The sequence below is a fragment of the Thamnophis elegans genome, chromosome 1, assembly GCF_009769535.1.
Source record: "Thamnophis elegans isolate rThaEle1 chromosome 1, rThaEle1.pri, whole genome shotgun sequence".
In the NCBI taxonomy this organism is placed as follows: Eukaryota; Metazoa; Chordata; class Lepidosauria; order Squamata; family Colubridae; genus Thamnophis; species Thamnophis elegans.
In genome coordinates this window covers 51,273,768-51,392,475 of record NC_045541.1, presented here as the reverse complement: position 1 = coordinate 51,392,475, position 118,708 = coordinate 51,273,768, and the positions used below count along the sequence as shown (strand labels likewise).

At 41.4% G+C, this 118,708-nt stretch overlaps 2 protein-coding genes and 1 pseudogene across 2 annotated transcripts; 2 read left to right on the top strand and 1 right to left on the bottom strand.

Moving 5' to 3' along the window:
• Positions 1-17,637: 17,637 nt before the first annotated feature.
• LOC116507572 (glycerol-3-phosphate dehydrogenase 1-like protein) lies at positions 17,638-47,381 on the top strand. Its single transcript, XM_032215800.1, has 8 exons — positions 17,638-17,826; positions 28,190-28,367; positions 31,124-31,264; positions 40,654-40,792; positions 41,974-42,086; positions 43,637-43,870; positions 44,993-45,099; positions 47,032-47,381. The coding sequence occupies exons 1-8, from the start codon at positions 17,786-17,788 to the stop codon at positions 47,126-47,128; spliced, it is 1,050 nt and encodes a 349-aa protein (XP_032071691.1). The 5' UTR covers positions 17,638-17,785; the 3' UTR covers positions 47,129-47,381.
• A 10,487-nt stretch (positions 47,382-57,868) lies between these two features.
• Positions 57,869-78,005, bottom strand: LOC116502936 (leishmanolysin-like peptidase). The gene is given in 18 exon segments (XM_032208978.1): positions 57,869-59,392; positions 59,732-59,945; positions 60,843-60,973; positions 65,525-65,684; positions 68,569-68,701; positions 68,847-68,957; positions 69,676-69,752; positions 70,425-70,538; positions 71,386-71,497; positions 71,727-71,787; positions 71,790-71,820; positions 72,728-72,833; positions 74,347-74,525; positions 75,202-75,319; positions 75,545-75,627; positions 76,622-76,652; positions 76,837-76,934; positions 77,825-78,005. Coding segments are annotated over 18 exon segments (2,013 nt in total). The 5' UTR covers positions 77,978-78,005; the 3' UTR covers positions 57,869-59,291.
• Positions 78,006-82,215: 4,210 nt separating this feature from the next.
• On the top strand, positions 82,216-112,095 carry LOC116507563 (annotated as a pseudogene).
• Positions 112,096-118,708: the final 6,613 nt, after the last annotated feature.

Here is a 118,708-nt window from a genome sequence, read left to right as displayed (position 1 = left end):
CTAGTAAGGTATATGCAACCGCACTACAATTATACCCTCTACAGGTCAGGAAACATGCAACTGGATAAGCACGGATATGTGTTTTGCTGCCAAATACTATAGAACACTATTTTTGGAAGGAAGGAAGGAAGGAAGGAAGGAAGGGAAAAAAGAAAGAAAAAGAAAGACTGGGAAGTAGTTTCTAATAAATTAATGTATTTAGTTAAAACCCAATAAATGCAAGTCGGGATGGTCATTTTTACAAACGCTGTCTTCAGTGGTGCAGGTCGTAAAGTAGCCCACAGAGTAGGAAGGTTCATAGCAGAGCAGTATATGCTCTCTAAGTCTTCCCAAATCTACCTTTTTAAAAAAGCGTTCTTTCTCTTAAAACCGTCGGGTGGAAACATGCTTTCTGCCTGTAGCAGTTTGGCATAGGCTGCGAACCAAATGCAGGGAGTTTGAAATCACTGAATTTGAGGCTTCCCACAATTGCAGGTGCCTCGTTATGGGTCTGTTGCTAATGAAAACAGCCTGCTGATACAGAATGCAATAGTGGAAATGTCTTTATGCAAGCAATAGAAGTATCAATAGTAGAGGTGCTACACTGCTATCAGAGTTGTTTTCCCCCCATATGGAGCCAATTCTCCCTGAATTGGCTCCACATCAACCTTCATTGAAAGAAGTTAAGTTTATCCCCCTGAATGCATTTCAGGAGTCGTACTAAAATCTGATAATCAACTTTCCGTGCAATGCATAAACTCAGCCAATATTTATCAGCCAAGCTAATTTTCTTCTTATATCTCATGGTCAGTTTAAGATAGATAGATAGATAGATAGATAGATAGATAGATAGATAGATAGATAGATAGATAGATAGATAGATGATAGATAGATAGATAGATAGATAGATAGATAGATAGATAGATAGATAGATAGATAGATGATAGATAGATAGATAGATAGATTCACCACAACATAAATACTGTGAATACTGCATAGTTTTAATAATATTAGTATCCACAATTTCTAGTACTGATTTTTATCCCAGTTATGGCTGTTTCCAAGTGGAATGCTTCCTGTTTATAGTACTTGGCCAAATTCTGAAACTATTCTTCCTTATTAGTTTTTTATACTCCCTTTCCTATTTAGAGTGTTTTACATGCTGCCTTACTTTGTTTACTTGTACTGTGTTTTATTGTGTAAATGTACATTTATATCATACAAAATTAATAGACATTTACTTGCAAGCATGTACAGTATATTAAAGTAGTACTGTTTTTATATGCCTTCTTGGTGTATTTTATATTGCTTCAATAGTTCAGATGTCACTATCTCAGACGGCAGTAGTGCTAAATTATGTCAGCCATAATTGGCCTCTTCTGAATAAAAATTATTATTGGAGTAGATATAGGAGTATAGCTCCTATAGGAGTTACGGGGTAGATATAACAGGGAATTACATTAATAATTTGATGATCTACTACTCTAATATATTATTAAGGTTTACTATAATTATGGTAATAGACATACTAAAATACTAGCATATTTAATAATAAGGAAGCTACTAGGATGCAGATTCAAATTAACAAGCTTTGCTAGGTGGAGTGAAGGAAAAAATAAGGCATTTTATAGTGAGACAAACCTGTCTGGTCTGTTATAAGGACGTATTACTTGTTCTGTTGAGCCTGTTTTACATCTAAGTCAAGTAAATATCAAATTTTTATCTCATGCAATTCAATCTACTTCATTCTGCTAGTAAGCATTAGCTATGTAGTTCAAGACTTTCAACTGCCAAAGAGTTGGACCACCACAATTGGAGAAGTGTTCAGTAATTATGTATGTGTTCATCCAGTTACTAGTGAGCACTAACCAGAATTTGAAACTAAGGGCACTTGTTGATTCCAAATTCATGTAGTGTTAACTAGAAGCTATGCCTCCTGTTCATTTATAGGTCGCATCATTAGCCAATTACTGTGGTTAAGCATTTTTAGGAGGAGATAAAGAGGTTGTAAGAATGTTCATACACAAATGTGAATGATTTGAAGTGTTGCGGTTCATCAATTTCAAGAACTTTTTTGCACTTCCTGAAATAAGATTTATAGTTATATAGATTAAAATAAAATATAAAGACTGCAGTCTTGTTCATTTAGTATAAGTACTATAAAAGCAAGTAAACAAGAAAAATATCTGAGATAATTTTCTTCATCTCATGGTGAGGTTGTTTGCATTTCTAATTAATAGCTAAAAGTTTAAGGTCACCTATAAACAAGATGAAATACTGATTTAATGAACCTTATTCCTAGGTAGGCAGCTAGTTTATAGTAGTTAAAATATCAGACTGGGAGATTTGTGTTTTCCTGCTTCCTTAGGCATGAAGCCATTTGTCAGCTCTAAGAAAACGACAATGACAAACTATTTCTGAAATACTGTCAAGACTTGTCAAGGCAGTTGATAGCAATCAACACAAATTCTAAATAATAAATAAAAGAATCCCAGGTTACTATGGTGATGGTCATAGAGCACCCTAAGCCAGGCATATACAAGGCTTTGGAAGGGTTTGGTTTGGTTTTGCTGATAATTTTGCATTTTTAAAAATTATTTTGGCCTCTATGGATCAAAGAGTATGGCCTATTCTGCTGTGATGCTCTCTGAGTGGACAAAGTTTTTAGTCTTTAGAGAGTTTACAGTAGACATTTGTAGGTACCAAGGAACAAAATTAGCCTCATAGAGGATGAAGTTACCCAAGTCTGTTTTTTCTCCTGGAAACGTACTCTTATTTGAGCTTGAATATTCTGCCCATAAATTCAGAACATTGCTACTGCTACTTGGTGAAAATAAGCAAGCTTAACCAGGAAGCCTTTATATAGAGGTGTTTTTGGCCACAAAGCAGCCGAAAGCATGGTCCAAAATTTGGAGGTTGCTATGGCCATAATGTCCTAGGTAGGAGCAGTGACACCCCACCTGTTATGTATAATCACACATACAGTAGCACATGGATCATGTATGTTATGTCATTTGCATCATGACATAATAAACTAATAATGTCAAGTAAAGGAATTTAGCTGATCTTGATATAAGGGAAGAATTAACAGGTGCCCGTTCTAGAATGGCTTCTAGAAAAGATGATCTCCTGTTAGGGAAGAATAACGCATAACAATGAAACTCAAAATAACTATGTTTAGTATAAGATGCAAAAGACAGAAACTTAGGCAGCTTTTTGAGATTTTAATATTTTGCCGCCTTATAAAGAAGCCACCCTCCCCAATGCCCTTGGAGCAGAGGACACTTTGTTAACCACGTATTAAGATTCTCAAGAACTGCATGAAGCTTTGAGGCCTAAAGAAGCCTCAAATGTTATTACACTTAATTTGAGGGGTTTGGGAGTACTTCCGCTCACCATGCCTCTAGGAGCTGCAGATACAAATTCATAGATACTTTACTTTTATGAACTGGACGCTTACATTAGAGTTGATCCGGATTAGGAAATGAAATTGAGAGTAGTATATCTTCTTTCCCTGAACATCTGCTGTAATACAGATGGAAGATACAAGATTTATTTAAAAGTTGGGTTAGGAAAATAACAGAGACAATTAAGAGATTTTCTAACATGAGGCATGACACTTCTGAGAAACGGGTAAAAGCAACATTTGCAGATAAAAATAACTTTCACCATCAACCTCAAATGTTACGGGAGAACATTCCAAACTCAATGGCAAAATTAATTTTGTGGCACAGAAATTTCCTAAAACTATTACGATACAAAAGTGATTCCCTCATATTGAGAATGGCATTTGCATGCATTTGTACATATCTGATCGTAGTCAAACTGCAGACTACAACGTGCATTGTATTGCAGACTACAAGTAGTACAATTTACAGACCATAATGTGCATTTGGGCATGCTGATTTTTCCACATTCAACAAGGACTGTAGACATGACTCATGTTTTCATTTTTGGCTTTGCCATCTTTCGATTTGCAGTTTGACTCTTCTTTCTGATGGCTATGGAATTTGTCTAAAGCAATTTATGCTTTAGAAAGTCCTATTTGTAGAACATGTTTGCTACATAATAAGAAAGTCACAGATTCTGATAAAAATGCTGGGAACACAGATGGACCTCTCGTACTAGAGTAGAAGCTGAGAAACTCTGAATTCTAGTCCTACCTAAGACATGAAGCCAACTTGGTAATTTTGGGCAAGTTATTCTCCTTCAGCCCTGGGAACAGTGGTGGGATACGACTGGTACACCCCCGTATGGGTGTACTGGTGCCTGCTGGGAGCACCAGGTACCGTTCCAGTACAGTGTTCTGGAGGGCCCACCTGCCACCCCACTCTCCTTACCGCTATTTGAACTGATTGGGGCTTATGCGCACGGAGCGTACAGTGCCTGTGCGACGCTCCGCCAAGGAGCTGGAGTGTCGCAGGCAGTAAGTACACATGCTGCACACGTTCACGTGGTGGATGCTGGGCCCCCTTGCAGCGTACCGGTTGCAACGGGATCCGGAACCCACAACTGCCTGGGAAGCAGGCAAGAGCAAACCAATTCTGAAAATCCATGCCAAGAATTGCAGAAGTTTGTCCAGGTAGTTGCCATGATATAATAATGATATACATATACATACACATACACAAATGGCTGCTAGGGCCAAGGTAGCAGTTTGTTAAAGAACACCCAGAGCAGCTAACAATATTCAAAAACAAAAACTTGGAAAGGATCCTATCTTTGCTATTTTAATAGCAATAGCACATATATAATGCTTCATAGTGCTTTACAGCCCTCCCTAAGCAGGTTACAGAGTCAGCCTATTGCCCCCAACCTCTGGGTCCTCATTTTACCCACCTCAGAAGGATGGAAGGCTGAGTCAACCTTGAGCCAGTGAGAATGAAACTGCTGAACTGCTGGCAATCAGCAGAATTAGCCTGCTGAACCACCACAGCCTTAAACTTCTTGTAGAATGCAAAATAAACCCCATTATACTTTGTGAAGTCCAAAATCACATTATTCTTTATTTATAATACACAATAATAAAGCATTTTTGTTTCCAAAATATTCAGCAGGGAATAATATACCAGAGTCAGTGTTAATTTTTTTCAAGGCACTAAAACACCAACCTCTATATTGTTTTTAATGGGATATATTGTATTAATGTTGATTTTCCATTACCTTTAAATTTTCCCTTATCTTTAATATATCAATTACAAATTATATCATTTCATACACTTACTTAAGATGGCATATTTCTTTCTTAATTTGTTAAAGGAAGTTGCTCCAGCGTTCAGCCTATTCCAATATTTGGTCACAAAGAATGTTGATGATAGACTTTCATAAAGATAAAGGTGAAGAAAAAGGAAGTGGGATCTTCAAAGCTTTTCATTTAACAGCTCATATTGTATATGAATGTTTTCCAACGTTATAGTGATGATGTTTCCCATTATCACAGTGTGGGGTTTAAGAAGAACTCTGCCATCTTCACATTTTCATTTATGAATAAATAGACTATTTCTTGACTTACTGAAACTGAACTCTACCAGAAAATTTATGTTGGATTTTAGAATTAGGACATGGAACAGCTTCAAGTTATTTAGGAAATACTGGCATTCAACAGAACACAGTTCAAGAAACAACAATGGCTGAGTTCAAACATCATTGCTAGCATTCCCTCCAGAAGCTGAAATAACTAAGTTTGGTTTCAGATTTCAATCTATTTGTATAATAATTAGAATAATTAAAATAATAGAATAATTAAAATATTCTAGATTCCAGTCATCTATTGAATCTTAATTAAAACACAGTGGAAGTTAGGAGGTTGTATAGGATGATGCTAAGATGGCAACACCTACGTTCTCATTAATCAAGCTCGGTGACTAAATGTGTTTATGAGAACATATTCTTCAGTTTAGCATAATGTGTAAATCCAGTCAAGAAACAGTAACAGTAAAGAAGAACAAACCTCTTGAGTATTTTGATATTTAACTTCTTAACATCAAGATTAAACTTGGGCATTTTATAGCCCCCAGTACACATCTAGTCCTTTGGCTGTCCCTGTCTAGACCGTATGAAGCCAATCAGAAATTAGAAATCAAATGTAGATATGAATGCAGCTAATCAAAACCATACAATTTACTGCTTTTTATAAAGTGATAACTTTAATATTGAGTAGAATTAAGTTCAGCCAGAGGTGGTATTCAGCAGGTTCTGAGCACTGATAGCGGAAATTTTGAGTAGTTTGGAGAACCGGTAAATACCACCTCAGACTGGCCCCGTCCTCATCTATTCTTTGCCTCCCGAGTCCCAGCTGATTGGGAGAAAATGGGGATTTTGCAGTAACCTTTCCCTGCCACACCCACCAAGCCACAGAACCGGTAGTAAAAAAAAATTGAATCCCACCATTGAGTTCAGCCTTTTGGTTCAACCGTTTACAACGATCCGGGTTTCTCATGTGGCCCCTTAGGGAAATTATTTACCCACTCCTGCTCAAAACAGCATTTCTGGTATAGCATTTCTGCTCCAGTTTTTCCCACTACAGATTTGTGGGGTAAATTGGGCTAAAAAGAAATGACTGGTCTAAAGATAGTCAGTGAGATTCGAGGGCTAGTAGACTTTAACCTGAATCGCTACAGATTTATAATCTTTTACAAATCTTAACCTTTACCAAAATTGGTGGGTTTTTTAAATCAAATGATTCATCAGAGCATTTCACAGTAGTTTGCATCTCAATGGAAAGGAAAGGAAAACTGAAAATGCTGGCTCTCATTACATAGGTACAGCTCCCTGTACTTAATTATCCACTTAGTGTAGTGATAGCTGCCATAGGATAAAGCCCAGCAGGTGGCATCAGTAGCTGAACTTTGCTGTTCCTGAAACGGCGAAGCAAAGATGGACCTGCTTAGTATTTTAATTTGAGACCATTGGAGAAAATGCAGAGCTGAAAAACTAGAAAGTTAACAAAACAAATACAATTGCAGATCACTACCATATTGGTGCCAAGAAAATTACATGGATGTGGACATGTAGCAATCAAAATCTGAGTTTGATTCAATGGGAATCTTATCAAATTAGTAAACAATTTAGAACTGTGTTTTTCTTAGTAACCTGTGTGAACCCATCTATTTTGAATATAAGCCATAGTTATGGCCCAATATATTTTGACTACCAAAGAAGTCTTTCCAATTAATATTCACCACAGAATACAATTTGTTTATGGTGACTGTTGGCATGAATAGTGTACATCGCTGGACTAAAAAAAGCCCCTGTAAATATGGTTAATTGGGAAAGGCTGATTTGTTTGGTCAAGAATTAAGTGCACAATCTGACAGCAATCAATGAGTTTCATATGCAAAATAAGTTCCTTGCAGGCTGACATTGAAATGAAAGCTCTAGCAGAAATTGCCACTATTGTCACACTAGAAGCCATGTCAGAAATTTGTAATAGTATCGGGGGTGGGTTCTGGCTGGCTTTACTACCAATTTGCTTGTGCGCATGCTGTGCACACATGCGCAGTTCAATTAAAATTGTTCTAAGCATGCACAGAACTCAAAACCAAAATGGCGATGGTGGCGACCAGAGAACTGGTTTCGGGGGCATGTCAGACCTGGGTCGCTGCCGGTTCCGGCAACCCAGGCCATCGTGCAACTACTGGTTCAGCCAAACCAGGCCGAACCAGTAGGAACGCACCTCTGAATAGTATATAGGAATGATTTTGGGAGACAGGGGAAAGAGCCACAGCCAAGGGAATGGTTGAATAAGAGACAATTTAGCCAGCAACAGGGATGTGATTATGGCAAACAGAAGGGACCCTTCCTAGTTTTTTGGACTGTAAAGGCAGCGGGAGAGAAATGTACTTTACTTTCAGGCTTGCAAGATTCTGTTAATGAATCCTTCAATAAAGTAGAATTGGTTTATCTGGGCCTGCTTCTTGTCTGGACTGCCTTGCAAAGCTGATACACCATTATGGCCTGGAAATGAAGCTTTATCTATGGAATCTCGTCACCAAGTTTTACTTCTGAAGAAAGAATTCACAACCCAAACCTCAGGAAAGTTCAATTGCCTCTTGAATAAGCACCTTTGGAACAACCATGACCTGGATGACTGAGAATCTCCATAGACATTCGGGAAAACTCATGGTTATAGTTTTTTGATACATAGGTGGATTTTCTTGAACCTGACTGCACTATTAGCAGAGTGCATTACTCAAAACTAAGAAGCAACAATTAAACTGAGTTTAGAAACACCAGGACAATTTGATGTGACATGACAATGCTGAACCTCATGATCCACCCAGGTACCAATTGCAAAGTTGGATCTCTCTATTTTACTCCATCTGCCATACGGCCCTAGCTTGGTGCCATGCAACTTCTATCTTTTCCCAGAATTGAAGAAATAGCTTTGTGGGTATCTGTTTGATTCAGATGAAGAGGTAGAAAGGATCATGAGGACTTGAATGAAGAGACCAAGCATGGAGTTCCTTTATGATGGCATTAAGTAGCCTGTCCATGGTTGGCAGAATTGTGTAATGAGTGACAGTGATTATATGGATAAATAAAAACATGGCAAAAAAGCTCATTTTAAGGATTATTTTCCTTTTCATTTATCAAAATATTCCTGTTTACAGTTATAGAGGTGGAGGCATTAATTTTCATTCCAACCTTGTCACTTTTATTACTGTATTAGCCACATCAAATGTATTGAGTTTCTTCTCCTTCTTGTACTTGCCAAGCAGCTTTGCTCTTACTACTCCTACTTGTAATTTTGATTTTGTACAACGGTTCCTATGGCAACACTGAATCTCTACATCTGCCATATGCCACCCACTCTAACTTAATTTCCCAGGCCTCAATTGTGGTTCTGATATTTGGCAGATTAACGGCTGGGAAGGTGCTCTGCTATGCCTGGCTAGCCAGGAATTGCTGTGTACACTGGGAGTAAGGAGAGCGGGAGCAGGAATAGTAATGTGGCTTAGGCGTTATTGCTGGGTGGAAATCTACAGCAGATAAAATTGTGTTTGTTGCCTTCTTCGACCAGAATGAGACTCCTTTACGCTACATGAGCATCACTGATTTTCTAGTTTGAAGACTATATCTTGTATAGTGTAAAGAGTTGTGAGTTTGATGATGTTATCCATTCAGTTGTGTTGTACTCTTGGCGATTCTATGGGCCAGGTCTTTCTCTCCACAAATTCTGATCTTGCACTATTTCTGTGAGTTTTTCTATGCTGTGGCTGGCATCAGCTTTAAAACATCTGTCAATTTGTCTTAAAGTGATTGTGTACTAATTAGACACCTTTTCTGCCTGGGGATGATAAGAATGATCTTAGCAATAGCAATAGCATTTCAACTTATATACATTACTGGCCCATAGTGTGTTACAGCCCTCTCTAAGCAGTTTCAAATGTCAGCATATTTCCCCCAACAATCTCGGTCCTCATTTGACTGACCTCAGAAGGATTGGAGGCTGAGTCAACCTTGAGCCAGGATTGAATTCCTGGCTGTGGGCAGAGTTTTCAATACTACATTCTAACCACTGCACCACCATCACATCTCCTTCAATAAACAGCCACTTTCCCCGTAACATTTCTGAAATTTTTTTGGTAGCATTTGGTTCCTATATTGGACAATGCCATGATTTATTGAATAGATCAGAATCAAACTACTAGCAGTTGGCAGAATTAGCCTGTAATACTGCATTCTAACCATGGCTCTATTAGGCATATAGGTTGCTTTAATCTGCAGCATGTAAAGGTAGAATATAAATGTAATACAAAATTAAAAAATGAATATGATAAAAGGGTAAAAGGGACATAACTTAAACAGTTTGTACCATCTTGCCTTTTTTACAAAAGCCCAGAGAGCATCACAGTCTGGTGAATTGCCAGATATTTCATCAGTTTTACTTGTTTCGTTCTGGTTAATTATCCAGCCATTATTGTATGTTAAAGTATATTCTGTAATTTGGCATATTATTGAATTCCAATTTTGGTTTAGCAAATTATTGTGTATAGAGATACATAATCTTATCCCAACACCTCACATAAAAGTTGAACTGGTTGTTTCAGACTTATTAACATGGATTAACTACACTACAGTCTGGTATTCATATTTGCAGCCATTAATGTGGATTATAATTTCCATTTATCTAAAATAAGGTCTCCAAATTTGGCAACTTTAAGACTGGCCAGCTGGGGAATTCTGCAAGTTGGAACTCCACAAGTCTTAAAGCTGTCAGATTTGGAGACCCCCTGATCTAAAACAATATTTGAAACAGGTGGGGAGGGGGAAGTATCCAAACTTTGAATCATGTTTATTAATCTTACTCAAGGGGTAAGTAAGCAATATTAAAGGATTTTGGTTAAAGCTATAGAAATAAACTATAGTCTTGAATGTAAGTATATATATGAATAGAATAGATTTTTTGAATGGAAGAGTTTGGCTGGGATGTCAAGGGGATAGATTGTGATATATTTTATATTCTAACCACTTCTGGAATGTAAAATTCTAGCCACTGTTGGAAACAGAGTTTGGATTCCTTAACCGGCAATTTTAATCTGATATAGAGAGACATGGATTTGGCTGGTAAGAGTATCTGGAAGCCCCAGTTGGGAGTTAGATACTAAAGAGGTCAGTCCAGCTTAATAATTGGGGATTCTGTGAAGACAAGACAAGCACTCCAACAGAACGCAATGTCATTTATTCAATTTGTAACCCACCTTTATTCTTTTTACAAATAACTCAAGACAGTGACGTGCAGTGAGCTTTATGGCTGGTGAGGCAGCAATTTTTTTAGACTTGTGGACTTCAATTCCCAGAATTCCACAGCCAGGCATGCTCAGTTCTGATTTAAAGCGACAGCATTTTCCCCCCTTGCAAAATAAGTTTTCCCATTCTTTTTCTTCTCCCTCCCCCACTTCCTCCCTCTCTCAAACAGACACACGCACACAGAGAAGTTGGATCCCTCTCTCACTCACTCACTCTCAAACAAACACAAACACAGAAGTTGGTTTGGATATATTTTCCAATGGCTTGAAAGCAGTTCCTCTGCCATACCCACCCCCATTCCCCTGCTACCTTCCGATCCAAGCCTTTGATTACAGGCAAAGGGTGTGTCGTTTTGTTTTGCTCGGTTGCACTTTGGGCTCTTTTTTAGCGGCAGCTTTGCCTGCTCCGGCTCCAGGGTAGACAGAAGAGGGCAGGAAGTGAAAGGCTCGCCCTTAGGAAGGTTGAGCCACGCCAAGCCCTGAAGCATATTGCGCTCTTCGGCTGGCTGGCTGGCTTGCTTGTCCAGCGGGGTGGAGGGAGAAGGAGGGGAGCGGGGCTCGGCTGGGTAGTAGAGAAAGCTGTGCCTTGCTTTGAGGCTCAGATGTTGCGAGCTGGAGCCTCAGGGAGCCGCTGCCACTGAGAGACCTAGCGATGCGTGCTGCTTGGAGCAAGGGAAGCGCGGTTGGCTGTGTGGTGACCTTTCCCTCCCTTTGATGTCCCCCACCAGGACCGTTCGGATGGTCTGAACGGGACCTCCGCCATCAACCACCTCCCCCAGCTCTCATCCCTCAACCAGGCGGCGGCATACTCCTCGGCTCCCCCTTTGTGCCACATGCCGGCCTCAGACTTCCAGCCTCCTTACTTCCCACCCCCGCGCCTTCGCGATCTCCTCCCAGCCTGGGTCAGAGTTGCGCCGAGCCCCCCATCCCCAGCTCAAAAATGGAGAGGGGAATCGAGGCTGTGAATAGGACCCCTTCTCCTCCTTTCTGCTGCTGCCCGCCCACCCGCCACCAAATAATTCTTCCTCACCAAGCATGTCCGGCTGCTGTGGGGAAGACTGCTCCTACGAGATCCTCAGGTGGAGGACCAAACTTGGGGAGAGCCAGCGGCTCACTTGAGCACTCCATGCGGAGGCTGCTGCCATTGAGGTGCTCCTTCCATGCCCTCCAAAATAACCCTCCCAACATAAGCATGCCTTCCTCGTGGCTCTTCTTGACCAACAACGATTTCTTTTTCCACAGTCGCTCAACTACAAGGCATGATTTGCTGCTCCCAGATCAGGAGGCGGGAGAATCACGTGCCTCCCTTGCATACATAATTTTTGGCCTTTTAACCCTTGCTTAACTCTTAAAAGGCAAAAAATTCCTTATGCAAAAAAGGCCTATAGTTCTCTCACCTCCCCCTACAGTTAACACTAAGCAGACTCAAAGTCACTGTGACTTGGAGTCTGGCAGCAACTACCTTGGCCTTTTTAATTATTTTAAAAATTATTTCCTTTTCCTCATGAGACTGGTGAGGCCCCGCTTCCCCTGCCTCCAATGACTGCACGTCCCTGACTCAAGATGGCAAACATACTCAATGCACCTTTCTCCTCCTATTTTCCTCACAACAACAACTCTGTGAGGTAGGTTGATCTGAGAGTGACTGACAAAATCACCCAGCTAGTTTTCATGAGTAAGACAGGGCGTGAACACATGGTCTCCCCCTTTCTATCCTGAGGCCTTAACCACTAGACCAAATTGGTTCTAGATTGCTCAATAAGGGCATTTCCTTTCCCATGCCAGATCAAGTATTTAAAGAAGTTTCAAAGGTTTTTTTTTTTTAACGAGGCAAATGTGTTTGAATGAAATGATACCAAACAGAAAAATGAGGTCAGTGTGGTTGGCATTCAAGCTAATTGGTGAATTCTCTTCCAATGCTTTGGATCCTTTGTCCTGATTCTCAATGCCTTTTACAGGTTCTTTATCACAGCTAGCCTGTCCTAACAAGTGGGATTAAAGAAAGGGTAGCTTTTGCACCACCGCAAGCTAATTATCTGTTGGTGTTACAGCACCCTATGACTCAGTCAGCCAATCTGCCTTCCTTTATAATAGAATCAAAAAACAGAGACTTGAAAATGCCATTGAATAGTGCAGATAAATGCTTCTCTGAAAATATCTCTCTCATTCTTCCTCTAGTAACATGCTTTACAAGCAGAGTTTTGCTTTCAGATAGTCCGGATCAGTTTTCCAGGCAGGTGGCATGCAGACATGGCCAGACCAAATAGTGGAAGGCTGTTTGAGTCCCAACCCTTAGTTCTTCCTCCCACATTTCCATTGTGTTGGTTGGAAATTAGAATCTAGACGGGGGGGGGGGAGATGCTGTAGGCAATTGTTGTAGCTTCAGCAGAAAATGACCTTGATCATGACTATTGATCAGCCTTAACATAGGCTGAAACTGTGGTCTTCCAGTACTAGAGAGACAATTTAGTGGTTTTAAGGAACAGGGTAGAAACTACAAAACTGTGAGTTCTAGTCCCACTTTAGGCATGGAAGCAGGGTAGGTGACTTTGGGCCAATCAAACGCTCTCAGCCTACATCAGACTCCGGAGACACTACAGCCAATCAATTTCTGTTGCAACCAATGGATCAACACTGGGTTGTTGGTCCTGCATTTGCAGGAAAGTACTAGGAAGAAGGAGAAAAAATCCCACTGGTGTCTTCCAATGTTCACAGATTAAAAAATATAATTACAAACTGTTGCTTTGCAAATTTCAGAGCTTCAGAATGTAAGAGCTGCTTTGCTGTTTCAGATGAAAGGATCTGTGTTGATTCTCTTCCTTTTCCTTACATGAACATGGAAGTTCACAAACAGGACATATGAGAGATTAGCCCTGCCTTTTCTTTGTATGAGAGTATGACAATAAGATGTAATTGGTTTTTTAAAAACAATTTTTATTTGTTTTTGAACAAGGACAAACAAACATAAAAATTAAAAAAAACAATCTTCCATTACAAATTGTAGAAAGTGTGTCAGTTGGTTACAGTATTTCCATGCATCTCTTCCATAGTCATCACCTGCTTTTCATATCAAATAGCATATTTTAAATTCACCTATATTCATGTATATCACAATTATTATATCTCAACCTTAATTTGACTATAATTGTTTTTATGTCCTTTTATATATAATATTCAAAATCTAGAATAAGATTATATGATAACATTCCATTAAATCATCCTAAGATCATCCAATCACAATACATCTTTATAACATATTCTAGATAAAGCTTTTAAACCTCCTCTCATAATCTCCATGTGTTGTTTATATAAAATTTCATATTATCAAACTAATATATCTATATGTATTGTTGTCATTAGTAATCATTATTTAACTATAGCTATTGTCACTTCATTTTATACATACTACTAGTAAACTAAATTTAGCTTAATTTTTATTATACATTTTCATTGCATCAACCTGTATCCCTCCAGCAATAGTATGGTCTTATATCTCTTGCCATTTGTAACATTAATGTTCTAGTTACTTTCTTAATAAATCTTGTATAAACTTCCCTTGGCAACATGCTGTTCCTTTGTATCTCACAAAAGCTTGAAACCCAACATCTGCTCTTTCCATCAGCTTATCTTTAGTTATCGCCAGTGCTTCTATCAAGATTTCTCTCCTTATGTCAGTCAATTTTTCTCTCTTTTCTTCTTCTGTGCTTTGAAATCTGGGGTAGAGTTTCAATCCATCCATCTTCCCTTTCCATATTCCGCTCTTGCCATTACCAATCACGCTCACTTTGTTGTCAGTATCCACAGTTTTCTTATCTCTTTGCTCATTTTTTTCTTCCATCTTTTGAACTCTGTCCTCCACTTTCTTCATTTGGTAAACATCCTGTTTCTCCATCAGATGTTTCTGCTTCATATTCCATATTCTCCAATCTCTTTTCAATTCTCTCTGTCACAACTAATAGATTTTGAATTTCAAACATAATCATTTGCAATGTTATAGTTTCTTTTTCCTGCTCAGCCATTCTTTCAGTTTTGCAGACACTGCCACTATAGGGTTCAAGGCTATTTTAATAAACTTCAAACAGGTTCATTTGTTATCTTTCAAGTCAAAATGTTGTCTTCCCTCCAATAGCTAGTGATAGAATTTCCAAAAGGCACCTGTAAAAACAACTTGTGCTCTTCCTACTATCACTGTCAGTAAACAAACTGAAAGAACCTTGAATCTCAAGTGATCAAAGAGAAAGAAGAAAAAACAATGTATCCAGCCTCCAGCCTCTAAGTGGCAGTGTAACTGCTTTCCTCCTGTTGTTACAAACCTCTTTATAATCCTCCTTATTTTCTTCTTTATATTCCAAGCTTAAGAGAAAAAAAAACCTTAAATGGAGATCAAAAACAATCCAATCAATCAAATCAAGCATTATAAAAAAAGAAGGAAATTTTAATACATAGGTATAAGCAAAAGTGAAAAAAGAAGAAAGAATTAATCCATTCAGTTTAAAAAATAGGGAGCCCCTGCAAAAATTCCATCTGAAAAATTAGAAACTGGATAACACACTAAGTTCAATGCAGATCAATCTCGCCGCCTACAGTCTTCTGCCTTCAATTGTAACTTAAATTTTTTGCTTGGGTAGTCTCTTCCTCTAATAATAAAATTTCCTCACCAATTCGACACACTTTCTCTTTCCACTTTCTTCCCATTCCAGAGCTGTCCCAACTTCAGCAACTTCATTAGCTGTCACTGCAAAAAATGCTATTTCCTGGATCTTTCAGGGACTTTGCGGTGTCCCTGAGATCAGCAGCCCTTCTCAATCACCGTCTCTGCAGGACAGTTTAGGTCCAAATGGACTGTCCAGCAGCAGAAATTTGACTGCGATATCGGAACACCAAGATCGCATGTCATGCTGTCGCAATGTCAGCTCTCTTCTCTACAGTAAGATGTAATTGTGATAGGACAGTGAGTTCCATGTTGAATTGCTTTAACTAAGAATTGATATATAGACAAAAGTTTCCAAAAATGAAACCTATGGCATAATGTTTCACCTAAATAGAAAATACTCATTTTTTAAAATTACTTTGGAATGAGCCATTCTGTTTCAACTGTTTGAACAATGGCCTCTGAACCCAGGAGATTAATTTTATCATTCTTGCACAAATTTATTTCTCATCCTGTCACTGAAGCAATATCCTACAGAGAGGCAATCTTAACTGATTGAGGAACCAAAGTTCAGTGTACACAGATGTATCTTTGAAGATTCAAATGATTAGCACACATAAATGAGATTATATTTGCATTGCCTTTTGGTTTTCAGAAGTGGTATGTTGTTTACCTTCAAATCTAATACTTCATCTAGTTTCAGAATATTAAAGCTGAAATCAGGAAATGCTGTACAGTAGAAAATTTTAATTATTCAACCTAATCGTCATTTTTCAGTTTGGGATGTTACTGTGCCATAATTCAGTATAGTGTGGTTGTTGAGATGTTGAACTAGGACTGGGAAAACCCATCCCTCAGGCTTGAAAATTCCTCTCAACCTAATCTTCCTCAGAGATTTGTTGTACTTATATAACTTGAAGATTTCATTTTGAACTCTTGGAAAAAAGGCTGGATATAAATCTTAACAAAGAAAGTATCTGGTGTTTCTGGAGAATAGCCAATATCCTTTGGAACATTTGTGATTGAAAAATACAAACTGCAATAAAAACAATGTTAAACCTTCATTCCTCTGCAGCAGAAGAATTGTCTTGATAAAGTGAATTCAGTGGTGTATTAACCACTAAGCAGACTAAGCATGTGCTTACGGCACCTGGCCCAAAGGGGGCATCACAAAGTTGAGAAAGGAAAAAAAAACAATGAAGATTTGTACAGTATGTACAAAGGAGGAGTGGGGCACCAAGATTCGTCCTTGGAGTGCTTAGAGTACAAGTGAGCTTTAATCCGCCACTGAGTAAGAACGGCACCATCCCAAGTTAGACGCAGGGATTCCTCCTGGCAGCAAAGTCCAACCTTCGTGGAATCGATAGCTCCTTAAGTAAACCACGAAAGGTGCGAAGAATCTGCCCTCCCACACCCTCCATCTGTTGCTCGCTCCTTCCGCAGCCACGGGCACGAGTGGGAAATGCCAATCGTTACACTGGACCAAGTTGGAACGTGTGCCACCATTGGCTGCTCCACTAGTCTCGGCAGGGAGCAACAGCACAGCTGGCACTCGCCCCCAAGAGGAGGGTGTGTCCTCTTGCCAATGTCTGCGTGTGTCCGAGTTGGTGTGTTTGTGCCCATTCTACCTAATTTTATCTGTTTGTTTGTTTGTTTGATTTGTCGATCGTTTACAATATAATAGGTATAATAGATAATAATAGATAATAGGTAGGCACGATGGTGCACTTATGCACGCCCCTTACAGATCTCTTAGGAATGGGGTGAGGTCAATAGTAGGCAGTTTAAGATTAAAGTTTTGGGGATTCTCCGTAGGGGCGCCTTAAGCAGCCAAGAACCACTTCTCCCTCTCTCTTGATGCAATGAGAGTCCTCTCCCCCGTTACCACCACATCCTTAACGGGAAGAGATCCCTTGGACTCCTGGTCACGTCCTGGACACGCAGGCTTGATGCCTTCATGCCACCCCTCCCCAGCAGGCACAAAACTCAAAAGGCAGCACAAGGAGCCTTTTTCCGTTAGGCTCTTGCTCCTTTCCCACCCGGCTGCTGCTCTTCCCCTCCAGGATTCCACCTTTGGGGGATGCTTGGCTCCAACCACGCATCCTCAGCGAGCAAGCGGCGGGGACCGAGCCCGCCTTTCTCCCCGGCCTCAGTCCCCGGGCTCGCTCTGATTCGGCTCTTCTCTCGTTGGTCCGCAGGGCCGCCTTCCCTCCCCTGCGGGCTGGATCTACGGGACGAGGCGGCGGGCGCGGCTTCCAGGTGGGCGGGTGTCACAACCCGCCGTCAAAGGCGCTCCAAGCGGAGGAGCGCACGACTCGACGCTGAATGAGCCGAGGGTAGCCGCGACGCTCCGAGAGATCCCAACCACGGACCATCAGCCGCCGCCGCCACCACCTCCGCCACCATGCCTCCTCTGAAGGTCTGCATCATCGGATCCGGCAACTGGTGAGGATCACGGACGCCGTTCGGGGGGGACGGGACGAGGAGGGATGGTGTAACAGACCTGTTGAGAGCCCTCCCCCTTTCCCCTGCTTCTGCCACTTCCAGGGTTTTTCGGGGTGGGGGGGTTGGGGTGGGGGGTCGGCGAAGAAAGATCGCCTCTGGTCTCTCTTATGAAGAGCGAGAACTGATCCCAGCCTCCCGTCAGGCGATCAGAGCGAACGAGGATTGCATCTGTTTAAAAAAGGGGAGTCTCGAGTTTTATAGGCGGCCAGTTCTGGATCATATCGCTCACTCTTCATAGGAAGCGCCGGTCTCTCCGAGGGTTATTACACACCTGAGAAAATAGCGACACCTTTCACACGATCGTCCCCCCCCCCCCCATCCCAGTTACACGTAGTAGTGTTTTGGCGGCCTCCTGGTGGGGTCCAATTGGGGTCTGTTGCAGTGAAATCATCCACGTTTTGTGGCATCTTAAGAACTAACACATTTATTAAGGCCTATGCTTTCCTGGGCAGGATGACATCTGTCTTTGGGGGGGGGGGATAGTGGACAGATGGAGAAATGAAATCTGGGAAGTGCAGAGTGTGGTACTAGCTAACTTAGAAATTGCAACCACTCACAAAATTATTTGCGGGATATACACATACTTGCCCACTCACTGAGATTCATGAAACCTTGTGCCACTGCACATTTGTTGATTTTTAAGATACTCCCAGAGTTCTGGATGTTACATTATCTACTATTCTATAAACCAGGCACTTGGGAAATAAATGTTCTTTCTAACCTGGTGGTGAGCATGGTTTTTTTAAAAAAACATTTCAGAATGATTCATTAAAATACATAATATTGTGCACCTTTCCTGCACAAACTTCAAGAACCTCCCTCATTTCTTTATAATTTTATCAACCCAATAATCACATGAGTTGAGTGAAGCCATATTTAACACAAGGTCATAATGAACTGGAAATTCAGTTTAATGATATATATGACAATGATACATAAAGACACTATATAGAGAGGGATATTAAAATTTCCTCTGAAGGTGTTTACAAGGATTGGAATTGTGTACTAGATGAGTTATCAAATATGTTCTTAAAGAGTTTGAAGAGAACCCCAGAGGAAACTGGAATGCAATCTTAACTTTATCAAAACAACATTTTGATAAAATATCTCTTGTAAAAATTGATCCACTCCAGAAGATTTATATGGGACAGAGAGACATTGGTTCTGTTTCATCTAGATATGGAGGAAAAAATCCAAGCAACTGAAAATTTACAATGTAATTTACATTTTTTTTAAAAAAAAAAAGGTCAGGCAGGGATAGAAGAAAATAATAGAGCTTACTACTATCCCCTATGTAAGTCCCCCATCTAAATATTAACCAAGCTTTCTTAGCTTCTGAATCCAGAAATGTGCCTATACTTCAAAGGGATTAGGAGGGATACGGTTGATTTGTTTTGGAAGGGGTAAGTGGATTATTGCAGCCACAATTTATATCATGTATTTATTGATGAATTCTGAAAGTGCATCTTATCAGAAAAATAATAGAGAAGTTCTAGACACAGTGAGGCAACTTTCTCTGATATCTGCTTGTTGGCTCTTTCAATTCCAGGTTCCAAAATAACTTGATTATAAACTTTTTTTTGTCCCAGGCAGCAAACTCCCATGGGTTAACACTTATTACATATTTTCAGATGATAATACCTGATTTACAAGCTGAGTTTCTAATAATGTTTACACTGATCAAATCCATTTTTCTCTTCATTTTACCTCACCCTGCTCTTTTCAACAGAAGTCTCTGTTAATCATCTTTCAGTTTACATAAAGCTTTACATTTCTATTATACAACAGAACAGCTTTGTTAAGCAGTTTGGCCATTCTCCCAGAAATCCACATACTGAAGGCAGTGTTGTTTTGCTTGAATAATTTATTCAATCTTGAAGAAAACTATGTAACTATATGCATTACGGGTGCCTGAGGGCTTTTGCCCAGCAGCTAATAGACTTCCTTGATATGATTACGTGTTCCAGCTTCGTCCAGTTTAGTTGCTCCATGTCCTTCCAGGCTCAATGTTTTAAAAAGTTTTATTGCTTTTTTGATTTAAATATATATCAATATCAATACATGCACAGTGTGACCTTATAATTCATTTTGCCACAATTATTATTATTGTTATTATTATTCAATTGTATCACAGCGGCCAGTTGTTTCGCCGGATTTGGCATTGGTTGCTAGTCGGCCCCCACCCAGAAGCCTAGGATGTTGTAACGTATTTTCGTAATATGTGTGCAGTTCCAAGCAGTGCAGCTTTTTGCATTTGACTGATGGTGATTTTGTCAATGTTTAACTGTTTTAAATGTAATTCCAGTGCTTTTGGAATAGCACCCAGTGTGCCAATTACCACTGGAATTACCACTGCTGGTTTGTGCCATAGTCGTTGAATTTCAATTTTTAAGTCCTGGTATTTTGCGGTTTTTTCATGTTCCTTCTCGGCGATCCTGCTATCACCTGGTATTGTGATGTCTATGATTGTGACCTTATTTTTCTCAACTAGTGTGATGTCTGGTGTATTATGCGCCAGTATTTTGTCTGTCTGTATGCGAAAATCCCACAAGATCTTGACCATCTGATTTTCGGTGACTTTTTCAGGCTGATGTTCCCACCAGTTTGTTGCTGTTTTAATATTATAATTTTTGCACAAATTCCAATGGATCATTTGTGCTACTGAATTGTGCCGCAATTTATAATCAGTCTGCACGATTTTTTTACAGCAGCTGAGTATGTGATCAACAGTTTCATCAGCTTCTTTGCAAAGTCTGCATTTGGCATCATCAGAGGATTTTTCGATTTTGGCCTTAATGGCATTTGTGCGGATAGCTTGTTCTTGCGCGGACAGGATTAGTGACTCTGTTTCTTTCTTTAATGTACCTGTTGTTAACCATAACCAAGTTTGTTCACTGTCCACTTTATCTTTTATTTTTTCCAGAAATTGGCCATGCAGTGCTTTGTTCTGCCAACTCTCCATTCTTGATTTTATCACGTTTTCTGTATTCTTGTTTCGTCTGTTGGGCCTTCAGTAGTTTTTTGTTCTTTACTTCGATTAATAGATGTTCTTGACTTTCTTTTAAATAATCAGCCAGTGCATGTTTTTCTTCTTCAACTGTTTGCTTCACTTGTAATAATCCTCTGCCACCTGATTTTCGGGGCAGGTATAGTCTATCAGTATCACCACGTTGTTGTTGTTGTTGTTATTATTATTATTATTATTTTATTAGCTGTTATATAGCTGTTTCTAAATAGTTAATTTTCATAAAGATCATGAACTCTGCATATTGTACCTCTTTTGCAAGAGAACTGCTATTGAGAAACACATGGCAGGTGTCTTTGTGCAAATGTTTCCCCCCAAATGTTTTTGAAAAGATTACTCAGCTATGCACTCTAACAACAATTTTGTGGGTTAAAGAAATGCGGCTCTGATAACAAGACATAATAAATTGATGCATGGCGCTTGAAGTTTAGTTTCTCTTCCTCAGTTCCAGAAATTTGGTGTCTTTCTTATCTCCCTTACCCAGAAGGACATGATCCCATGGAGCTCACTGCTCACCCCATGAATTCTATCAGCATTGAATAGCTTTGTAAGGTCACACCCCTCATTTCTGGGAGACTTTGACCAACAATCTTTTTGTATGAACGTGGTTTGAAGTTACATATCAACCTTGTTACCCTGATCAACCAGGGATAAAAGAGTTGACTTTGGTTTTTGAATGGCAAAAGAAATAATAATAAACAAATGATTAGAGCTAGTCCTCGACTTACAACTACAATTGAGCCTAAAATTTATGCCGCTATGTGAGAAATTTGTTAAGTGAATGTTGTCCTGTTTTACAGCCTTTCTCGCCACAGTTGTTAAGTAACACTGCAATTGTTAAATTAATGACATGGTTGTTAAGTGGATCTGGCTTCCCCACTGACTTCGCTTGTCAGAAGGTCCCCGAGGGGGATCACATGACCAGGGGACACTGCAACCGCCATAAATATGAACCAGTTGTCAAACATCCAAATTCTTATCATGTGACCATGGGGGAATGCTGCAATGGTTGTAGGTGAGAAAAATGGTCATAAGTCACTTTTTCCAGTGATGTGGTAACTTCGCACAGTCACTAAATGAACTGTTGTAGGTCGAGGACTACCTGAATTGTAACAATGACACAATGAAAATTATGTTGCTTCATTTGAAAGTCACATCTTCCCCCTCAGAAATCCTGAATTTGTTGAAGAAGCAGTTACAAATTTTACATATTGCAAGTGGTGATAGAGCTTTGACAATGATATTACAAATATGCTTGTATAAGAAATATTTGAATCTGGCTACTCTATTGCCCAGTTTTGTTTCATAACAGCCTTTGTTGAGAAACAGTTATTGCAATAATCAAGGCAGATTTTTTTTCTTTGTCTTTGATAATCATCGGAGCTGGTTGCCTGAAATTCAGGGTCATTTTTCCATGGGGTGCAAACAATGAATTAAAACATAAAGAAGAAAATTGCCAATTTTTTGAGAGATCCATTTCTTACTTCATTAATTCCTCCTCTGTTATAATTGTGCAAATTGGAGAAATTCAGTCTTAACACTGAAAAGCATCCATCTATAAGATGTTTTCCCTTCTTCATTGGTTTTTCATCATCATCCCCAATTACTATACTCCAGAATTCCCGATTCCTGAATTTCCTTTTCGTTATTGTCATATGAATAGATGTTTCTTCTCACAGGAGGACAAAATAAAACGTAATGGGATTAGATTTACCCATTTAAATCAGCACTGAGTATCTAAAGCCACATATATGTAGAGCAGAAATTGATGTCAATTTGAAGAAGAGAAAAAATGAAGGGAGAGAATTACTAAGTTTCTGTTGGCATCAGTGACTAGTTATGAGATGTGCTGATGAGAAACAGAATGTACAAGGAACATTTAGATGACAGAGGAGTTAGATTCCTGACCTCTGAATGCTTTGAGAATAATTCCAAGGAAATTCTTCAGATGTTCTGCAAACTTAGCACCCCTTATATTAATTAAAGCAACCCATCTTCCTTTTTACAGAAGCCTGGGGAAAAAGGGGGACAGTGGCTCTTAGAGTCACATAATTTTAATGATGGAAACTTTCTGGATTGTCATCCTGGCTAGTCTTGGCTGAGATGCCACAGGATCAGTGGTGGGTTGCAGGCAGTACGCCCCGGTATGGTATTCCAGAGGGCCCACCTGCCTGCTCAAGCTCCTTACCTGTATTTGAGCTGTTCGGCACTTCCGCGCACGCGCACAGAGTGCACAGCACCTGCACAATGCTCTGCCAAGCAGCTGGAGCATCATGGAGGCTCGCGGAAATGTCGCAAGAGGTAAGGATGCATGCGCATGCTGCACACATTCATGTAGTGGATGCCGGGGGCCGTTGCAACCATACATGTTGCAACAGGATCCGGAGCCCATCACTGCACAGGATCCCTTCAGGAATTATCCCTAAATCTAGGCTGTGCAATGAAGTCAGAGGTGCTTATTAAATATATTTAAAAACAATGATATTAAGTTCAATGTATTTAAATACACTTAATGAAATCAGAAGATTTCTGTTGTGGTAGCTTCCTCTACTTCTTGATTTATCCCTCATACTTTTTCAAACAGTTCTGCCTGTGTGCTACTAATTAACTAACAAACAAATAAATATTAAAGTGTTTGCATCAAAAGTGGTATAAATAAAAAATATTTAAATAAGTTACCTCTATTAAATCTTAGTCTAGATAGAAGTTTGATTATTCTAAAACTACATTGTGTGTGTGTGTGTGTGTGTGTGTGTGTGTGTTATATTTGTGCTGATAAATAAATAAAGGGAGACTAGTATAGATCTATTTCAAGCTATTTAGCTCTCATCAGCTAGCCATACCCTTACTGGGATTCGAACACAAATATAACACAAATATAACAAAGGCAACAGTAAAAATATTGGGTTTCTGTCATGATGGACTCTTGTGACAAGCCAATTGACAGAGAATGGAAGCAGTTAGCTCCCTCCCATAATTGGGGCTTACCAGGGGTTGTTTCCCAGTAAGGGTGTGGCTAGCTGATGAGAGCTAAATAGCTTGAAATAGATCTATACTAGTCTCCCTTTATTTATTTATCAGCATAAAATATAACATACATACATACATACATACATACATACATACATACATACATACATACATATATATATATATATATATATATATATATATATATATATTTAAAGTCACAACCCCTGGTATGCCCAAATATGGGAGGAAGGTCACACTTCCACTCTCTGTCTTCGGCTCGTCACAAGAGACCATCCAGACAGAAACCCAATATTTTTTACTGTTGCCTTTTTGTTACATTTGTTATATATATTTTTTTAATTTATTTATCAGCATAAAAAATATAACATATATATATATATATATATATATATATATATATATATATATATATATATATATATATATATATATATATATATATATATATATATAAATAAAAAGGAGATCCACTTTGGATGTCTTATAAAAAAAACAACGCAAAGGATATGTTTAAAATCCCAAAGTTGAAAATCTTTACCCATTTCTATCTCAGGCTGTTATTTATTATAGTTATGCTTCATATTTTCTCCAGGAGAAAAAAGTAGCTTATATGGCATTTCTTCTGCTGTAATTTGCTTGGCATCAGCATTTGCAGATTGGAATCTGTAATCAAAGTGACAAAGTTGCATTATTGCCATACAAACTTTACCTCTTTGGTACATGCATCTGATAACATAATGCACCAACCAAGTATTTATGTAACTGTTACTTGGTGTTTTCTTCCATGACTCAGTTAAGGCATTCCAAGAAATGAATGTAAGAATAACCTGGTTCTTAGTCCCTAAGGTGTCAATGGCCTGAAAATTTTATCACCAGATTATAATGCTAATAAGCACAAATCATGGGGTTTCTTCCAAAATCCAATTAATTGAAGATGCTTTGTTACTTTTTGAATGTGGAGAGTTCTATGACTAATAGCTATTGATTGGCTGAGGAGAACAAATTTTATGTTTCTTTTATGTCCGCTGCAAAGTCAGCCAAAAAAATTCAAATTCATCAGGCAACCTAAAATTCAGCCTGGTTTCCGAGGCCAGGGAAAGACTTAAAACAGAAGTTCTCAACCCTTTTTGGATTGATGGGTACATTTGACATTTTGGCTGGGACTTTTGGTGGCTTTTTTAAATGTTAAAAAAGACAGTGGGTCAACCCTTTGAGACAGATCAGGTCAAGAAAGAGGCATAGCAAGGATTCCAGGAATATAATTGTATTGTAAGGTACATAGGTAGTGTTGGAAGAAATGTCCATCTGGGTTCAGTTCCAAGTGGGGAGAAAGACACTGGAAACACGGAGGCTGTTTGGAAAGATGGTTTAATGGTGGACAGGACCACATGGTTTGAGGTCCTGGGCAATTTAGCCCATGGGAGGGAGAGGGGGGGGGAGAGTCAAATTTTTCTATTGTTAAGTAAGGCAGCTGCAAATTTTGCCCCATTTTATGAACTTTCTTGCCAGACTTGTTAAGGGAATTACTGCAGTTGTTATTAGTAACACGGTTGTTAAGACTTAGCTTGTCAGAAGGTTGCAAAAGGTGATCACATGACCCCAGAAGATTGCATCTGTCATAAATACTCAGTTAATTGCCAAGTGTCAAATTTTGATTACGTGACCATGGGGATTTTGCAACCGTGGTAAGTGTGAAAAATGATCATAAGTCACTTTCTTCAGCACTGTTGCAGCTTCAGTCACTAAGTGAATGTTTGTTAGTTGAGGACTACCTGTAATAACAGATTCTTGAAAGCCTGCTCACGCTTTTCTGTCCTATCAAGAGACCAATCAAGATGGGGTTATCTTTAGTTTTCCTCTCATGCTCTCCTCTTTCGCCAGCCTTCTGCCAGGCCTTCTCCAGACACAGCTCTACGGTCCCTGACAGTGTGGCAGGGAGCTTAGAGATACCAAGAGAGGCATCCAGGAGATATATTTTGTCAATATAGTCAGTTTGCTACATTTTTTTTGAAGTTTTTTGTTTTGCACATGCCTGCCTAATTTATTACTCTAGTTATTCATTAGAAATATATTATGTTTTAGCTGTCTTTGTATAACTTTAATGTGAGTCTTGGATTTATGGCTATTCCCTGTATGTTGTCTTCAAACATAAGGACAAGCTAACCTGTAGTCTCCTAAATCCTACTGGGGAACCATATATAAGCTAAGCTTATAAATAAACCACTTCTATAATATAAACCTTGTAGAATCTGAATTCCATTATAAAGATTTAATATTGAGGATGGGGGCCCTAATATTTCAGTCTAATCTATCTATCTTATGGTTGAACTATTTGGGATCAGGGTTTACAAGAGAGGTTGTCTCCATCCCTCAAAATTCTTGTCCTTTTTCAAGGGCACTTGAAACTTGACCACTTTAAGACATGTGGACTTCAATTCCTTAGGGGAATTCTGGGAGTTAAAGTCCACAAGTCTTAAAGTAGCCACTTTTGAAGGCTCTTATTCAAGACTGTTGCAGCTGGAGTGCCTCCCTTCAATCTCTTCCCCTTAAAGGCACAGATAAGGCCAGGTACCAACTATTCCTCATGGTGTTTTGTTCATTTCATCTTTTTTCCCCTCTTGAAAACAATATATGGGCCTATCTAGTTGTTTAGAACATTTCTTCTGTTACAAAGTAAGGAGTGAGATCATTCATTCCATAAGTCCTCCTCCTCGATATTTCTAGATCAAAAGGTGAGGCATGACCTTGGATTTGGTCCCTCAGCTCAGTTGAGTTGTCCGCCTTTTTTTAATCACTAGAGGAAGTTATCATATATATTACAAAGTCCTCTTCATTTATGAAGCAAACTCTGATTACATTGCTCAATCTGGCAGAGACACAAAAGAAAGAGCTATGAAGAAAGAGATCTAATTCTGATAAATTTGCCTTTTCTTAGCTGAGCTTTGCAGTATATGTCCTGAATTCTTCCTATCTGCTTTGCCCCTTAAAGTATTAACCACATAATCTACATATTTTTTTAAAACAATCTTGTATGAGTCACAAAAAAACAGCTTTAAAGACATGTGAAATATGTACAATACTAGCTTTCCGCAACAGCAATTATTCTTCTCCACTTTTTGCTATAGTTCTTTTGGTAAATGCTTTAATTTGTTAAGCTTTGTATAGCAAAAAGATAAAGTTATTACCCAAGTTATAGAAATCCCATCATTTGCTATTGTTTTTCCCCCTTCTTTAACATATGCACCTGTAAAGCATGTGAATATTAGTTCATTTGAAAGTTATTGAATAAATCATGTAAAAATCTCCTTCCAATTGAGCTTGGCTCAAAGTGATCCTAGGTATGATTTACTATAGTACAACAGACATGACCAATGGAAAATGAGGGGCAAATCATCTGGCCAATTAATTGATTAATTCTGGACCATCATTTTCATTTCTCTGTGATGATCTGTCCCTAACCTGATCTTTTACACTGTAACTGTGTCCACCTTAATGCTAGTCATCCAACTGGACAAACAGAGTTGATACAGTCTATAGCAGCAGCCCCCAAACTTTTGAGAAACAGGGACTGGTTTTTCCATGGACCGGGTGGTGGTGGTATACTTTTGTGTGCTGCCTGCATCGCGCAGATGGAGTTTTGTTTATTTGCACAGCCCATTTACTGGCATGCTATTGACTTTATAGAAAAAGTTAATAAATAGAAGCTTGGGTCTCCTGCATAATTCTTTATTCATTTAATTATTAAATTGCTATGCTACTCATCTCATTATGCAAAGTGACTTTACATTCATAAGAACTGAATAACAATAAGGTTTCCTAGAATCCTAAAGCTAGAGTGAGCAATTAAGGTCATAGAATGCAAAACCTGCTCAATGCAAAATTGAAATTCAAAGATTCCAAGGATAATTTCTAAGCCTGCCTGCCTGCCTGCCTGCCTGCCTGCCTGCCTGCCTGCCTTCCTTCCTTCCTTCCTTCCTTCCTTCCTTCCTTCCTTCCTTCCGAGATGCTTGAAATATTTAAAAATGTAAAGCAAAAGGTTGAGGTTGTAACTTTTGTGTACTCTATTGACCTGAAAAAAGTTGGAAAACACTACTTACTTACTTACTTACTTACTTACTTACTTACTTACTTCTTTTCTATTTTTAAAGTACATCATATTGTTGGAGTTGCATGTATATTCGTTTTCTTTTATTTAATACAATCAATTAACAGGTAAGAAAGCATGGTCTTTCTATGAATCATATAAATAGTTGCAATTTCACATTTCTCTCTCTCTTTTTAAAGGGGATCTGCCATTGCAAAAATCATAGGCCAAAATACCAAAAGCTCCAACCAGTTTGACCCAATTGTCAAGATGTGGGTATTTGAAGAACTAATCAATGGTCGAAAACTCACCGAGATCATTAACCAAGAACATGAAAATGTGAAATATCTCCCAGGGCATAAATTACCTCCAAACGTGGTAAGTGACAGTAAAACATATCAGGAAGGTTTCAGTTTTAAATTATATTCCAGTTAAGTTCAAAGAAAGTAGAACAAATAACTAATTTAGGTAAGAACAAATTACAACTCTCAAATTCATAATGTGACATTGAAACTTAAAGGACATAGATGAGATGGACCAATTGACTTAACGTGATTGCCAGATTTTTTTTTAAATTCCAAGCAGAATGTGCCATATAAAATAAACTAGCACTTTAATTATTCATTGTTGTCATAATGTACGTTTAGCTGCAGCACCCTGCATCTGATCTCTTCTCAGCATGTTATTTTATTTCATTATTTTAAACAATTTACAGTATATAGCTACCCATTTCACAACAGTGGTTCTAAGGTGTGCCTATTAAAATAAAAAACACCACCGTGTTTTCTCCACTTACAGCCATCTGTCTAGTAGCCATTTGAAATTACAGCAGCATTGAAAAAAAGTGACCTATGACTGGTTCTTGTTCCTACAATCCTTGACGGGTGGGTTGGTTCGGTGCCTCAAAAATTTTGCGCACACTTTGCTTGCGCCCACACCAGACGCGCTCTCTGTACGCGTGCACATTTGCAGATAAAAAGGTCTGCGGATGTGCAAAACCTTACAAATGAAAAAAATTTGCACTGAAAATTATTCTGCGCATGCGCATAACTGAAAAACAACATGGCGACCCCGTTAGGAGAACCAGTTCGGGGGTGTGGCAGGCCTGGGTTGTTGACGGTTCCAGCAACCCAAACCGCCAAGTTACTACCAGTTCGGCCAAACGGGGCCGAACCGATAAGAACCCACCTCTGATCCTTTGAGTATTCCCACAGTCACAGGATGAAAAATCAGGAGCTTGGCAATTGGCATATATTTGCGATGGTTGCCGTGTCCCAGGATCACACAATTGCCATTTGTGACCTTTTCAGCTGGCTTCCAACAAGCAATGTCGATGGGGGAAGCTGGGTTTGCTGAACGACTGTGTGACGTGCATAACAACTGCAGTGATTCGCTTAACAACCGTGGCAAAAGTCATAAAATTAGCTGCAACTCACTTAGCAATTCCCTTGCTTAACAATGGAAATACTGGTCCAATTGTGGCTATAAATTAAGAACTACCTGGACCTATAAAAAATAACATTCCAAAAAGAAATGATATAAGTGTGAGATTAACAAAAACCCTTCATTTTTAATTCCAAAAGTGGAATGAAAGACATAACCAGACTCACTTAACCTGGCCCCCACAAATGCAAGAATTGGCAATTAGTAGCCAAAAAACAGGCCTGTTTTTTTGCTGGCAAGAAAGAACCAAGATAAAGAGCCATAACATACATACAGTGCACATGATATACCACCAGGACATAGGCACATAGGCACAGGTGCAGTGATGCCATTCTGGGGCAAAGCCTTCCTTCTTTTTTCCCACTTTGTTGGAGACACACCAGAATACTGGACCAAAATGTCTCAGGCTATTTTCATTGATGAAATTTAAATCTGCCTCTCCCTAAAGAATTCTGCACAGGTAGACCTTGACCACAATTGAGCCCAACATTTATGTTGTTCAGTGTGACAGTCTTTAAGTGAATCACTGCAGTTCGTAACACAGCTGATAATTGAATCTGGCTTCCACTGACTGCTAGTCAGAAGGTTGCAAAAGGAGAGTACATGGCACGAGGGCACTGCAAGCGTCATAAATGTGAACCAGTTGCCAAGCATCCAAATTTTGATTGCGTAACCACGGGGATGCTGCAATGGTCATAACTGTGAAAAGCAGTCCTAAGTCACTATTTTTCAGTCCCGATGTAACTTCAAGCAGTCGCTAAATGAAGTGTAGTAAGTTGAGGACTAGCTGTATTGTCAATGTAAAGCTGTGTAGTTTTTCTTTCTGAATTAACTGCAAGAGAAGCCCTTCCTTCTTTGTGGCAGGAACAAAATTCTGTATGGGATGTTCTCAAATAAACTACCACCATGATGGCGAGCCTATGGCACATGTGCCACAGGTGGTACGTGGAACCATATCTGAGGGCCAGCCTGGGGAGGGAAAAAACAGCCTCCCCTGCCCCACCCCCCAAAGTTCGTTTCTGAACTTCTGGTGGGCCCGTTGGGCCGTTTCCAGCCTCCGGAGGGCCTCCGGGGCAGGGGAGGCCATTTTCTCCCAGGAAAGGCTCTGGAGTCTGGGGAGGGCAAAAACAGACCTACCGGGCCCACTGCAAGTCGGGAAATGGACTGTTTCCTGCCTCCGGCGGGCCTGAGAAAGTGTAGGAGGCCGTTTTCTCGCTCCTCAGGCTCCAAGAAAGCCATGCGCAGGGGGTCGTGTGCACATGCATAGGTGGGCACAACGCAGGGAGTTATTTAATTACGGGTATGTGCTTTTGGCACCCGAGGGAAACAAGGTTCACCATCATTGAACTACCATATGTGGCCAAAGCCTCTTGTTTTTTTTAAGGAATCTGAATTACCTGTTGCAATTGCTGTAGGAAACAAGCACTGGTGTTATGTGTACAAACTGCATGCTTTTAAACACCTCTGTGCAAACATCGCAATAAAGATAAATACATGTGATATTTAGATTGTAGCCAAGCCTATGTTCCAGCTCTCTGCATTTTTCACTTTTGCACAAACTGTTGAGCAAACAAATATTTATGTCTTGTTCTATGTTCTCTGTGCTTGATTTTGTTGTGGTAAACATCTCCTGCGGTGTCTTCCTCATTCAGTATTCGGTAGGAGAATGCTGTAATCTTTTTTCTTCTCAGGTTGCTGTACCAGAAGTAGTAGAAGCAGCAGAGGAAGCTGATATTTTAATATTTGTCGTACCTCATCAGTTTATTCCCAAAATTTGCGAGCAACTTACTGGTCATGTAAAAGCAGGAGCAATTGGGATTTCACTGATCAAGGTAAGGAATAGCATTTTCTTGGGAAAGGTGTCAGCTCCAGCGAGCCCCTTTCGGGCAGGGGGAAGCTGTGGGAGCTGCCTGCTGGGGATCTATGTTAATAATGGTCTTTTTTTGACATGTGTTTTAAAATATCAGTATAATTTTGTTATTTTATTATAAACCCCCTTAAATGCTACTTCTGGGAGAAAGCTGGAGTATACAGCAATTAAAAAATAAACAGTTAAATAAATACACATACCCATTTTAAAAATAACTGATATAAATGCATGAAGTACTGCTCAGTTTACACCACTGCATTAAGCCATAGTTTGTATAACCATGGTTTATGGAACAAATCACATTTAACTGAGCTTATGGTTTATCCAAAATATAAATCACAGTTTAAAAAAATCACAATGGATAAGTTCATACAATCTAGAAACCATAAAAACTACTGTTGGGAGAAATATCCATCAGGTTCAACTCCAAGCCAGGGGAACAGCACTGGAGACAAAATGGAGGCTAGAAGCGGATTGGAAAGAGGGTCCATTTATTGATGAAGCAGAACCACCAAGCACATGTGATTCTGGGCAGCTGACAACATGGAGTTGAATGTGTGTGTGTGTGGGGGGGGGTGTTTAGCTTCTCTTCCACTTTGCGGTTGAGCCTTCTGTTCCTGTGCAAGAACATCAGAGGTGGGTTTCTGCCGGTTCACCCCAGATCTGGAAAATCAGTAGTGGCAGCAGTGGGAGGCTCCATCCACCTGCCCCAATGCTTCACACGAGCATGTATGAGCAAACCGGTAGTAAAATAAATCAAAACCCACCACTGAAGAACATGTATTCCTGTGGTGGGTTTCAAAAATTTTTGGAAACGCTTCTGTAGATGTGGCCTGCTTTGTGGGAGTGGCTTGCCAGCCATGTGACTGGGTGGGAGTGGCTTGCCAGCCATGTGACCGAGTGGGAGTGGCCAACTTGTAAAATGTGGTGAAACTCACTTAACAACGCCCTTGCTTAGCAACCAAAATGTTGGTTCAGAAACTCTGGCATTTGAAGCATGCAAGTCTTAAAGCTGTCAAGTTACAAGACCCTTGCATCCCTAACCCTTTAGAAAAAACCCGCAGGGGTGTTCAAACTTGACAACTTTAAGACTTGTGGACTTCAACTCCCAGAATTCCTCCTCCAATCATGTTGGCTCAGGAACTCTGGCATTGAAGTGTGCAAGTCTTAAAGCTGTCAAGTTACAATACCCTTCTACCCCTAACCCTTTAGAAAAAAAAACCCAGGGATGTTCAAACTTGACAGCTTTAAGATTTTAAGGTTTAGATAGGACTCTTAGATATGGTGACCAGATTTTCAGATTGGTAAAGAGGGACACCATTGACCAGGGGGGGGGGAGGGCTTGATTAAAAAATTTATATTTTGTCAAAAGGTCACAAAAGGCGATTACATGACCCCAGGACATGAAACCATCATAAATACGAATCTGTTGCCAAACAACCATGAGGATGCTGCAACGGTCACTAAGTGTGAAAAATGGTCATCAGTCACTTTTTTCAATGCCATTATAACTTTGGTCACTAAATGAACTGTTTGAAAGCTAAGGCTAGCTTGCATTATAATGCCTTATGCTAGCTTACATTTTCAAGAGAGAGAAGCTAAACTCCTAAACATACAAGGAATTTGTCTTTGGTGAATATGCTCTCAGTGTACATAAAGAAAAATAAAATAGAATACATTCATCAAGAATCATAAGCTACAACACTTAGTGATAGTCACTAAAGCCTGGAGGATTGTTCCCTCTGTGCGTCTTTAAAACAGTATATGTTAGAATAGAATAACAGAGTTGGAAGGCACCTTGGAGATCTTCTAGTCTAACCCGCTCCTTAGGAAGGAAACCCTACGCCATTTCAGACAAATGGTTATCCAACATCTTTTTTAAAACTTCCAGTGTTGGAACATTCACAACTTCTCTCCTTGATTAGTTTCCACCCATTGCTTCTTGTTCTACCCTCACGTGCCTTGGAGAATAGTTTGACTTCCTCTTCTTTGTGGCAACCCCTGAGATATTGGAACACTGCTATCATGTCTCTCCTAGTCCTTCTTTTCATTAAACTAGACATACCTAGTTCCAGAAACAGTTCCTCATATGTTTAGGCCTCAAGTCCCCTAATCATCTTTGTTGCTCTTTTGACTTGTGACTGTTTCTCTACTTTATGACCACTGCACCATCCTCATGACCACATGATCAAAATTTGCTTGGCACCTGGCATGTGTTCATGATAGTTGCAGTATCCAGGATTATGCAATCACCATTTGTCACTTTCCCAGCTGTTTTCCAACAAGCAAAGTGACCGGGAAAAGCCAAACTTGCTTAATGACTGCATGGTTCACTTAACAATTGCAGTGACTCACTTAACAACTGTGGAAAGAAAGGTCATGAAATGAGGAACCGTCTTGCTTCGCAACTTCGCAATGGAAATTTTAGGGTCAATTGTGGTTGTAAATCGAGGTCTAGTTGTACAGTATATGGAAATAATCCCAGTCCCTTAAAATTGAAGTGTGCTTGTCTTGCATTCTAAACAACAAAATATCCAACCATTTTTTCTTAAATATTTTAAGCAAATGTTGTACAAAATCTCCCAATGCAATAAGCTTAACACTGTATCCTGAAGTGTTGGAATATAAAAACTGTCTCGTTCACATAGTATGTGAAAATAGCAATGAATTTAAATGTATGAATTTAAAACTAAGTTTGGAGCTATTGTTTATTAGTCAATGTTGCACTCTATTTTATACAAATGCTTCCGTATCAGAAAACACCCATGTTCTTCTATTCCAGACACCTGTAATGACCTCACGGGACAGCTATTTGTCTATGACCTTCTATAACAAATTCATGGCTTTATACAGAGATACATAATATCAACACCCAACTCTGCTCACTGGGTAGTTTCAGATAACTGCTATTTGAGGAGAAGTTTTAGAAGTTACTTGCAATCTTGTGGCGAGTTTGCTGTTTAATCTGCTAGTTTTGCAAAAGGAGAAACTACACAGCCGTAAAAATAATTCCTGTTGCTCAATGCAGCTGTGCTGAGCTGCTTTCCTGGCACGATTTGGAAGATATTTGGTCACAGTAGATCAAATATGGATAAGAGAGCCAGTTTGCCTAGTAGTGGTTCAGGCACCAGACAAGAAATCAGGAGTTTCTAGTCCCATTTTAGGCATGAACACCTGCTTGGATGAAATGAGGCCAGTCACTCTTTTTTCCCTTCTTTCCTTCCTTCCTTCCTCCTTTCCTTCCTTCCTTCCTTCCTTCCTTCCTTCCTTCCTTCCTTCCTTCCTTCCTTCCTTCCTTCCTCCTTTCCTTTCTTCTTTTCCTTCCTTTTTTCCTCCCCTCTTTCTTTCCTTTCCTTCCTTCTTTCCTTCCTTCCCTAACTTTCTTCCCCCCCTCCCTTTCTCTGTTGTGGGGAGTCAGAAGGAGCATTAGATCTGTTCACCGCCTTAAATGTGGGATTTTTTAAAAATGGCTTTTTTAAAAGTGATTTCAGCCGGGATGCCTTTAGTATTCGCCCCATCCGTCCTCCCATCCTCCTTCCAAAAAGTTGATTTAAAAAGCCAGTGATCCGCACTCGCTTCTCCAGCGTTCCTGATTCAGGGGCAGAGTCCGAGACAGGTGCCTGGGCGTGCCCTGTTCCCCCCTCAAGGCTTCGCGTTAAAGCCAAAAAGGACCTCCACAGAGATGGCTCCGGAAAGGCAGGACAGGGACGGGACCCTGGAGAGCAGCTTTCGCCTACAGCCTTGGGGGGAGGGGGGGTGTTTGCAACCTGCTTTGTGCCCCTCGTTGATTGAAATGGGGTGCTCCGTTTGGGGGGGGGGATGCAGGAGACCCAAATAAGAGGCGGGCTCAGCCTCCGCTGGGATGGAGCAAGCAGAAGGAAAGGCAAGAGCAGGGGGGATGGGACTTCGCTGGTGGTTGCAAAGCAGCCTTCCCCCAATTGCCTTCCCCCAATGCCCCCCAACCCTTTTAAAAGCCACCCCCATCGCCAGCCTCTCCCAACCGGATCCCCACCTGCCTCCTCGGCGCGCTGCGAAAAACGGCACGCATCAGCACGCGCATGTGCAGGAGGGGAGGGAGAGAAACCACTGCCCTCTAAAGGCCACATCAGGAACGACACTTCAGAGAAATAAAAACTTTTTTTTAACGGCATCCTTTTTAAAATTGATTTCCTTTCTTTTGGAAAATTGGGACTTTTTGAACACGCCGCGGGACATGGGACAAATTATTAAAAATCGTGACTGTCCCACCAAAAGCGGGACGTCTGGTCACCTTACTCTTAGAGGCAGGTGGGGCGATTGGTGAGCCAGCCAATCAGTGAGCAGCGGGCGGGGCAAGCATGGTGCGGGACCGGTCAGGGGGAGGGAGCTGGAACCGGTTCTAAACGGTACAGCAAATTTGTGGGACCTCTTCTATAGAAGAGGTTAGAACAGGCAGGAACCCACCCCTGATGTATTCTATTGGCTGTTGTCAGACTCTCATGGTGCCATGTACAAATCCTAGAAGTTTGTTTGAGCTTGGTTGGATTTTGGCTGATGCAATGAAGCGGCTTGTTGGGCAATTCCTATTGTGGCTGAGGGCTAACCCTACCTTTGTTCAGACCTTGCTTCCGGGAGTAATGGATTGCCAAATCTGCATTTCTAAAGCTGGCCTTAGCCTAGTATCTGCTTGGGGATAGGGAGCTGAGGCTCTGAGTTTCTGTCTCCCTTAAGTTTTTATTTCTCTTTAGGGGAAATATTTTATCCTGCCTTTTAAATATTTCTCAAAAATTTTCATTTTTTCTAGGAGAAGGGTGGGTGCTAGCTATCTTAAACTACATTCTGCTTTAACTCCATGTGTGAAATTAATCCATGTTTTTAAGTAAAGGGATTTGGAATTCTGTACATTTAAAAAAAAAAAAGCATTATTATAGAGGAATACTTTTAAGAAAGGAAGATACTGTACTTTGTATAAGCATCCTAAAAACTATGCTTATTCCCCTTTATTCGTTTTAAAACTCAACTGTGGCTTCACGGTCTCATAAATGCATAGACAAGCAGCTTGTTTCCAGAATATTGAATTATAGTTCAGCGGTTCTTATGTATTTCAAAACTGAAGTAACAATTGCTTCAAATGACTTTTCCAGGCTGGTTTAAACATTAAGATAAAAAAAACAAAACAGAGTGGTGAGTCAGTCAGCAGATCACACAAATCTTGGCCAAAGGTCACTTCTCCTTTCTCTGGCTTTCAGTCCTCTCTTACTCTCTTACATATACCACTTCTGTTTTTGTAAAGACCTTTCACCTACTTCTAGAAAACATAATGATGCAAATATGATTAAGTTAGCAATGTACACAAAGGATTGTATGTTTCCATGGAGATATCATTTGACAAATGAGATCGGATTAATTAGGTGCTAAATAGAATATTCCACTAGGCTCAAAATTGATGGCTCTGCTAAAAAAAAATGTTAAAGAAGCTCTCCTATTGAGTGTTAAGAGAGGAATTTGCCATTATCTTCTTCCAAGATAGTTTAAAGCTTCTCAGTGCAGCCAACAGCCTGGAATTCCCATGTGGTTTCCCCTCCAAGAACCAATCAGGTTCAGCCTTGCTTTGCTTCCCAAATCATCCAAAATCAACCTGGTGCTGCCCATCGGCAATGACAGCTTTGATATGAAAAATATCTCCTCTATAAGTCAGAACCATTATTTTGCATTTGTGTGTTTGAGTCAGGGACGTGCAGTCAGGGAAGGCGGGAGGCAGGGCCTCACCAGTGTCATGATGAAAAGAAAAAAAAATTAAAAGGAAAAAGGCAGAGGTAGTTGCTGCCAGAGTCACAGTGGATGACTCTGCTTAGTGATTAACTGCAGGGGGGGGGGGCGAGAGAACCACGTGCCTCCTTTAGACTATCGTTATGATCACTTGAGCAGAGTTAAGCAAGGGTTAAAAGGCAAAAAATTCCTTATGCAAAGGAGGCACGTGGTTCTCTCGCCTCCTGCTCTGGCAGCAGCAACTCTTGCCTTTTTATTTTTACATTTTTTACATTTTCATCATGGCGGGCGGACAAGAGGAGAGTTGAAATCCTCCATGACACAGCTGGAAAAGGTATGTGGGTCGGATGGAGGGAGGGGGAAGGAATTCAAAATTATTGTAATTTAATTTGTAAGTAATTTTTTATTGTGAATAATTTTTGTGTGTGTGTGTGTGGGTGGGTGGGTGGGTGGGTGCGTGTGTTTCTTTCTTCACTTCACTCAAACAAACTCTCTCCATTTGAGAGTGAGTTTGTTTGAGAAGAGTGGGAAGGGGCAGAGGCAGGGAGGGCAGCCTTGTTTGAGAAGAGAGGGGCAGCCTGTCAGCAGAAGTGGGTCTTTTACCCGCCTCTGCTGGCAGGCTGGCGCTTTCTTTCTTTTGCCTGCTGTGCCCCCCTTCCCTTTTTCCTCTTCTCCCCACCGGGAGCCCCGTCCTGCTCCCCTCTCCCTTTCCTCCTCCTCCTCTCCCCTTTCTTCGCCGGCTGCCGCTTTGCCCCTCCGCCTCCTCCGTCCCCGCCACTGTGTCCGACAGGCGTCTCGTGTTTATGTCCACCATAAACGCGAGACACCTGTCGAACTCTGACACAGCGGTGGGGGGCAGGCGGCGGAGCGCAGCAGCGGCGGGGACATTCTAGCCGCTGTGTCTGATAGGCATCTCACGTTTATGTCCACCATAAATGTGAGATGCCTGTCGGACACAGCGGTGGGGTCAGAGGAGGCGGGGGCGAGGTGGCGTAGTGCGGCAGTGGTGGGGACGTTCTTGCCGCTGTGTCCGACAGGCATCTCGCGTTTATGTCCACCATAAACGCAAAACACCTGTCGGACTCAGACACAGTGGCGGGGTCGGAGGAAGCGGGGAGGCGAGGTGGCATGGCCTTGCCCACTGCCTCCTCCGTCCCTGCCGCTGTGTCTGACAGGGGTCTCACGTTTATGTCCGACACAGCGGCAGGGACGTTGCTTCTCGCCGCTGCCGCGCTCTTGCCTCATCAACCGTAATCCTCACCGCACGTCATGGTTTGAGTATATTTTATGTTATACCGGTAGCCCTCAACTTACAACCATTCATTTAGTGACCTTGTGAGGTTACCATGGCACTGAAAAAATTGACTTCTGACCATTTTTCCATACTTAAAACCATTTCAGCCTCCCCTCCCAGTGATCAAAATTCAGTTGCTTGGCAATATATATGACAGTTGTGCTGTCCTGAAGTCATGTGATCACCCTTTGTAACCTTCCCAGCCAGCTTCCAGCAAGCAAAATCAATGGGGGAAGCCAGATTCGCTTAATGATTGCATGATTTTACTTAATAATTGCAGTGATTCATTTAATAAATATGGCAATAACGCTCATGAAATGGGGCAAAACTCACTTAAAAACTGCCCTGCTTAGCGATAGAAATGTTGGACTCAGTTGTGGTCATAAGTCAAGAACTACCTGTACTCCTTTTAAAAATCTGTTTTAAAAAGCAACATTTTTGTTTTGAGTTTGTAAAAATGTTTTTTAGTGTTTTTATCATATTATACTTTTGGAATTGTAAGTCGCCCAGAGTCATTGATTAAGGTGGGTGTCTATAGAAATTGAATGAATAAATAAATGAACATTAGAAAATCAGAACATAGCAACTGAACCGGATCAGAAAATCCAAAGTACCATCATGTGACTCTAGAAATAGTGCAGAGAAGAGCAACAAAGATGATTAGGGGACTGGAGACTAAAACATATGAAGAATGGTTGCAGGAACTGGATATGTCTAGTTTAATGAAAAGAAGGACTAGGGGAGACATGATAGCAGTGTTCCAATATTTCAGGGGTTGCCACAAAGAAGAGGGAGTCAAGCTATTCTCCAAAGCACCTGAGGGTAGAAGAATGGGTGGAAACTAATCAAGGAGAGAAGCAACTTAGATCTGAGGAGAAATTTCCTGACAGTTAGAACAATTAATCAGTGGAACGGCTTTCCTCCAGAAGTTGTGAATGCCCCAACACTGGAAGTCTTTAAGAAGATGTTGGATAGCCATTTGTCTGAAACGGTGTAGGGTTTCCTGCCTAGGCAGGGGGTTGGACTAGAAGACCTCCAAGGTCCCTTCCAACTCTGTTATTGTATTGTATTATGTTAGTGATGCTCATCTGACCTTCCTAATATGAGGTTTGCCTATATGGTACTCATTTAGGCTACCCTTTCTATCTGTGATGAAGTGTGTACAGTGGTGAGTTCCTTACTGGTTTACTACCAGTAAGAAACCCACCACTGAGAGGGCGTTTTAGGGGCACACTGCTTGCTTCACTCGTGCATGCACGCACCGTGCATTGCTGCGCATGTGCATTTGACTGAAAACTGTTGTGCGCATGCACAGACACATGTTGGCGACTGCAGAAGAAACCAGGGAACCGGTTCGGGGGCATGGCAGGCCTGGGTTGCAGCCAGTTCCAGCAACCCAGGCTGCCATACCACTAGCAGTTCAACCGAACCGGTCCAAACCAGTAGGAACCCATCATTGAGTGTGTCCCTGGAAAAGCAGTGGAGGGGAGTCTTGGCAGCACAGAGCTTTCCTACCGAAGAGTCAATATATAGCAATAGCAAAAGCATTTAAACCTATACACTGTCCCATATCACTTTACAACACTCTCTGGGCAGTTTACAATGTAAGCATTTTTTTTTTTTTGCATATTGCCCCAAACAATCTGGCGCCTCCTTTTCCGACCTTGGAAGGATGGAAGATTAAGTCAACCTTGAGCCCTGTCAGGATCAAACTCCAGGCTGTGGACAGAGTTTGCCTATTATACTGTGCTTTGATCCACCATTCCACCCAAAAGCCCAAATTAAGGGACTGTGCAGACCCAAACTGAATGAGGAGGGAGGAAGAGCCACACTCTTTAATCTCTCAGGATATATCTAATAGGGTTGAAGGTTATGGCTTTAGTTTGGCAAGATTCTGTCCATTGGGTATAAGCAAATAAAGATAGAACTCGATTGGATTTTGCTGTGTCATCACTGAGTTTGGGCTTACCTAACACTATATAATCCAATGAGAGCAAGTGCTGCATTGCTAGTACAAGCTGTGGCCTTGAACCCTGGAAACACAGATACTACAGCTTGAATGGACTGGTCATCTCTCATGATTTACTCTAAGCTTCTCATTTTAAATGAAACTGAAATGTCAGCTCCCATGAAGGAAGAAAGGAAAAAAACCTGTTTGTTGTAGCGCTGATTCTTGGGTAAAAAGGTCATCCGTATGTGTTCCTTGGCCCAATTTTCAGACAAAACAACCTGTTCCATAAACTACTGTAATCTATTGCAGTGCAGTTCAACTTGGATTTGCTTTGACCCCTCTTTTTTCTGTTAAGTAGGGTATAGACGAAGGCCCTGAAGGCCTGAAACTCATCAGCGACATCATCCGAGAGAAACTGAAGATAGATATGAGTGTGCTCATGGGTGCCAACATTGCCAATGAAGTGGCAAATGAAATGTTCTGTGAAACTACCATCGGTAATTGACTCATAAATTATTGGTCTTTCATGCCAGGGAAATGAATCCACAACTAGCAGATGGAGTCAGCCAGCTTCTTTTTATAAACCTTCATATCTTGGATAATAGTCGTAGATTTTTACCAGCCAAGGCTTCGTGTTCTCTTATTCTTTGTATGCTATTGCAGCATTTCTCACACACTCCCTGTTCATCTTTTAAATTTGCATCCTGATTTTTTGCTCAGAAAGCCCAAGATAGTGGGCTTTACCTAGATACTAGGTAAAATTCATGGCTGAATGGTCCCAAGTAATATCCGGCACTCTTAAATTAACCGTTGTTTGCTTAAACCTTAGTTTATTCAACCAATTTTTGACGAATGGGAGGCACAGAATCAAAAACTGAATAGCTTGTTTATGAAGCCAGTCAGTATATTGTAGGCATGCAGCTAGTCCATACTGCAGATCCAGATTTTCCTCATGGTCCCTTTGTTTGCAATGGCACACTAAATTGTTTTAATCTACTCTCCCACCATACAGCAACTACTGTAAAAACCAATCTCTTTTATTTTCTTCTAGGACAGTGATGACCTTTTTGTCATTGCATGCCAAAAGTGCGCACTTGTGGGTGCACCCACGCCCATAATGCAATGCGTGCAACACCCCCACTCACACACCAAACACGCATACACATGTGACACACACACCTCTGTGTATGCCCTGCCACCGCGCATGTGCCCCGCCCCACCCATTTTTTGTTTCCAGATTGGTGCAGGAGGCTTTCCAGGCCCAAACTGGGGCACCGGGGGGTGCTTGTGCGGCCCCAAAATGCAATGACAGCCCCCCCCACATGCACTCCACCCCGCCATGCATGTGCACACGTGTCCCCTGCATAGGTTTTATATTAATATTTCATTACAGTTCAGTTGACTTTGCCATTTTACTGTTAAGAATATAATGTAGTCTTATTTTTTTCTCAGAAAGTCTATTTCTATTTCATATTTATTTCACTGTCTTTTGACCAAGTTGGAATATTTCACTTGATAGCTAATTTTCACAGGAAAATTGTCTATTTTAAACATTTTCTGAATGTTTTTGACACATACAGACATTTAAACGAAAAATCATAGAGGAAATAATTCTATCCAGTCAAATGCTTTCTTCTATTGTCAGTTAAAATTCTAACGCCTGTGCTTCTTTTCTTAGGTTCTAAAAATGCTAAAAATGGGAAGATCTTAAAAGAATTAATGCAAACATCAAATTTCAGAATTACTGTGGTGGATGACTGTGACACCGTGGAACTTTGTGGGGCCTTAAAGGTTTGTTATTCCAAGGAAGTAGTTATGTTCATATGATATACCAGGGGTGTCAAACTTGATTTCATTGAGAGCCACATCAGGGTTGTGTTTGACCTCAGTAGGCCGGGTTGGGAATGGCCAGGGTGGGCGTGGCCAGGTCAACGTCACTTGTGTCAAGAGCGCCTGTGGTGGCCCGAGATTGCAACCCTCTGCCAGCGAAAACAGAGCTCAGGAGAGCCACATGTGACTCTCATGAGCTCCTTTTTCGCTGGCAGAGGCACAGAAGACCTGTCCTTCGCTGTTTCCAGGGCAACCCCACAGGCCACATCTAAGCACAGTTGTTAAGTTAGTAACACAGTTGTTAAGTGAATCTGGCTTCCCCACTGAGTTTGCTTGTCAGAAGGTCACAAAAGATGATCACATGATCCCAGGACAGTATAACTATCATAAATACATGCCAGTTGCCAAGTGGCTGAATTTTGATTACGTGACCATGATGCTGCTGCAGCGGTCGTAAATGTGAAAAGTGGTCATGTCACTTTTTTTCAGTGCTGTTGTAACGAAACAATTTGCCTCCTTGCAGCAAACAGCCTGGTCAGCTTCAGCACAGCCTGATTTAGCACGAGCAGCTGATTGGCAGTTGGATCTGCCTCCCAGATAAGTGGAAGTGGCAGCAAGGCCCGCTGCCCTGAAACGGGCAAAAAATGGGATGCCGAAAATGGGGCAGGTGGAGGCAGCAACCATGATTGACTGGACAATGGGTGGCAGCGATCCCTGCAGCCAGGAACAGCTGATAGGTGGTATTCCAGGAGACAGATCTAATTGCTAATTAGCTGCTTGTGCTAGATCAGGCTGTGCTGAAGCTGACCAGGCTGTTTGTTGTTGGCTGCAAATTGCTGGGAGGCAGTCTCCAAAGGATGGTAGCCGATAGGTGGGCAGGACTTCGGCAACATTTGCTGTATAAGGCTCACTTACAGACATTTCCATCCACTTTGGGGGGGGGGAGTATGTCTTATACACCAAACAATACGGTATATAAATAATCTGATTTATTTTGCTGACTACAAATTTAATGTCAAAAGCATTTGTTTATTTTAGAATATTTTTATTATTTTTCAAAAAAATCCATTATTTTTATGTTTTATATATGTCTGAAACAGAATTATTACTACATAAGAGCCATATATTTTTAGCACTAATTACAGTTACTAAGTAGAACATTTTAAGCTGTAGTTTGTTCAGCCACAGTTTCAGTTTTTGCTAGCTGGGTTTGTTATGTATTAAATTATAAAACATAATTAAAATCTGGATTAGCTGGGCAGCCTGGTAGATGGTATCAAAGTGGTAGTTATGGGTCTTGTGTGGGAGAACCCAAGATTTGAAGGATTCTTGGTGCTCTCTGAGCTTGCTTGTTTTCTTGCAGACGTTCCATTACCTAACTAGGTAATGTCATCAATGCTAGTAAGGAGTGGGGTTTGCTCTTAGTTATTAGAACCCAAGATTATCTGATGTTTTAAACCGAAGACTTCTTTTTTTCCTTCTTCTTTGTCATTTTTTCCATTGGCTGTTAGAACATTGTGGCTGTTGGAGCTGGTTTCTGTGATGGGCTGGGCTTTGGGGACAACACCAAGGCAGCTGTGATTCGCCTGGGCCTGATGGAAATGATTGCCTTTGCTAAAATCTTCTGCAAGGGCACAATCTCTATAAATACATTTCTGGAAAGCTGTGGAGTTGCAGATTTGATTACCACATGCTATGGGGGACGTAACAGGAAGGTGGCCGAAGCATTTGCACGTGGTGGAAAAGTAAGGGCATGTTTTGCTATACCCCTGCATGAGGAAGAGAAGTTGGCTGCACTTTTAAGATAAATCTAAATAGCCTAGTAGAGCACAATTTATGGGAAGTGGCCAGAGATGCTGCTGGCTGAGGGGGGGGGGGGTTCAACATGCTTTTGAAGTTGATTTGACATGTCTGATAATATCCTGCATATATTACTACAACTCTCATGTCTGTAACCTTTAACTGGACAAAATAGTACATCATGGGACAAAATATTTTCAACCAAGGTACCTCAAGTGGGCTAACTTACAGAAAGCATCCAAAATCTGGGAGCCATGATTTCCATGGAATTGACATTTTGGCAAATTTTATAAACCATTTAATGACCTAAGATGATCATAAAGCATTTTATGACCTAATAAAAATCATAAACCATTTCCTATGCTCAATGCCTGATGTTTGACTGGGCTATAGTTCAACATGAGCTACTTTCAAGGCAGATATATTTGTGAATATCTCCCTGAATTTTTAAGGATATGAATTTTTAATTAAGAAGTTTTCAAGTACAGGTAACCTCCATAGTCCTGTGTTTTCTTGAAAGTCAGCCCTTATAATTAAAAAAAATAAACCCTCATCTTTATGTTTGAATTGAGACTGCTTTCCCACATTGTAAACACGGGGAGAATGCATCGCCTCTTAAGCAGATTCCCCATTATTCACTTTACTGCATCTCCTAGAGTTATCCAATTATCACTGAATTCATATTTCAAAAATGAAGATGGCCTTTATGTTGTTTTCAATGAAGATTGAATACTGTTAAAAGTCACAGTAGGTCCCTTAGAGTAAATCAATTTTGTGAACCCAGCCAACTGGTTCATTCAATGGTTAAGGTGTGAATGCAAGTTTAGCGCCACATGTAGCTTAGCTCTAAATTATAATACATTTCATAATTTTAAAACTATTAAGCTCAAGTAAGTTTAGAAATTGCTCCAAAATCCTGCTTATTTAGTTGTATTGGAAAATACAAAAACAGGATAAAGGGTGCCATTTTATTGCTTGAGCTTTAAGACTTGTTCATCAGCTTATATAGAATTTAATGCCATTTCCCTTTGTTCTAAAACAAGCAATTCATACTTTGCCTATTTTAGACAATTGAACAGTTGGAAAAAGAAATGTTGAATGGACAGAAGCTACAAGGACCTCAAACATCAGCTGAAGTCTATAAGATCCTGAAACAGAAGAATATGCTTGACAAGTAAGTAGTTTGTTTTTAGATACTAAATACACCCATGGGTCATTCAGAATATTTCAATTATAATCCCGTTTTTTTGTTCTAAAATTCACTAATCTAAATCTAAAATTTCCAGTGACTTGAGACTACAACTCAAGCTAATTCAACTGTTTTCCTGTCACCCTTATTGGTATAGCTATTTAGTTGTAGCACGTCCAAGTATTATACACAATAATACAGCAATCATATTTGTACATCTATGTAAACAAAAAATCCAAAGCTACTCACAAAGAGGACTTTTCTCACCATGCTAATTTTTCATTCTTTTTTTTAAGTAGTGGGAAATTATATACAGATATTTAATTCCATATTTGTAGTATAAAACAATTACTTTCAAAAGATGGAACATATCTTTTTAATGTTTATGTTTAATGTTTTCATTTGGTTTCCATTTCCATGTGATTACATCATGATCTACTGCGGGTACATTGATAATTAAAGTTGGTCCACAGGAAGGAACTTAGGATGTCAATCTTCTTAGATGACCATTGTCCTTCACAATTGATATTTAATTGATATTTTAAACTGATTATAGCAATTTGTAAACAAAAAGTTTCTGATTTATACAATTTGCACCTTTCATTTTCAACCAAACTGCTATTCACTATCCATGAAAAATTAAATATACAAATCTCAAGTTCAAATTTCTCAAGTTATCTAACAATCTAGTACAAACTAGATTGTTAGATAGATAACTTGGGGAATTTGATCTTGAGATTCCAAACTCGATTGCTAGATACCGTAGATAACTTGGAAAACACGGATTGACTGCTTCCTCCTAAAGATTTTTTCATGCTTGCAACCAATTACCTATCCAACCATCTATGGCAGCTCCCAATGTTTTTATTCTAAGGATTTCCTCTTAGACAGTTCTGTGACACTATACACTTTAGGGCAGTCTTTCTCAACTGTAACAACTTTAAGACATCTGGGCTTCAATTCCTAGAATTCTGGCGGGAGAATTCTGGGAATCAAGTCTAGACATCTTAAAGTTGCTAAGTTTGAGAAACACTATTTTAGGGGTAATTAAGCAGCTGTTCCAAATCACAAGACAACGATGGGGTTTTGGTTCTCACTCATTATGAATGAAGTGATAGCTTTATTATGTCTAATTGGAGGACCTTCTAGGTGCAATCTATGGCAACGATTCTGCATGCTTAAGAGCTATGAAATAACAGAAATCCAATAGTTAAACCTGCTGTATTCTATTATAGCAGGCTAAGAGTAAAACTGTGCTTCGCTATTCAGCGATAGTAAATGTGACTCTCTTTAATAAGGCTTCAATTATGTAGCTCTCCTAATCTAAATATTCTGTAGCGTTTTATCATGAGACAAGTTCCATTATCAGTTCTAAGATCAAGACTGACATGCGAAAATAATCTTTATTACAGACACTTCCACAGTATTGAAAAATCTGAAAGCTAAGGGCATCAAAGCTAATCTGAGCAGTTGACCGTGATCTTGTACATTTAGGCTAGCAAAAATAACCTACTGTTTTCCTCATAATGCTTCTCTTTGTGTTCCTGTTGCTTTACAAAAAGCAATTTTATCTTCTTTTTTTTGGTTGATGTTCAAAGGCCATTATCAATCAGATTTATGTGTTAAGCATGCAGGAAACTGACTGTACTTATGCTACACTTATTCAAGAGTGTATGGGACACAGATAAATGATCTAAGTGCCTGATGGCCTCCAGATATGTTGGATTATGAGGGTTATACATAGGTCAGAGTAGAACACTGTTCTACAAAAATAAGTGTAACAAAATGCTAGTTAAAAGAAGATTGGTAGTTAAAAATTACCTCACTGATACCGATCCTTGTGTACACATCAATGATTATACAGGGCATGAAACAACATACTGATTGAAGATTTACCTTCAACTGCATTTCTCCTAGGTTTCCACTATTCACAAATATCTACCTAATCTGCTACCAAGGAAAATCAATCAAAGAGTTCATCACTTGCCTGCAAAAGCATCCGGAACATATGTAAGATCCAATCCTGTAACTCACCAGTATAGTCTGTCTCGACTCAAGATTTGTCTGCCTGACATGGAGAATAAAGCCAGCAAGCAAGGTGTCTGTCAACTTGACAATGGAGAATTAAAGCAAGCGCACAACATGCAAAAAAAAAAAAAAAGCCCTGGTATTAACTTCATTGTGGTCTTAAGGGAAATTACTCTGTATTCCTTTTGAGTAACCATCTGCACCAAGTGTGAAGACAAGCGCATTTCGGCATTGACTTCAGGAAATTATAAAAGACTATGAAGTGGGAATGTCATTTTCATCACTCATGTTCCATACAAAGCCTGAGCGCTCTGCCAGTGAAAATGGGCTCCTGAGCTCCGTTTTCGGCTTTGACGACTTCCTACAACACTCTGCCAGGGAAAATAGAGTTTGGGAGGAACCTCCCGAGCTCCATTTTCACTGGCAGAGGCACTGCAGGCCAGTCCTTTGCTGTTTACAGAGCAGCCCTGTGGGCCAGATCTAAGTACCCTGCGGGGCAGATCCAGCCCTTGAGTATGACACCCCTAGTTTATATCATGCCTTTTTTCTTCAAATTTCTCTTTGTCTACCTCTTACCTCATTTTTTTTCTTTCATACACATTGTTTAACTTTTCTACATTAATATAACCCCCAAAGACTCTTCCAAATTCTGCTGACAATATAAATCTCCGAAGGAAAATGATACATCATACTAAGAGGCAACAAGGTTTACAACATTTTTAATTTGGCTAAATTCCAATGAGGTTATTTAAAATATTATTCTGGATCATACAATTTTGATATGTCATTTATCATTCTACAGTATTTTTTGAAAGCAGCTGTGAGCATCTTCCATATTTTCTCAGTTGATAAACAAATGCATAAATAAGAGAAAACATTAACACTTTTTAGAAATAAATTTCTTTAATGGATACAACAATGCGCCTATGATGAACAGTATGCGAAAAGAACCTTCCACAAATTTAACATATGCAATGGAAATATTTTGAACATCAAATAATTAACCAGCTTTTAAATTAACTCACAAATAAATAGAAAATAATTCTGTATTTACATCTTGTAGCAAATATTAATTTCAATAAACTGAAACAAGTTCAATTTGAGAAATGAAAATTACACATGTAAAAATTAACATTTATATTTCAGAGCATCAAACGACACACACGTACAAAGTGATCTGACACATCCCCCCCCCCTGAAATTCAGGGAAATTAAAGAACATCAATAATATTATATTTTATAAACATGGGTTTCATCATATAAAAGCAAAATTTCTGAATTGGTGAATTACTTCTTTGTTTTCCCAAACATATAATTACAATAGCATGAAATACTGAATTAAGGTTAAATTTAAGTTTGTTAAATTGAGTCCTTCCCATCGAAGTGGTACCTATTTATCTACTCACATTTGCATGCTTTTGAAATATTAGGTAGGCAGGAGCTGGGGTAAGTAATGGGAGTACACCCTTTCACACGGCGCTCAGGTCTGGAACCCGGGCCGCCAGATTTCCAGCTGACAAGCTCAGTGTCTTTAACTGCTAAGAACCTCAAATAATCAAATATTCAGTGTAATTATTAGTTTTAAAATTCTAAGCATCCTGAAAGATTTGATGTGGTTGAAGCCAAAGTAGGCATTATTAAAAAGATATTCAACTTATATAAACTAATGCCTTCACTTTTTTTCCTAAAAAAAAAGAAAAGAAGCCATCTTTTATGCCTTAGACACAGCACTGGTTTCCAAATGATCTCAGACCTGGTGACACACTATGGCAGGGTTTTGAAAATTGTGTTTCATGACACTCAAGCATTCTGTGACCAACCTGAAGGGGTTCTATGAGAAACCAAGAAGGGGAGGGGGGAAATTCACTTTTACTTTTTGATCAGAAATTTAGTTTTTTTTTTAAAAAAAAAACACTACAGGTTATCTTTGACTTAAACTGTTCATTAAAGATAGTTCAAACTTATATCGGCCAGGGAAAAAGTTCTTTATCACTTGTAAATTTGCCCTATCGACCATCATGCCATCCATTCAATCACATGATTGCAATTCGGGTGCTTGAAAACCAGCTCACATTTAAGACTGGAGTATCTTGTGGTCATATGACTGCAATTCATAACCTTTTTTTTTTTTTTTTTTTTTTGCATCCACTGGAAAAGCCAGATTCCTTGAAGGATGATTTGTTTAATGCCTATGGTAAAAATGTTCATAAATTTGGATCCAGATGCGTGATTCAATTTATGACTGCCACAACTTACAATGGAAATTCTCCAGTTCCAATTGTGATTATAAATTGAAGACTAACTGTAACATTCTGCAGCTGAAAATGTTTGAAAACCCTTGTATTTAAAGAAAACTGTTTAAAAGCAGGACTGTTAACTGAGATAGTATCAACATTTATTTTCTGCACTGATTAAAGACTGTATGAAGGCTCATTGGTTTGCTGGAGTATTTCCTACTAACACTGGAAAGGGATTTAACTTTGCAATTGGATCATTAACTGCTATCATGTTCTCGCTCATACAAAGAATCTCAAATTAAAGCAACCACATGTTTGTATCATACAATGTATTGATATACCCATGTTTACATACAAGAGTAAAACAGTCAAAATCTCTTTAAACGTTGTGTGCTGTCACATCATACTTTCTTCTTCTAGCCATTTCTCAAAGGATTAACAAGAATCCAGCAACAAATTAATCATTTCTCAATCAAGAATGCCATGGTATTATTTTCATAACATTTCATCAACATAAGATATAAATACTTACAAAACAAAACAAAAACCCTACTGCAGTGCAATTTTTTTTTTATTTCAAGACAGACAGGGAAAAAACGTTCAAGTATTTAAAACATCCTTACAAGATGCCATTTAAGTTTTACATTGCGCATATAAAAATAGTTTGTCTCCCTTATTTTTATAGATCTGTTTCACACTAATATTTTGAGCTGTATAACTATTTGGATTAGAAAATGAACTCCTATTCCTCATTCCACATTTCTCAAACCTAATATTTTATTGCTATTCTCATGACTTCCATCCCACCCTCCTTTTCCTTTATTTAAGGCTAATGCAGGGTGTGTAATATAAGCAAATTCTGTCACACATTCTTCATTCAGCCTTTGCATGTTGTGGAGGAGCGGTCCCCAACCTTTCTGGCAGCTCCATTTGTGCAAGCAGTGGGCACATGTGACTACTGCTCCCACAAGTGGAGCTTCGCACATGAGCACCTGCTGCTTGTGCAAGTGGAGCTACACATGTGCGCACACTTGGCCGCTGCTTGTGCGGCCTGGTTCTGAATCTGCTGTGTCCCAATAGTGGGCTGCAGGCCAGGTGGTTGGGAACCCCTGTTCTGGAGAGAAGCCACTTAATTTTCACCATTTTCTTTCTAAAAATAAAGACTACTGTAGAAAAAATGTTATCCAACAGGCACTATTATAGATTTTCCTTTCGGAGCAAACTATACTCTGGTTTGAGGAAAAGAGTTCTTAGGATGGACTCCTACCTAAGATTCTTATCTAGTCCCATGGTCTAGCCTGCTTCTACTGGAACATTTCACAAGAAGCTTTAGGAGCATTCCTAGGCACCCTCTCTATTAGTCACAGCTTTCGGTGAATATGAATCACCATTAAGACATTTGCCTTCCCAATCTGAAAACAGCATCAACCAATTAAAGAGAACACCACAACTTGGCCCTTGAACATTTTTCAGACTCCAAAGAAATGGATTATAAAAGTTATTCACTAAATTTTTATATAATGTGCAGTTTTCTGTGACACAGTAATTAATCTGTGCCCTGTAAACAGTATATGTAAATTCCAATAGAAGAGAATATAGGTAATCAGGGTTGGGTTGTGGAGTCCTTGGTGCTCTCTGTGCTTGGTTGTTTCTTTGCAGTTGTTTCATTACCTGATTAGGTACCATCATCTGTGTTAGTGAGTGTGGGGTTTGCTCCTTGTTTACACACAATTTATGTGTACAAATAGTAACAGCTACTATGTAGGACAGACAGGTAGCAGAGCACATCCATGAATATCAACTAGCAGGCAGGAAGACATTGATGAAAACTCCTCAATCTCACAAACATGGACAAACTCAACCATGGTTTCAACTGGGAAACTCTTGAGCATCTTAGACCAATCTAAACCCAAAAGACTGGAGAATTCCTGGATGCTTGGCATTTAGACACAGCAGACATCCATCAACAACCACATAAAGATAAGACACATTTTACACATTCAAGAGACAATAAAAAAAGCTAAAATGGCAGTTGGTCTTACCTGAACTGTATGTTTCAGAGAAGGTGTGGGAGGAGTAACAGATAGGTATTAACCAAGCCCCTTTGACCTGGAGTCTGAGGATAATCTTTTGAAGCCACGCCTCTGATCCTCCTCTTGCTCTCCCAGATTAACCGATGGTCGTAGCATAGCCCTTGAAGGAAAGACCTACAGAACAACAGCGCAAGCACATATCCTTCCTATTGACCCTGAATGACCACTGAGCTAACTCAGGCCCCTGGCGCCCTAAGTACCACCAATATGCGGACGATACACAGTTGTATCTGTCCGCCCCGTGCCAACTCAATGAAGCGGTGGATGTGATGAACCGGGGCCTTGAGGCTGTTAAAGACTGGATGAGAGCTAACAAACTGGTGCTCAACCCGGAAAAGACCGAGTGGCTGTTGTGTTTTCCTCCCAAAAATTCGGCTACCGTTCCATCAATCAGGCTGGGGGGGCAAAATTTATACCCCTCAGACAGGGTCCGCAACTTGGGAGTCCTCCTGGATCCACAGCTGAGTTTTGATCACCATTTGTCGGCTGTGACCAGGGGGGCATTTACCCAGGTTCGCCTGGTGCGCCAGTTGCGGCCCTACCTGAACCGGGAGGCTCTCACAACAGTCACTCGAGCCCTTGTGATCTCTAGGCTGGAATACTGCAATGTGCTCTACATGGGGCGCCCTTGAAGAGCATACCGCGACTTCAGCTAGTTCAGAACGCGGCCGCGCGAGTGATCATGGCGCACCACGGTTCGCCCATATAACACCGATCCTCCGTGAGCTGCGCTGGCTACCTGTTGATCGTCGGGTGCACTTCAAGGTCTTACTTACCACCTATAAGCGCTCCATGGTAGTGGATCTGGCTATCTGAGAGACCGCCCTCCTGCCAATTACCTCCCTGCGTCCCATCAGATCGCACAGGGTAGGCCTCCTCCGAATTCCATCCGCCAGTCAGTGCCGACTGGCAACTACGCGGAGGAGAGCCTTCTCAGTTGCAGCTCCGACGCTATGGAACAACCTCCCCGTGGAGATCCGTACCCTCACCACAGTCCAGGCCTTCCGCACAGCCCTCAAGATCTGGCTATCCCGTCAGGCCTGGGGATAGGATTTATTCTCACCCCGCCCGAATGTTGAGTGATTGTTGTGTTTTTATGGTTAATTTTTTTACTCACGTTTTTTCTTTTTTCTTTTAAGTCTTGTCTTGCACTCCCTTCCCCCATTGTTGTAAGCCGCCCTGAGTCCCCTCAGGGAAAAGGGCGGCATATAAATGTTCAATAAAGTAAAGTAAAAGTAAAGTAAACAACGGGGAGAAGTGACTCTTCCCACACCTTCTCTGAAACATACAGTTCAGGTAAGACCAACTGCCAGTTTCCAGAGTGAGGTGTGGGAGGAGTAACAGATGGGACATACCAAAGCTAGATGTCCTAGGGAGGGATCAATAGGCCTGAGCCCCTTGAGAGTCTAGGACTCCCTGCAGAACCCTCCTACCAAAGGCTGCCTCCACAGAGGCGTAGGCATCTAGACGGTAATGTCTAATGAATGGTGAAGGAGACGCCCAGGCGGCGGCCCAGCAGATCTCCTCTATCGGAGCCTGGGTGGCCCACTCCACTTCTCGTGGAGTGCGCTGTGATGCGCTCTGGAATATGAATTCCCCATGCCTTGTAGGCCTGTGAAATGGCCGCCCTGATCCACCTGCTGATGGTGGCCGGGGAAACCTTAGCGCCTCTGGTGGAAGGTTGATATGACACGAAGAGGGCTTCTGAACGCCTAAAGGGGGCCATGCGCTTAAGGTAAATGAGCAAGGCTCTTCTGATATCCAACCTGTGCCAAGATCTTTCCCTATCCCCTGGAGGGCTGCGGACAGAAGTCCGGCAGAACTATCTCTAGAGCACTGTGGAAGGGGGAATTGACCTTGGGTATGAACGCGGGGTCCAATCTGAGGATTACCCGGTTCTCTAGGAATGTGCAGAGGTCCGCTCTGCTGGAGAGAGCGTTGATCTCAGAAACTCTCCTGGCCGAGATGATGGCGACCAGGAAGACGACCTTAAGGGTCAGAAATTGAAGGGAAACTTCCCTCAAGGGTTCCGTCAAAGCCTGGAGGACCGTAGGTAGGTCCCAGGAAGGGAATCGATGGACTGCTGGGGGTTTCAGAGTCACTGCTCCCTTGAGGAAGCGCCTGAGGACCAGATGTTGGGATAAGAATGGTGGAAAGGGCCGAGATCTGTCTCCTAAGAGTGCTGGGGGCGAGGCCCTTCTCCAAACCTTCCTGCAGGAAGTCCAGGCACGAGGTACCGAGGCTGAGGCAGGTTGAATGTCCCTTGCTTTACACCAGTCAGCAAAAGCCACCCAGATGCGTTGTAAGCAGCCCCCTCTGACACGAGCCTCCTCAGAACCCCGGGAATGAGGGGGAAGGCGGTGGAAGGAAATGCGTAAAGTAGACCTGGTGGCCATCTGCAGCGGAGGGCGTCCCAGTTCCATGGCTCCTCTGGAGGGGAACTTCGCTACAAGTTCGGCAGCTGGGCGTTGGAGTTGCGAAGAGATCCACCGTTGGTTGTCCGAACCTTTCGCAGATCCGCGTAAGATGCTGGGATGGAGCTGCCACTCTCCGTTGTCGACTGTCTCCCTGCTGAGCCAATCCGCTTGCTGGTCTCCGTCCCAGAGATGTGTTCTGCTCTGATGGAGATGTCTCTCTGCCCAGTTGCCTAACCGGAGGGCCTCGTCGCGAAGGGCCTTGGATGTGAGTGCCCCCTTGCCTGTTCAGTGGGCTTTGGCTGCACGTTGTCCGTCAGGACCAGGATGTGATGACCGGTGACTGTGATCTTGAAGTGTTGTAGAGCCAGGTGGATGGCTCTGAGCTCCAACCAGTTGATGATGTCGCACAAATCTGTTGAAGTCCAGCGTCCCTGGGCTATCTGAGCTTCCAGGTGTGCTCCCCAGCCAAACAAGCTCGTGTCCGTTGTGAGTACCTTCCTTGCTGGCTTCTTGAAGAGGGATCCCTTGCTCAGTGCTGGGGTCAGCCACCAACGGAATGAGAACAGCACCTGGGGCGACACTTGGATCTTGAATCTGGTGTCGCTCGTCCCCACCTTCTGGTATGGAAGCAGGAACCACTGCAGCTCCCTGGCGTGTAGGCGAGCCCAAGGCACGATCCCTATACAAGAAATGAATTTCCCAAGGAGCCTGGAAAGAAGAACTACAGGGACAGAGCGTAATTTATGAACTTAATGAATCAGCTGCACAATGTTGTCCTTTCGCTCCTGGGGGAGGAACACCTCCCCAGACACCGAATCTATAATAGAACCGAGGTGTTGGAGCCTGGTAGATGGGACCAGCTGGCTCTTCTCTAGGTTGATAGAGAACCCCAGGGACCTGAGGGTGTAAATGGTGGTCCCCAGATCCTGTCTGGCCATGGCTGGGGACCTGGCTAGGACTAGGATGTCATCTAGATAGCAAAATAGACAGACTGGTAGAGAACGCAGGTGACCTGTAGCTGCAGCCAGCACCTTGGTAAAGGTCCTGGGGGCTGAGGCCAGCCCGAAGGGAAGGGCCCTATATTGAAAGTGATTTCCCTCAAGGGAGAACCTAAGGAACCTGCGATGTTCCGGGGCGATTCTGATGTGGAGGTAGGCCTCCGTAAGGTCGATGGAAGCCATGAAGTCGCCCTGTCGGATAACTTCCAAGATGGATTTCAAGGAAGCCATCTTGAATCTACGGTAGACTACCCTGGAATTGAGTTGTTAAGATCCAGGATAGCTCTCCACCCTCCTGAACTCTTGGGAACCAGAAACAGGTTAGAATAGAATCTGGAACCTCTCTCCCCCTCTGGGACTACTTCAATGGCCTTGATATCCAGAAGGTGTTTGATGGCTCTAGTCTTAATGGCCCGTTTGGCTGGGTCAGCAGAGGAGGTGAAAGTGCAGAACCTGTTAGGGGGTTGCGAGCGGAACTCCAGGTGTAACCCAAGCATAACCATCTGGAGGACCCACTTGTCAGAGGTGATGCGTTCCCAGGCATCCGCGAAAAGGGAGAGGCGACTGCCAATGGGGTGATCTGTGGCTGGATCACTTGAACCTGCGGAATGGGTGACCGCCTCCTCCTCGAAAGGGCCGCTTGCCCTGCTGCTGGCCCCTGAATCTGTCCCTAAAAAACTGTCTGTCCCCCTGTCTGTGGAACCTGGGGGGTTGGTACCTGTGAGTCTGAGTGTCTGAATCAGGCTGGCGGAAGGATGTTCTCCTGGGGTAGGGGGCGTGTCGGTTATGCGACCGTCTGGTCGTGGCTGGGAGAACCTTCTTCTTGTTTTTGTCCTCCACCAGAAGCGGGTCCAGCGAGGCACCGAACAGCTTGTCCCCGACGTAGTCTGCTCCTGCCAGGTGCCATTGGCTCGGGACTCCGCCTGCCAGTGGCACAACCACAGTAAGCGCCTGGACGCTACAGAGGAAGATAAGGCTCGGGACGCATACTTAACTGCATCCAGGGTGGCGTCCACAGAGAATTGCGTGGCTGCCAGCACCTTCGAAATGGCTTGCAGCAGTCGCACCTCCGTGGCCAGTGTTCTGTCTCTCAGCTGTTCCAGCCACAACAGCGTGGATCTGTTAAAAAAGGAAGCAGAAGCGGCCGCCCTAATGGCCCAGGTTATTGCCTGAAATGTTTTACATATCACAGTTTCCGCCTTCTTATCCTCTGGCTTAAGGCAGTTTGCAATGTCTCCCGTCACTACGGATGAGGATGAGGCTAGAGTGGCGATCGGGTTGTCCACCTCCGGGAGCTGGAGTGCCTGGTCAAAGGTGGGGTTGATGTTATAGAACTTCCGCTCATTGCCCCCCGGATTGGGGAAGGATCCTGGTTTAACCCACTGAGATTTTAGGACCTCCATAAACATCTCTGGAGTTGGAATCTCCTCCTTCTTTACCGGGGGTCTATGAAAGGGACCCTTTTTCCTACCCTTACTGGTGCTAGGTGTGGCAGTGGTTGGCCTGGGTTCTGGTGGGGGATCCAGGTCCGCTGTGTCCCTGGCCTTACGAAGTAGGGAACTAAATAAGGCGGGGGGAAACAGGCCCGTGATGTTGGGGGCCTCTGTAGACTGAGCATCCTCATCCTCAGAGAACCCCACATCTTTCAGCTCCCCTTCTTCTAAATCTGAGGCTTCACTGGCAGTGGAGGAAGAAGGGGACCTGTGCTCTCTGGCCACAGAGTCTTTGGGAAGAGTCTGATGATCTCTGGGCTAGTCCCGGGATGATCCCTGTTGTGAGGCCTGGGGTTGGTGCTGCATCCCAGCGGCCATCACTTGAACTAAGGCCCTGGCTAAAACCTCCTGGAAACTCTCAGATAACTCTGGGAGGGCAGGGTGGAATTCTAGAGGTTGCAGGTGATCCCTTGCCTCTGGTGAACTTGGTGCCAGTCTGGGCCTAGCTGGGCTGGAAACCCTGCGACCAAAGGGATCCCCCCTCGTTTCAGAGGAATGAGCAGGCGAAAGGGGGGGGGGCGAAATGGAGCTATGCCTTCTGCCTGAGCTCCTGGGGGAGCCAGGAGAGGCCGCCTGGGCCTCTGCCAGTGCAGGGAGCCTGCGGGGGGAGCGTGACCTAGAAGGCGATGGGCTGATGGTCGCCCTAAATCTCCTAGATGAGGCCCTGGTCGCTCTGCCCCCTTTAGGGCGAGTCTCCTTAGTGGATGCCCTGGGGGTGTCCTTCCTGGTGGGAGACCTCCCTCTGCTGGCCTGGGAAGCTCCCCTGGAGGTCCCTTTGGCTGGATCTGGGTCCCCTAGGGATCTCGGCTCAGCACCCCCGCTCCTCGCCGCGTCTGCCTTGCACTTACTCTTTTTCCCGCTCATCTCTCCTCTCTCTGCCGGCTCAGCTACTTCTTCTTCCAGCCGCTGATCCACGGCTCGAGTGCCGGCCTGCACCGAAATCAGGCCCCTCTGCGGATCCACTGGCAGAGTGGGGGGCCACTCTAGGCCTCTTCCGGCCTCCTCGGTGCCTCTTGAGCGGTCCCGGCTACCGTAGATGATTGCCGGTCATGCGCTCAGCCACGTATTCCTTTCAAAATGGTGGCCGCCGGCCTGCGACTCAAGCCTCTCTGAAGCTGGAGAGCGGTGGGGCGATCCCCTGTGGATCCCTGGTCCTCCGGAATCCTGATCAGGCGGCTGCAGTCCGAAGGCCTCTCTACACACTCTGATCGGTGTGGAGGCTTCTTCCCCTCTTACGCGACCGTCCGGCCGCCTGGGGAGCGCACACGTGCTAGCCGGGCAGCAAGGCCTTCGCTAGTAGTGCTGAGCACGTTGGAGGAGAGATGCAGCGCTGGAAGCTTCTTGGTGAGAGAAATTGCTAAAGGAAAAAAAAACTTACACTAGAAAAACCCCTAGATTTCCAAAGTGAGGGAGAGTCAGGAAACACTCCTTCTGGGCTGGAGTCTGAGGTTAATCTGGGAGAGCAAGAGGAGGATCAGAGGCGTGGCTTCAAAAGATTATCCTCAGACTCCAGGGCAAAGGGGCTTGGTTAATACCCATCTGTTACTCCTCCCACACCTCACTCTGGAAACAGAAAATATCTCCCACCCTCCAAGAACACATCCTATCCAATAACCAACACCCACATAAGCAGGAATTAATACCAAACAAAAGTAAAGCAGAAAACAATACCCCAATCAAGGAATTAACAAGGAGAGAAACTCCCCCCGCCAAGGTAGTATTTATTAACAGGGAGCAAACCCCATACTCGCTAGCACCGATGATGTTATCTAATCAGATATTGAAATGTCTGTGAGCAAACAACCAAGCTTAGAGAGCACCAAGGACTCCATGATATATTTAAGCCCTGTATTCCCTAATGTAATTTTAAAGTTAACTGTTCTTTCATCCAATAGCCAAATTGGCTCCCTTGATATTAAAACTGTATTTTTGCTACAAAGGAATCTGTTATCTGCAACGTTTTCCAATTGCTACCACCTTTTCGCTAAGCGTTATGCAATCTAATGATGAAATGTGTCATCATTTCAATCTCTTTAAGTCAACTGGGATGGGGTGGGGTGTAGATTACAACCTTTACATGTTTCATAACACAAGGGAAATATCTATGAAAGTAATTAATTCCTCAAATTACCTGGTAAAAAAACAAAGTATGTAGCTCAATCAAATTCAGTTACTCAGAAATACTGTACTATAGATTCAACTGAGTGCAAGAGAGCTTACATCCCAGCAGGCATATTTTGTTTCTAGCCTTTGAAGAAAAAAGCCATTAAATAATAATTTTGCTTACTGTTAAAATGAAGATATAAATATTTTCATTCAAATATTCTAAAAGTGCATATTGTGCAGCTGTTGAAAATCTCTTTCACATTTTGAGCAGCAAAAGCTTCATAGAAGAAATAACTTGGAATCATCAGAGTCTACAGAGTAACTCTGGAAGCATCTTAACACCAAAGCCAAGACACTCTTTTAAAAAAAAATCTACACTTAATGCTGAATTGTTCTTAACAGTAATGGCAACTGATTTTATGGCTTTTGACTAAAGGAAACTGAGGTATATCTCTGTCAAAAGATGCCAAACAAAAACCCAACTACCAAATTATATCGTAGAGAATTGCACATAATAAAAGTTCATCTCGAATAGTGGCACCCAAAGGCATTCAACTTACACTGACAAATTTGTTCCTCCAAATTTGCTAGCAATGTGAACATTACATATTTTGGTCAACACTAGCTCTTCATTGATATAACTTTCAAAATGTTGTCTCTCTCTCTCTCTCTCTCTTTAGAAACTTCAGTCAGCCTTTCCTAGCTAGACTCTTTCCAAAATGTAGACGATATGACTGCCCTTCTGGATAGCTGCCTTCAAAATGCGATCAGCTGTAGGGGACCTTTGACAAAAAATATGCACATTTTAACTCCATGCACATAGAAGAAATCCAGCTAGTAGTGGAAACAAGTTCACCATCAGTAGCCATAGAGTTATTACCAGGCTGGGAGAACAAGAACAGAGATCTAGAATAGAAGAAAATAGTACAAAGATGAGAAAAATAGTAATTGTACAGATATTTTTCATGTACTTTTAAGAGCATTTAAAATATTATCTCCTGCCCCTCAAAAAGTTAGAATTTGAGATGCTTCAGGTATTTAGGAATTAATTTATCAAATGAAAGACTGGAAAAAATCATAATAGACTCTGTGAATGTGTCAAATATTTAGAGCAATGAAGAATAGCTACAATAGTTCTTATCCTCTGCCTAAGTGATTGAAGCGTATGTCATTATTTCTATTAAAATCAGAAATAAATATAATTAAATGGAGCAATTCTAAAAGTTTTTTTCTGATTTTACTTACCAATCGATGCAACTCTTGTTAAATTGGCAACTGGAGGGGGATCTTGTTCAGGTGGACAGAAATTGCAGAAATCCAAGCAGGCTGGGCAAATTAGATTCCCCATATGTAGCCATCCATTCATCTGAATAGTCACTGTGAGAATTTGACCTGAGTGACTGCACAAATATGCCACATCCTTGATCCAAACGGACAGTCCATGAGGAGAGCAAGAAACCTTTGGAATAAAACAAAATATGATATATTTACAAAGTACTGTATTTTTTTAACTATAAAATGCACCGGAGTATAAGACACACCTAGATTTCAAGGAGGAAAACAAGAAAAAAAATAGTTTTGGCCTCCGCATGTCCGGTTTTGGCCTCCCCGGCTGCCAGAAGCATTCTACAGGCCTCCCAAACCCTCTGCGTGTCCCATTTTTGCAAATAACGGGCCCGTTTTCGGCCTCCCGAACTCACCATGCATCCCGTTTTTTTGCCCTCCCCAGCCCCCAGGAGTACTCTGCAGGTCTCCAAACACTCTGCGTGTCCCGTTTTCGCCAAAAACAGGCAAGTTTTTGGCAAAAACCAAATGTATTGAAGAGGGTTTTAGGAGGCCAAAAACAGGGATGTATTCGGTCTATAAGACACACAGGCATTTCCACTCACTTCTTTTGGATAAGGAAAGTGTGTCTTATAGTCCAAAAAATATGGTAGATTGCATAAACTATTTCATTACAGCAGCTGCTTTTGAACCTTTCATGATGTATTTTGTTTCCGATCTCATTATATAAAGAAAAATGCAAAATGTATTGGCACTTTCCAAATAATTATTCCTAAGAACAATGATGAACCTGCTCTGTTTTTTCACATTATCTTCCACATGCATTTGGTGCAAGGTTTATGAGGGTTCAATGACCACATACATCTAAGTGAGAAGAAAATCTTTTATAAATTACTTAATCTGTAAATTTATAATTGTGTATTTTTCCTTCAGCACTCTTAGAAAAGTCTAGTCATATCACACTTATCTTGGTATAGAAAACATGCGACCAACAATTAAATTAATAATCTAATTATTTTAATGTAACAGAGTGTACAAAATGCAAAATTAAATTAAAATGTATTGCAGTTACCTGATAACAGCCACTACCCCAATCAGGATAACTCAGTTTCTTTCTGCACTGTTCCATAATGAAAGCTGACTTTTGAATGAGGCAAATGGAATTTGGCCCATATTTCTCTGCACCATAGTTTCTGAAAGGATCTACAAAACAATTTGCAGTTTTCTGCTAAAATCTATCAGATTATAGAGACAACAAAATTATCAAATTCCAAATTTAATGAATGTATATGCCGTCCAATCCCGAAGGACTCCAGGAGGCTTACATAAAAACAACTCTAAAAAGAATACAAAAAATTTAAAATAGAAAGGAAAAGCAGGTTAAAAAACACATCATGCACTCAATCTTAGTGGGGCTGGACCTCATTCATGAGGTCAACAGCCCCAGGCCTGCCGGAATAACCAGGTCTTAGTAGACTTTCGGAAGGCCGAAAGAGTGGGGAGGGTCCGGATCTCTGGGGGTAGATCGTTCCACAGGGCCGGGGCAGCTACAGAGAAGGCCCTCCCCCGAGGAGCCACCAGACGACATTGTCTAGTCCAGTGTTTTTCAACCACTGTGCCGCGGCACACTAGTGTGCCGTGACATAGTGTAAGGTGTGCCGTGGGAAAAACACTTTATATATAGTCAATATAGGCACAGAGTTAAATTTTTTTAACATTTTCTAATGGTGGTGTGCCTCGTGATTTTTTTCATGAAAAAAGTGTGCCTTTGCAGAAAAAAGGTTGAAAAACACTGGTCTAGTCGACGGCACCTGGAGAAGGCCCATCCTGTGTGATCTTATCGGACGCTGGGAGGTATGTGGCAGAAGATGGTCTTGTAGATATCCGGGTCATAAGCCATGTAGGGCTTTAAAGGAAATAACCAGCACCTTGAAGCGCGTTCGAAGACCGATAGGGAGCCAGTGCAGCTCGTGGAGGATAGGTGTAACATGAGTGTATCTCGGTACACCCAGTATCGCTCACGCGGCTGCATTCTGGACCAGTTGTAGTCTCCGAACACGTTTCAGGGGCAGCCCCATGTAGAGCGCGTTACAGTAGTCAAGTCTTGATGTGACGAGGGCGTGAGTGACCATTTGAAGTGCGTCCTGGTCCAGGTAGGGCCGCAACTGGTGCACCAGGCAAACCTGGGCAAAAGCTCTCCTGGTCACAGCTGACAAATGGTGCTCTAGTGTCAGCTGTGGGTCCAGGAGGACACCCAAGTTGTGGGCCCTCTCTGAGGGGTGTAAAGTTTCACCCCCCAGGCTTAAAGATGGAGCATCTGGACTATCCTTGGGGGGCAGCATCAATAGCCACTCGGTCTTGTCGGGGTTGAGTGCAAGCTTGTTCACTCCCATCCAGGCCCTGACAGCTTCCAGGCACTGGCACATCACTTCCATCGCTTCACTGAGTTGGCACGGGGCGGACAGATACAGCTGGGTATCATCCGCATATTGATGGTATTTAATCCCGTGCCGGCGAATGATCTCACCCAGCAACTTCATGTAGATATTAAATAGGAGGGGGGGAAAAGACCGAGCCCTGCGGCACCCCATATTTAAGGGGCCTAGGGGTCGACCTCTGTCCTCCAACCAACACCGACTGCGACCTGCCAGAGAGGTAAGAGGAGAACCACCGTAAAACAGTGCCTCCCACTCCCACCTCTTCCAGCCGTCGCAGAAGGATACCATGGTCGATGGTATTGAAGGCCGCTGAGAGGTCAAGGAGCACCAGGATAGAGGAATGTCCTCTATCCCTGGCCCGCCAGAGATCATTGGTCAGCGCGACCAAAGCGGTTTCGGTGCAGTAACCAGGCCTGAAACCAGACTGAAAGGGATCTAGATAATCTGCTTCATCCAAGGTCTGTCGGAGTTGGAAGGCCACGACCTTCTCAACAACCTTCCCTAAGAAAGGGAGGTTGGAGACTGGACGATAGTTTTTAAGCATAGCTGGGTCCAGAGAAGGCTTCTTGAGGAGGGGTCTCACCACCGCTTCCTTCAAAGGTTGCGGGAAAGATCCCTCCTGAAGAGAGGTGTTCACGATCCTCTGGAGCCAGCCTCATGTTACCTCCCTGCTGGCCGAGACCAACCAGGAGGGACACGGGTCCAGCAAACAGGTGGTGGCACTCACCGCTCCCATGGCCTTGTCCACTTCCTCAGGAGTGACAAGCTGGAACTCACTCCACAAAATCTGATCAAGGCCCTCCCTCGGCATCTCCGCTGGCACTGTCCAAGTGGAGTCAAGGTCCATCCGAATCTGAGTGACTTTGTCCGACAGAAACTGAGCAAATTCCTCAGCCCTTCCCTGTAAGGGTTCTCCCGCATCCCTCCCTTTAAGGAGGGAGCAGGTTATCCTAAACAGGACAGCCGGGCGAGATTCTGCGGACGCAATAAGAGCGGAAAAATGAGTACATTTTGCCGTCCGTATCGCCACTAAATAAGTCCTAATAAAGGCTCTTAGTTGTGTTCGGTTGGATTCGGAGTTACTAGCCCTCCAGCGTCGCTCTAGGCGTCTCTTTTGGCGCTTCATCTCCCGGAGTTCCTCGGTAAACCAAGATGCTCTCCTGGATCCACTGCCGCAGAGAGGCCGCAAAGGCGCAATCCAATCTAGTGCCTCAGCCGCCACTATATTCCAAGCAGCGACCAAGGACTCAGTTGGATTGTGGGCAAGGGAGTCAGGTATCTCTGCAAGCTCCGTCTGAAATCCCAATGGGACCATCAGGTGCCTGGGGCGGAACCATTTAATCGGCTCCACCTCCCTGCAGTGGGGGAGTAGCTTCCGAAAATCAAGCCTCAGCAGGAAGTGATCTGACCATGACAAGGGCGAGATCTCTATCCCCTTTAGTTCCAGATCACGTCTCCATTTCCCCGGGAGAAACACAAGGTCGAGTGTGTGTCCCGCTGTATGAGTCGGACCCTGAATTACTTGGGTCAAGTCCATGGTTGTCATGGAAGCCATGAACTCCTGGGCCCCATCTGAGCATTCGCCAAGAGATGGCAGGTTGAAGTCCTCCAGTACTATAACTCTGGGGAACTCAACCGCCAGTCCGGCTACTGACTCTAGGAGCGCAGGCAGGGATGTTGTGACTCAGCTGGGAGGTAGGTACGTCAAAAACAAGCCCACTTGACCCCCTAGGTCCAACTTCACAAGGAGGGACTCACACCCGACAGTTTCTGGAGCAGGGATCCTGCGAGGGACTAATGACTCCTGGATATTAGCTGCCACTCCCCCACCCCTTGTTGTGGTTGGTGGAGCACCTGAAACCCTTCTGGGCACATTTCTGAGAGGGGGCCTCCTCCCGCGTGGCCCAGCCAGGTTTCAGTAATACATGCCAGGTCTGCCCCCTCGTCTAATATTAAGTTCTGGACGAGGGGAGCTTTATGAATCACAGACCTGGCATTTAGCAACAGCAACCTGAGACCAAGGCCCTGACTTCTCTTGTCACCTGGTCCTTGAGTTGAGCTTTCAGGGCCGGAACAAGGGATCACTGTGACGTAGCGAACCCTCCTTCTCCGGTAATGGCTTGCCCTGTAGCTCCCGTCATACCTGCCCCTCCCAGTCGTAACCGCGATGCTCCGTCCCATCCCCATCCCCTCCCCCCCTCCCACGGCTCCTGTTCTTCTCGGCAGGCCATTCATACCGTGCACTCTAGGATGAGAGGCGGATCTGGGCCCCCATCCACTTCTGCTCTGCATTCAGTGGAGGGGGCTCCAGGCCGCACTCTCAATCCCCTCATATATACCGGCCAGGCATTCTCCGCAAACATACCCCACTATAACATTAAAAACATACAATGGTACCATAAAAGAGAGAATAAAATTAATTTAAAAACGTGGGATCATTCAACTACATGCATAGAACACACATTCCACATACAGAAAAGTTTGCGCAGATATTAATATTAGTATTGTGCAAGCGGATTCATAATCAGATATTGCTAGGATATTTACATCATAAGCAGAGCTCGCAGTAAATTATTTTTCTAACTTGTTCACCAACTTTAGCATTTATTCAGTGTATACGTCCACTAGGCCGGCAACTCAGAAAAAATGTGGCATTTTGAAGAATGTGTACATGATTTATGACTGGATGTAGCAAATTTAAAATCAATAGCATTGAACAGTTATTAAAGCAAATAAATTCCCATGGCAAGATATATGTTCAGCATGGGCAGACATTTCTATGTAATGATGATTGACAACCATTGTCATCATGTTCTCTGTATTCCAACACTGTTTCATCAAATTTTAGTAAATGAACAAGCAATATGTAAGCATCCAAGATATACTGTAATGCATTTATTCAATTTCTGATCAGAAGACACCAAGAAGACATATTGTTTTCTTCTACACCTGTATATAAAAATAATTTTAAATAACACAAATTGATATCAGACAAATACTGTTTTCAAGTTATCCCATCAGTGGTGCTAAAAGGGTTTGACGGAAGCTTAGCTATGACGACAGAATGTGAGATAACCTCAGACCTGATGACAGAATACCAGATTCCCTCCCTAAAGATTTATGCAGCCACCATTCATTGACCATAAACCAAGATTATTACAATTCAACGAGCATATAGTTGATGTTCTGGCTGTCTCGTAGTTCTAAGGCTTCCTTTGGAGTGACCTGGGATCACGTAGCATATCATGTGAAATTTGAGTCAAGCTTACACTACTCGATATAACCAAAGGTGGAATTAAGTACAAAGCCAACTGACCTGGTTGGTTTTCCAGTATCCGACAATCTGAACTGCGCTGAAATTCGCCACTTAAGTGCCAACTAAATTCTTGACTAAAAGGGCAGTAGTCAGCAATTTCAACCGACCCACCATAGTGAGGCAAATCTTTTGGCAATACACCATACAGACTATCAAAATACTGTAAAGAAAAAAGAGTTGCAGATATGATTGTCAGAGCAAGGAAAAGTTAAATTACAGTAACAGCTTTTGGTGATAACTACATCTATATTACTAATGGAGAAATTATATTCCCATGCAGCAGCTTCAAATGAAAGGAAACTAGATAATATGCAATTGTTACTAGAATTAAATCTGTCTCGGGATATACTATTTTAATAGTTAACAGCTGTTGACAAATACATTGTATTTAAAAGTGCAATTAAACAGTAACAGCTGTTGACAAATATTGTATTTAAAAATGCAATTAAAAATACAAAAAAGAACAAAAACATTTTAAAATGTAACATACACCCAAGAAATATATTGTTATAGTACCAAAACAGAAAAAAACCCAGAGTCAGACAAATTCCCCCAAAAGTAATATATTGAATTGATATATGTATTTAACAATATACCAAATTATATATAAAAATTCCTTATTCTTATTGAATAGTATGTAATCTTTGCTAAAGGGGAACATATTGTGTCATATGATTAGTAGATAAAATTATCTTTTTAGAAATTATGTGTTGTGACATATAAGCTTGTGCTGCAAGCTTATACTTCGGAAGTGACAATTTGTTTAGTGTCATCCTATTAAAACATTTTCAAGAAAAATTTCAAAAGTATAACATTAAATCTATATACAGTGTACAGCGAGAATATTTTTACAATACCATACAGTGCTCCAGCTCAGTTTGCCCAGTCTGTAACTATATGCCTGCTTATTGTGAAATACATCTATAACTATGCTACTTTCAGCAATAATTATTTTAGCAAGGCTATTACACCTGTGTTTTACCTCTGGCAGTGATATGCAGTCTGAGGCTTATGGATTAAACATAGCCCCAGAGCACTGAGACGTGACTACTGAAATTCAAAATGTCCTCATCTCACTTGTCCAAATTTAAATTTTTTCCTACAACTAAAGTGGAATAAAGGTTGAAATAAATTTCCCTATTCCATTTTTTACTTTAAATCTCTTAAAATCGCCCCAAATCAAGATGTAATATTGAAATCTAAATGGTAATATTGATTTAAAAAATTCTTTCTTTTCTCAATATTAAAAGCTATCTAAATAGTTAACTTTAAACACATTATAGAAAAAAGTGTATTGAAACAACACAATGCACTAAGATTTATAACATCATAAATAGGGGAGGAAAGAAATATTTCTACCTCTTTCAGTAATATTATTGTGTCACCCAATGATCTGCCAGAGCCCTCCAAAAGTTCGAGAGGCTGAGCTACCCATCCCTGATCTCACAATCATGTATTGCATTAAAGTGTGTATTGTTTAGTTACGGTTTGTTGAATAAGAATGAACAAGTGAATTCCTATCACAGGATAAGCGAAACCTGACAAACCAAATGTATTCAAATATAATTCTAATCATGCTTGATAGTTCCTACCTTATCTCTCTATTACTGCTGGAGCTACAATGATCCTTCCATAGCTGGCTGCTCTTTAGATAAGATTAACTTCTATTTAAATGCAGTTTATCTTTAATAAGATTAAAAGCTAATTAATAAAATACGTCTGGTGCAGTGGTTAAGCAATCAGGCTGGGAGAAGATGACTTCTAATCTTGCCTTAGGCACACAGCCAGCTGGGTAAACGTGGGCCAGTTCCTCTCTCTTCAGGTGTAAGAAGAGGCAAAGGCAAACCCTTCTGAAAATCCTGGCCAAGAAAACTGCAGGGACTTATTTAGGCAGTCTCTTAGTATTGGATATGATTGAATGGGGAAAAAAAGTAACATTGAAATTGTTAACCCAATATTAAGATGCATGTAAACTTTCCTTCAAGTAAAATTATACATGTTTCAATTCCTTTTAAGTTCAAAAGAAGTAAGTTGGATTCATTAAAAAACACTGATCTAAACTCTTTTTTCTGCTATGCTGGAAGAGCAGCCAAGAGGAATGAAGACAAAGGATGCTTTCATAATATTACAAGGCACCCTTGTAATATTAAACTTGGATTCACACAAACATGGTGAATGAGGATGCATGGCTTTTCACAATGTTTAAACCTAATCAATTACAGTTTGTAACAGGAGAAGGTGCTCGTTATGACTTACTATTACATTTTGCCTTCCTGCTCTGTGAAGCAGCCAGGTATCTTTCTGGGAAGTTTTATTTCCTAATTTGGGGATTCAGGTAGTTTTAAGAGGCAAAACGAGTAATCTAAGTCTTGCAGAACCTTAAAGCATCTATCCTGCCTCTTAAACCCTTCTCCACTAGACAGAATCAGTGCAACTATAAGCAGGGATGGTATTCATTTACCTTCTCTACCGCTTCACAAATGTGAGCACAGCTGCCTCCTCCGCGCATGTGCACAGCTTTCTGCACATGTGCTTTTGGAGAAAAAAGGGCCTAAATGGGATGCTATAGAATTGGGGTGGGTGGGTGGGGCCACCCGCAATTTCCACTATCGGTTCGGGTGAACTGATCCGAACCAGAATACCACCTCTGATTATAAGTATACAAAAGGGTACTAGGGATGCTTTAAGTCCTTGCAATGATAAAACCAAAGTAGTTATCACCTAATACAGTGGTTCTCAACCTTCCCAATGCCGCGACCCTTTAATACAGTTCCTCATGTTGTGGTGACCCCCAACCATAAAATTGGTGTCTTGGTTCCGAAGACCATCGAAAATACGTGTTTTCCGATGGATTAAGGTGACCCGTGAAAGGGTCGTTCGACCCCCAAAGGGGTCCCGATGCACAGATTGAGAACCACTGACCTAATACATAAACCCTGGCATAGCGCATTGCATGAATTTGCCTTTGGTTTAACATTGCTTCTGAATAAGGTTATCAATTCAGAAGAATGAGACATACTTGTTTCATGTGTTATACAACATACCTGATACTCCTGAGGCAATGGTTGAGGGAATTTCTGTAAATTGCACACTGCTACCGCTCTTTGGTCCTGCCTGCATGTTAATTGTAATGGATTACTTCTCAGAGTGTCACAATAGGGGGCTACTGGTTCTTTTCTTAAGATTAAAAACAGAACAGCAGTTAACATGTTATATATATGCTTCAGTGTATTAATAAACACTACTCATTATTCACAATAGTTAGTGCAAGGACAATTTCAGGGCCATCAATAAACAAAAAGTTCATATATATTATTCTTACTTTCTCCGTTGCTGATTGATCCAATACTTGCAGCTTTTCATCACAAAGTCGCATCCTTTTCCTCGGCCCCATTCTAGTTTTTCTGCCATGCTATAATTCACTTTATACCAGCTGCAAAAATAACAAGTGGAAATGGAAATGATTCTTTAGAGTCCAACTTTCTGAACCATTAACAACAAAGAATCAACATATTAATAATCTTAGGAATTATTAGGTTGTAAAGAAGACATCTCTGTTATGTTGCCCAAGATTCCTGGTCCTCCTTCCCAATACATTAGCTTATTCATTAAGATATACTCTAATAAGCAAATGACAAATATGATTTGTCTGGTTTTTGGGGCTATAAACCAAGAGTCCTCAACCCCTGGTCCGTGGCCCAATACCGGGTTGCAGCCCCTTCAGAACCAGTCATGAAGGTGGTGGGGGAGTGCATGTGCGAGTGAAGCTGCATTTGTGAAAGCAGTGCGCTTATATGGAAACCGTCCCCTCTCAACCCCCATCCTGTTGCTGCCACTTCCATAGGCCCACTGAGCTGGAAAGATTGCTGCTATAAAGCATTGGGAATGTGCTGCAACAGACAGCATGAAATCCACCATAATCACCATTCAAATCTATCTGACTAGGCACCTATCCACCAACTTGCTGCTATTCTCTTCCATGTCTTTTTATGCATTTCCAACAGTGCAGGGAATCTATGACAATTATGGCCTGTTAGGAAGTATCTTCTACTGTCCACTTACAAGAGCTTTGCAACACTTTGGAAGTAATTTAGAAAGCACCACACTGTTGTTTAAGTAATATTATATAACTACAATGTATCTTTTATTACCCAGTGTCTTCCATTAATGCCAGAGTAATCCGGGAGAAGACCCTGTTCTGTGTTTGTGATCCAGTCATTGCTTCATTCTGGAATTAACCAACATCAATAATAGTTAGCGGCAGTAAAGCAACCAAACAGAGAAACAGACCAGCATTTTGTGAGAAGCAAACAAGTAGGAGAGAAAAATAATATTTTTGCCAATAGGGAAGCATATTTCATTACATTAATAATCACAGATAAATTAGGAGTTGCTCTTGGGATGTCAGGGAGCTATCTATAAATTACATGCAGGATTATTTTCTTATAATAAGAAATAGAGCAATAGGGTCGCTAAATGGAAGAATGGAGAATCTAAAATTTAGTGTAACTGATACCATGAATGTTTCTAAATTATAAAATATAAATGAACTTTCATTCCTGGCCTGGCATCTTGAAAAGATACCTGTATCTATTCTTCATATACTAAACAGCTAATTTTGTATTATCTACAGACTAATATAGCATTCTTCTGTCCATCTTCAAATAAATGAATTAAGTAAGTCCAGATATGTAGGAAGAGTATAATAGGTGGCTTTTAGTTTTTAGTTAATAATATATACCTGATTCATTCTGGCTGTACTGATCAATAAAAAATCATTCTAAATATCCTTGAGTTGCTCTATTACTACTTACTAGGGACAACCGGTTGAGATTTCCCAGGCCAAATTTCATGCTGGAACAACCCTATGTATATCTATATATTAATTGACTATACTAACCTCTAATAACCGTTTCTCCCAATGATTAAGCTCTGTGCCTATGCCACCTTGATTTTCCAGTTCCATTCCTTCTAAATTTGGACAGTCAAAGTGTTTCTTGCCTCCTCCTTCAGAAAGGTATTAAGACAAATCTCAACATTATTTATTTCGAAATAACAACTGCTTCATTTTACACACAAAGTTTACATTATATTTATCTAACAAATATTTTTAATGAGAGAACCCTAAGATGCTTTCATACTTTCTTGAAGTCAAGAAATTTCATTTTAAATTTTCTGTGACAGATCACACTACCTCAACCCCTGCAGTACATTATTATGGGACATTTACCAATGACTCAAATTCTTTAAATTATTACAAATTACAGAGAGCAGGAAAAAACATAAATATTTAATAATATAAGCACAATTGGATCCTTCAAGAATTCCCCATAAAGTGGAAGAAGCAGCAATAGTGTGGTACCCAGCATTGGAAGTGGAATAATTTTCCCACACCTTTTTTCACCACATATCAGTGTATGGTATTTGGATGTTCATCAATTTAACTCCCAGGAGCCCTAGGAAGAGAATGCAATAAGGGTTGCCTGGCCGAACTAAATGAACACCTAAAAGATTGACGAATTTGCTTGTTCTGCTATAGAGAATTGAGGAGGGCAGAGTTTAGAGGCCATTATAAATTCTTCCAGATTCTTGTGGCAGCATTGAAGGACTTTGCAGGGGTTTGGAGAATAAGCATCTTAGGTACAGTATATTTCCTGGTTAATCTTGTTATTAAGAGACCCCCAGGAATTGATTCCAAGGTAAATGATTTCGAAAGTAAATTGAGGAAACATTTTTGTCAGAGATTAAGTAGCAGGGCTGAATCTAACATGTTGAACATGGCTTCCATCACTATTTGCCACTATGGGTCTAGACAACCAGTTCAGATTTTGTGAAAGAAAATAAAATAATACTACAACTACCTTAGGAGTTACCAAAAGGAATATATTATGAGGCAAAATGTTATTATCCCGCACATCCCATAATCCTTACTGCTTTACGTAAACTTTATCACTCCACTGATACACACCAAGGCTGAAAGGAAGACAATTCAGTTGTTACAACTGGGAAGTAGGATAAGCTGTCTCAACTATTAAATATATGAGTAAAGTAGCAATGGATCTTCAAGACAACTGACTTCCAATGCAACTACCACTAAAAACTAGGAAGCAGTTATGCTATTTGTATAATAACTATTTTAATATACCCACAAGTACTGTTCAGTGAAATCAGTTTTGTAAAAATTGCAAAAGTCAGTATATACCTTTCATTAAATAGTGGCAATCCATTTGCGTATCTAGCAGTCAAAGGATTTCCATCGTCATATGATAAAATGCAAAAAGTCCAGCAGAGAAACCCTTAAATAGAACCCAAAAGTATTTACGTCATGGTTAACCCAAACAACTGACAGAAAATTACTAGGAGAGAGAAGAAAAGACGCAAGCTCACATCAAGGTAGTCCTCAATTAATGACCATAATTGGGACCTGTAACTGCATCACTAGTGACATGACTAGTACAACAAGGTATCATACGACTGCATCAGACGTATAACCTCACTTTTGCCACTGTCATTAAATGACTTATCAGCAGTCATTAAGCAAGGACACATGTGACCACAATATGCAACTTTACTGACAGCTTCTTATTGACTCTACTTGTCAGAAGTTGGCTCTGAAGCACACAAATGACAACCACATGACTTTGGGACACAGTGGCAGTCATAAGTATGAGGATCGGTTCATAATTTGCATTTTCAGCATGTTGTAACTTGGAATAATCATTAAACAGGGCAGTCATTAAACAAGGATACCTATGTATGAATATTCCCAAAAACACAACCAAACACAACCACAAATTCTAGCATAGTATAGCATGAAAAAAATGACTAATATGTAAATTTCAAACCAAGTATTAGGGCAAGCCTCATTTACCAATTCAAAGATAAGACTTTTGACAAAACATGGTGAATGAGAAAAGATATAAATAGAAGTTGGGGAATTGGCCAGGATAAAAAAAAATGCTAACAATATGAAGCTTAAATGTTTATAAACTCTCTTGATTTTTCATCTTTTTCCTCTGGTGAACTACCACCATCTTTTCTCCCTCCTCGCCTTTTAATAGTGTGCCTACTATAAAGATCTACAGATTATGATCTCGTATGTTTTATAGGATTTTTGAACCCTAATACAAATTTTTATAATTTTTTTAGAAATCGTTTTTAATGGATTTTTTAAAAAACATAGCATCAAATACCAGCTCTTACCAAAGCATGAATGATTTCATGTTTTACTGTAGACAACATGCCAATAAACTCTTGTGGTTGGGTTGAAATCATATTTGGACACAGATTAGCATATCCTGCAATTGGTCTGGGAAAAATGGTGACACATTATACAAAAGGAAGAACTTAAAAATATTAAACTTCATTATTACATGTAAATACTTCATATTATCATAGCCTACAAATGTCTTATATACAAAAATGTCCCTGGAGTAACTTTTTCTCCTGTAAACATTAAATCTGTGGAATGTAAACTCAGAAAAAATGTTCTCTCTCAATTAGTGGTACTTATGCACGGACAACTATAGTATCTGTACAGATTTCACCTATGGAGTTTCCTATCAAATATCACCCCCCCCCCCCTTAAGCTCACGAGATACTCACTTTTTTCTGTGCTGAGAAAAAACTCGGTACTGATCATAACTAGCAGCACAGGCCATACAGAAGTAAGTGATTCTCGTATTTGGGGTTTTCTCAGTCATGGATAGTCTACGATCCTGAGATGATGAACCTTATGTAAAACATTTCTCGCTTCAGACTACAGATCTTTCATAATTAATGTGATAATATCATGTCTTTCCTTAAGCAGCTTTGTTTTCACACACTTGTTTTTTATTTATTTTTCTCATAGCAACTCAGTGATGATAGGGGGAAGCCCAAATGCAAGACCACAATCTTATCACTGGGCCTTAAACTTTTTGGTCTGTGGGAGTCTTTAAATATGAACATTATATAGGTGCTTTAGCAACAGAGTTACCATAACTAAATTGATAGTTTGTGGGATATATAAAGCTAACTGAATATAGCCTCTCACCTTGCATAAAAGTCCTTATCACTTTTGTCCTTTTCTAGACAGATGAGCATATTTCTAAATAAAGCCTGTGTTGCAGCCAACTATTATGTATACAGTATCCATCGGAGGGCCAGCAGATTCTGGAATAAAAGTTGGTCTACCGTGTTTTTTTTTAAATATAAAAACAAACAAACCCACAAGTGGGATGGGAAGCATGGGAGATTCTACAGGCCAACTGCCTCCCCCCCCTCCCAGGGGGCACCACAAGGGGAACCACTGTGGCATAAAATGTGACTTCCTATGAAAGCTTTCAGATCATTGGAGGGATATCATTCTCCTATTATTCTCACATGGGGCAAAACTCAGCCAGCAGGACTCACTTGGAATCCTGTTTCCTGCTGCTCTCTTCACTGAAGGTTCTGTGTGACCTTTCCTGCAGTGTAATCACAGAACAATGCATTATCAACTGAAGATCAGCAGGGAAGAAGTGAGTGGGGTAGGATATTTATATCTTTCTGATTCCTTGGCTACATCATCCAGCCTTCTCTCTCTCACTGCTCAAAACAGAATGCATGCAGATAAATCTTCGCTGGAAAGACTTGAGACCTGTAGCTCCCCACAGTCCACCTCTTGAACCATACTTTCTGAGATTGGGAAACAATGACTTTGGGGAAAATAGCCAGTTGTGACAACTAGTTGTGACGTCTACTGACAGATCATTCACTACCCTTGTCCAACCAGATGGTAAATGTCTTTTCAGAAAATTTCAGCTGATTGTTCATCAATTTAAAGTTAGCTTGGAGATTACCTGTCCATATCTGCTTCTAGCTGACAATATGCTGCATATGCGATGATGTTTTCTTGGCCACATCTTTCAGTAGTCAGAGCACTAACATACAGTATAAAATCAGCATCTCGAATGCCTTCCTTGTCTGCTTCGCCAATAGTTTGACAATTCCGTCCATTCGTATTACATACCCTACATTGCTAAGACATTACATTTCAAGAAATCAGTGTCAAATAATCTTCAAATATTTATTTATTTAAATTATCCTGCCTTATTAGGCAAGGAACATACTTCATTCTCCTTCCTGTTTCTATTTTCCCCACAACAATCACCTTGTGGGGTGGATTGGGATGAAAGCGAGATTGATTGGTCCAAAGTCACCCAGTAGGGTTTCATGCCTAAGGTAGGAGTAGAACATTTGGACTTCTAACCTGATGCTTTCACTGCTACATCAAACTGGTTTGTCTCTTTTAACTATAAAACGTATATATTCCCTGCTTTTCTTTCTTAGCCTGAAGAAACATTTGAATTAAGATTCTATTCTAATCATTTGTAAAGTTTTATACTACTGCTTGTGGCAAAGAAAAGAGTTTGAAAAGACCCAAAGTTCATAAAGAAATTTGAAAAAGAAGGAATGTAATATTCAAATATAGTTTTATTATCTTTTTTCCTAGGTTTCTGAAAATTAAAAATTTTCAGATGTCATAACACAACTGTCTTACATCAGGCAAATGAAATTGATATATCTGCTTTAACATTTTTCTTAGCAAATTTTGCTAATTAGAAGGAAATGTGGTGGTTACTATATTTGCATGTTTTGTTGTATAACTATTCCTGTATGATCTGAGCTACAAACCATAAATAAGGCTGAATTACCTGCAGGTGTTCTTCAGGGACTATAACTGGCCCACACTTGGTATGTTCTGCACAGGCTTCTCGACAATATCTGTGAGGATCATCCTTCTTCCTTAAATACTGGTTTGTTACACACTGTCTTCAATTAAATCATAATCACATATTTGTGAGTGAGATGAATGCACATAACAGTCCCACACAAAACAATATCCTAATTATAAAATCTATTAAGCATTGTCAAAATGTTAAGATGCTTATTAAAATTGAGCTTTGAGATAAAAAATAATATGCTGACATACAGAATGCATTGTAAAAATAAATCTCACTGATTCTCCCAATTAAAAATGCTGAAAAATATACATACCTACTTAACAGGACAGTAGCCATAGGTTTCCGAACTTGAAATGTCTTCTCTAAATAAGAAATAGCTTGTGGGAAAAGCTTGTTCTGAACAAAAGAAAAATAAAACAACGAAAAAGGATTTGACACTTTAAAAAATTCCTTCTAAAGATTTAAGTCAAAACTCTAATGACCATGTAATCATATTTTCACAGCCATGAACTCAATGTAATGTTAGCTTTATTTAAAAAGATATAGTAATCCCTTGCCAATTGCGAGTTCCATTCTTGAAAACTATCATAGTTGGATAATTTGTGGTTAATAAACTTAAGATCTAGGGAGGGGAAACAATTCCACCTGATACAAAACCTCAAAGATATTGTGTCAAACCTATAATAAAGTAAAATAGTAACATCAGAAAATGAGAAGGAATTTTAAAAAGAAACAGTTCAGAAAAGCATACTATAAATTTAGAATACTGGCACTTCTGAAAAGATTACCTTTACTGATGTATCTTTTTTTATGCTGAATCTACTAATGGAGGTTGAGATACAAATTCTGGTGTTGAAATAAAAGTTTTGAAGAATGAATAGCTGCCTACCTACTTTTGTTCATCAGTCGAACTAGCTGCATGCTGCAAATATGTAAGGGCTGAAACTGATGAGGTGGGGATTCACTTCTTTAATCTGGCAGGTAACTTGTTATCTCTGGATAGAAACAAATTAATCCTAACATATTGTGACTTTTGCTAAATCTGGACTTAAACAAAATGGAATTTGCATAAAGGAGGTGTAAAGAAAGGAATGAGAAAATGTGAGCCTGTACCTTATTGTTGACATGTTAATCATGATTAGGGAAATATTATATGTATGCTTTATTAGTATGACCTAATCCATGCATTGTTTTAAATCAAAAGCAAAGAAACAACATTAGGTTTAGCATTATGGGTGAATTATATCTGCCATAATTTCCTAGAACAATTATAGATGTTAGGCAACTTAGAATGCAACCTTCAAAGTATACATCACACAGATCTTTAGGATAAAATAATTAAACCAGTATTTCATGTAAGAAAATAGAATGCAAAAATTAAGTAATTTACCTTTATAAGATGTTTTTTTTCAGGGAGCAATCTATGAACAGAGAGAGCAGTTAGTAGACATTTTTTAATCTTCATAAAGCACTGTTACTACACAAATTACAAATTACTTCACTTCTTCCCTTGGCTACTAGTTACCATTTGTTTTAGCTACTTGTACAGATAGGGAAATTGAAAGCTATTCCTGTTAACAATAATAATTCTGGAATTATACTTACTCTTCAACACTTCTGTCATATATAGTCTTAATTCTTAGGTGTTCATTAATGTTTCTTTTCATAACTCGACTTTCTTTAAGATAAACTTTGTAAATAACTGTTTGGAGAAGAAGTGCATTTAATAAAAATGCTTAATAAGTCTTAAAATCTATCATGTTTACATCTGAATTGAAGCATACATACAATACGTTCAGTTCCTAATAACCACTATGACCCTTATTCCTCAATAACATTTGAGGAATATAGAAAGGAAGGTAAGCATATTTATTCTGATGGATTGTTTTTTTTGTATTTTATTATTTGGTTGCACAGCCTTGTATTATTTCTATTTTCTATTATTCACCACAAGTAGTTTCTGAAATAGATCCATGAACTAAGTGATTTTTACTTTTACAATATTCAAATTACTTGCCAAGTTTCTAAAACGCATTCTTGCATTTTCAAAATATTTTTCCTCTGAAAAGCCTGCAAAATCTAAAAAATAGCCTGACCAATAAAGCATACTGATGACTTTAAAATAAATATAAATAAATAAACTTTAATAAAGCATACTGGTGACTCCAACAATGAAATCTACTTAGGTAAGATGTAAAGGGGGCTAACTTCTAGGAGTTAAACCAGTTTGGGATTATTTCAATAAGCAATTGCTCCAAGGACCGCGTTGGTTTTAGAATAAACCATTTAAAAATACCGTTTTAGCCTTTTCTTTCGCAGCCCATATGTAGCACTAACCCAGAAACGCCGTTTTGAAATGTGGCTGTACTTCTATTAGTGACCTTCCCCCCCACACCCCACACACGAGATTTGGCTCAATAATCTGTTTAGTTAACTAAATCACAGATACGATGAGAGCAACTCCGAACACTTAAACGAGCAAGCGAAAAAAACCCACATAGAATGGAATGTATGGTTTAAGCCCCGCAGTTCAGTCCATCTTTTCCCTTGTTTGGAATCTCTTGCCTCCCCCTAATTCCCCTAGGATCCTCACCTCCCCGGCTCTGGGGATGTGGTGGTGACAGAAAGGAGAGGCGATGTTAAAGGCCGGGGCTTGAGCCAGCAAAAGCAGCTCAGCCAAAAGAAGGACAGCCGAGAAAGGGCTGGAAAAATGGAAAACTTCCCGAACCGCCGAAGCGGTCGCCATCTTGGCCTCCTTCTTCCCGAGTCCCCGTATCACCAAGGTGTCGGAGCCGGAGCGAAAGCGTGCCGCTCCTGACAGCCAATAGGAAATCACGGAATCATGGTAGAATGAATGCCATTGGTCCCACCTCGGCACAGAGGGGCGGAGATAGAAGGGAGCCTGGGCCTCTAGGGTGCGCGAAGAAAGACCAAGGTTAAGAGCCTCGTCACGCGCACTCCTGCTGTCTACAAACTGCAGGCGGTTCGATTGAAGGGCGCTGAATGGGACAGGCAGAGATCCCGTAATAGCAAATCCAGCACAGGAGACTTATTTAATACCGATAGGACACCATCGCTCATTGTTTAGGATCCTTACGGTACTTTTGGATTTTCTAACCTTCCAATAAATTCGATTCTGCGCCTGCTGAATGTTAAAGAAAAAAGGCTCCCGTCTTGCAGATGGCATACTCCTCCGAAGCAACTTTTTGGAATCTAACGCCAAGCGCTACCTTTACACTTTCGTATTATGGACTTCTTTTAGATGCTTTCTTAAATAGGTTTTGCAGAGCATTATTTCAGTTTTAATGAGATGGTATCTCCTTGTATTTTCACAACCCATCCAGAAACATCTCTATTTTGTTTGTTTATTTATTTATTTTGTCATTCATGTACAAGATAACGACTAAGAATAACATGAATAAGAACACAGGAAATGAGTACAAATAAATGGGGACAGTAGGATAGGGATGGTAGGCATGCTGGTACCCTTATGCACGTCCCTTACAAACCTCTTAGGAATGGGCTGAGGTCAACAATAGACAGTTTAAGGTTGAAGTTATGGGGGTTTGAGTATGTAACAACAGTGTCAGGTAGTGCATTCCAGCCATTTACCATTCTGTTGCTGAATCTCTGCAATCAAAAGTAGGAAAGGTTTTTTTTAAAAGGAAGCTATAGCAATAGCAATAGCAGTTAGACTTATATACCGCTTCATAGGGCTTTCAGCCCTCTCTAAGCGTTTTACAGAGTCAGCATATTGCCCCCAACAATCCGGGTCCTCATTTTACCCACCTAGGAAGGTTCTGATTCAAACAATAGATGTTTGAAGTGGTATTTATTAATTGAGCCTAAGTTTGCCCTTCTTATACTATCATCAAAACCTTTTAAAAAAATGCCAAGGTGGGAGGGGGACCACTCCTTTAACTCATAACTGGGGCAGTCTAGATTGCCATACCTGGGATATGAGTACACTTGAGAGGTCAGTTCCACCTAGAGAAGTTAAAAGGTGAGGTGGACCCTCATTTAATAACCACTCTTTCAGCAACCAAACTTACAATGACACTGAGCAAGTGGTAGTTATAATCAGTCCTCGTATTATGGCCATTACAACATTCCATGCAGTTACAATGATTAAGATCTGTAATCTTCCCTACCACTTTCTGACAAGCAAAGTAATGGGAAGTTGGTAGGAAGTTACGTGAGGTCCTCTCCTAATAGAACTGCTGTTGCTATGCAGGGCAGTGATGTAGTTTCTCACCACAGACTTTCCTGTACAAATTAGTGTGATTAAATGAAGATTAACTGTACCTCGGAGCCAAATGACATAGGGATTTAAAAAACTGAAAGTAAAACTATACTCAGAAGCCTATTGGGAATGAAGGAATGGCCCACGACACTGACATAGAATAACAGAGTTGAAAGGAACCTTAAAAGTCTTCTAGTCCAATCCCCTGCTTAGGCAGGAAACCCTACACCACTTCAGACAAATGGATAACATCATCTTAAAAACGTCCAATGTTGGAGCATTCACAACTTCTGGAGGCAAGTTGTTCCATTGATATTGTACATCCATAGCACCTCTCATCTAGCAGCATGCAGAACTGCCTTCTGCACCAGTTCCAGCTTCTGAATGGCCTTCAAAGCAGCCCCATCGAAAGTGTATTGCAGTAGTCCATTCTGTTTTGACTGTCTTAATCATATAGTATTACATTTCTAGGGAAAAAATTATTTTGCATATCGTTGTTTCTGACTGACATTTCCATGCCTGGAGATATTTATCCATAGCTCCAAAGCCAGGTATTTGATTACTGTAACATATGAAGTTCAGCGAGGAAGATAAGCTCCATAACTTCCCTGGTATCTCTTTTAAGAGCAGACTGTGCTTTTTCTTTCTGTTCTCCCCACCCCCCGCATTGATTTATGCATTGCACCTAGAAACAGCAGGACAAGGTCTCCCTATCTCCCAGCTTTTTTAGTCTGCACCAACCTGTTTCTCAAACTTAATTGGTTAAGAAATATGAAGCTGGCTTCATATTTAAGGGCCTTCTTTGTGGTGGCCCCCTTTCTATGGCTCAGCAATCCCCAAGTTATGGTTGGCCCCCAGCCTCTTGCTTTTCCGATACATGGATTTATCAGCAGATCTGATAAATCATGGAGGTGATCAAATGGTCAATTTGATTATATTGCTGCTGCCCAGGCATGAAATCCTCTTAACTTTGCTTCCGCTTCAGAACTGGGAGTGCATGCAGAGAGCGTCTGTGATTATGTCTGGGCATGACCCATCAAAACCGGGGTCCACAAAAGCGCGCTCGACGAAAGTGCGCATTTGACGTCATCACAGCGTGACGAAAAAATTAAAAATTGAAATAAAAATAAAATTAAAGCAAGCCGATTCACATAAAGGTAAGGGTTAGGTTTAGGGTTAGGGTTAGGTTAAGGGTTAGGGTTAGGTTTAGAGCGTTAGGGTTACATTTAGCGTTAGGTTAAGGGTTAACGTTAGGTTTAGCCTTAGGTTAAGGGTTAGGTTTAGGGTTAGATTTAGGGTTAGGTTAAGGGTTAGGTTTAGGGTTAGGTTTGGGGGGGTTAGGGTAAGGTTTTCGCTTTATTTTTACATTTATTGATCACAGCGCGATGTTTTCGTCGCGCTGTGATGACATCACGTACGCGCTTTCGTCGAGTGCGCTTTTGTCTACCGCGGTTTTGTGGTGGAACCATGTCTGGGCCGGTGGGCGAAGCCTCTGACCGCCGCTACCGGTTCACCTGAACCGGGGTGAACTGGAAGAATACCACCTCTGCTGCTGCCATTGGTGGCTGGAGTTTTTTTTCACGGGTTTATGTTTATGTTGTGATTTTTAATTTTGTAAGCCGCTCAGAGTCACCTTTGTGCAAGTTGGGTGGTCATATAAATTTAATAAATAAATGAGAGTGAAATATCACAGCAGGTGAGTGAAATACTGCCCAATTTGAAAAACCAGAAGAGTCGATATAATGTTGGTTCATGTTCAGATGCTCATTCTAAATTTGATCACACTACAGGTGGTTCCCAACTTATGATCGCAATTGAGCCTAAAACTTCCATTGCTAAGTGAAACAGTTGCTAAATGAATTTTGCCCTATTTTACAACCTTTCTCATCATGGTTGTGAAGTGAATCATTGCAGATTGTTAAGTTAGCAAAACAGTTGTTAAGTGAATCTAATTTCCCCATTGACTTTGCTTGTCAGGAGGTCACAAAAGGTGATCACATGCAACCGTCATAAATATGAACTAGTTGCCAGGCATCCAAATTTTGATCATGTTGATGCTGATCACAGGGATGCTGCAATGGTTGTAAGTGTGGAAAAAATATCATAAGATGCTTTTTTCAGTGACATCATTGAATGGTTATTGAATGAACTGTTGTAAGTCGAGGACTACTTTGTACCACAGTATCTCTTTTGCAGGAAGCTGTGGAATAAAAATGTATCTAAAGTCCCAGTCCCGACTGCTAAAAAATACCCCCAACCTAATTAACAGAATAACATAGTTGGAAAGGACCGTATAGTCCACCCCCACCCACCCACCCATGTAGGAGACCCTACACCATTTCTGACAGATGGCAGTCCAGTCTCTTCTTGAAAGCCTCCAGTGATGAAGCTCTCACAACGTTGGAAGGCAACTTCTGTTCCATTGGTTGATTGTTTTCTGTGTCAGAAAATTTATCCTTATTTCTATATTGAATCTCTCCTTGTTCACTTTCCATCCATAATTCCTTGTCTGGCTTTCGGGTGCTTTGGGAAATAGGTTGAACACCCCCCCCCCATGGCAGCCCCTCCACAATATTGGAATATTGAATAGTGGGATTAAACAGGACTCAGCTCCCACGGTTGAACCCCAAGAATAGGCAACCAATGGCCCTCGCTCACGTGATCCGGAATCCAACTCCCATCGGCGGCATTGGCTGGAGAAGGGATGGGCGTCGGAGAGTTCAACATACCCAGAGGGCGCTCGGTTGGAGAAGCCAAAAAGCTCTCGCGAGGCGGGGCCAAGTTGGAGCGGATAAGGGAAATCGAAAGTGGAACTTGAGAGTTTGTCTCGACTTCGGAGCGAGAGGATGATGGCCGCGGGCGAACCGGCTTACCGCTTTCCGCTTCTGGTGGAGGGGAACTGGGGCTGCAGCCTCGGCAAAACCCTGAAGAACAAGCTCCTCTGTTACTTCCAAAGTCCGAAGAGATCGGGAGGAGGGGAATGCAAGATCCATGTGGATCCCGGCAAAGAAGAGCAGATCACCGTGTATTTCGCCCAGGAAGAGGGTAGGTGTGATAGGGGTTGGGTTTCGTTTCTCGCGGGGAAGGAAAGGGGGTGCTATGCGGGGCTTTTCGGAAGAATATCGGGAAGTTCAGTAAACAAACTCATAGTGCTCGGATGAGAGACGCCCAGGAGAGACGCCAATTAGAATGAGAAGTAAACAGTGAAAGGTAGTCCCAAAGGTGCTCCCCCACCCTAAGAGACAACTGGTCTTTTCTTGTTTACTTTGAAGACCTTTCGCTTCTCAACCTATAGAAGCTTCTTCAACTCTCAGGTTCTTGGATGAGAAGTGAAACCTCTTCAATAAAAGTAAAAAGTCCAGTTGCCTCTTGGGGGCGGGGAAGCAACTTTGGGTCAACCATGACCAGGATGACTGGAGAATCTCCATAGACAAACAGTAAGGTGGATGACACCAAACCGGATTCTAAACTTGGTCAAGCACACTTCATTTTTACCTTTTTACATTAAGATTTGTTTCAAGCACCCCCTTAATCAATATCCCTTACAATATCCCTTAATCGGGGATATATTGCAGTCCTCAGAAGAGCATGCTTGTTTCATTTCTTCTAGTAGTTGAGGCAACAGTAAAAAGTGAGAGGCTGAATTCAAGTCCTGATTTAGCCATGAAAGCCAGCTTGGGGGACTTTGGGCCAGTTACTCCCTCTTAACTCACTTCACAAGGTTGCTGTTGTTGGGAAAATAGGAAGGTGTGTTGGCTATGTTTGCCTCCTTGAGTTATTTGAAAAAATAATAAAGGGAAATAAATATAACAGTAAAAATGTAGTGGCTCAAAATTATCCTAAAATATAGTAAACTTGAATGCTGAAGATGTTTATATTTCTTCCGACCCTTTCTTTATTTCCTTGTATTTGCTGCCATTACATTGAAACTGAATTCCAGGAATTGTACTTAGTCTACTAAAGTTTACATTGTTTGCTATTCCACCACATCTACAATGTAATCTCAAATAGGGATTTACCCGCTTAAGTGACCCAATATCTTGAAAACATACTATTACTAGAACATTCTGTTGTTAACTGTAAGCCTAAAGTGTTACTGAATTTTGAATTGGTTTGAGAGTTAATGTAGTTCTGAATATCTTTCATTCCTTCTAATTAGAAAATGTTTAAACAACCAAAGTTCTTTCAGAATGTAGTCTTATCGGCTTCCACAGTTTGGAAATAGAAAGTAGCTATATTCAGCCTGGTGTAAACTCAAAATCTCAGGGGATTTCCTAACCAATTGTATTGTTACGTAAACCAGCTTGCTTTCAGTTCCTGAATTCCAACCAATACATCATAGCTCATTTTTAATATAAGATTAACTAGGTCAAATGACAGCTATCCTTTTCTACATTTCAGTGAGAAAGAGTGTTCTTAATATTAAGAGCCATGAACTCAGTCTGCCAGAAATGAAGACATTGAAGCTAACGGTCTCACTGCCTTCAGTAAAAGTGGCTCCTAATAACAACATGCCTCTGGAAGAACAAGATCCAAGCCAGGTAAGTATGTGCACTATACTAGTATAGTCCAATTACATAGGTAACATCTGTGCTTTGTATCCTCCGTACACATTGGTTTTGGAGACTATGGCTGTGCTAGTTCACATATACCATTAATGATGGTTTGTGGAACTAACTGTAGTAGCTTTATGCACATAACAGAGAACCAATTTGGTGTAGCGGTTCAGGGCCTAGAAACCAGGAGAGACGGAGCGCTAACCTCCATCCCACCCCTACCTGAGATAGGAAAGCCAGCTGGGTGACTTTGGATAAGTCCCTTTCTGTCAGTCCAACCCTTTTCACAGGATTATTGGGGAGGGAGGGGAATAGAAAGTAGGAGTATTAGGGATGTTGGCTACTTACGGACACACAGACATACCTACAGAGAGGGGGGAAAGATAAAATTTAAATAATAACACTAAGCCTTATATTGGTTTACAACATGGGTGTCAAACTAGATTGTGACACATGACATAGCATGAGGTATCATGATGTTTTTTGCCTTTGTAGAGCCAGGTTGGGCGTGGCCTGTGTGTGACGCATTCAGCCCGCGGGCTGCCAGTTTGACATTCCTGGTTTATAAGAATATTTGGATCCACACCCCTTTCTGAATTAAAATCAAACAAGCTGCATTATGTCTCGGTATAGCAATATGATTGCCAAGCCTTTATAAACATGTACTTGGGCCACTTACTAACTAAGGAGCCGAGGTGGCGCGGTGGTTAAATGCAGCACTGCAGGCTACTTCAGCTGACTGCTAGATCAGCAGTTCAGCGGTTCAAATCTCACCGGCTCAGGGTTGACTCAGCCTTCCATCCTTCCGAGGTGGGTAAAATGAGGACCCAGATTGTTGTTGGGGGCAATGCTGACTCTCTGTAAACCGCTTAGCGAGGGCTTAAAGCCTTATGAAGCGGTATAAGTCTACTGCTATTTAGCGCTAAGGATAAAGTCAGCTCAAGGAACAATATCATCAGGAAATTGATACATTTACGTTGCGCACATCAATTTTGGCCTTGAGCCTCTCTGTAGCAGAGTATACTGTCCTAGTATGGGGCACATCTGCATATGCAAAAAAAGTTGATATCAGTGAAGCAGTATGCTTAGTGACAGAGTGTCAAAAAATATATATCCTCTTGCTGGCATTGTCCCACCTAAGATCAGGAGAGAAGTAGCAGTACACAACCAGAGAACTAAGCAAAAGAATGATCTTCAACATCCTCTTGAATGGACATGCCCCAAACCTGCTGACTCGGAAGGAAAAGCTTTATGGCAAGAACATACTTGAGGGTAAGCAATAACAAAATTGAATAAAAAGATGTAGGAAGGCTACTATTGAGCAAGGAAGAAAGTTAAAGGAGGATATGGAGGAACGATCCAACCTCCCTTGTACAACTTCGAAGATCATGAATAAGTTGAGGATTGGAATGCCTACGTGTACAATTAATATTTCAGTTAGAGGTTCTTAGCAGTTAACAACCTGCTGTGTGAATATGGAGAGACACAAAGGCCAGCCCATCTGCTAGTTTCTTGGCTTTTATCAGAAACGTACTGATAATGACTTATATTTTGGACAAGGACAACCACACACACATACACCGTTATTCAGTTGTTAGCTGATGAATTTCATGAGTGTTATCATTCACCTCTTTTGGGGGTTAGTTAGCAATAGAGGGGTTTTTGTTTTTTTTGTAATATGGATTGACAGGTTAATTGGTTTGAGTTAAAATCAATTGAAAAAGTAAGCAATGTCATCTTTCTAATGGTTACTTGTTGCCTTACTTTTAGAGGCCTGTCATAGCTAAAGAAACCCATCAACTTGGTAAGTGACATTACTGAATTATTGTTTCACTTGCTGGCGAAATGCTGGTTTGGTATAGTATAGTATATTTCTTCATGGTCATTAACCCTTAAATAAAAGACAGCTAAAGTGTTAAGTCACTGATTTTAACAAATGTCAGATCTCCAATAATTAATGGAGCAACTTTTTCTTCAAGTGACCATTGCTGAAAATTCTTTTGAATTCAAACAATGTTTTTGTTTATGTTTTATATAATGTAGGTGAATGGTCTTTTTGTAAACTACAGTTTATACAATGTTTCAGATTACACAGAAAAGGAGGCAGGAAAATTGGCCATCCAGGAAGAATTCAGAGTTGTGGTAACAGCAGATACAGGCCTGGAAATTCAGATTGACATATTGGAGCTATACTTTGAGAATAAGAGGCATTCTGGCGGAGGGCCCGTGAAATCCTGCATTAAAGACGGACAACAATTTATCGTTACCTTTGAAAATGAAGCAGGTAATTTCTATAACAGCTTTTACCTGAGAGATTTTTTTAAAAGATGGGCTATTTCTACTTTTTTTACTCTTGCTAAGAAGATCATGTCACAAGTATTTGGGGAGGTGCATTTTCTGGTCTTGAACAAAGTGTGGGTCCTTAAAAAAATAGTCAAAATCTCACTTCCCCTATTACATGCAAGTTCATAAGAAAACATTGAGTTCTCACAAGATTTGGTTATCTTCCAAGGTGAAGGCTATTTACATTTTAGCATTCTGCAAACATTGCTGGCTATGTCAGGGTTTTTAAAATTTTTGTCTTCATACCTTCCTTTAGTGTACTGTAGTCTTAATATACCCACCTCCCCTAAAAATCTGATCACCAAAATGAATACCCAAATGAACAATGAAGACAATACAATGAAATTTGGGGAAAGGTGTGTGGATGTATGTATATACTGTATGTATATGTATTTGTGTATGTGTGTGTATATACTGCATATGCACACATACAGAATACACATACAAATCTGAGCTCTCTTTGCCTACACACACTCACACTCTCTCTCTCTCTCTCACACACACACACACACACTTACGTTTGTGGGAATGGAAGACTGATTAGATGTTTTGTATAGCTTGTGGAATGTTAGTTTTTTTAAAAGTACCTTTCTCTTCAACTAGATGCTCAAGAGGTTTTGCGAAGAGATCGTCACCAAATCAGTAACATTGTATTTCATGTCAAAAAATACCAGCAGGAATTGAGTCAAGAGCTATCATCTTCTCTGGTGGTTCTTGAGAATGTGCCAAAGACTACAATTGAGTGCATGCTCATTCTGTTGGTAGAGACTGTGAGTGGCCTCTCAGAAGAAGACAAGGATTTTGATGTGGAAATGGTGCCTGAAAGCAATGCTGCTGTCATTGCTTTTATGATGCCCATTGGTAAGAAAGCATCAGGAATAAAAAAAATAATAAACATGCCTTGTTTACAGCCATAGCACTTTCAAATTCTTTAGAGCTTTTCATTGAGCAAGATGTGAAAAAAAGGAGGAGCTTTGGGACTGTAGGAAGACATGACTGATTTAATCATTAAAATCATCACTTTTCACACATAAAATTTTTAAGGCAACACAGAAGGAAACTTGGCATTTACATTGGACCATTAAGACTCTGCAGTTTTGAAAGTCTCGTAGAGAAAATGCAGAGAGTTGAAATCCCTTCCTGTTTGAAAAATGTGTGTTATATATGTACTTGAATAATTTGGTAAGACTTAGTATAGGTTCAGGACCTATAATCCAGGGAACACTGATTTATATCATAGTCATGTGATCGTAGAGACGGCAACTGATTGTGATTGCGGGGGTCTGTGTGTGAGGCATTGTAGCTTTCAACTGTTCTAATCAGTCTAAGAAGTGGACATTTGTAGACCATACTTGACCTGTTTAGAACAGCAACTTTACTATAAAAATAGAATAAACAGGTTAAGTAATCAGTGACATCTAACTTTTTGTTCTTGTTATGTTTCGATTTTGTTTTCAGAAACAGACAAATTTATCAAAGCATTCAACCAGTACCATAGGGTTCAGCAACAAAAGATTTCAGCTCGATCTTTGGAAATGCCTAAAAGCATCTTGGTTGAAAATATTTCCCCTGAAATTCCTGAAGACTATATTGTTATCTATTTTGAAAGCAGAAGCATGGTGGTGGTCTGGTGCTGGATATCAATTACACTCCTCTAGACAATTCTGCCATAATTACGTTCAGGAGAGCAAAGGTTGGACACTAGCTAAATATAATTTCATTTGGTCAGTGCAAATCCAATTATTCTTGGGCCTGATGTAAGTTTAAATGTGTAGTGATGGAACAAAGAGGTTATGGAATATATCACTTCCTATTTCAGAAACAGTTGGTCTCTCTCTCTCAAGACATTGCTGGGTAACAACTGGGAGGAAGATGTAATGTTACCTTTTGTTTATGGATCCTTGTGGAAATAGAAATACAGAGTAGGGCCTTTTGTTGAATCCAGCACAGGTGGATTTTGTTTTTGGTTGTTCTTAATCAGTGATTTCTGGGCCAGAACGGTTTTCCAAGGTCAGTACTTTCCAATTCAGGGAAGTTTGACAGCTGCAAAGTTTATGGTGGTTACTTTACAAGCAGTTATTGTGAAAATGGAAAAGCAGAGAGATATTGCTGTCCTTGACTACTTCCAGTAATTGGATAAGAGGAGAGAGAGGGAAGCAACAGCAAGGAAATAAGAAAGACATGCAGTGGAAATACCATAGTTTCGGAGTATACGATGCACCAAGATTTTGAAGAGGCAAATAAAAAAAAGTTTTGCACTCTGCAGACCTCCCAAACTGCCGGTTTTCGTGAAAACAGGCCTATTTTTGTCAAAAAAAAGGGAATGCATAGCCTTTAGGAGGCTTATAGAGTGCTCCTGGGTGCTGCGGGGGGGGGGGGGAACATTTTTGCCTTCCCCAGCCCCAGGAGCACTCTGGAGCCTCCTAAAGGCTATGCACGGCCATTTTTTTTGCAAGGGTGTGGGGGGTTGGGAGGCCACAAATGCTGTATTCAGTGTATAAGATGCATCCAGATTTTCAATCTCTTTTTTGAGGTAAAAAGGTGCATCTTACACTCTGAAAAATACGGTAAATGTCATAATTGAAATCATACGTCTTGGAAAAATTCCCAATTCTTTGTAAAACCACATCTTGATTCATAATCACATTATCTGAAAGGCTACACTATGTAGAAGCCTGCTGATCCCATTCCTGCTCTGTACTCTCCATCTCTCTAGCTAACTTCTGGGCTATAGGTAGTCCTTGACATACAGCCAAAATTGAGCCCCAAATTTCTGTGGTGAAGCAAGACAATTGCTAAGTGAGTTTGCCCCATTTTATGACTTTCTCGCCACAGTTGTTAAGCATTAGTAATTGTTAGTTACAGTTGTTAGTATATGGTGCTATGTGAATCTGCCTTCCCCACTGACTGCTTGTCAGAAGGTCACAAAGGTGATTACATGGCCCTGGGACATTGCAACTGTCATAAATAGGAGCTGGTTTCCAGGTGTCTGAATTTTGATTATTGCCATGGGATGCTGTAAGTGTGAAAAATGGTCATAATTTACTTTTGTCAGTGCTGTTGCAACTTTGAAGGGTCATTAAACAAGTTATACTGTAAGTTGAGGACTACCTGTTTTTGAGTATAACTGGTTCCCCACCCCACTTTAAAAAGTTCAATTTGAGAAAAGTAGCTAAATTGCTGCAGCCTGTTCTTCAATGGGAATGGTCTCCATGAGTTGAAATCTGAATGGACAGAACAAAAGTTTGAAATAAATGGCTTCAGGTTTCTCTTTTAATTAGGCTTATCAGGCCCAAGTGATTTTGGGAGTGTCTGGTATACATCTGACAATGGAGTAACAAGGAATAAATAATGTTTATAAAACCAACGCTTTATGGTTGACATAATGTTATTTTATTAGCTATAGCAAGGTCAGTACTTCAGAAAGAAGACAGTTAAATAAGATAGCAGGGAGCTTAGGTCTAAGTGGAAGCCATTAACCTGTAAACAGATAAGCCAAACAAACAAGCAAGCAAGCTATAAATTACGAAAGCAGAGAGGATGAGTTTCCCCATCTGGGCAAAGAAACATGGGAGGGAAATCAAGACACCTCTGATGCTTCTGTTTCCTTTGCCAATTTTAACCTTTTAATTCCATTTTTCATCAGGACTTTGGGGCAGTTGCAGTTAGCCAATAATTTACTTTTGTGGGGACAAACATTGACACTTTTAACTCTTTCTCACTAAATCCGTACCAATGTCCTCTTTCTGAAAGAGGATGAGGGTTTAGAACTATACAAAACTTAACTGTTAAAATTGCTCAGTGCCTTACAATGAATTCAAATGTATTTTAAGTAAAAGTTGCAGGATGGGTTCTGTGAAGCTTTTTTTTCTAACTCTGTTTTTCCTCTCCTATTTTTTTTAAAGTTGTAGTTACCATCTTGGAGCAAAAGCATTCGCTTATGAATGTTCCTGTTTCTGTTTATCCATACTACGATCTTTGGGATCTGCTGTGTATGGGAAAGAAAGACTACAAATAAAGATGCCAGATCCATTCCCTGTGTCTATTGACCCCTATCATTGGAGGTTTCTACAGCAGAACTACTGTTTACTTCAGGAAATAACCACGCGAAATGGCAGGCCATTTTTGTGAGATCAAATGGCCTTCCGAACTCTGTGGAAATCCAGAGATCATGGTACATCCTTCCCATGACTTGCCAAAGAGAAAACGATCCTTGGTTAAGATCTGGAAAGGAAGATGCTTTCACTGTTCTTACCCAGATCTTGTCACGGCAGAAAGTTGTCAAGCATGAAATAAACCTTGAATTGTGGGAAGCCATAAGAAACAGTCCTAGTAAAAGATGACATTTTGATCATAACAGATGCTTCAAAGAGAGAAGTGGTTTTGGTGGGGGCAGCAGGCAGTGTAAAGGAAGCAGAGGAGGAAATGAAGGTGCTCATAGAAAATGTTGTTAGAAAGATGGAAAGAGAGAGATTGACAATAGAGGAAACCGTATCGATTCCTGCTTGCAAATATGCCATTTTATGCAACACTGGACTACAGGAGAATATTTTCTCAGCATATCCAGAGCTAAAGATTATTTACGATGCTTCCAAAGAACTTATAACTCTGCGTGGCTTACCTGCTGAAGTTTTTAAAATAAAAAGTGACATCCTGGAAAGAATGTCCAGCATGGTTCAGAAGCCGGTTGATATTCATTCTAATATTCTTGTTTTTCTGCAGCATGTTGATAATGAGTCTCTGTCTCGACTCTTATTCTGGACCAAAAAGATAAATGCCTACTATGAACTCAGTGAGACGTCTGTATTACTGTTTGGAGGAATTCTTCAGGACCTTCACAGAGCTGAAGAGGAACTCAAGAAGGATCTGACTTACCAAACTGTTGCACTGGAGGATTGCACAGTTACAAAAAAGAATGAATGGCTGGAACTAACGGAACAGTTGTACAAGGCATACAATTGTTCAGGTGAAACCATCATAATTCAAGAACAGGAAGATAAAATAGTCATTGCAGGTTATTTCAAAGAAGTGGCCACTGCCCATCAGAAGCTCTCTGATTTCGTTGACAACCATACATACATTCAGAGAAATATCCAAACTAAATCTGCTGCTGTTGTAATGTATGTACAACAGGAAAAGAGTCCAAGCTGGAACAATTTAAATGGGCAAGGTGTAAAAATACATTTTGGCATCCTGAAAAGTTGCAAAATGATTTCCCTTGAAGGACCCAGAGTTGCAGTTCTGAAGGGAGTTGAGATTTTTCATAACATCCTGTCTTCTCTTCATGCTATTAGCATAGCCATTGATAAACCAGGGGCCAAGTCATTCTTCAAAGAGCGAGAAGAGTTGACATTACTGGTGCAAGACAAAGGTTTAACTGTTTGATCAGGATTCAGGAAGGCACAGAAGAGGTTGAAGAAACTGGAGAAGATGGGAAGGGCTATGGAGAGGAGCAGCAGTCATGCTATAAAGTGAAGCTAGGAAATGGTATTCTGGTAGTTCTTCTGAAAGCCGACTTGACCCAGTGTTCAGCTGATGTGGTAGTCAACGCATCGAACGCAGAATTGATGCATATTGGTGGCCTCGCAGGTAAGCTGCTGGAAGCAGCGGGTCCAGAGCTTCAAAAAGAGTGTAAGGACCAAGTGAGGCAACATGGACCTTTGAAGCCTGGTTGTGCAATCATCACAAATGCTTGGAAGCTGCCATGTAAACAGGTGATTCATGCTGTTGGGCCAAGGTGGCAAAGTGCTGAAAAAGAAAAATGTATACAGCTGTTAAAAAAGTCTGTGAGGGAAAGTTTTAAGCTAGCAGACAGCTGCCAGCATCGCTCCATAGCTATCCCTGCCATAAGTTCTGGGATTTTTGGGTTTCCATTAAAGAGTGTACCCATTCCATTGTAACAGCCATCAAAGAAAGCTTAGAAGATTTTTCTGACAACAGCTGCCTAAAACAGATTTACCTTATGGATATCAGAGATGATATTATTCAAGCTTTCTCTGAAACCCTGAATGAAGTATTTGGGCCCTCACTTTCTACAACCTGCCCACTTCCCAAAACTAAACATTCTGCTGCAAAAATCCAACCAGAACCTGAAATGTTGGTGACAGCTGAAGGCTTAAAAATACTGCTTCTGAAGAAAGGAATTGAAGAGGCAACAGTAAGTAGACTATTGTTATTTTAATAAAGATTGAGGAGATATGTGATAAATGCGGCCATGTATATCCACATGTTTTTTTCTTAATGCAATAAGCCAGGATTAATAGTTACCATATTTTTTGGAGTATAAGATACCGGAGTGTAAGACACACCAAGATTTTGAAGAAGTAAATTTAAAAAAAAAAAGGTTTTTGCACTCTGCAGACCTCCAAAACTTTCTGCACACCTCATTTTTTGTGAAAAATGGGACATGCAGAGAGTTTGAGAGGCCTGCAAAGTGCTCCTGGGGGCTGGGAGGGGGGGAGAAAGGATTAAAAAACCAGCCGTTTTTTCTGAAAACGGACCTGTTTTTTGCCAAAAAATTGTAATGCATAGCCTTTAGCAGGCTTGTAGAGTGCTCTTGGGGGCTGCGGGGACAAAAATGAGCAAAATATTGCCCTCCTCAGTTCCCAGACCTCCTAAACCTGGACATCCATTTTTGTGAAGGAAGCGGGGTTTCAGGAGGCCAAAAATGCTGTATTCAGTGTATAAGATGCACCCAGGTTTTCACTCTCTTTTTGGGGGGGGGAAAGGTGCATCCTATACTCTGAAAAATACGGTAGTTTATAGTTAAGCAGACAATAATGTTCCAGAAACATGAGAAAGCATGAAGGAAGATGGAGAAGAACTCATAACAAACTGCTGTGCAAACACTTCTTAACAAAATGTATTCAGTAGTACAGATGAAGACAATTAAAATCTCAGTAAGTTCTTCTGCTGTACATGCCCAAGAGATCTCTTCTTTGCATCATCCTTGAGGGCTAAGGCTGCACAACACAAGTTGTCACTCTCTTTACTTATTCTTTTAATTCCAACAATATTCACCTATATACTAAAAAGATCTTTGGACATAAGCTGGTAAAAAAATATTAGCTAGAATTGTATAGTTGAATCTGTAGTGGGAGAAAAAATAGGAATGGCTGAATATTATACAGCAAACATAGGTATGTAGCAGAGGTGGTATTCAGCAGGTTCTGACCAGTTCTGGAGAAACCGGTAGCAGACATTTGAGTAGTTCAGAGAACTGGTAAATACCACCGCTGACTGGCCCAGGCCCTATCTATTCTCTACTTCCTGAGTCCCAGCTGATCGGGAGGAAATGGGGATTTTGCCGTAACCTTCCCTGGAGTGGGGTGGGAATGGAGATTTTGCAGTATCCTTCCCATGCCACATCCACCAAGCCATCCCCACAGAACCGGTAGTAAAAATTTTGAATCCCACCATTGGTAGGTAGGTAGTATTATTGTATGTATGCATCTTTGGACAATATTCTCCATGTTGATATACAAAGGTTCAGAGATGCCTGTTGAATATCTCAATTATGATTAGGTATTTTAGTTATGCATAATATTTGCATATGCCAGTGTTTTGTCAGGTTGGTTCAGGTTTGAATCCTTTCAATTTTAATCATCTATTCTAATGTGTCATTTTTAGACTGATGTGATTGTCAATAGTATTGCCAAAGATTTGCAGCTGGACAAGGACCACTTTCCAAGGCCCTTCTGGCCAAAGCAGGAGCAGAACTCCAAGTGGAATTAACCCAAGAAGGTCAAGGAAAAGACATCAAGGAAGGCTGTGTGCTCAAAACCAGTGGTTATGCTCTGAGCTGCCTTCACATTCTTCATGCTATTTTACCTGCTTGGAATCAAATAAAGAAATCAAAAAGCAAGGTAAAGATCTTTTGATACCCTGGACACATAACGGTGCACTTATCACTACCTTCACTAGAAATGTGGATAGCCTTTGATGCATTTTTGCACAGCTGTTCAGTGATGTTGCTGCAGTGAGAATGTATTTGTGTACATGTACTCTTCAACTTACAACAGTTCATTTAATGACCATTCAAAGTTATAACAGCACTGAAAAAAGTAACTTTGGATTTTTTTCACACTTACGATCCCCTTGGTCACGTGGTCAAAATCCAGAAGCTTGCAATATGACTCATATTTATGATGGTTGCTGTGTCCGGGGTTCATGCGATCAGCTTTTGAGACCTTCTGCCAAGCAAAGTCAACAGGGGAAGCCAGATTCACTGAACAACTGTGTGACTAACTTAACAACTGCGATGATTCGCTTAACGGCTGTGGCAAGAAAGGTCGTAAAATGGAGCAAAACTCAGTTAATAATATTTCACTTAGAAACATAAATTTTAGGCTCAATTGTGGTCATAAATTGAGAACTACCGATGATGTACACACACATAACACACAGTGTACTGCATGTGTACTGTATATGCACACGTATATACTGTATGTGTGTTCACATGCATACAGACACACACACAGATGCATGCAGATTCTATATATATTACCCTGAGCCAAACAATTCTGGACAAAACAGGTAGACCGCTTAACAACCACAGTTAGCTCTGGAAACTCTGTCTCTGTGCAACATGGTTTTATACAAAATATCACATGACTGTGATGGACTTACTATCTTACTTCCACCATGGTCGTTAAAAAATCACCCAGGGTCAATAACTGAGACATCATGTGACTGCAATTTTCAGTTGTACTGCTGGGTTCTCCATTGATTCTGCTTTGAAAGCCATCTGGGAAGTACCTAAATGGCAATTGTATCACTGTTGGATGCCATGGCAGTCATAAACAGCCATGGGGGTGTAATGGTTAGAATTCAGTATTAGGCTAATAACTCACTGCTCACTGCTAGGAGTTCGATTCTGATTGGATCCAGGTTGACTCAGCCTTCCATCCTTCCAAGGTTGGTAAAATGTGGACCTAGATTGTTGGGGGTAATAGGCTGATTCTGTAAACTGTTTAGAACAGGGGTCCCCAAACCTCAGACTGCAGTCTGTTTGGAACTGGACCATGCAAGTGGCGGGCAAATGCAGCTTCATTTGGACTTGTGGCGGGTGCTTGCATTTGCTTGCATTGTGCGAGCAGCTGCACTCACAGCTCATTTGCTGGAGTAGCGTGCACACGCACCTACCGCTTGTGCAAATGGAGCTGCGCATGTGAGCACACACGTCTGCTGCTTTCATGGCACCATCTCCTCTCTCCCCTCCTCTCCGGTTTGCAAAGCCAGGAAGGCTGGAGAACCCTTTCTTAGAGAGGGTTGTCAGTCACTATGAAGTGATATATAAGTGTAAGTACCATTGCTAAGTGCTATCAATGCCCATCAGTCATGTAACCATGGGGACATGGCAATAGTTGGAAGTGTGAGGAATGATAATAAGGTTACTTTTTTCCCCACTGCCATATTTTGAAACAGTCTCTAAACAGGGCATTTGGTAAGCAAGGACTTCCTGTACACAACAGTGGATGAGCTTCATAAATGAGTAGGCTTTTAAGCAAAGGCTGAATGTCCTTTATTCATAGTTCTTTATGTACTACCCTTCACTACTCAGGTTTCATAATTTAATATGAATCAGTAACTGCCTCTTTAACGTCAGTGACAATGAAGAAGGAAAGAAATGTCAAGTGACTAAGAAAATTGTAGAGAACTTTTCCTCAATCTAGCTCACATATAGGTAGTCCTCGACTCACAAGTTTGCTTAGTGACCATTTGAAGTTACAACAACGCTGAAAAAAGCTACTTACGACCATTTTTCACACTTTTGACCATTGCAGCGTCCTCCGTGGTCACGTGATTTACATTTGGATGTTTGGCAACTGTCTCATTTTTATGGCGGTTGCAGTGTCCTGGGCAGTGGTGGGTTCTGGCAAGGACGGCCGTACCGGTAGTAGTCAGGAGGTGCAACCGTATCAGTATGGTGGCTCATTTGGCCCGCCCGTGTTCCTTACCTGTTTTTAAGGCAACCAGGCCAATTGCACATGCGCGTACAGTGTGCAATGCCTGTGCAACTGATGAGCAGCTGGGCATCGCAGGGGCGGTGGAGTGTGCATGCGTGTGCAGCGCACATCTGGCACATGCACGAACTGACCACAAGCAGCATACCGGTAGCAAAGGTATGAGCAACCTACCACTGGTCCCAGGGTCATGTGATCCCCTTTTGCGACCTTCTGACAAGCAAAGTCAATGGGGAAGCCAGATTCACTTAACAACTGCAGTGATTCACTTAACATCTTTGGCAAGCAAAGTTGTAAAACAGAACAAAACTCACTTAACAAACTTCTCAATTAGCCACATAAATGTTAGTGGTGGTCATAAGTTGAGAACTACCTGTACCTACTACAGTACTTTCATCCATTTTGCTTTGGATGCCTGTATCGTTTACTGGTTTGGGATAGCCCAGCATGATAACACAATGTGCTGGCAAGTTAACTGATGGATACATCCTATTTCCCAATTAGCATAGCTGCATCCATGTTCCAATTTTTTTTATTCAAACCATTAATTTATTCAAACCATTAATTAATACCAAGCCATGCATGTTAATTGTAGACTAATCGTTTTAAAACATTCTAAGACAATTTTGTTTTGCGATCCCCCAGCACTTAGGGAGCATAATTGAGGAATGTTTGAAAGTCACCGAACAACTCTCTCTGAGTTCCATCACCTTCCCAGCTATTGGAACTGGAAATCTTGGGTATCCCAAGCAATATGTGGCTAAAGTATTTTTTGATGAAGTTTTCAAATTCAGTCAAGCTGAAAATCCAAAGTCCCTTAAAGAGGTTCATTTTGTGCTTCATTCCAGTGATGCCACCACCATACAGGTATTTTTTTTTATTTTGCTGCAGTTTCTTTGAAATGTGTTGCACCCTAAACATGGCTCCAGAAGATCCCAATTCTGAGAACAATCTTAGTCTTCCTCAGCTTGTCTCATGCCTGTCTCAAAAACATAATAGGTTTTTACTGTTGCTTAACTGTCTTGGACATTTAGTGTCATGGCACACTGTAGACGTTGACCTGGAGAATTGAGAGACTGCTTTAATAAAGTTGTGTTTTGAGTAGAAAGCAATTCCTCTTCAACTTTCATCTCTTTTCTGCAACCTGCCCTATATTGCTTTTCTTTACCCCTCCTATTAGAACTGTGCTGTTTCTTTTCACCATATGGTCACAATTCTAAGAAAATTGATACCAGAGCTGTACAAAGCATTCAAATAAGTGGCTTTGCGGGAATGCAAACAGTGTACCTCTTTTCGGGTTATTAAAATAACTGCATCCTCTTCATGGATTCTCTAGCTCAGGGGTGTCAAACTCAATTTCATTGAGGGCTGCATCAGGGTTGTGTTTGATCTCAGAGGGCCGGGAGGGGTGTGGCATGATGGGTGTGGCCAGTTTGACATCACTCATGTCAGGGCCAAGTGGTAAGGCAGGACTTCTCTGAGACCCTCCCTCAGTCTCATTATAATCTCCTTCCTTCTCTTCTTTTTCGTTCCCTCTTCATTCTCTCACACATGCCCACCCACAACCTCTATTTTTGCTGGCAGAGGCACTGTGGGCTGGTCCTTTGCTGTTTCCAGAGCGGCCTCATAGGCCAGATCTAAGCACCCCATGGGCCAGATCTGGCCCACGGACCTTAAGTTTGACACCCCTGCTCTAGCTGCTACAAAAGCTGGTCCTGGCTGTCTGCAATTATATGCATGTACAGCCCCCCATTTCATTTCTGCCCAAGTGTTGTGAAGCTCTATCTCTAATTTGCATTTGCTTTCTAGTCTGTTAATTGTGTTTCCCCCCTTTTCTCATTAGGTATTCATGGATGAATTAAACAGTAGGTTGAACGTAAGCCAAACAGGCTCTTCAGTGCCCCACGTTTCATCTGAGAATTTTCAGCAGAGAAGTCAAGGTAAAACTTAATTGTGGGTCTTTGGAGGTCTCTGAGCTTGGTGGGGATTTTTGGTTTTATTAATGATTCATTACCAAGCTAGGTAACATCATCAGTGCATGTGTAATTAAGAAATATAAATCTTTTGTGAAAAAATGAGAAAGAATAAATATAGTGTACCAGAACATTGTAAAGCCTTAACTTGAGTAAAACAAAAATGACTAATAAGGTCCAAGGAAAGAAAGGATATTCTATTGTCTTCTGTTCTGTGCGAAAAGTTAGTTTTCCCTTGACAGAGAGCTCTGTGCTATAGAGGAGGTGTGATTGTCCATATGGCAAAAAAGATATATCCAGTTTTACATTTTGGGAACATTTTAGCTCAGGGCCCCCCAATTCCTGGTTCATGGACTGGCACCGGGCTGCGGCATGCCAAAAACTGGGCCCCAGAAATAAGCAAAGCCCCATTCGCAAGATGCAGGCAGCGTATGAAATCATGCCCTTCCGGTCTGCAGAAAAAGCTCTCTCCACCGAACTGGTCCCTGGTGCCCAAAAAGGTTGGGGGGCAGCTGCTTTAGATCATCTTGAATATGTCTCCTGCCTGTCCTTTGCCAAAGTTAGTCATACCTGCATGGTAGACTCATTGCTTAATGACCATTGAGTACCGTGATTTCCAAAAAAGCTATCTACAGCTTAGATTTGAGCCCCATGTGGCACATTTTGTGGCCTGTTCCCAGGCACCAATTTAGGCCATTTGCAGCACACAACTGTGATTTATTCGCATTTAACTGACATTACTTCGGTTTCTAGCAAAAATGCTCCATGGCAAATAAGAGTTTGCTTAACAACAGGACTGATGTCACTGGGTGCTCTGGAGAATACGAGAGTCAGACATTTTCACGCCACAGAAGCATCGGCAGCTCATGAAGGAGGTTTGATACAGGGGCCTGCAGAGCAACAGAAACCTCTCCATTCTTCAGGATGTTAGATGGGGCTGCAAAGCAGAGCCGTTGCTTCTCTTCCTCTTAAAGATGACATACTGTGTGTGTGTGTGTGTGTGTGTGTGTGTGTTGTAAGGGTGTATGCAGTAGCCTGGGGAAAGATGGGATGAGTCATCAAATCAAAGCAACTCTTTGGAGGTTTGTGCAGCTGCCTCCCCATATCTTTAGAAACCTCTCAGATTCTTGCCCTTCCAATGACTTGCTTGTTTAACTTCTGAGATGGGGTCGATTTTAGGACATCAGCTAGTAGATCAGCTTGGAGTTTAAAAACAGAAAGCAGGTGTTTCCAATAGTGTGGCTTCAGCAATAATAGATAAAGAGGATGAAAAGGGAGGGCAAGGTCACACACCTGAAGTTTGTTCTTGCTGGTTTATAGTACACCAAACCCATGGCCATAATTTAAGGCCTTGAGCCACATGTGGCCTTGAACACCTAGGAGGTTTCATCTCAGAGATTGCCAGAGATACAATTCCTCAGGAGGTCGGAGAAAACCCTTCAAAGCGGTGGCGGTGGCCATGACTTAAATACAAAACTGGGACTCTGGACTAAGTTTATTGTGCTGGAGGGTGGTGGAACGGAATGTTGACCGGGTGAGTGATTGACCAACTCACAGGAAAAAAAGAAAAAGCTGATCCTAATCTTAAAAAGGGTCCTCAACTCTGGGGAGAGATTGTCAGAGATTATCCAAATATTGTCTACATACAGAAGAAAATGATTAAACGTCTAACGATAGTGAAATTCAGTTAATTTTATTTTATTTCAAGAGAAACGAAGTGCAAATGGAGGGCAGCTTAATTATTGTTCTTTTTCTACTGTTAGTTTTTAGGGTAGGACACCTGATAGGGCACTTCAGAGCCAAGAAAACATTACAATACTCGTGCCCTAAATTAAGTGGACGTCTAAATTGGACAAACATTATTAAAATTTAATTAAATCTGGAATTTGTCATCTAGCTTAGCGTTCTGAACTATCAGCTGAAACTATATTGAATTAATGACTTGATATGTAGGAGAGAAATAGAGAAGCATAGGATAAAAATTATGCAGCCACAGATGTTGGGAGGCAAGAATGCAGAATAAATGGATTTGTCTGTCTCAACCTCTCTTTTTGCCTTCTTATAGTGTTTTTTGAGCCGAGTACAACTCTAAAAAATGGAATTCGTAAAATGCAAATTGGCTCCGTTGAACTGCAACTGGAAGAGGGCGATCTTACTGAACAGAAAACAGATGCCATCGTAAACATAACTAATCAAACGTTTAAATCTCAGAAATGGTATGTTTTCAACACTATAGGTGTCCTCCCTCAAATTTTTTGTCCTAAACTTTGACTTGTTCTCTAGCTTGTTTTCTTTTGTTTGCTGTAGTGTGCTTGGTGGTCAGTTTTGGTGGGTGGGGTACAGGAGGGCAGCATTATTTTAAAAGTAATAATCTGCTGAAAGTCGCTCATCACATCAGAGGACTTCCTATAGTTGTACAGGAAGTCCTTGTTTAATGACCACTCATTCAACAAACATTTGAAGTGAGCCACTGAATGAGTTGTACTTAGGACCAATCCACAGAGTTCCGACCATCCCAGTACTTCTGCGATCACATGACCGCAATCTGGATACCCAACAACTGGCTCACTTTTACCATGGTTAGAACATCCCTTAATCACGGCTGCCATTTGCAAGCTTCCTTGCCGACTTCCAGTAAGCAAACCCAATGGGAAAGATGGCAGAAAAGGTCATAAGGCATGCTAGCAGGTCACTTACACCATCCCTTCTGGCAGCAGCCACTACTGGCCCCTCCAAACTCAACGGGAACTCCACACATCCTCCACCTGCCTAGCAGCAACTTACCTGTTTGCAGCTGGCTGAGACTTGCTTAATGACCTGTGATCCTTGCTTAACAATGGTAACAGATAATGCCGGATGCGGTCAGATGATCTCGCATTTTATGACTTCCATTGCTTAGTGATGGAAATTCTGGTTCCAGATACTATACTTAACCAAGGGGTAGCCTTTTTTCTTATTTTGGTTGCATTATTGCAGGTACTTTAAAGATGGGGAACTATCTTTTATAGCAGGGGTGGTCAAACTCACAGCATTACATGACGTATTGTGACTTTCCCCCCTTCCCTAAACTGAGCATGGGGGTGACCAGCAAGTGAAACATCTGGCCCTGGAGTTTGACAGTTCTGATTATAGGAACGACCATGCTGAATTATGTCAAGGCTCGTTTTAGCCCAATATTTACATGTAATCCCTCCCACTGTAGTTCCTGTAGCAATATTTGGAGGCAAAGAAGAGGTATAATTGAATAGCAAGATTAATAGCCCAGATAAATCCAGTCCCCAGTAGTGTAACCATTTTTGTTAACATCTATCCAGATTAATAGACATCATTACCTCAGGGAGTAATAAAATCCACAGGTGAATTATGCAGCATGTGAAGAACTGTTTTCTTTTATCTACATGCAATCTTGCTATTTCAGGAACTGGCTTCTTTCTGATAGAGAAAAGCTTGTAGGATGACCATTTGCATTCTGTTTTCTGAGGCCTGGGTGAAGATCTCTCCCCCACTTCTGAGAGCCAGAGTCCTCCTTATCTCTCTGCACAAGAAAAGAGCAAACTCTGAGTAGAGAAAGGAACAAAATAATTAGCAATGAACAAAGAATCCGTATGTTCCTTTATTTTCTCTGAAGGGGAGGGTTTCTTCTATGCCAAAAGGAGGTCTTCAGGAGCAATTCACCATAAAGCTTCCATTCTGAATCCTGTGGGTTTTGAAATTGGTTCAGGCCTCATTAAACTCTCTCCCTTTTTCTGTATGATCATTATCAAGGGGGCTCTTTCTTCCCAACCCCAATTATGGAAGTAATTTCTGGGTCTTTGTGAGCTCTGAACTAAAAAAGGTGGTTCATGCCCTCGAGAAAAATGATGCAGTCAGAGGTTCACATGTTGAAATGATTGTTCTATCCAGTGTAAGCTTTAAATATAACCAGGCATGTTATCTCACCTGTCCAAACTGACTTATTTGTTTAAAGGTGTTTCCAAAGCAATTATGGAAAGTGCTGGTCCAGAGGTGGTGAAAGAATGTGATGATCTTGGGTAGGAACAATGTTTTTAATAGGATTTTTATGGCTTAATCAGTTGTTAATCAATTTCAGGATACTTCTAAAAACAGTTGTGGAAAATCAATACATTGGAATTGTTTGTACATTGTTCTTACACTGTGAACAATGTTTCATATCAATCACATTTGCCTAAAATGTATTAACTTTAAAATGTGTATTTGCAGTAAATAAATGAAATGAAATTGCAGATATGGATTATGCAGGTAACAAGGAAGGCATAAACTAATTCTATCTATTGAGTAACCACACTTGGTTTGAATTGCCACTTGTTGAAGTAGTCATAGCGGTCTGGCTGATATTTGCTAACCATAAACCCATAGTTTTGGGTTTACTCTTTGTTTTCAGCCAAAACCAAACTAACTCGTATATCTATTGCAATATATAATCCAGCTGTTCTTGAATATGGAAATGTGTATTCCTATTGATTTGCTTGTTTGCTCCCTAGCTGACTTTTGTTTTCATTCAGCTTCCCAGCCGCACAGTAAGCTCATATGCACTCAAGGAGGAAATCTGCCTTGTAAAAATATAATCCATCTTGTGCACAGTGATGATATCAAAAAGCAAGTCTCTCAAACACTCATGGAATGCGAGCAGAAGCAATTTACATCTGTTGCATTTCCAGCAATCGGGACAGGTCTGTATTGCCTTGTGAAAAAATTGTATCAATAGAAAGAGCCGTATTGAAGTTCTAGTAATAATAATGTTGTAGACTCACCTCATATTGCATTATAATCCTAAATAGCATCACTGAGGATATTAAGTTATATGCGAGCTTGGCTCTTGACTGCTGAAGATTAATTTAAATTTGAGCAGTCTAGAAAATTGAGCGGGACTCAAAACTGAGTTGCAAACCTGTAGATGTGGTTGGGATGCAGTGGCTCAGTGGCTAAGATGCTGAGCTTGTCAATCAGAAAGGTTGGTGGATCGAATCCTTAGTGTTGTGTAATGGAGTGAGCTCCCGTTACTTGTCCCAGCTTCTGCTTCGAAAGCACGTAAAAATGCAAGTAGAAAAACAGGAACCACCTTTAATGGGAAGGTAACAGTGTTCTGTATGCCTTTGGCATTGAGTCATGCCGGCCACATGACCAGGGGACATCTTCGGACAGCAGTGGCTCTGAGATGAGCACCTCCCCCTAGAGTCAGGAACGACTAGCGCATATGTGCGAGGGGAACCTTTACCTTTAGTTGATGGGTTATATCAAGAGAAGTGTATGTCATAGACAGTCAGAGTAACTAACAGAGAGGTGTTAAGTCGTATAAAACCAGACACATCACTAGAAGCTAAAACCATAAGACTACTTTTGATTTACTTTGGCTATGTCATGCATGCAAATACATTGGAGAAGGCAACAATGCTAGGAATGGATAGTGGAAGAAGAAAAAGGGGCAAGCAGAAAACACAATGGCTTGATAACATTAAATCTGATGCAATGTTGACCAACGACTGAAAGAAGCTGTGCTTGACAGGGTAGCAGAGAGAATGCTTGATTTTGAAATCACCAAGAGTCGGACACAGCTAAATGGTTAAAATAATAACAATGTCAAGGGAATGGGTTGGGTATGTTGGGTTAAAGCCAAGACCTTGTCAAGGAAGAGTAACAATACCTTTTCAAGACTTGTGATCACATGGAAGAATCTCTTGTTTCCTTAGTCAGACATTTTTGGCTTGCAGTTCTCCCAAACCTCCGATAATTAGCCATGTTTCCTAAAACTGTTAAGAATTGGAATCCAATATGTGGAGGGTCAAAGATTCTTTCCCCTTCCAAAACGAAAGCAATAGAGACCTTTTAGCTGAAATTTCTATTGTAAATACATTGCACAATATTAGAAGAATTTTATCTTGCCAAAGAAAGGTGGGGTTTAGTACTGGACCAGTGAAATAAAAGAGTTGGTTTGAAACACGGACTTTTTATTAACCCCGCAGGAATTGCAAAACGCGATCCGGTTCGGGCAGCTGATAGCATGATCGATGCTGTAGTGGACTATGCAAGTACAACATCAACCCCCGGGGTGAGAGAGATTAAAATAATCATTTTCCAGCCGCATCTACTAGATGTATTTTATGCCAGCATGCAGAGAAAAGAAGCCACGGCTGGTAAATCTGATGGTGGTGTGTGTGCACCGAAATCCTTTTTCTCAAAAGTAGCAGGTAAGAAAATGTCTTCCACTTGTGTCTTAAATATTTGGCTAGCAGACACATTAGTTAGAAGCACTGAATCCTTGAATTTGTTGATTTGTTACAGAATTTTTCACCACCAAAAAACCTGCTGTGGAATTAAACCTGCCTTATTTTGGGAGAGAACGGATGAGCCAGCCATTTTTCAGATTTGCGGTGACCACCAGAAAAACGTGGAAATGCAGCGGCGTGGATTAAGGGCTTGATTTTAGAATCCCAGAATGAATATATTATCTCGGATGAATGGATCTTAAACTTTGGAGAAAGCGAATATAAAAACCTGGAGAAGCTCCAGAAAAAGTTGCGCATTTCCATGAAACTAGACAGTGAAGCTTCTCCTCCCTCGCTTTGTATTTGTGGGATAACTAAAGATGTCTTGCACGCCAGTACAGAAATACAGACAATGATCAGAAGGATCCGAGAGGATAGAGAAAAAAAATCCAAGGCAGATCTTCTGACAAATCTTGTACTGTGGCGGTATGAAGACAATGGGCAATATAGATCTTTTGACAGTCTGACCAATATGCAGATAGAAGCTGCAGCACAACATCAGAGGCTGCATGAGCTGACCATAAACAACAAGTGTTACAAAGTGGACCTAAGTAAAATGCAGGCTGTCGATGACCAAGGAACGTGCATTGCCCTTCGGCGTATTGCAAAAGTAGAAGGTGTGTTCTATACCTTGGCCAACATTTATGACTTCATTCTGTATTTTTCCTTTCTTCCATCCACCCACCCACCCATCCATCCATGGAGATTCTCAATCATTCAGGTCATGGTTGTTCCAAAGATGCTTTTCCAAAAAGCAATTGAACTTTCTTGGTTTTTTTCTTTGAAAATGTTCACTTCTCATCCAAGAATTTTCTTTCTTTCTTTCTTTCTTTCTTTCTTTCTTTCTTTCTTTCTTTCTTTCTTTCTTTCTTTCTTTTTTCTTTCTTTCTTTCTTCCTTCCTTCCTTCCTTCCTTCCTTCCTTCCTTCTTTCCTTCCTTCCTTCCTTCCCTCCCTCCCTCCCTCCCTCCCTCTTTTCTTTCTTTCTTGAATTTAGTTCCTCTCCATGAGATCAATTGGCTGCCTGCTAGCATCTAAATTCTGCCACTGTACTGCAGAGGTAGTCAAAGGCTCCAGTTGAATATCTTATAGTGGCATTGGAACATCCCTGGACACTACTGCTAAACGTCAATACTTTCTCCCTCCTGGAGATGGAAACATGTAATGTGCTTTCTAACAGTGGTGGGTACAAATTCAAACCTCATCTCCTAAAAATATAAAACCTTGACCTCACCACATGTCTAAAATGGCTATTCTTACAATGCATCATTCTGCAGCCTGCTATCATCAAAGGTTGCCATCTTGGTTGTGTTTGGGATTCTCCCTCCCTACTGCATGTTGATGGATATTTAAGACCAATGTGTTAGGGAAGGCTGATAAATAGTTTGAAGACAAAAAAAAGGGACAAAGTATATAGTATTAAAATACCTATATGAAAACAGCCAAAAGTCCTGCATATTTTAAAATAAAATTGCTCATTCTCATAGCTTATTTTGGCATAATCTATGCTGGTGTTTGAGACATGCCTACTCGTTTGATAGAACTACCTATTTGAGGCATTTCAGTTTTGAGGGCAGGAAACTGATGGCGCTTCCTCCTTAAATGAGATACTTTCCTTCTCGGATAAGGTGGCTTTCAGTAGACACCCTTTAAAGATCACCGTCTCTCTCTCTCTCTCTCTCTCTCTCTCTCTCTCTCTCTCCTCTCTCTCTCTCTCTCTCTCTCTCTCTCTCTCTCCCTCCCTCCCTCCCTCCCTCCCTCTTTCTCTTTCTCTTTCTCTTTCTCTTTCTCTTTCTCTTCAGATTGAAGTAGCTACCCTTTGCTGTATTTTATTGCCAGGTATAATGCAGGTAATACAGTGTTTTTACTTGATCCATTCTCCCCCCCCCCCCAATCAGTGAACAGGCAAGTGTCAGACAGCATTGATGCATGCAACCAGACATATCTCTTGTATCCCATTCAGACATGGCTTGTAGAACTTCATAAGGATTACCGTATTTTTCTGAGTATAAGACGCACCAAGATTTTGAAGAGGCAAATTTTTAGAAAAAGCTATTCAACTCTGCAGTCCTCCCCAAAACAGCCTGTTTTTTTGCAAAAAAGGGCCTGTTTTTTTCAAAAAAAAAAAAAAGGAGGGCATGCATAGCCTTTAGGAGGCTTATAGAGCGTTCCTGCGGGCTGCGGGGGGAAGAAATGGCCATTTTTTTGCTCATTTTCCATTCCCCAGGCCCCAAGAGCACTCTGTAAGCCTCCTAAAGGCTGTGCACAGCCATTTTGGTGAAGGGGCAGGGTTTCGGGAGGCCAAAAGTTCTGTATTCAGTGTATAAAATGCATCCAGATTTTCAGCCTCTTTTTTGTGGGAAAAAGGCGCATCTTATACTCCAAAAAATACAGTAGGTGTCTTCAACTTCTGTATGCTACGTTTGAGAGTAAGGTTGACACTATTAGGCAGAGGGCAGTCGGTCAGCAACATCACTAGTGAATTAGGCCAGACTCAATAGATAATTTGCTCTTGTTTTTCATCCCGCCCCCTCAAACTGGATGTCATGTTGTAATCCACGTTGTAAGAGATGTTAACGCCATTTTTTACATTTGGCCTAATTTTTGTACTTAAAAATCAGAATTGGAAAGTGGCAATTTGTAAAGGCTTACGAAATTGTCTCCTATTCATTTACAAAGATAATCCGGCAACCGCAATTCCTGAAGAGTGGGATGCCATGGAGGAAACGATGCGTATTAAAGTGGTGGAGCTGAAACCAGAAATGACGGAATATAAAAAAGTCCAGGATATGTTTAACCTAACATGCAAGGACTGTACCATTGAAAAGGTAAAGCAATAACAGCAACAACAAATATCCCAAGTCTTTTGTTCTGCTTCTTTGAACGGCAAGTAAAGCCTTAGCTCCTCTTCCCTCCCAAAAAAGTTGATGCCATTCATTCATTAAATGTCCCAAAGGTGCTTTTTCAAGAGGCAATTGGACTTTCTGTTTTTTTCTTTGAAGGCATTTCACTTTTCATCCAAAAGCTGAGAGCTGAAGAAGCTTCTTGGATGAGAAGCAAAACTTTTTCAAAGAAAAACCAGAAAGTCCAATTGCCTCTTGAAAAAGCACCTTTGGGACATTTATTGTTAGTGTTTAATGAGCTGTGACCTGGATGACTGAGATTCTCCATAGACACTAACATTAGATGTTTAGAAGAACTTGGATTTCTACTGTCCCTTTTACAGTAGTGCAAATACTCATATGGCAATCAGAGGGAAACATATGTCCTATTAAATTGACCGAGTATCAGAAGTCAATTCTTTTTATTACGCTGTGATCTTAGAATAGGGCAGTCTAAGATAATTACAGGTAGTCCTCGACTTACAATACCTTGTTTAGTGACCACTCAAAGTTACAAGGGCCCTGGGAAAAGTGACTTAATCATTTTTCTCACAACCATTGCAGCATCCCCATGAATTCAGACAATTGGCAACTGACTCATATTTATAACAGTTGCAGTGTCCCGGAGTCATGTGATCCCCTTTTGTGATCTTCTGACAAGCAAAGCCAGATTCACTTAACAACCGTGCTAACTAACAACGGTGGTGATTTGTTTAACACCAGTGGCAAGAAAGCTTGTAAAAGGGAGCAAAACTAACTTAACAAATGTCTCACCTAGGAACAGAAATTTGGGGCTCAGTTGTCCTAAGTCAAGGACTAGCTGTACTAGAAGAGAGAAAGGCTGTGCGGAGAATTGGATTCGGTGGACAAAAGGCACGCATGGCATATTCACATGCATTCCAGATGCCTTATGCTCTTCAAATCCAGGTTGCTGCATAGATCTAGAAAAGATTTCAGAAAATATATTTTCCATACTGTCCTTAGTTGAAGGAATGACTAAATGTAGTTATCATTCTTGTTAGGTAGACATGCACCTTTGGCCTACGTTGCTTCTGCAAAAGAAACTCCATCATTGAAGTACACACCCATTCCCTGGCAAACAGATTGACATTAGGAAGTATTTTGAATGCTTCATTGAAATCAGCTTTCTTTCGCAATCTGAGAAAATCAGTCTGTCTCCTCTGTGAGAGTCTTTCTGATATTTAGTAGTAGTGTATTTCTGAATGATCCAGAAGGGGCTGCCTCAAGAATTAGTGATGGTCAGGCTCATTGAATTAGGGGACTTCTGACACCACAATTCATGCAGGAACAACAGTGATCAAGATAGGACTAGAGCAAGGGGGTCAACTCACGTCACGGTAGCATCACCCCTTCGCTAAACAGGGAGTGGCCAGCGTGTGACACATCTGGTCTGCGGGCCGGGAGTTTCACAGACCTGGATTAGAGGAATGGGTGATAGCTACAGCTGTTGCCCTTTAATAGCAACTGTGATGAAAAAAACCTGTATTAGTTGGTTTCAACTTTTTGTTTATTTTAGTAAAGAAAAGTACCTCTGCTTAAACTGTTATTCTCCAAAGATCCAAATTGATTCTTCTTTTTTTTAAAGGACATGGCTTATTACTAATTTTTGTTCTCTTTTCATTGGCAGATTGAGAGGATACAAAACCTTTTCTATTGGCAGGCATACCAAATAAAAAAGCAGGAGATGGATGCTAAGAACGGCAGCATAAATAATGAGAGGCTCCTTTTTCACGGAACAGCCAGTACATCATTAACCCACATAAACAGCACTGGCTTTAACAGGAGTTACGCTGGATTGCATGGTAAATTGTGCTTGAAGCCTGGTTCTTGATAGCAGCTGTTTCACAAATTGTCCTAAATCCTGTTTGGTTTAACAGGTTTACTCAGCTTCAGTCATCTTGGGTTGTATGCTAAGATGTAACCATGATTTGTGGACCATTGCAGCAGAGTAGCACAACATGCTAAGCCAAAGCTAATCAAGCCACATTACATCACAGCATAATTTGTACACCTCCGGGGGTGGTGCGGGGAGAATAACATTTTTTTTTCTCCTGAAGCCTTTGCTGTCTTGGAGAAATTTGGAAGAAAAATGTGCTTGCTTTACATTCTGGCAGGAGTCCAGTAGATTACCTAGTGACTTGGTCAGTAGTGAGTCAAATGTCTGGACACTAAGAGAGGAATTCCCATGGAAAAGGAATGATCATATGACTCTTGAGGAGTTGGTGATCTCCAGAATGATGCTAGGAAAACATCTTTGTATCTGAGTCCAGGACTCCTAACTTCGTACTTACAGGTAGTCCTCAACCTAACAACTACAATTGAGCCCACATTTTTCATTGCTAAGCAAAACAGTGGTTAAAGTGAGTTACAACCTTTTTCCCCACAGTTGTTAAATGAATCACTTTGGTTGTTAAATGAATTGTGCACTTGTTAAGCAAATCTGGCTTCCCCCATTGACTTTGCTTCTCAGAAGCTGGCTGGGAAGATGACAAATGGTGATTGCACGGTTCCCCAGGACAATGCAACTTTCATAAATAAGTGCCAGTTGCCAAGCACCTGAATTTTGATCACTTGACCATAAGGATGCTGCAAAAAAAAAAAACCAAAGAAAAAACTGGTCATAAGTCACTTTTTTTTGGTGCAGTTGTAACTTTGAATGGTCATTAAACAAATGGTTGTAAGTTGAGGACTACCTGTACAATTATCCATGGTGGAAAAGTCAGGTGCTGAGATAAAATTTAAAGGGAGGAGCTAATGGAGGATAATAACACTTAGATTTATATACTGCTTTACAGTGCTTTACTGCCCTCTCTAAGCGGTTTTTTTTACAGAGCCTATTGCCCCCAATATTCTGGGTCTTCCTTTTACCGACCTGGGAAGGATGGAAGGCTGAGTCAGCCTTGAGCCATTGAGATTCAAACTGCCGAATTGTTGGCAGTCAGCACAATTGGCCCGCAATACTGCATTCTGACCACTGCATTCCCCCTACGGTAATGCTCAAGATGACATGATGGGCTCCATTTATTGCAGCTAATCTTGGTCTATGTTCATTTGCTCAGCGATCATTCAAAGATATGGTGGTGCTGACCAGTCCTCAACCATCCCATCCATTGCAGTGTCCCTTTGCTCACATGAGCACAGATCAGGCACTTGGGTGCCCGGATTGTGATTATGAGGATTCTAGCAAGCTGCGTCACATAATCACTATTTGCAGTCTTCTCTGCTGGCTTCCCACAAGCAGTGGGAACCTAGCAGGCAAGGTTGCAAGGTACCACACCAAACTGTTCCCAGTCTTTTCTCCTAAAGAACTTACTATGCACCCTCACCTGCCTGTGCTTTTGTAGACATACCTGCACAAGGTTGCCCGTATGCCAGTGGCCTTTACCAACTTGTCCACAGTCTTTAGGCTTCTGCTCGCCCCCCCCCCAAAAAAAACCCTATGTATCCTCCTCCCTTTCCTTTTCTCAGACTCCTCCTTCTTCCCGCAGGGATTACTATCACTAATTGATGCAGTCATGCAATGTCGTTCTTTACTATCACATCTCCAAAGCCATCCTAGTCTCAGTTGCCATTGTAATCTGAGGACTACCCGTACTTGGAAAATTTGTTTTTATTGAGGGTTGACTTCAATATGACCAATTATTGAGCAAAATGCCTTAAAGAGTGAAAAGATAGAACACTGGTTGTTGCTGACTCTTTACATCTTTTCTTCCTCTTATAGCTGCCTATTTTGGAAATGGGACTTACTTTGCCGTAAACGCCTCTTACTCTGCTCACGATACCTATTCGCAACCAGATGCATCTGGGATAAATACATGTACCTTGCCAGAGTGCTTGTGGGAGAATATTGTGTTGGGTCAAAAGGATTAGTCGTCCCGTATCAAAAAAATGCGACTGATCCAACCGATCTATATGATAGTGTAACTGATAATCTGAAAAAACCTACCCTTTTTGTAATTTTCAACGACATCCAAGCATATCCAGAGTATCTCATTACATTTAAATTTTAACTAACCAAGTTCCATAACTTGGTTAGTTAAACTAATAATGCAAAAAAAAATTGAATTATATATTCATGTGCTTTTGTTAAAAACAAAATGTGTCTGAATGAATAAAATAATGCACTATTCAGAAGATAGGAAACATTCTTTATGTTAAAAATGAAAGTTCAGAAGTTCCAGTTTCTTCAGGATGTGCCAAATATGGATAAATTCAGACAAAATAAATGCAAGAAGTTAGGAAAGTTAACAATAACATTCTAGCATGCTAATGAATAATCAAGAACAGTATCATGCAATATTAAGATCAGTAACTTATATGGCATCAATCATTTTAGATCTGTAACAATAGCAAGGGGAAGTGAGGGCCTGTAAATGGATCACAGACAGGTGGGCCAGTAAGATGGCAATGATGAAGATGCTGAATTTGATGGAAAACTTCACATTCAGATTCACCCTGCCATTGTCGTTCAACTCTGCCTACCTCATAGTGCTGTTGTGGGGGTAAAATTCATGGAGATACTTACCCTCTGACACATGGAGAAAAGATGGGATGTCAATAAGAAATTAATGAAAATTAAACCAAATGCCTTAAGAAATACTTTTCCTTGCTTCTTTGTCAAAAATGAATTCATTCAAATGTTGGGGTACATTACTATAAGCTTGGGTTTAGATGTTGCCTTCCCGCATTGGATTTTGCCTTGCGATATTGAATAATAGTCTTTGCTCTCCTCTCCACCCCCATGTCCTTAATTCTTGAACAACAATGAACAATAACAGTTGGAAGGGACCCTGGAGGTCTTCTAGTCCAATCCCCTGCCTATATCGTTTGGCTATCCAACATCTTCTTAAAGACTTCCAAGGTTGGGGCATTCACAACTTCTGAAGGAAAGCCGTTCCACTGATTAATTGTTCTGTCAGGAAATTTCTGGTCAGTTCTAAGTTGCTTCTCTCCTTGATTAGTTTCCACCCATTGCTTCTTGTTTATACACTCAGGTGCCTTGGAGAATAGCTTGACTCCCTCTTCTTTGTGGCAACCCCTGAGATATTGGAACACTGCTATCATGTCTCCCCTAGTCCTCCTTTTCATTAAACTAGACATACCCAGCTCCTGCAACCATTTCTTAATACATTTCAAATGATGGGGATGGTGTTGGGGGGGGAAGCATGTGCACTTTTGATCAGCAGCAATTTCTTCCTCCTCCTCCCCCTCTCATACATTAACATTTTTATTTGTCAAAGATTGGGGAAGAACCATACAAATGTAAAATAAATACTTAGAATAACTTTATTGTCACTTTAATGTGCACTAATTGACCTACATTAAAATGAAATTTCATTGCATCCAGCTCTCAAAGGATCATCACTTCCAATATACACTACATAAACATGACAAAAATATAAATAAATAAATACCGTATTTTTCAGAGTATAAGACGCTCCGGAGTATAAGCCGCACCTAGCTTTCGGGGAGGAAAACAAGGGAAAACAAATCTACATCTGCCTCCCTGCAATTTTCCTCCGTGCAGCAAATAGCAAACAGTACAGACAATAGTCACACTTTGTGGTGTTACATTTCAGACTATACTTGTGCAGATGCTGTTAAAATTACTGTGGCTTTCTGGAAATATATGTTATTCTCTGCTATTTAAAAGACGATTCAATAGCACTGGGCCTCTTCAGATCAAGCATTTATTTTAAAAAGCTTCATTTTGTTGTCTAGAACAATAATAAAGCAGTCTTTAAAAAACTAAGACTAATAATTTGAACATTCTATAGGCATTTATAGTTATTGACTTACCTCCTTGTAGCAAACAGCAAACGGCCTGTTTCAGTTTAGCCTGATTAGCACAAGAAAAAAAAATCTGCCTCTGCCTCCCAGCAATTTGCCTCCTTGCAGCAAACAGCCTATTTCAGTTTCAGCACCTCCTGGTGATCAGCTGTTTCAGGCTGCAGGGATTGCCATAACCTATTGCTGCTTCCACAAGCCCCAGTTTCCCATTTGCTGCAAGGAGGTAAATTGCTGGGAAGCAGAGGCCAAAGGGTGGGGGGCCGTGAGTGGGCGGGGCTACATTCAGTTTATACGACACCCAAATTTTCACCCTCTTAGGCGGAGAAGGTGCATCATACTCTGAAAAATATGGTAAATATGCATATACCCCACATATATGAGACAGAAACAACAGTCTAGTTCAGATGTATACTTGTACATGGTGAGAAAAACAAATCTTACGAGTTTACCAGATTGCATAGGAAACAAAGCTGTTACAGAATCTGGTAGAAATACTTAGAAACCTCCTCCCAGAGGGGAGCAACAGAAACAGACCGTCAGGTGGGTATATGGGGTCTCTAACAATGCTTTGAGCTCTAGTCACATAACGCTTATAATCAGTATCTTGAGTAACAGGAAGTAAGCTTCCTATAATCTTGGCTGGTTTCTTCTACTACCACCACTATAATGAGGGCTGATCTGGTTAAACTAACAAGCAGCAGATTTGGGGGAAAAACCGATAGCAGAGGAGGGGACAGTTTTTTGGACTTTCATGGTTAACAACTTTGAGAACCAGAGATCTGGTAATAGCATCATGTCCATGGGATGTTTCCAGGTGAAAGTTGTACTATTGATCTGTTCACCTGCAGCTTTTTCAAATCCTGTTAGATAGCACCGAGTCAATCCTGAAAGTTAAAAAGCTTGGGCTTATTAATATTTGTTCAACAAAACACCTGGGGATTCCAGAGCTTTGGCTAGAGGGCGAAGTTGAAAAACCATTCTGGGAAAAAGCAATGGCAAATGATTTCTGAAACACCGAGAAAACTTGGGTGCAGAGTTGAGTTTGAGTCAAAGGCATCTTTACCTTTTACCTGGTCAATTAGATGGGATTCTAACATAGCATAGATGATGTAATGGATCAGTGGTTTAAGATGCTGGACTTGTCAGCTGGAAAGCCAACAGCCCAAGTTCAAGACCTGAGCTTGGCATGACAGGGTGAGGTCCCATTCTTGTCCCGGCTCCTGCCAACCTAGCAGTTCAAAAATATGCAAATGCAGGTAGATAAATAGGTACCACTTTGGTGGGAAGATAACAGTGCTCCATTACTCATGTTGGCCAAATGTCTTCAGACAGCACTGGCAGAGATGAACACTGCCCCCTAAAGTCCACAACAGCAGAGGATTAAATCTGCTGGGAATCTTTGACCATTTTTAACCTAGAGTGGCATAAATGGTTTGATAAAATTCAGATGAGCTTAAAAGGCATCCTATTTTCATTTGTTGAAATATTTACAATACTAGTCACTTTTGCAGAAGGAGAAAAATTACATTGCATCACAATCAGATTTACTTGGAGTAATGATGAAACTGCCACCTCCTTTAAACAGGCTAATCATGCTGGCAATTAATTTTAATTTGGACAGCAGTTGCTTAGACAAAGCAGAAATAAGCCTGGAACACCATCATCATCTCTCACAAACTGCTGTAGCCCCATCATTTGGCTTAAATATAGTGTCAGATCCATGCAGAATTATTATGCCTAATTTGCTGTCCCAAATTCAGTGACTTTGACCGATCTTCAAAAACAAAGCCAAGACTTGGATGGGAGATGAGCAGGAAATGCCAGAGACATGGATTGGGAAATGGAGTTGGTTTGAGGAAGCAACAGAAGACAGCAGAAAACTCTGGGCACTGTGATGGCTGCCTGCCAGCGTTAACACCCAGAATTCACCAATTTGAGAGTTTTGAGAGATGGGTTAAAACTGACGGAGATTCTGCCAGCTTCTATTTCTAATCAAAGGGAGAAGAGGAACTGTATCATTTTTAAAAATTGCAATCTCACACCATACTCACTAGCACTGATGGTCTTACCTAGTTAGGTAAGGAAACCTCTGAAAGCAAACAACCAAGCTCAGAGAGCACCACAGACTCCAGATTGTTAAGACCTTAAACATTTGTTCAAAAGCAGCCATCTACATGGAAAACCAGAAGACAACGCTGGACCAGTCCAACATTGATGGAGGTCTCCTCCAACCGATGAAACGGTTGATGCGTGAATAAGCAGATTCTCCTGCTTGGGAAAAATCAGGCAGGAAAGCCAAGCTCTAAAACGTTCAAGCACTTCAGAAGTCAACCGAAGAGGACTTTGGGCAAGGATCTGTATACGTGGAAACCTCAAAAGACCTGACCATTGGTGCCAAACGGAACGATTTCTCCCGCTGCTTCCTTTCTGGATGGAGTGGAGAACAAAACTCGGAAAAATTCAGCCAAACAGTTTATGAGCGAGGCAAAGAAAAGGAAAGGAAAGAGGAGGAGGATTGGAAGGAAGCGACGGATGGAGAAATGAATGATAAATCCTAGCAGTTTTCTTTTAATCCTACGCCAGTTTTTTTTAAAAAGGACGTTGGTCTTACCTGAACGTCTATTTTCTGATGGGAGGAGGGAATGGTCACACGTGGGTTTTATCACAGCCTGATTGGTCCAAGGCTGAGAGGAAATCTATAAATACCGGTGCCTGTCCATTGCTAGCCCAGATTCTCGAACATGAACGGTACAACTGAAAAACAAGAAACAACACAACAAACCCCGGGAAACACCCCCCGGGCCCTCCCCTTGGCCCCAACAGACAGAACTCAGGGCGGGTTGTGACCATTCCCTCCTCCCATCAGAAAATAGACGTTCAGGTAAGACCAACGTCCTTTTTCCAGAATTGGAGGAGGGAATGGTCACACATGGGACATACCCAAGCTAAAGTCCCAGGGAGGGAGAACAAGAACTCTAGGAACCAAGGGGAGCCTCAGCTGCCACCCCCTGTAGGACCCTACGACCGAAAGACGCGTCCACTGACGCGAAAGCATCCAGACGATAATGCCGGATGAACGAGGTTGGAGAGGCCCAGGTAGCCGCCCGGCAGATGTCTTCAAACGGGGCCCTCGTGGCCCACGCTGCCGAGGTTGCCGCGCTCCTTGTAGAGTGCGCCGTGACGCCTGACGGAACCGGCCGCCCTGAGGCCACGTAGGCCTCCGAGATGGCCTGACGCAGCCAACGGCCGATGGTAGCCGAGGACACCCTCGAACCCAGAGCTCCAGGTAGGAAGGAGACAAACAAGGCCTCCGACTTGCGGAAACCCTTGGTCCGCCGGAGGTAGATCCGCAAGGCACGGCGGACATCCAGACGATGCCAAAGACGCTCCCTGTCAGTGGACGGACTCGGGCAGAAGTCAGGCAGGACGATCTCCTGAGCCCTGTAAAAGGGGGTATTTACCTTGGGGACGAATGCCGGGTCAAGGTGAAGGACCACTCTGTCCTGGTGAAAATGACAGAGGTCGTCCTTACAAGACAGGGCGCCCAGCTCGGATATACGCCGGGCGGAAGTGATGGCCACCAGGAAGACCACCTTCAGTGATAAGAAGCGCAAGTGCACCGAGCGGAGAGGTTCAAACGGGGCTCCTGTTAATGCCTTGAGGACAAGCGGAAGATCCCACGTGGGGAATCTATGAACGGGGGGAGGCCTGAGATTTGCCGCCCCCTTGAGGAACAGCTTGACCAGAGGAGACTGGGAAAGAGAAGAAGATCCCGCCCCCCCCAAGACCGAGGACAGAGCCGCCACTTGGCGACGCAAGGTGTTTTGCGAGAGCCCGTCCTCCAGGCCCTTCTGAAGGAAATCCAAGACGTTGGGGATGGTGGCTCTGACGGGAGAGATGCCCTTGGGGGAGCACCAGCGGACGAACGCTGCCCAGGTGGAGTTATAAATGCGGGTCGTTGAGGGACGACGGGCCGCCTCGATGGTGCGAATGACCCCGGAAGACAGATGAGCCCCCCTTAGAAGCCGCCGTTCAAGAGCCAAACGGTCAGCTGAAGCCACTGAGGCTCTGGGTGAATCAGGGCCCCCTGCCGTAAGACCACCTCCCCCTGCGGAATCCTCCACGGGGAAGTCACTGACAGCTGAACCAGGTCCGCAAACCAGGGTCTCCTGGGCCAAAACGGGGCCACCAGAATGACCAGGGCCCTTTCCGTCACCACCTTCCTGACGGTCCCCGGGATGAGTGGAATGGGGGGAAAGGCATAGAGGAGGCCCGGGGGCCACCGGCTCCTGAGGGCATCCGTGCCCTCTGCCGAGCTGGATTGGAAACGGGTGAAGAAACGCGGGAGTTGTGTGTTCTCGGGAGACGCAAACAGGTCCACCCGGGGGGACCCGAACCGACAACAGATCTCCCGGAACAGCGACGGGTGGAGTTGCCACTCGCCGTCGTCCAGAGTTGCTTGACTGAGCCAGTCCGCCTGGACGTTGGAGAGTCCCGAGATGTGCTCCGCCACCAGGGACTGTAAGTGGTGTCAACCGTCGGGAGCTGAATGGCCTGAGCAAAGGTTTGCTCCATGTTATAATGCCGACGGTCGGTACTACCTGGAGAAGAGAAAGTGGAAGGTTTAGCCCACTGGTCGGTCAGAACCTCTAGGAACAAGGGAGGGGCAGGGATCTCCTCCTTGTTGGTGGCCGTGGCAGAGAACATGACCATGTCGGGATCCCTTGGGGGGGGCACAGAGGGATCCCCAGTTCCGACCTTGGTGGTGTGCCTCGCCTTATCCAAGAGAACTTTAAACAAGGCGGGCATAAATAGGACCTTAGAAGAAGGCTCCTCCGAAACAGTGGTATTCTCATCATCTGAGAATCCCATCTCCTGGGGTAACTCCCCCCCACCCAGGAAGGAAGCCTCACTGATCATGGAAGGGGAGGAAGCCCGACACTGAGCCCTGTTCAGCCCCCCATGCCTAGAGTAAAGGGAGCCTTTGTCCCGCTGGGCAATGCCCGAGTGATGGCTGCCGAAATAAGCCTCTTAATCCCTTCAGGGAGATTATCCAGATCCTCCACATCCCCATAAGTAGAAGCAGGGCCCTGAGGAGCCAACCTTTGGGGGGAACAGGGGCCTCTGGACGTGCCCTCCAGAGGATCATCTATGGGGGATGGAGAACGCCCCCTCCTGGAGAAGGCCTGCGACCTACCAGGGGAGCTGCATGAAGAAGCCGGGCTAAAACCTCTAAGTAGAGACCTTTCTGAAATGGGCCTAACAGGGGACCTGGATCTGTCCCTAGATAAAGGCTTGGAGGACTGGGCCTGCCTTTCTGCCCTGGCAAAGGTCCTTTCCAGCGCCCTATGGCGAGCTGCCTCATCCCTAGAGACAGAACTGGAGGGGCGCCTTGAAGAAAGGGATCTCTGAGGGGGAGCCC

Bases quoted from the DNA above. Each gene is read 5' to 3' on its own strand.
- LOC116507572 (XM_032215800.1), top strand. From the start codon at position 17,786: ATGCCTCCTCTGAAGGTCTGCATCATCGGATCCGGCAACTG. The intron at 31,265-40,653 runs GTAAGGAATAGC...TCTGTTAAGTAG, and splicing joins TTGGGATTTCACTGATCAAG to GGTATAGACGAAGGCCCTGA. The intron at 40,793-41,973 runs GTAATTGACTCA...TTCTTTTCTTAG, and splicing joins GTTCTGTGAAACTACCATCG to GTTCTAAAAATGCTAAAAAT.